This window comes from Aythya marila (genome assembly GCF_965140915.1).
Source record: "Aythya marila genome assembly, chromosome: Z".
NCBI classification, from domain to species: Eukaryota; Metazoa; Chordata; class Aves; order Anseriformes; family Anatidae; genus Aythya; species Aythya marila.
Window position 1 is genome coordinate 35,963,290 of NC_139080.1, and position 144,179 is coordinate 36,107,468.

The 144,179-nt window shown below is 39.8% G+C and overlaps 1 protein-coding gene across 2 annotated transcripts; it reads left to right on the forward strand.

Moving 5' to 3' along the window:
* Nucleotides 1–30,304: 30,304 nt before the first annotated feature.
* Nucleotides 30,305–120,398, forward strand: SH3GL2 (SH3 domain containing GRB2 like 2, endophilin A1). Of its 2 annotated transcripts, XM_082783248.1 has the most exons (9): nt 30,305–30,441; nt 102,029–102,097; nt 104,351–104,423; nt 109,766–109,909; nt 111,774–111,907; nt 112,713–112,871; nt 114,390–114,493; nt 116,189–116,319; nt 118,915–120,398. In XM_082783248.1, the coding sequence occupies exons 1-9, from the start codon at nt 30,397–30,399 to the stop codon at nt 119,112–119,114; spliced, it is 1,059 nt and encodes a 352-aa protein (XP_082639374.1). In that variant the 5' UTR covers nt 30,305–30,396; the 3' UTR covers nt 119,115–120,398. The 2 variants fall into 2 exon arrangements, with proteins under 2 accessions (XP_082639374.1, XP_082639375.1); XM_082783249.1 differs by lacking the exons at nt 30,305–30,441; nt 102,029–102,097; nt 104,351–104,423 and adding an exon at nt 107,962–108,156.
* Nucleotides 120,399–144,179: the final 23,781 nt, after the last annotated feature.

Genomic DNA, 144,179 nt, shown 5'->3' on the forward strand with positions numbered 1-144,179 from the left:
CAGAAGTCAGAAGACCTAAAATCACTCAACAGAATCATGAAACAGAAAAGTTTTCTGCCTGCCAGTCATGTGCTTTTCATAGGATGTCAACAGGTGTCTTTTAATTCATGGAGTTCAGTACTTGGTGTCTTTAAGGAAAGTATGAGGAAGGGAAGACATCACTAAGCATCTGCTGTCATCTACCTGATGACAGTAGGGGCTTGAGAGAATTCTTATTGGATTTATGGAAAATTGAGCAAGCATATTCCGCAAGGACCTGTAATTTAAGATCTGGAAGAAGCCCTATAAAAAGAGGAATACATCTTTAGGAATGGTTGACCACCACCTTTTCCAAAGCAAGAAATAAGGGACATCATATCAACACTCATGACATATTCAGTGCAAGCAAAAGGATACCATTTCCAGGCAAAGCTGCATTATGGAACTCCTGTCTTCAGGGTGGGTATTACTGAAACAAAAAATGGACTTCTATGCCAATAAAAATATTGGAAAAGAAATACATCAAAATAAATAGAAACCATGTTCATAGATTTTCAGTTATTGCAGCAAAATGTATTTGCATATAATTTCAGTGTAAGGCCATTTCCACCAGGTACTGGAAATATCTTCATAAATCCAAAGCTCTGTTCAGATTAGCCTCCTTTGTCTTAATTTTCTTGCTCTGCAAGACCTTTCGGTGCCAGTCTAGAAGTCTCAGGTTTTGATGAAAGAGCAGAGAACGTCACCTAATTCAATGGAAACCAAAGAATATCTAAAGACAAGTTCCAGACTATTTTCTTCTCCTTCTTCTCCCACTTCTTCTTCTCCTTCTCCTCCTCCTTTCTCTTGTTTTGTTTTTGTTCTCCCCTCCCCTTTTTCTTTCTCTTCCTTTCTCTTTTTTCCTTCTTTCCTTCCTTCCTTTTATTTGCAGCTGTTTTACTTGTGCATCAAGAGACCCAGAAATGCTCTACAAAGAAAAATTTTTCTCCATAACTTTCTGTGTCCTGGGCCTCAAGTGTAGGATGCATTTTCTACTTTCTCTGGAAAGTCCTAGGGTCAATAAGCCTCGTACACTTAAGTGGCCAAAATGTTACATTTCAAGTCTTTTCCAAAACAAGTTCTGCAGAACATACCTTGATACCTATAGATACCTATACGTATCTGATACAGATACATCTGTAAAGATGTATCTGTATCAGATACGTATACAGATACGTATACAGACGTATACAGATATGTCTTTTCTCATCATCCTAGTCTTCTACAATTTTCATCCACTTCTGTCATAGTGGGCAATGAAACAGCTCTATGTAGGGGAATTTCAATCAAATTAATGTATTGCTAATTAACAAACTTTTAATTACTGACTGTGGTATGGAGAAATCATAATACTTATTATATGTGGGAAGGGAACAAATGCCTGAAGAGGAAGAAAGGCACAGAAAACTGTTGACACAGGGCAGGGCAGGAGGGGTGCCCAGGGAAAAAGGAAACAAGAGGGTGCTGGGGGTGCAGCCCCAGCCAGCAAGCGACAGAACCATGAGCAGGGAACAGCAGAGACAAGCTGGGGTGTGTTTCCTTAACAGCTCATTTATTTGTTTGATTTCTCCATACCCACACCCCACGCCCTCAGGTGGGTACAGAGCCAGCTGGCACCAGCTGAGGCCGGCTGCAGGCAGCCCCTCAGTGCTCCCCAGCTGCTGCTTGGGTCTGGCCCAGCCCCGTGCCCGCCCCAAAACCCACCCCTGTGCCTAACGCAGTGGTAGGCACGTTGGCCATCTGGTGGTTACAGGTTATATAGATGCAACGGTATGCATATAGGTTATCCCCCTACTGTGAGATAAACATTAAGGCCTTAAATTTATACTGATAAAGCACGGGATTAAGTACTGGACTGGAAGGTTGGAAATGCAATCTAAAAATTTTCAGAATCTGTGTTTTGGTGACCTTAAGCCTGCATTGCATGGCATGCCCCACTATGGCTTGGGGTTGTTTAGGCAGGTTGCAGTCTTCGTCCTGCTCCGACGAGCAGTTTTCAGAGGCCCAGCTGCGTGCTTCGGTCATGGATCTCCATGCTCGCTAATCCAGCAAAACAGTGAAATTAACTCTCCAAATGTATCATGCCCCTATGGTGGTGTTTTTTCAGTTTCTAAAGTTAGATTTACTGGGTCCTTTCTGCCATTCCTACTGGCCTGCTCAGGGCAGACAGTGTTTGCAAGCTTTGTGTGCCAGCAAAAACGCAAAATTGCTAGTTCTGTTTCCTCAGCCAGTTTCCAGCCTGTGCTGGCTCCTAAAAGGCACATGTGTGGAGAGAGGCAGAAGGAACCCCACATGACATTTTATTTGCTACACCAACTTCTTCCTTCTGATTCAGAGGAGATTAACTTAAACTGTGTATTTTAAGAATGAGTTTTTAAAACCTACCCCCCAGCACCAGTGTGTTGTTATTTCACCCCTTCTGGAATACAATAAGGAAACATGACAAAAAGCACATTTTGCAAATAGGAGCACTCAGACACAGGGATGTCTCTCCTTGGATTTTGATGTCTTTGGTATCTCTTCCATGTAAGTTATCACAATCTTAGATCAGTGGCATGCCCTTTACCTTGCAAATTGGCTTCCGGCCTCACAGAGCATCAAGCTGGGGAGCAAGGGCACCTTCTAAAGGAAAGGAAGAAAATACCCTCACACCTCTAAAAGAAAGGAAGCCTCTCCACAAAAGTGCAGGATTGTGAATTTCTGCTGTCTTCACATCATATTGTGAAGCATGTTATAAGCATGGCATATTCAGAAAGCAGTGCCTCCCTTAAGTGTCTCTGCTACAGGCAATAACTAGACTTTCTTCATGTAGCTGGTGAGTAGCACTCCACCCTCCACTACACGCGTATTTCAAATTCAAAAACATTTATTTCATTGTGAAATGAAAAAATAAACATAGTACATATTGTGGCAAGACATAGGTTGCTGTAGCAAATCCGTATAGTTAAGAGTCTTGAGATCAAGAGACGCCGGTCATCTATCTACCATATCTGTTCCTCTTTGGGAAGTGTGAAAAGCAGTGTATTTTGACAGATTAATGTTTTTTGTTTGTTTGTTTGTTTTTTGTTTGTTTGTTTTTGTCTTTGTTTGTTTTTTAAGGTTGAAAATGGAAACCCAGTATCATAATGAGAAAGGAAAAACAAACAAACAAATATCAACAACAAAACACATGAATTAGATTTTGAAATGAAGAGGAGGAAATGAAATAAATTCTATTGTTGTCTATGTGCTCCTTGAAATTATAGCACTGGTAATCTTTCTGCAAACTTCACTGTAATGCTTGCAAGTATCTTTGATGATTTTACTTTATCTGTTAAAGGTAAAGGTAGTTCATTTCAACTTGTTTAATCTAATATGAAAATTGAAAATGGAAGTATCAGCATTTTTGGAAGAAGCACTTCATCTAGTTTCAGATATTTTTGTAAGGATAACAATGCTGATGTTGCAAAGAAAACTTTTTTTTTTTTTTTTTTTTTTTTTTTTACATTTCTCTGTCATTAAAGTTAAATTCTGTCTCCGAAATGAACATAGTTATTTTTTCTTATTATTCCATCTTTTTCTCACCAGCTGAAGAGAAGGCTTCTGAAGCAAACTTTCTCATTGTAAAAGGATGGAAGTACATATCTCGATTATGCTTTATGAACAGTTAAAATATCCATTTTCACTGGAACCAGATTTCATAAGCATGTTACATATTAGTGAAGAACTGATTCTGCTATGGGGAGAAGCAACAGCTTGGCACTTTCAAGATAGTGTTGCTAACAAAGCTAAATATAAAATATTTTTAAATTTTTTGAACTATCTGTACCTATGAACATTCAGAAAATTCACTTAATCAATGTCTGGTATTATATCCTTGTGCTTCCTAAAATGACCTCTAGATGGCAAACTTTCACAAAAAATGTGTTCAGTGCTGATTTCTGGACACGGTGAGTAGATTCACTTGTGCCGCTTGGCTGGGACGTTTTATTCCTGGAAGCTCTGAAACACAATGTAAGAAAGACCTGTCACTCGGGCTGCAATAGCTGATATTGCAACGTATGAGGTATATTGGCTATATACAGCCTTTATGTAAGGCGTCACAAAAGCAAGTCCCTATAACATAACAACTTTTATGTATTTACACACCCAGCCATGTATGTATGTATACTTGTGTGTGCATGCATGCATGTGCATTCATACATAAATATGAAGGCTTCAGAGTTTTTTAAATGTTCCAGGCCTTTCAAAAATCTTCATTTTGTACTCTAAAATGTCAAAATTAAAGTCAGCATCTGTCAATAATGGCTTTTCATATTATGTTTCTCTAGTGCCATCTGTCTAACCCACGCAAATCCTAATTTACCTTGATAGGAACCAATCAGAGACATGAGTCTTCCAAAATGTAGATCACTTATGACAAATGATGCCCATCTGTTTCTGTCCTGAGGATTTGCCGTTAGAGAAGGCACTGTGCATGTCTCCCTCCCTGTGTGCTTCAGCACTTGGCATTGTCTGAATAACCCTGGTATCTTCCATGGTGCAAGATAAGGCTGCATATTCTTACATGAATGAGACTCTGGCTGTAATGGTATGGTATGACCTAGTGGTCACAGTAAAGAGGAATTCAGAGAGAAATTCAAAATGTCAAAATGTTCATGTAGTTATTGCATGGTTTCTCACTCTTTGCTTTCAGAGAGAGAGAGAAAGAGAGAGAGAGAGCTGTTTACACCATTATCTTTTCTCTGTATGCCTCAAAGTGAAGTGTAGTACAGTCATTGGAATTAAATATTATTCTATTTTTTGTGTCTTTGAGTCCTTGAACTCCCTTCATTTATTTCCATGCTTCACTCTATCTTGTTATGCACTCATCTCTTACATAAAATAAAAGTCTTATTTTGAGATTTCATGGTCTGAGATTTTCTGGGGTATAATGAAGGACTGAGGGAGTAGAGAACACTCCCTTACTTCTGTTGTAGTCTGATATTCATAAATCAGTTCAGTTGTGCTGCTACTTGTGCCAAATTTTAGTTTTATCTTCAGGAATGCAGAGAGGCTATGGAATCAGGAAGGTCTGTATTTTAATTTTGGCCATCATTCTCTCAATTAAGTTAATTGCCTTTTCTGTTTTATCTTTACAGTTGAATTAATATTTCATTAAACTATAAACTGAAGATCAGAACAAAGAAAAAAACAAAACTGTGTGGAAGTAGCTGTGTTCCACAGTTTGAGCATCACTATTGGATAGTTTGGTGTGATTAAACTGGACATTTTGTGGAGGGGGTCTGTCCCCAGACAGGTCCTGAGGGTCCTAGCAGAGGGTCTAGCTTGTTGAGGATTGATATTCTGAGATTTTTTAGGTCAAGGTACCAACCTTTCAGAGATAGCTGGATTAGTATTTACATTTTACTCAGCTGTATAAAAGTCACATTTCCTTCATGGTTGTTGGTCATGGAACAAAGCAGCACTTGCAGCATATGTTGTTACAATTTTTATTTAAAAAGGCATTCAACCTGATCTGAAAAACTGATGCTGTGAAGAATACAATACTACGATCAACAACTCTCACAATTCAATATTTCCCATTCAAATTGCCTAGATTCAAAGCTTTGCATTCATTGCTATAAAAAAAATCTCCCATAAAGGTAATCAAGGCTGTGAGCTAGACAGAATGTTAATTTCATCATGGTGTGCATGTGGGGAGGCAGGTATGACTGGACCATAAGCATTGTAATGCATCTGTGCTATGTCTCTATATTTTGTTCATGCTGCAGAAAGACTTGAAAATATGTGCCAAGCAGTGCTCTCATTACATGATTTTTATTCAAACGGTAGTGCTGTTGCCATATTCTCTTTGATCTTTTTCCGGTTATACATGCAAGGATCACGTTTACCCTCTTAGCTACAGCTTTGCATCAAGAACTCATGTTGAACTGGGTATTCCAAGGGATTCACTGTCATTCTGTCAAGGTCTTTTTTTTCTTCTGTGCACTATCACACATCATAAGTAACCATAGTCAACAGGAGCTCTACCTATAGCTTATCAGTGTGAAACTCAGGGTTTACATTTATCAATTGAAAATACAATGACTGCTACTCTAAAAATATTTTCTCTATGAAGTACCTTTTTCTCTATGACGTACCTTTTACAGATCTGAATGGGAGAGTAACATTGTCCTTACAGAAAGAAAAACAAAAACAAACAAACAAAAAAAGTTAGTTCAATGCTTATTTATGTAACCCACAATTTCAGTTAAATGTGGTTCAGATGTTTGTATATTGAAGCTGCTGATTCTGTACTTGTTTTTCAAAATTAGCTTTTTTTCTTCTGAAGAAAAATAATACGTTAACACTTAAAACTGATTGTACTATCAGAATATTGTATATATAGGAAATTTAGAGATTTAGGGGTGCCATTGCTATGTTCTCTCTGCCCTTAAGGATTTAGTTCAAGACAGGAATTTCTCTACGTTATTTTATTGTCATGTGGCTTTCCAAGCATTAAAAAGCAAGTGAGGCCACTAACTGGCACAAGACAATAGCCATGCCAGGGAACCTGTGATCTCTTTAGGCAGAACAGAGCAGCTTCATGGCCTGAAAGCCCAAAGGTACCAGGAAATCACCCCAATGATTTCAGCGGGCTCTGTCATGCCCGCGAAGGAGGCTGCGTGCTTGTTCAAGAAGCACAGGTCCCTCCGGTGCCCAGCCCTGGATAAGAAGGCTGGATAAGCCCTGGCACATGCCTCAGAGCCATCGCTGCAGGGTCTTGTGACAGGCCTCTAGCCATCAGGCAATACGAAGCAGTGGCTTACACCCAGGGTCGGCCCAGGAATGACAAACAGCAGTTTGGCAGCAGCAACAGCAGGTGACAGGGCTGGAGATGGGCTCTCCTGGGGCATAGCTCACACCAGGTGGGACCTGGTGAAGGTTTGTGGAGAAGTTCAACAGTTCTGCACTGACTGATGATCATCATCTGCAACCTGCTCTAGGGAACCTGCTTTGGCAGAGGGGTTGGACCCAATGATCTGTTGAGGTCCCTTCCAACCCCTACAATTCTGTGATTCTATGATACTGGATATATTGTGAATTGTGAACACGGAAAGGTAAATCAGGAAGTGAAGTGTTAAAGTATCAGAGGGCTTTATTTTGTTTTGTTTTGTTTGGTTTTATGTAAATGACCTTTTGTCTAACACTGGATGGCACTGAAGCACAAAATATGAAGACAAGTAGGGTAGAGGAAGAGGCTAAGTGCTATTATATGGCTTCTTTTTGCATGGAATTAACTGGTTAAGGGTTTTTCCTGGTATTATCCTCCCCCAAAATAGCATCTGTATTTAAGGTGCTATGGAAAGAGGATTTACAAGTCATTCATGAGGTCTGATTCAGTATGAATCCTGGCATTATGACAGAAAGTCTGCAAACACTCGACATAGTGACAATTTGATAACTTAGTTTAAGATTTCAAGGCAAAGAGCTCTATCCTGACAGTGCAGAGCAGCTTTCTGTCTGGTTTTCTATGATCCTGGCTTCCCTGCTGAGTGACATGTACAATTTGTTGAGAATCTCTATAAGGGAGATTTCAGTATTCACGAACATGAGGGGGTTGCAGTGGCACAGCCAGGATGAGGAGGAGAACTGAGCATCTCCTGAATTTTAAGCACACTAGAAGTCCCTTAGGCAACCCCTCTTGAGTCACCGCTGACTGTTATTAAAGGAATGAAGAATGACAGCGCAGTGCAGGCACCAGATCCCAGGCCAGTGGCAATGCCTCCTTCCTGCCTTCTCCTGTCTGCACCCTCTGTGTACTCTGTAGAAGGAAAGTCTCAATCCATTTTGGGGTGATTTTAAGAAAGTTGTCTTACCTATATTTTAATATTTTAAGATGTGTGTTTTTCTCACTCTTAAATCTGTCTTAGATATTCATGTCTTATCTTTAGTAGAGCAATGAAAGGGCAGGATGTCTCCTATTCTGAGACTCTGTCAAGTCACTTGTGTGCTACAAAACAGAAGCTAATTGCAGGAGCTGGGTGTGGACTGATTCCTTCTTATGAATTTCCAACTTTCCTTTTTTTTTTTTTTTTTCCCTGAATTGTAATAAGCAGTATTGTTTTTGATTCATTGTTCTTTTCCAAGCCAAAATGCTTCATTATGATTGGTTTCTCCTCTTCTACTTGAATGTGTGCTGTTAATTTTGATCCTTTAGCTAACTTGGAACATGATCCTGTTTTTAGTGAGAGATAGGTAAAGTACCAGAGACAGCTCAGTTCTTAAAAAAATAAATAAATAAATAAATAAAAATAAAAATCTTCCCTTGAACAGTAAACACATACTTTTTATATTATAAATTTTATCACAATTGTTACCTGAAGTCTCCCAGCTTCCTCTGTATGCAAAGTCTACTCTTCAGCAGCTTTCCAGAGCACATTTGTCTGTGAGATTTTGTCTGTTGAGATCAGTAAGTTTTTGCCTACAGACCTGTCGGATGGAGAGTGGCAAGTGGTGCCACTGAAACCAGAGTAGCATCAGCATCTGTCTGGTAATTAATATTTAAACTCAATGATAAAAGGCAACATACAGACATGAGCTATCTAGCATTATTTATGTCTTACATTTGAAGAACACTTTGCACCCAGGGAACTGAAATATGGGGGAAGGACCACTAGGTCCATCCAGAGATATGGAATCAATCAGTCATAGACCAAGTCAGGCATAAAAGTCAGAGCTGTTTCCTTGTGCTGCAACATGCAGATCACAGGCTGTCACCAGACATGACACCTGGTGGAGTTTGTGTTTCTCTTAGCTGATGCGGACACCCATGCTGCTTTTGCTCTCTCCTACTTTTCCTGTCACACTATTTTGCTGTACAGTGACCTGTGCCAATACGTTGTACTTCAGGAACTTAAACCTAAATGACCAGTGATTCTGTTTTGACACGCTCAAAGAACTGGAAGTCTCTGCAGATACTCTGACAAGGACAGAGAAAATCTGTAGCAAGGAAACAACCTGCGAAGCACTTCATAATAGTTATAGTAAGGCTGTTACAAACAATTCCAAGAAAAAGAAAAAAAAATCCTAGTCTAGAATATGGTTTAAAAAAAAAAAAAAAAGAGGAATATAATCATTCATAAACAAAGAAGCAAACCTATCCCAATTGTAATGTAATATTTACATTGGACAATAACAAAATCTTACATCAGTGATACCCTCCTTCACTCCCTAGTCCCTCCAAACTTCTAAGAAGACTTTGTGACAGGGAGAAAAAATGGCTATTCATTTTTAAGCTCTGTTGCTCTAAATTCCGCTGGCTGCAAAACAGCAGTGACTCATTGTCTTGTGTGTGCTTTACTGCATGCTGTTTGTTGGTAATGTGTGACATGCTACACACATAAACCAGAAAGAATCTGCCTCTTGTTATGGTCTGCAGGCTGAAGTCATAAATCCTGGAATGCTGCGAAAAAATACAGTGACTTTCCAACAAGCTTTACCTTACTTTACTTTTTCGTCATCTGCTGGTGTCCCCTCTGTAATCAATGACTCGGTTTAAAAGAAAGTGTAGTTGGACAGAAAAACAAACTTCCCTTCTTGTGAAATATCCAATGGCACTTACTTTAAGGGGGTTATGCATCAGTCTGTCAAAATAGAGAGAGGAAAATAAATCAATTGTAACATGCGTAAAGATGGTCCCACAAAATAATCCTGATCTGTGCTCATGAAATTTTTAGTAGAGTTCAACCCTGAGTATCAGTAAATTGCTTCTGACATTACTGTGGTTTATATATCATTTTTATTGGCTTAATGAAATATACATGTGTATGTTCTCCCTTGTCTACCCTTGACTCTTCCTAATGAGCACATCTTTTTATAGCCTTCATTTGCCATAACAACAACCTTAAGCCAAAAGTAAAAATACAACCCATTTGATAACTGTTGTGAGTTAAACTTGGTATTAGATGTGTTCTGGATCTTAGATGTGTTCTAGGCTTCTTACAACTGCCCATTCAAGCGAGCAGTCCTATTTCTACTTATGAAAAAATATTAGTTGTCATTGCTAAAAAAATAGTTTATTGGAGAAAATGATTCAAACATAGTTTTTCTGATCAACTTATTAATAACTAATAATCATATTAATACCCACCAACTAAACCACACACACACAAAATAATAATAATAGTTTTTAATGAAGAAGAGCACCGTATTCCTAATGAAACACAAGTCACAGAAAAAATGATACATGTCACTCTGGGAATGGGATAATGCTGAGGTCTTTGAATTTGGTCAACAACTTATGAGCAAAGAGCAGCAGTATAGGATACCTTCAGGTTGGTTAACCTTTGAAAGAGTTTAATTTAGACCCTGGTTTTGTTATTACTGGAAGCTGAAGGAGTAAGTTCATAAAACTGAATTAGTTTAGTTAAATTCTTATTGTATTATTCTATCAGGGTAAGTTCATCACTCTGAATTTTATTCACCTCCTCCACCATACTCTCTGCATTTCTATGACACTGTTTTTGCTGCCTGTGTCTGATGTGTAAGTGCCACAATTGTCCAGACTTAATCCACTGCCAGAACTCATCCAAAAACATGACTGATGTCATCTTTGTACACTGAGCTGATGCTTGCAAGCTTAGGAAAAGAATTTTATTTCTTGGCTGTTTTTCTCCCATGTTAAGAATTGACTTGACCATCTCCACTTTGTCTTGTTGTATATAAATCTTACCCATTTTGTACTGGTTTTGGCTAATTTTCTGGTTATTTTGGGCATATTTGGTAATTTTCTGGTTTGTACTGTGTTGGTTTTTTTGGCTAATTTTGGTTAATTTTCTTCATAGCTTCTCATATGTTTTGAATTTGTTATGAAAACAGTGATGACAACACATGTATGTTTTAGTTGCTGCAGAGCAGTGCTCACACAGAGCCAAGGCCTTTCCAGCTCCTTGTGCTGCCCAGCCAGCGAGGAGCCTGGGCGTTCACCAGGAGCTGAGAGGGAACACAGCCAGGACAGCTGGCCCAGGTTGGCCAAAGGGGTGTCCCACACCGTATGGCATCGTGCTCAGCAATAAAAACCTGGATGAGGTAGGAAGAGGTGGGAATGGAGGGGATGTACACAGTGATCACATTTGTCTTCCCAAGCACTCATTACGCATGCTGGGGCCATGCTTTCTGGAAGGGGGTGAACATCTGCCTGCCGATGGGAAGTAGTGAATGAATTCCTTATTTTGCTTTGCTTGCAAATCCAGCTTTTGCTTTACTTATTAAACTGTCTTTACCTCAACCCATGCATTTTCTCACTTTTACCATCCCAATTCTCCTCCCCACCCTACTGGGGGGCGAGCGAGTGTCTGTGTGGGGCTGAGCTGCCCACAGGGGTTAAAACCACACCTGCCATCCTCAGATATTGTTTCTTGTAGTATTTGGATGCTCAGATACAGAGTGCTGTGAACTCTCACTTAGCCTCATAACAGACTGACTTCCTGTCCTTGACAAAGTCTTATTGTTCTGTCAGGAATGTATTGTGTTGCCCTACCCTAGTGATGTTCCCTGAACTTTTTTCCCAGAATCTGCTCCTGATCTGCTCTTCAAACCTGCCAGATTCCGTTTTTTTTTTTTTTTTTTTTTTTTTTTGACAAGGTTAACCACACACCCTTCACTAGTTTAAGTTTCACTCCATTATTTGTTTAATATAGAAGAATTTCTTACATTTTTATTTTATATGGAGTGCCATCTTCCTTGGTTTCACAGGATTCAGTTGCCAGCACTTGATTAAACTCAAACATGTTTAATTTATTATGGGCTTCAAAACCAATAACAGTCTTCTCTTCTGCTTTCCAAGTGAAGTTTTATTTAAATGTATTTTTTTCTGATATGGTACCCATCTACAAAAACTTTAAACTACAGTGTGGTTTTGACTGCTCCATCTTTCCCATTACGGTTTCTTTCCCTGCTGAGTACTAAGTGGTGACCAGGCATTACTCAGGCTGTGGTTTTGCAGTCACCTTAAACCAACATGAATGCTGCCTACCATTAAAAAAAAAAAAAAAAAAAAAAAAAAAAAGAAGGATCTTTTCATCACTCCCTCACTAGTTTGCATGTGCCTTTGGACTAGTCCCTTTGGGCTGGTAACTATGTGGGTGAAAACAAACTGAACCCATTTTCTTGCATTTGGTTAGTTCTCACCTGTATCAGTTTCCTGATGCAGCTTGTTATGGACCTATGGAAATCCAGCCAGTCACAGCACAGGTAGGAGAGGAAGGGAAAAAAAAAAAAAAAAAGCTGAGGAAGAGTAAGAAATGGCAAGAACTTTATCCTCATGGCGTAATCTTCATGCAAGAGATCAACTTTGTATTCACCTGCAATAGCCTTTAGGTAACAAGGCACCTTGTCCAGACCAAGACGTAATGCTGAGCCTTTAAATGCAGGTTTTCCTGTGCTGTAGAAATGAAGGTATGGGTCAGAGTCTGTTGGCTTCAGAAGTCACATCCCCCATTGATTTAAATGGAATAAAGATTTTGCTCTGAGGAACACAGAAATCAAAGTAGTCCTTGCTGGTTGCTGTGTGCTAAACATATCTTTCAATCTCTTTAACCATGCTTACAGTGCTTGTGCTGGAGAAGGTGCCAAAGGCAGAATTGATTGGAACCTGTAGAAAAATATAGAGTTGCTGTATACTATGGACAAAGTAGCATGGGCAGAGAAGATAGTCACATTCCTAAAATACTGAGCTTTAGGAATACAGTCTTCAATTTAAACTTTGGGTATACAGATGGTTTCAGCTCTGATTCCAACCTTGTGGATATATCTATGCTGCAGAGTTTGGTAGAAGTTCCTGACATCCCTGTAAGGGAAACATCTCAACACATGTTAAATTACCTTAAACCCAGTGGAAACAACCCTGCATCCAGGAGCCTACGGCCTAATTTTAGCAGATGCTCCAGGCATTGTAGGCATTAAAATAATGATCATCCAGCCTCTTAAAAAGATGAACAGGTTATTGTTGCAGCAATGTACAAAACTCCTATGGGATATAAAGTTTGAACATATTTTACTCCACCATACATTTCAGAGTAAAGGAACCTTTATTTCTTTCAGGCATCTATATTGCCAAGTCTCAAAAACATAACAATTTTTTTTTTCCTCAAAGGAAGAAGATACTATGGTGCTAGTGTCTATATCAGCAGAGTCCCCACTGCAAAGATCACCATGCAGAGAAAGAGCATGCCTCGAGGTTATCTAGTGATGTTGAAATTGCTCTTGACTCAAACCTTTTTTCTTTTTTTTTTTCTTTTTTTTTTTTGCTTGTAAAGGTACAGTGAGTAGAAATGAAGGAAAACAATGCTTCATAAATTTGTTTTAAAAGGCAAATCCAAAAGTCTTATTGCTTTTAGTTTGTTTACAACTGAAAAACATAGGTGTTTTTCACTGAAATCTAGGTCTTAATGAATTCAAAGCTGGAAGCCCATTCTTGCTGTTATACTCAATTTTCTCTTTGTAAAGTCCACTCAGATTGAGATCATTGCACTTATCAAAAGAGACAGCTTTGAAAATCATTCTGGATTTCTGACTCCCCTTTGGAAATAACTACATCATTTTTACACAGGTAATGCATTGGTGAATCCATTTTGCAGCAACCAAAATCTCTCACTAATCTTGCCCTCATACGCCAAGTAAGGCAATGTGTAAATCTCACCCTGAAGGCTCTCCTAAACTGGCTTCTGTATCTCATAGGAAAAAACAATATTGGCAACTGGTACTTGATAGAAGAAAGCACATGAAAATCTTATTAGTAAGTTGAATGTTACCAGGCAAACAGTAGTCAGCCTCTTTAAGATGATAATGAATCTGCAGTCACACAGTTTAATCTCCAAAAGATCTCACAAGCATGGGCCATTGTTTTTAACTAAGTTTGTGGGAAGATTTTGGCATTATTTTTTCTAGTTTCCTTTCTCTCATCTGTGAGAAAGAATGGTATCCTCCCACCACGTGCAGGTAACTTCCTACCACATCCTTGTGGCTGAAGGGAAAGAACTGGAAATATCAAAGTGCAAAGATGGCATACAGACACAGTGATCACTGTGTGATCTGGAGAGCAAAAATGCTGTCAAGAAGAGAATTCAAGACAAACATACAAAGTGGCAGCCACTGGAAATACCCAGGGAAAGAATGATTGTGTAAGAAGAAAAGGAAAGTAAGAAAATGGTTTGTTTGGTGAATAAGGAACAGGAAGAAATATACAAGAAAAGATGGCTTTCATGGCTCTCAGAGGCTGCTTTAAAAATGTATGTGCAAGACTGTTCCTTGAATGATTAATACAGGTTGCATACCTTATTTTATGTGATGTACTGCATCTCTTTAGCTTCTTCATATAGTGCTGTATCTGGAACTATCTAAACACATGATAAAGGCGATGTTAATGGGACATCTACTGAATAGGAACTGGGAAGATTTGGACTGGGGTTTGAAGATTTTTATAAGGACTCCCTAGAACAACGATTATGCTTGGCCCTTTTGAACATGCTATAAATAACTCCAGAAAGCACAATGCCAAGATTTAGGAAGTGGTCTAAAATAAGAACCTGTTTAGAGCTATAAGAACAAAACTGCACAATTTTTAGCCTATTTTTCTTTGAGCACAGAATCATAATATACAACTGAAGGATTTAATTCCTTAGTGACAGTAATTCTATAATGTTTGCTTTCTCAGCAGGTCCACTAATTGTGATGATGTGAGAGTTTAATGCGTAAATGATTGTTCACTGTTAATGCTAGTTCAGTGACCTTAAGCAGCTTGAGCTGAAGATATTTATAGTCTGGCAGTGCCTGAAGTCTTGAATGTTGCATGGGAAAGCAGTAAGTGCTTCCTTCAATTGTTCATTTCTGACTATCAGCTTGGACTCCTGGCATCCCATCAACATCTGGAAGCAGCTGGCCTATTTTGTCTTGTATGCATTGATGTTGACAGCATATTTAAAATGACATTAGTAAGTATGGCCTGATGACAGTACAGAGCTACATCTTCCAAGGTCATATTCCAGTACTGGTATTTTAAAGTGTTGTAGCAGAGGCGAGTGCAAGGCAAAAGTACTTTGAGCAGTTTGAGAGATCTTAATGGTCTCTGACAAACTAAACAACAGATGGAAAGGTGCATCTAAAAGATTTAAACATTTCTCTTCAGAGCAAGCCTAAGGCAAGCCACTCCTCTTCGGAAGAAGAAACTAAAGTTGTTTTTACTGCTTGAATTAGTTCATTGCAGAACTTTTGTGTGTGTGTGTGTGTGTGTGTGTGTGTGTGTGTGTGTGTGTGTGTGTGTGTGTTTGTGTGTAACTTCAATAACCCACATCCAGTGCTGGGGGAAGACACTGAAACTTCCACCACCTCCTCTACAGGATGCCTGAATTTCTCACCAGGCTGAAAATTCAGTTTGTAGCAGAAAATGTAAACAAAACCAGGGATGCTTAAAGTGTCTTTTCCTTTTGACATGAACAATTAATTTAACAAGCATAGACCAAGAAATAACAGAAGCAAAGTTCAGGGCAGTTTGTTCAGGGTATTCAATTTTACATTATGTGCTGGGGAAGGACAGCACCCCTCAAAGCTTGAATCCATCTTTCAGAAGGTCCCTCAAGTACACAGGGAGGGGTACTCCCTTTTCTTTGATACCCGAACTGGTATATTTAGAAAATTAAGTCTTCTGTGCAAAGTCCTCAAGACTTGTAAATGCAAAAAGAGAAGGGAACAAACAAAAACCTTCCTGATTTTTCAACCATATCCTCCTTTTCTAATAAACTAACTGTAAAGCATGTTCTGTGTGCATTTCAACAAAAAGCTGTGTGTACTCTGTTAATACAACTTACTTATACTGTTTGCACAGGCAATGTTTGTCTCTTTCGGAAGTCTCACTGGGACTTCAGCAAAGCATACATACGCTTGTTTTACTGGGAGGGAAGACAACATCCATTTCCTAATTTATGAATGAGCTTTCTTCTCTTCTATTAATTCATCTGCTTTGGAAAGCATCATCAGCTTGCAGTCCTTCTTCCTCATTTCCACCAAACATTTCCTTAAAAAACTGAAACATTTCCAGCAATAATGTTATTTTATAATTTAATACTTATAACAGCATGGTTCTTACTGATTTTGAAATATTGTTTTGGCAGTGTAGAAGAACCTCAGTGTAAATCTGTGCTGTATGTGAGGCAAATTTACTGATGAGCAGTCTACATGACACCACTAGCAAAGAGTAAAGAGGTATGTTGCACTGAGCACAAACCCACAAATAATATTTCTTCCAGCCTTGAGGAAAAGACATGCTTAGAAAGATAATTGTCCTTCCAAAGTTGCATTACAATTTTAAGTTGTTTGTTTACTATCTTGAGACATTTTCCTCCAGTTTTGAAGACTCACCAAACAGCAGAGAATGCATTACAGAGTCACAGACTAGTTTAAGCTGGCTGGTATCTCACAACATTGTGCAGTCCAGCCCCCTGCTCAGGGCAGGGTCAGCGGCAATGGATTGTTTTTGGCCATGTTGGCCTGGCTTTCAGTATCTCCAAGAACGCAGATGTTGAATGAAATTCATCACATCTAAGTTTAGGCAACTGCATTGTAGAGAATCTACATCTGTGCTGGTTGTCTTGTTATTTTTTAGAGTCTGTTGAGAGAAAAGGCACATCAGCAAGTGGCTGAAAAGCCTCCCAGCAGAAAAAGACCTGGGGATGCTCATTAACATCTAGCTGAATATGAGTCAGCAGTGTGCCCAGGTGGTCAAGAAGGCCAACAGCATCCTGGCCTTCATCAGAATAAGTGTGGCCAGCAGAACTAGGAAAGTGATCTCTTGTACTCGGTACTTGAGGTGAGACCACACCTCGAGTACCATGTTCAATTTTGGGCCCCCTCTACAGGAAGGATACCGAGTTGCTTGAGCATGTGCAGAGAAAAACAATGAAGCTGGTGAAGAGACTAGAAGACAAGATTTATGAGGAACCACTGAGGGAACTGAAGTTGTTTGATACAGAAAAGAGGCTGAGGGGAGACCTCATTGCTCCCTACAACTGCCTGAAAGGTTGCAGTGAGGAGGGTGGTGGTGTCTTCTCAGGACATGAAGAAATGGCCTCAAGTTGTACCAGGGGAAGTGTAGGTTGGATGTTAAGAATTTCTTCATGGAGAGGGTGGTCAGGCATTGGAATGGGCTTCACAGGGAGGTAGTGGAGTAATTCCTGGAGGTACTTAAGAGATTGATGGATGTAGCATTAAGGGACATGGTTTAGTGATGGGAATCAATAGGTCTGGTTGATGATGTTGAAAGTTTCTTCTGTCCTAGATGATTCTATGATTCTATTCTATACAGGAATAGAGAGATATGGTTTTAGGTTGGTTCTGAAATTAGGGTGAAAATGGTTGTCAATCCCTCTTACAGTTGCATATTAAACCTGTCACATAAACACATTCATGAGAACTAGTTAGTTTCTGTATTAGCCTCAAAAGCTACTGTACTCTGGGACAAAGACGTGTTGTATTTTATGTATATATGTTAGGAGCAGGGAACACAAAATTGTAACCTTTGACTATGATGCAGACAAAAGGGAATGAAATGAGCTGGCCAGTGCTTTAAAGAGAATATATATCACAGAATCTCAGAAATTATGTTTGAAGTTAAACAATGGGTTAGGCAATGGACATGACCTCCTTAGGCTGCTTAGAGAAAGATGGGTTAAGAAGTTTGCATTGTGCTCAGTATTCACTCTTTTCTCATTGACTTTCTATTCCCATTTCTTATGGGGCATTTAGATTAATTTTTAAGGAGCAATGAACACTTTTACTGCTTTTTTCCTTTTCTGCATTTTTGGGGCTAATGAAATCTAAATTCTGGAGCCTTTATGAAAAAATATTGTACCCTGTCAAGAGTGTGCTGCCTGCTTTTATGAATCTCTGTCTTCCCCACAATGCAGTGCAAGAGGCATACAGGAACTCTGCATGTTTCTGCTCAGGCTGTATTGATTCTCTCATGCAGTTATAGAAAAGGTTATGGGAAAATATAGCTTGATTATCTCACAACACTTTGGTGAATTACCCTGTGTCACATTTTTGAGGAAAATGCTTAGGACACCCTGCAGCAAAGAAACAGAGGCTGTGGGGAATAGAGGAGTAATCTTTGTTTAGCAGGGGTATGACCAGAACTATTTCTTGTTTTTGTAGTCAGTAGAGGTGGGAGACTTTATTGTTATCTGTTTTGTTTTTGTAGAAGCAGCAAAATTTGCTACTTTATATTTTACTCTCCAGTTTAAGACTTGAGGTTAGTCCAAACTGTGATTCCTAATCAATTATATAAAACAACTTCATTCATCGTATAACTTCACTATAGCCACTGGAGATACAGTGGAAGTCAATTCTTTGTTTTCTGTACAAACTCTGTTATAACTTGAGTTCAGTCATAGAAGTGGAACAAAAACAAAAAACAACAACCAACCAAACAAAAAACAGTAGCATTCTGAAAGCCCCACCTGTGCACCAAATATATATATATATATGTATATGTATATTTATATATATCAATCATCTTGGTGAAAGAGATGTACTGGAAAGAGAAGTACTGATTACTTAATTAATAGAGAGGGTATATAAAGTGAAAGCAGTGTGGGTGATGCCAAACTCTGGAAGGACACTCTGTTTCATTTTCTCTTACCAATATCTGGATCCCCATGCCAGTTTGTTCACTTAGTTAATGAAGGATGGAGAACATGAGGCATCCTATCCTCCTATTAAAACTGTTTCTTTTATAGCACTAAAACCAGTGAGTGTAGGAACATTCATTTTAATGGGAGCCCAATGCATGCTGCATAGCAAAGGTCTCTGCCTCCTTAGCAAAGGTGCCTGCCTCCTCCCTGCTATGGAGACCTCTGCATGCTTAAATATCATGGCTAGCGTACTCAAGGTACGTGTGTTTGTCATTGAGGTCCCTGGCTCGGAACTCGGATGGGATCTGTTATGTGGTACAACACATAGCATTCTTAGGTGATAATTAGAGAAGCCTGAAGGCTATCAAATGAGACTTTAGGGGACTGGGACGGTTAGTGGATGGAGCGCGAGTACAGGTGGTGTTTTTGTCCATCCCTACGGTGGCAGGAAGGGGTACAGAGACGACACAGAAAGCCCACCTGATAAACATGTGGCTCAGGGGCTGGTGCCAACACAGAAATCTTGTTTTTTTCGACCATGGGGCACTTTACTCAGCACCCGGCCTGATGGCTGCAGACGGGTCCCTATCTTTTAGGGGAAAAAGGATCCTGGGCCAGGAGCTGGCAGGGCTCATTGAGAGGGCTTTAAACTAGGTAAGAAGGGTGATGGGGCTGAAACAAGGGTTGTTGGAGCTGTGCCAGGGGAACAATATCAAGGCCAGGGGATAAGGCAATGGCCCAGCTGAAGTGCATCTACACCAATGCACGCAGCATGGGTAGCAAACAGGAGGAGCTGGAAGCCATCGTGCAGCAGGCAGGCTACGACTTGGTCGCCATCACGGAGATGTGGTGGGACCACTCTCATGACTGGAGTGCTGCAATGACTGGCTATAGGCTCTTCAGAAGGGACAGGCAGCACAGAAGGGGTGGTGGTGTGGCTCTCTATATCAGAGAATCTTTCGATGTTGTAGAACTCAAGGCTGGGAATGACAAGGTCGAGTCCCTTTGGGTTAGGATCGGCAGGGACAACAAGGCCAGTGTCCTGGTCGGGGTCTGCTATAGACCGCCAAACCAGGATGAGGAGACGGATGAGGAGTTCTACAGGCAGCTGACAGAAGTTGCGAAATCTTCGGTGCTTGTACTCGTGGGGGACTTCAACTTCCCTGACATATTCTGGAAGCACAACACAGCCCTGAGAAAGCAGTCTAGGAGGTTTCTGGAGAGTGTGGAAGAGAGCTTCCTGACGCAGCTGGTTAGTGAACCTACCAGGGGTGGTGCCCCGCTAGACCTTCTCTTCACAAACAGAGAAGGACTGGTGGAGGATGTGATTGTCGGGAGCTGTCTTGGGCAGAGTGACCACGAAATGGTGGAGTTCACTATTCTTGGCGAGGCCAGGAAGGGGACCAGTAAAACCGCTGTATTGGACTTTCGGAGGGCTGACTTTGAGCTGCTCAGGACACTAGTTGGTGGAGTCCCTTGGGAGGCGGTTCTGAAGGGCAGAGGGGTCCAGGAAGGCTGGGCGCTCTTCAAGAGGGAAATCTTAATGGCACAGGAACGGTCTGTCCCCACGTGCCCAAAGACGAGCTGGTGGGGAAGAAGACCAGCCTGGCTCAACAGAGAATTGTGGCTTGATCTTAGGAGAAAAAAGAGGGTTTATAATCTTTGGAAAACAAGGCAGGCCACTAGGGAGGACTGTAAGGGTGTTGCGAGGCTGTGCAGGGACAAAATTAGGAAGGCCAAAGCTCATCTGGAGCTCAATCTGGCTACTGCCGTTAAAGATAACAAAAATTGTTTTTATAAATACATCAACACGAAAGGAAGACTAAGGAGAATCTCCATCCTTTACTGGATGCGGGGGGAAATTTAGTAATAAGAGATGAGGAAAAGGTGGAGGTGCTCAATGCCTTCTTCACCTCAGTCTTTAGCGGCAATACCGGTTGTTCTCTGGATACACAGTACCCTGAGCTGGTGGAAGGGGATGGGGAGCAGGATGTGGCTCTCACTATCCACAAAGAAATGGTTGGTGACCTGGTATAGCACTTGGATGTGCGCAAGTCGATGGGGCTGGATGGGATCCAACCGAGGGTACTGAGAGAACTGGCAGAGGAGCTGGCCAAGCCACTGTCCATCATTTATCAGCAGTCCTGGCTATCGGGGGAGGTCCCAGTTGACTGGCGGCTAGCAAACGTGATGCCCGTCTACAAGAAAGGCCAGAGGGCAGACCCGGGAAACTACAGGCCTGTCAGTTTGACCTCAGTGCCAGGAAAGGTCATGGAGCAGATCCTCCTGAGAGTCATCACGCAGCACTTGCAGGGCCAGCAGGCGATCAGGCCTAGTCAGCATGGGTTTATGAAAGGCAGATCCTGCTTGACGAACCTGATCTTCTATGACAAAGTGACGCGCTGGGTGGATGAGGGAAAGGCTGTGGTTGTGGTCTACCTTGACTTCAGCAAGGCTTTTGACACCATCTCCCACAGCGTTCTCCTCAAGAAACTGGCTGGTCTTGGCTTGGACTGGCACACGCTTCGTTGGGTTAGAAACTGGCTGGATAGCTGGGCCCAAAGAGTCGTGGTAAATGGAGTCAAGTCCAGTTGGAGGCTGGTAACTAGTGGCATTCCCCAGGGCTCAGTGCTGGGGCCGGTCCTCTTTAATATCGATGATCTGGATGAGGGGATTGAGTGCACCCTCAGTAAGTTTGCAGATGACACCAAGTTAGGTGCGTGTGTCAATCTGCTCGAGGATAGGAAGGCTCTGCAGGAGGATCTGGATAGGCTGCACCGATGGGCTGAGGTCAACTGTATGAAGTTCAACAAGGCCAAGTGCCGGGTCCTGCACCTGGGATGCAATAACCCCAAGCAGAGCTACAGGCTGGGAGATGAGTGGTTGGAAAGCTGCCAGGCAGAGAAGGACCTGGGATTGATGGTGGATAGTCGGCTGAATATGAGCCAGCAGTGTGCTCAGGTGGCCAAGAAGGCCAACGGCATCCTGGCTTGTATAAGAAGCAGTGTGGCCAGCAGGGCTAGGGAGGTGATCGTCCCCCTGTACTCGGCTCTGGTGAGGCCGCACCTCGAGTACTGTGTTCAGTTTTGGGCCCCTCGCTACAAGAAGGACATGGAGGTGCTTGAGTGGGTGCAGAGAAGGGCGATGAAGCTGGTGAGGGGCCTGGAGAACAAGTCTTACAAGGAGCGGCTGAGGGAGCTGGGCTTGTTCAGCCTGGAGAAGAGGAGGCTCAGGGGCGACCTTATTGCTCTCCATAGGTACCTTAAAGGAGGCTGTACGAGGTGTGGGTTGGCCTGTTCTCCCACGTGCCTGGTGACAGGACAAGAGGAAATGGGCTTAAGTTTTGCCAGGGGAGTTTTAGGTTGGATCTTAGGAAGAACTTCTTTACCGAAAGGGTTGTTAGACATTGGAACAGGCTGCCCAGGGAAGTGGTGGAGTCACCATCCCTGGAAGTCTTCAAAAGACGTTTAGATGTAGAGCTTAGGGATATGGTTTATTGGGGACTGTTAGTGTTAGGTCAGAGGTTGGACTCGATGATCTTGAGGTCTCTTCCAACCTAGAAATTCTGTGATTCTGTGATTCTGTGATTATTACTGCAAGTTTTTTACTGAAACTGATAATCTTTACATAAGCAGTGAAAAGTAGAAACAAAGCAAATGAACCAATGAACCAACCAAATGAATACAACCAACCAACCAACAAACCAAACAAAAAACAACAAAGCTTGATAAGGAGAGAGAGAGATTTGGGAGCTTCATTCATATTAATAACTATCCAATGCGGCAGGTCAAAATCAAGACCAGGTCTTTTTTCAGATAAAGAGTTTGAATACTTCAATTACTCTTTTATTGCCTCTGCTGTCCCATGCATGATCTATCTGATCTACACAAAAATCTCAGAAGCAGTCTTTCTGTACAAAGACTAAACCATTGTAAAATTTGAAGCTTGTGGAGTCTTATGAATGCATGAATGTTGTAACATAATTCTTGCATTAAGAAGCTCATAGGAGAATAGGTCATAACATCTGTGAACTTTATGACTAATCTGGGTCATGAATGGCAGATAATTTTTCTCAGGGAACCAAACAGGCACAGATGGGATAGCCTCTGAAACTGTGGACAAAAATACAAACAATTGGACAAAAAATGCTATCTGATCACAGTTATTATTGGACATTCAACAGGACAGAATAACCAGTCTGTACCCAAACCTCACATGGTAATGCTATGAAACATAAATATATAGGTAAAATTTGTGCATTTTGTTCTGATGGAGGTTAAGAGCTAATGGCACCTTACTGCACCAGAATTTACTGATTCAGCTGTGGCTGCAAAGCTGGAACTGCCGTTTGTTCTTTAAAGCCCATGTTCTCATATCATTTGATATGAAACTGTGGTTGTTTCATGCTGACTGCAATGGTAATTTGAATCCCTGAAGATGTTTTCACCTTAACAATGTCTGCCAAAAAATTACCTTCGATGTTCTGCAGTTTCATCTTGTACTTCTGTATATCTCTCTTACTTCACCTGTCTGGAACATTTTGTTCTCTATTAGCCAACCCATGCTTCCACAAAATAAAAGAAATTTTAAAGGTGAGCAGAAAGTCAAGAAAAACTGTGTAGTCATTGATTCTCAGGCCCTGAAGTTTGAAAAGCTAGACATTTATTTGGATGGCTTACGTTAGTTTGTATCAGCTCCATGTGTGGCACAGGGACACAAAGATAATATGCTGACAGTTTCTAAAGATTAAAATATTAAAAACATCCACAATGCAATAAAAGCATGAGCAAAAATAGAATGGTCACTTAGGTAAAACAGAATTATAGCACAGGAATGAAAAACTGAGTAAGAAGTTTGCAACATAAGTATGCAAGCAGTCTGATGAGTTCCCACTTTGCACACTCTCTGATCAAATTTTATTTATCTACATGTAACGTAATCTGTAATGCACCAAGAGATGGAATAGCTCACTGTATAGATTGAATTAATATAAATTATCAGAAATAAGACTATGCTGGCTGCAGAGCTTTATTTAAAGCAGGCCTGCTGATACAGTACAGTGAGGGGCTGCCCACAAGCACACAGATGAAAAGGAACACTCATTAGTTTTGGCAAGAACAAATGATGCTTACCTTTTTGCTGTTCTCTGCCTCCTGGGAGCTGGTGATGTGGACATGCTAACATCTGCTCCATGTAGTAGCTGATAGCATGCTACAAATAGACAAGGGAGAGAATCTGAGAAATTAAGCCACGCTACTCTGCTGATTAAATTTTGGAATACAACAGCAGTCATTTAAAAACCCAAGCTAGCTGCACACCTAAAGCAGGTGTCTTGTTCTAGTACACACACATAAATGCATGTGTATTTATGTCTCTTGGCTGCAGGAGAAACATCTTGAAGATATCCAAAATGCTAATCCCGGGACTTCTGGACTACTAAAACACGTTTATCTAGGCAATGCAGCAAATACATGAGAAGAGCTCCAGCATCTCTGTAGTTGATCTAGGTTACTCTGTGCTGCTAGCCGTCCTAGCTATGACTAAGTTATAATGTTGGATCTAAGCTATTACGTTGAATCAAACAGGAAGAAGGGCTGGTGGTGGGCAAAGGACTCTTTCTTCTCTGCATGCATTCTTCTGGTATTCCATAGCTGCTATGGTGGAACACATACATGGCGGCTGCTACAAAGCATGGCTAAAAAAATGCTAGTCAGTGATGTTAGATGGTGACTGACAATTAATTTTATTTGTGTGTCTTAAAGATCTATTTACAGAATCACAGAATCACAGAATTTTCTAGGTTGGAAGAGACCTCAAGGTCATCGAGTCCAACCTCCAACCTAACGCTAACAGCCCTCCACTAAACCATATCCCTAAGCTCTACATCTAAACGTCTTTTGAAGACTTCCAAGGATGGTGACTCCACCACTTCCCTGGGCAGCCTGTTCCAATGCCTCACAACCCTTTCAGTGAAGAAGTTCTTCCTAACATCTAGCCTAAAACTCCCCTGGCTCAACTTAAACCCATTCCCCCTCGTCCTGTCACCAGGCACGTGGGAGAACAGGCCAACCCCCACCTCGCTACAGCCTCCCTTGAGGTACCTAAAAAGAGCGATAAGGTCGCCCCTGAGCCTCCTCTTCTCCAGGCTGAACAAGCCCAGCTCCCTCAGCCGCTCCTCGTAGGACTTGTTCTCCAGGCCCCTCACCAGCTTCGTCGCCCTTCTCTGCACCCGCTCAAGCACCTCGATGTCCTTCTTGTAGCGAGGGGCCCAAAACTGAACACAGTACTCGAGGTGCGGCCTCACCAGAGCTGAGTACAGGGGGACGATCACCTCCCTAGCCCTGCTGGTCACGCTGTTCCTAATACAAGCCAGGATGCCGTTGGCCTTCTTGGCCACCTGAGCACACTGCTGGCTCATATTCAGCCGACTGTCCACCATCAATCCCAGGTCCTTCTCTGCCTGGCAGCTTTCCAACCATTCCTCTCCCAGCCTGTAGCTCTGCTTGGGGTTATTGCACCCCAGGTGCAGGACCCGGCACTTGGCCTTGTTAAACTTCATGCAGTTGACCTCAGCCCATCGGTCCAGCCTATCCAGATCCTCCTGCATTTATTATCCAGAGTAGCCAGCATCCAGTGAATGATGGATCTAACTACTTATTTAAGTTCTGGCTAAACTGGCATTAACGGAGACTTGAAGCTTGAGAAGAACACATCTTTCTCTCTCTTAATAACCAGTGGAGCAGTTCACACAAACATATTAGCTTATTGCTGGCTATTGGTAAGCCACAATGACAAGATTCATGATTGCTTGGTCCTGCATTTTTCCAATATAGGATTAAAATGGACAAGGGAAGACGTATGTGCAGAATAGCAGGAGTAAAAGCAGACCTCATTCAACACGGCAGAGAACTATTTAAGTATCTTCGGGAAAAGCACAGTGCTCTGCAATAGCCTTATAAGAAACATGCTGTCATAAAAGGCTCTCATCACTTAAGAGAAACAAAAAATGCTTGCTTGCAAGGTATTATGGAAAAGACACATACCTTGTTTTCTGTTGAGCATGGTGACAAAAAAAAATCTACAGTGGTTTGATAAACACATGTCAAAGAAGTGTCATATCAGAGTATTGTGTTCAATTAAGCTTTGTACCCTTCAATAAATAAGAAATCTTTATAGGAGACATCATCTGTCAATCATGTACCAAGAAAGAAAATTGAAGTTTTAAATCCATAAGACTGGAATTGGATGATTTGCAAGGGTAGATCTGTTGGGACTAAATCTGGATAATTTATATAATGCTTGAAACAAACACCAAAATTCAGATATTTACTTTCTCTACAATGTTGTTAGGAAGAATAATAACACTTCAATGATAGGAAAAAAAAACCTGCTAATCCTGTTTTATTTTTTGTTTGTTTTCTGCAAAATGAAATGGCTGCTGTAATTCCAAAAAGAGGATGTGGTTTATGGACATTTTTCTGTCCTGCTTCTTTTGTTCTTAGGTGTTTCCATCTTCCTTCCTTGGGACTAGCTGCCTACATCTTGTGTACCATCTTAGCTGCCAAGATATTTCCCAATCAATGTAGGAATTCATTTTTTTAAGAGATTAGGGGATAATGGAATTTCTTTTTGTTTCCTTTATGTCTTACTTACATGCTTACATGCTCAATTGCTGTGATGATGGACAGAGTAACACAATGTATTTGTATCTATTTTTTTTCACTCTTTTGATAAACTGACCAATTAAATAATTGGTCTTATTTTCATAATATCATTCAGTTCCTGCTGATTTACCTTCTTTGAATTCACCTGTCTTTGCTAGCTGATTTATAGAAGAGTAGCTGAATGGATTAGGTTTTGAACAAGGACTTTGATATGCAAAGTAGAGTTTCTTGTTTAATTTCTGGTTGACCTACACAGTTTCTGAGCAACTGTGGGTAATGGACTGAACCTTCCCTGGAGTTTGGATTCCCTTTTTGTAAGGTTGTTTTATACTTTTCTGTCTTACACAAGCAAAGTGAGTATAATATCAACAAAGTTTTCATGTAAGATCATCAACGGGACACTGTAAGTACCTTTATAAATATCCAGATATTTCCCCAGTGAAGTGTGAGTGAACATTGCAAGTACATTCTGGTGTTTCCATGTTATCTATTTTGAAAGAGTTGAGTTCATAATGCTTGATGGTTTCATCGTGTTTGATTACATTGGCCTTTGGTCTTTCAATGTGCCTTTATTACTTTGTAACTGCTGGAACGGAGTGATTTGCTTCCAATGCACATTCTGCAAGAACCTGTAATATGTAGCCACAACATTCTCTCCTGGAATTTATTTTTGAATTCTTTGGCTCAAGTAACTCTTCCTAATGTTTTTCTTTTATTCTTAGCATTTTATTTCATTTTGGTGGGCAAACTGTCAAGGGATTTTATTATACTTTACATCCCCGTGTGCTGTTGGAAATACTAGTTAACTGAGTTAAAAAACAAACAAACAAACAAACAAAAAACAAACAAACAAACAAACAAAAAAACCCTGGGATCAGATTCTTCAGGGTCTATTGAAATTAGTCATGTTTTTTCCACTTCTCTCACATAATGACTTTCAGAATGAAAATAGCTGTTTGATTGTTACTGGCTTTAGAGCTGTGCAGTAAATTGCATCTTTAAAACATCTTGCTTATAAACGGAGCATGGGGGCTGTCTCATACCACTGCTGGAAGATGCCTAGATTTCTGTATCAGTAGAGGCTGAAGTCTTCTGGAGCTCTGCTATGCATCTTGATCTCCTGACAATGGGAATTATATCAAACTCCAATTCCCTGAAAGTGATCTACTTGTGCTTCCCCTTTAATCTCTCTGTAAAAGGAATTTCAGTTCCTTGGAGTAAAATACGAGGCATAATTTGAGAATTAAGTTAAGAATGGCCAAACAACATAAGTGAAACACCACTGCAAAAGAATGAAATGAGGATTTTGAGAAAAAATGGGCATGTTGGTGTGTTTGTGCCCAAAAGAATTAACAAAAACTTAAAACTGAAATCAAGGTGCAGAGTAAATGGGAACAAGCCTTTTAAGTGTGTTAAGGAAGATCATGTTCAAACATTAATGGAAAACTCTTTCTGCCATCAGGCTTTAGCTTACTACTGTACTGATCTGGAAATTGCTATATTTTATAAAGAATTCATGCTACTGTCTAGGTAGCCGCAAAAGACATTTCCACCTTATTTTTCTGAATAATGCAGTTTAAATTACTTATATTTTGGAAAAGATTATGAGATTTTGTTCACTCTTCTAGAAAAAGAGAGGTTTTTTTTTTTTTTTTTTTTTTCCAGCAATGTTCTGTCCCAATTAGTCTGACAATGTTTACTTGTAAGGGTTCCAAAAATCAGACAACTTGAGTCAGGAGCTTAACATACCAACTACCTCAAATTAATTCCTGCTTTAATCATCCAGATTTTAATTTAATTTAATTTAATTTAATTTAATTTAATTTAATTTTATTGTCTTCTTCTTTGCCTTCTTTACAAAAAAAAAAAAAAAGCTGAAGAATTAATCTGTGGGCAAATGGTGAAATAGGGAAGATTCTTGCCATTCTAAATTCTCTGAAATGAAATTATCGTATAGATAAGTAAAAGTGTTTCTTGCATGATCTTTACCATACTATCAGTGCTTACAAGTTCACAGTACAGCTCTTGGGTAGTTGAAAACTCAATTTTTCCTGTGATATATGAAATACTTTCTAAGTATTACTATCAATTATACTTGCATAGCATTTTTAAGTTAGTAGTCATCAAAGTCATCACATAATGCAAATATTGCTAGAAGTAGCACGCAGTTCTAAATCTACAAAATCAACTACGTGTTATATGAGAAAACATATGAGAAAACATATGAGAAAAAACAACATGAGAAAAAAGTTGTAACAGTGTGAACAAAAGACGGGATTAGGGTTGCCTGTAACAAAGTACTTACTGCATTTGGTTATTGCTTGGGTATGCAACAATGATATTTTCTTAATTCATTTTGCCTGCATATATATATATATATATAAAAATATTTCAGAATGAGATGTGATATGTTATAAGCAAACACCTTGTTATTGTTCATTACAGTTTATTATCTATGATTCTATGATTCTCTTGGAAAAATCTAGGTGAATAATGCTCTGAAGTTTGCTTCAGTGCAATGACTTCTGTTTTTAATAAACTGTAAAGAACAATAAAAAGAGCCACAAATGATGTGATACACTGAAAAGCATATACCAAACAAAGTTGTCTTTGGCCAACAAACTTCACCATTTAATTTAGTCAAAGTAGTTTTAAGTCCATTGATGCTGACAGGCATGAATTGTATTTTAGTAAAGGAAATACTTCCAGCTTCCAGGAATAAAGGTGTTCTTTGAAATAGAGCAACATTGGTTTGCCATTCTTCATTATGAACAATGTTGGTAATGCTTCAGAAAGCAGAGATGTGACTTGTAATCATGATCCTTTCCCTCACTGCAAGTCCCTTTGTAGAACTATGCTTCTGGGTCAGCGGCATGGGGTCTTGGTGCTTTTCCATGCTTCAGAGAGCTGAGATGTATCATATGGTATCATAGAGTCACTGAATGGTTTGGGTTAGAAGGGACCTTCTAATTCCAACCCCCTGCCATGGGCAGGGACACCTCCCACCAGACCAGGTTGCTCAAAGCCCCATCCAGCCTGGCCTTGAACACCTCCAGGGATGGGGCACCCACAGCTTCTCTGGGCAGCCTGTGCCAGAGGTGGGATGTGGGCCTGCACAGGGCAGCGCTGCAGCTTTGCTGGGTGCACCAAGCATCTGTGGTACACCACGGCAAGTCCATGTGCAGTTTAGAAACATCTTCAGGTAGTTCTGAAAATATTTTCATCCCATCTAGTGTGAATCATCCTATCTAGTTTGTGTTGAGTGTTTGTTGTGACGGTGTTACAAAGCCAGCGTAGCATGGCTGCTTTCAGCCAGCTGGCTGAGCCTTGTGTGAACACACATCTCGGCTGTGCTAAGTCGCGGCACACATGCACAGCTACGGGTCCAGCCTGCAGAGAAGCATCATTACGCCTGGATCACGCTGCTCTCACATTGCTTAGGCTTTTGCTGGCAGCGCCAAATAATCGTTAATTACTTTTCCGCGAGCGTTTAAAACCCATCTGACTGCGCTGCGAGAGAACTTGCTATCGACGTTTATCGATACCAAGCGCAGTAAAAAGCCCAGATATCACTCGAGGCTTTTTACCGTGAAGCCAACAGCCCTGCCAGCAGGGCAGCCTTCAGGCTCGGCTTCCTACCGGTGTCACTGGCACATGGACGGGGGGGGGGAAAGAACCGAGCTGCGCGTCGGGGGAACCCCTGAGGCAAACCGGGGGCCTGAGCGCACCGCAAGGGCTGCAGGGTTCCCGCAGGCACCGGGACTGCCCGGCTGGGGCTGCGCCCCCGGGGGCTGTGAGGCGGGCACAGGGCGCAGTGTGGGGCGGGGGCGCCGTCAGCGCCGAGCGTTGTGGCGGCTGGCGGAGGGGGGGGGGGAGAGGGGGCGGTGCGGCCGGCCCTGACGTCACGGCGCCCCCGCAGCGCCGCGCGGCCGCCGCCTGACACCTCCCCCCCGTCCGGCAGCGCGGGGCTGCGGGCAGCGGCAGCGGCACGCGCGGACCCCTCGGCCCTGCTCGGCTCCGCTCGGCTCCGCTCGGCTCCGCTCGGCCCCGCTCGGCCGCCTGGCGCCATGTCGGTGGCCGGCCTGAAGAAGCAGTTCCACAAAGCCACCCAGGTGCCCGCGCCGCAGGGGGCGTGCGGGGACGTGCGGGGCGCTCGCCGGGGTGTGTGTGTGTGTGCGTGCGTGCGTGTGCGCGCGCGCGCGTGTGTGTGTGTGTGTGTGTGCATGCACGGGGAGGGGGGCGCGAGGGGAGCAGGTTTGCACGGGGCTGCGCGGTGCACGCGTGTGCACGGTGCACGGGTGTGTGAGCGTGCACGGGTGTGCGTGGTGCACGGATCTGTGAGTGTGCACGGGTGTGCGTGGGCATGCACGGGTGTGCATGGGTGTGTGTGTCCGGATCTGTGAGTGTGCACGGGTGTGCGTGGCGCACGGGGGTGTGAGCGTGCACAGGTATGCGTGGGCATGCACGGGTGTGCATGGTGCATGGGTGTGCATGGTGCACGGGTGTGTGAGTGTATACAGATCTGTGAGGATGCACTGGCGTGCATGGTGCACGGGTGTGCGTGGTGCATGGGTGTGTGTGAGTATGCACGGGTGTACATGGTGCACAGGTGTGTGAGTGTGCAGAGGCGTGCGTAGGCATGCACGGGTGTGCATGGTGCACGGGTGTGTGTGGGTATGCATGGCTGTGCATAGTGCACAGCTGTGTGAGCGTGCACAGGTGTGTGAGTATGCACAGGCATGCGTAGGCATGCATGGGTGTGCATGGTGCACAGGCATGCATGGGTGTGCACAGGCATGGATGGTGCATGAGTGGGTGAGCATGCACAGGTGTGTGAGTGTGCAGGGGTTCACACAGTATATGAGTGTGCAGGGCTGTTCATGGGCATGCACGGGTGTCCATGGGTATGTGGGGCTCGTGTGTGCTGGGGCAGGGGCTGCCTCCCCCCGTGTGGACCTCGTTGCTCCCCTTCCGAGGACTGGGGTTCTGCCGGCATTTGCTCGGTCTGACTTTCTAAATCCGTGGTACAGTGACGTTTTTTTTCAATTTTCTTTACCCCCTCTCCCTCTTCCCCCGAGTACAGCCAAAATCTGAATAATGAGATTTGGCCGTGTTGCTCTAGGCACGGTGTGTTATTGCGGAAGGTCAGGGTGGCCGTTTCACCAGGCTTCAACCTGTTTCATAATACAAAATCCTGCATGTTGTGCTCTGTAAGGGTGCAATTCCTGAACCAAAGGCTGACTTAACATACTTCGGGGATAAATGTAAAATGCTTTCACAGAAGTCAGGGGAATTTCCTTGCATTTAGAGATTTGAGACTGAGACCTGTGTTGATGCTCCTTCATTTTATGTGCAACTCTGTGCAAAACTCCTGGTTACAACCCACTAATTGTCCTTGCAGGCATCTTCAGGTAGCAGTTTAGGTCGCTGTAAGCAATTTGTAGGTGCAAACACGCAAGATGCAGCAGCCGTTAGGCTTCTTAGCACCTGTGCTTTTCCCTTTCTCATTTGTCTTATCTTTTTCATCTAATCTCTTGTTGCACTGTGGAGAAATTTGCCCAGAAGGAGGATTTCTAATACAGGTAGTCCCAGTTCTCATTCTTGCAGTCTTTATACCATACCCATTTTGACTACAAGTGCAGTGGGGTATGTCAAGTCCTGCATAGGCCCATGCAGGAACAGGGTGACATTGTGTCTCACCTTTCTTACCAAATTATGCTGCATCACTGGTAAAACAGCCCTCACAGAAACCTGCTCTACTCTGGCAGATGCGGCAAGGAGCAGTTCAGCGTTACTGAGCCCATGCTGCAGTGTCCATCTGCTGCTGCTACTTCGTTTTATCCCCCTCCTGCTACCTACGGCGCTGGCAGGATCCCGGAGAACCATCAAACCGTCACGGCTGCACTGTGTTCTGGTGCCAAAACATGCAAATTGCAGTGTCTGTCTCACCTGGGCAAGCTGCAGTTCACTTTTGAATAATGTGTCTTGATTCACCATTACTGTAAGTTAATGAGTGTGCCTCTGCATCAGCAGGGGTAAACATCTTTTTCGTGGGGAGTGTGGTGTGAAAGGTCTGTGAACGATGCTCCGTCCTTCAGATGACACTCTCACACTGATTGTCAGCAGTACTTGTCATTTGGGAGGAAGGAAGAGTTTTAGCTGGCTGGAACCAAAATAGTAAATTTCTGATGCCAGATTTAGCAGCCTGATATCAGATGACCCAGGGATTTTTTGGGCCCAGCCTTGACTTTCACAGATCGTATGCAGGGCATGAAGACACATTCATGTGTGAGAATGACTCACAAGTAGATTGCGAGACAGATCTGTTTATTGTCTTTCTTTCAGTAGGAGTGAGAAATCCAGGACTTGGTCGTGCTGACCTTACTCCTGGGAGTAATCCTTTTGATCAGGGATTAATCCCCAGGTGGAATATGGATTGGTATTGCCACTATGAATAAAGCTTCCCAGACATGATCAAAAAACAATTTTGAAGTTTTAAAGTTTCTGACTCATTTCCTTGGTTCTTATTCACATAAGATCCTGTGTATGGTATGCAGTCATACTAGAGTTCTAAATCATACCAGGAACGATTTCAAGTTATTTCTGAGGTTGCAGTGTCCTTTAATCCCGTTAAGCATTTTCAAGTCTTTGGTTTAGTTTCTTTCTGTCTTTAATGTTGTAAAATTAGTAGCCTTTATTAACACAGGTGCATTATGACCATACAATGTTATTATTACAAAATACAGTTCCAATTGCAAGTATAAAGATTTGTGGCACAATTTATTATAAAAATATTTTTCTTTCATCAGTAACATTCTAGCAGAACTTGCAGTCGTGCAATTTCCATGTATTTTTTTTCCAAGTATTTTTGTTTTCATTCATCATTTTTTGACTTGTGAAAGATTAAACTCACCTGTATTAAATACTGACACTCTGTTTTTTTAACAAGAAGTCATGCTGAAGAACTTACGGTCTGTCAAATTCCTTGCACCAGCTGCAGCAACAGTAAGTCATTGAAAAGCAGGTGGGAACTTTGCTCCTTTTAGAATGAATGTAGAGTGAATAGAATGTTTTGCCTTTCAGAAAAATAATAATAATAATAATGGTTTTACCTCTGGGCAGCATCATAAAGTTCAGAAGAAGTATTCTTGAGTTTGTAAAAACCAGGTTGAGTCTGGAACTCTTGACATTTATTCAGAATTGCAAGAAGTTAAATTGATGGGTGGAGAGCAGGCTAGACTATTCATTTACGTCAATTATCCACAGAGTGCTGAAGGAAGAAAAATAAACACATTTGAATGTTAACTGTGCTGCTGCAGATCTGTTGGACATCCTGGAGCTAAGAAGATTGCTCCAAGTCCTTTTTTTTTTTTTTTTTTCCTCAGAAATAGGTAACTAAATGCTATGCCACTAAATGGTCTCCTTTCCTTTAGGCATGCAGACTCCTCTGCCATTAGCACTATCCCAGCATGAGGGAGAGACTATTGTGGCCTGCAGGTTGCTGTATGGCTTTAAAACCACCAGCATGGATTTGGCACATAGGTTCATCCACAAGAAGACCGCATTAGAGATGAGGCAGTGTTAGGAAACACTGAACATCTGCATTGAATGGAAGAATGTCTGCTTATTAGGCAGGATCCAGCAAAAGTGAGTGTGTGTAACCCCATAAACTTGTAAGAGGTTCCATTGAAATCAGTGGGAATATGAGAATGACAAAAATTTATCTTTTCAAGTGCTTTCTATATTGTGATTCATCTAGCTAATTTATTTGTTTATTTTTAGTTCCTTGGTCAGGAATGTGTGAAATATTTTTCACTGCAGTGGGTAAAGCAATCTTTCTTTAGACACAACGTGTTTTCTACACTTGCTTTGCTCTCAAATTTCAACTAACTAATTTTTAGTGTTTCTTTCGTACTGATAGAGGACATGGAAAGTGACATACTGATGGCAGTATTTTCCTAAATACCCATCCAGCCCCATCTTCTGTAATATACATGTGACTGTCCCACTGTGTTCAGTGGAACCTATGCATGCTTTCCAACCTCAACCGTTCCAGGCAAAGCACTTCACCTGTCTTTACCTGACTTTGACTGAAACTGCACTCAAATGGTGTCTGCTGATCTCCCTCCATGTTTCCTCTCAGCACTACCCACCAAATTCTTGTCCATTCCCATACATGTCGAGGTATGTGGGCTAGTTTGGGAGGTTGAACAATTCTATATCGTTCCTAGTGGGGCTGTTGCACTTTGGATTGCTTACGTTGGACTTAGGAAGCCTCCACCTCCCATGGCGTGGAAGGTTCTGAGCAGGTGGAGGTAAGACAAAAAGGGCCATTTGCGAGGTGGCTGGCTGAGGACAGTGCCCGAACTAGCTGTTAAAAACCTCTCTTTGAGGGCTGTGTGCCACCATCAGTCTGTTGTGCAGACTGATGTGCAGAGTGTTAAAATTTTAGGTCAGGGAAAGGGAGCAAATTTTTGATCTGGGAGTAAAGACAGTTTTTGAGAAAGTTATTTACTTGAATGTGGAGGGAATATTTTCAGCTTCAGGTAGGGAAATTCCTTCTATTTGTGCACTTTAGTTTGTGTGCCAGATACAGTATTCATAGTTGGCATTATTCCCATATGTCCTTTTATCAATATTACATAATTGAAAGGGTGAAAAAATTGACCTTAATCTGAATAGCCCATTACTTGGATATTGTGTAACCCTTCTGAATTGTTGATGGCTTAAACAATCTGCTCCAATTTCCATCTGTTTCTAAATCTAACAAAAAGAACAACTGCTTAGTATGTAAGAAAGATAATGGCTCATTATTTTTTCTTATTTTAGCAGTATTTCTTAGGCATTTATCACTTCACTATCTTTCCACCTGATATATACCGTTCCCATTCTTTGTATGTATATATGTAAATATATATAAAACTGAAGTATTGATTGACACACATTTGCAATTTTTCTCCCAGTGATCTTTGGAGACAAAGAACATCTGTGGTTGCTATGTTCAAAGCACAACTAGGATCAGAGTTTTGTTTTTTGTCTTGATTTCATCACCATTGGAAGTATTTCACAGCAAAGAAATAGGAAGAATGAGGTGCTCCTGGTCATTCCTGTACAACAGTGTCTAAGATTTAAACATGCCCTCATGACTGTCATGCTAATGGCATTTCTAAATGAAGCGGCATACACAGATTTAGCAGAAACGGACTCTGCAGAGGTTACTCTGCAGAATATTATGCTGTGTAACTGTGAAGTGCACATTTAAATGAGGTGCTGGGATGACTATACACATTTGTTGTGGAGGCTAAAGGAGCTTGAACACCGACTGTTTGACCTAGTAATCTGCTAGTGACATCTTTGAATTTAAAAGATGAACAGGACAGACAGCATTGAAAATATGTTTTGCAGGCCATGGGGAACTGTTTTAGCTCTGTGAGTAAATCTGAAGAGAAGTAGTGAGTGGACAGCATGTGGTGGGAAGTGACAGGAATTACGTAGACCCATGGCCCTCTTCTTAGTGGGGATCTGTAGTACCCTCATAGGCAACCAGAGCTGCCTTCCAACACCCTTTTCCACAAGTTCTTGCTTTGTGCTGCCTTCTGGCAACTTCTTGGACTCTGGTCCTCATTGTCTTTGTACTGGTCCCTGGTGGACAACTGTGGTGCTGACACTCTTTTAATATGTCTATTTGCAGAGGAAGGAGCACCAATCTAAAGCACAGTATTCCTATGATGGTCTTTGCCACAGCAGAATTGCCTAGAACTGCCTCACCTTCCACCGCTTATCTAATCTTGCACTTAATCTTGGATTTAATCTTGGAGAAGAAAGAGTGCGTTTTTTAAATCTGAGGTTATAGCAGATGTTAGAGGAATCTATCCGACCTGTCACAGAAATGACAGAAATTAACTTTTTGTTTGTTTTGTTTTTGTCCTGAAGAGGGGAAAAAAAAGAAAAGAATTTTACTTTTCCTGTACTAATGTTTATCATAAGCTTTCCCTTTATGGAGTCCCTGTAGACTTTTTGTGGAAGAAAATAAAAAATAAGTGGCTATTTGAAGTTCATGGTAATTCTAATTTGTCTGAAAATGGAAACTGCCATGGCAATCTCAGACGGGATGATTTGTGGGTTTGTCATAATAATTGATGTGATGCTGTTTTGCCCATGCTGGAGGCCATGTCTTTATAATTAAATAGCATTTTAAAAAGAATCCTCTTACTTAGACCGAAACTGGCTGAAGTAGTTGCTCTAGCATTGTATGGGTCACACCAAGTGGCAATGGTTTGCCTCATCTCCATTCACCCACCAGTGAAGGGGTGTTATTTGATCCCAGCAGAGGTGCTGCTGAGGCAGCAGCAAGTGTAACCTTACTAGCAGCAGCCTGTAAAGGTGGCTTGACATTTTGCCAGAGGACCTCCTGAAAGAATTAGAAATTAAAGCACTGGTTCTGGTTCAGGTAACAGGCACGCCACTTGGGAGAGGGCTGGTGAAGTGAATCCATGCATATTTCAAAACAGATAGGTGCCACTCGTTGAGTTCATTGGACACAAAACAGCTGGAATTGTATTTCTGTAATTTCAGTTGGGCTCTGTTTTGGTCATATCTACCTTGGATTTGTAATCTGTCTGTCCAAGTGGGAATTATACTGAATTCTTGCAAGCTGAAGTTCTAAACAGAGAAAAATGTTGACTTTCTCCACCATTTCCCCCTACTCTGGTGACAGAAAAGCTACTTATACCCCATTTTAGTAAAATGCTGACACTGCTCTGTCTTCCTCATCTTTTTATGGGTTGCAGCTTGATTTTTGAACATACATGTTATTTATTTATATAGATTGCCTAGTTATTCTACTGGCTGAGAAAAATCTTTAAATGTGAAACCTAAACATTTAGAAATAGGGCTTACTTTTCACTTTTGTGTTAATAAATTTAGGTAGTGTTAAATTCACTAGCACTGAGGACACACTTCATTTTTCTTTGACTCTAAAATATCAACACTGAGCATCACTTCTGTTCTGCTTCTGTGGGCAAAAGTGCCACAACAACAAAATAGGGTGATGCAAAACACATTCCAAAATAGATGCTCCACGGATGCATCAGGCATGGCGCTGCTTGCTGATTGAGGGAAGGGACTGTCCTGCTGGGGTCCCTTGGTTTGCTCAGCCCAGAGCAGAGCAGGCTGAGGGGAGGCCTCATGGCGGCCTGCAGCTCCCTCAGGAGGGGAGCGGAGGGGCAGGTGCTGAGCTCTGCTCTCTGGGGACAGTGACAGGACCCGAGGGAACGGCATGGAGCTGGGACAGGGGAGGGTCAGGCTGGGGGTTAGGGAAAGGGTCTGCACCCAGAGGGGGGTTGGGCACTGGGACAGGCTCCCCAGGGCAGTGGTCACAGCACTGAGCCTATGGGAGTTCAAGAAGTGTTTGGACAACACCGTCAGACACACAGTCTGATTTTCTGGGTGGAGCCTGGAGTTAGACTCGATGATCCTTGTGGGTCCTTTCCAACTCAGTATACTCTATGGTTCTGTGATTCTGTGAAATTAAGGTTGGTGGTTTGTTGGGGGGGTTGTTTGTTTTTCCCTAGAGAGAATGTTTCCCTGAAAACTGTTCTTGATTTCATCTTTTATGACTTTATGTAAACTAACAGGACTTTCAAACAGCAGTAGCTGATTGTATAATTTTTGCTGAGTTCTTTTGTAGTCTGCAATTTTCAGCCTGCAAGAATGTGCCAAGAATTCCTTTTCATGCAAAATCAATGTAGATGCAGTAAACCAGTTAATAATTCAAAAGACGTGAATGTCAAAGATAGTGTTTGTCTTACCAGATGAGTCACTTAGAGCTTGTCTGTCTTGGAAAGTTATGGCATCATAATCGGAGGACTGAATTTAAAGTGCTGCAATTTTTAGAAGTATAACTCTAGGATGGATGGAGTTCCTCCTGTCAGTATAGCTTTTCAAGTAGCTTTTCCACTTAATTGATATTGTTTGAAAAAGGATCTGAGGACAGTGAATGAAGCACCGTCCTTTCCACTGGAATCAGAGTATTTGCACAGAACTGTTCATGGCATTAGAGATGATCAGTTGGTATATTTTTTCTCAGTGAATTCACTGGCTGAATTTGTTTTTGTTTTTCTGTAGGATGCTATTTTTGACACTGAAACAGAGTTAGTTAAAGGTCTCTATTACTCCAGTTGGAGTAAGAGGAGATTTTAGTACTTAGGAGCAGGTCTTAACTGAGTTTTCTGGTGGTTGCTTCATCCCATTTCTTGCTGTGGTGAAGAACAGAAAGGATTTGATTTTACTTCCTACAGTTATTAAAGGAAGTAAGAACTTTTAAAACAGTTCCAGCATGAGGAACGTTCAGTGATATGCAAATATTTTTTAGGAACCAAAAAGTTTGAATGTAGAAGTGTACTTTGAAATGCGGAATAAGCATATGTGCACATGGTTGACTGACTAGAATGGAGTCTAATACAGGGAGCCTTGTGCTAACACTAAAAAATAAAAGTTTGTCTTTCAGGAAGAGTGGCTGTATCTTATGGTACTTTTACGGTCTCTATTATATATGCTCTAAATTTGTTTCTAAAATAGGACTATTTGTTTCTGAGACTGAGGGGAAATCTCCTTCCCTTTCCTCAAAAGTGCTGAAAAACATTTTACTGTATATTGGGCATATTCATTGCTGTCAGAATGCGACTCTGTTGCAGGCAGTAGGCATAATGTGCTGTACATCTTGCCTGTCTTAAGTATAGACAGGGAAAATGTGAATTTCTGGAGGAGAGGAAGACTTAATTATTGAAAAATACACAAGCTTAGAAACTTCTGAAATAAGTAATGTATATCTTTAACTTTTGTTTTCATATAGAAAAATACCTTTTTCTCTGTTAGTTTTGACCAGTTTGTCTCGCCTCTGTAAACAAAGGGCACATGGCAGCAAAAGTTAAGCTTTGGTGAGAACTGGATTCTTGTATTAAAGTAAGAAACACAAATGCCTGATATCAAAAGGCAGATAACTTCGTTTTGTAATGTCTTAATTCAAAATAATTTCATTTTGGAACCTGTGATTTTCACAATTGTCAAATCTCTCTGCAAAGGCCTGGTTGGCTTGTTTCAGAATGGCTGCATTTTTATAGACAAAACAAAACAAACAACAACAACAAAAAACTACTCTGTGATAAGTGAAATAGATTGTAGAGCTTTTGGTGTTCTCTTCAGAGTACTGTAGTTTTTATTTAACTGTAAAGGTGGGTGGGAGTAAGATTTCCTGAAATGAAGATGAATGAGGATGAAAGAGTAGAAAAGTTCTCAGAAGAAAGCCTCAGAACCAGAACAGAGGCAAATTTTGTGCTTATGTTTGTATGGATAACTCTGATTATCAGAGCCAGGAGAAATGGCAGGCACTGGTGAATGAAGCTGCCACTTCGTATTTTCTGCTCCATTAGTGCACTGTATCCAGGATCCTCAATTCCTGATCTGGACACTATTACAGTATGTGTTGCTCCAGCATAGAAGACAAGATGGTCAGCATTCCCAAAATACACAGAACCTCAATAAAACCGGTGGTTATAGAGGTCAATGTGCATTTAGCGGTGTCCGTCAGTGTACGTGGAATCGAACATGACTAAGAAGGAAAAAGCCGACATTATTTCTATGATGATAAGCCCAACTGTTGCAAATTTCCTGTCTCACTGGGGAGAAAGAATAAGGAAAAGGGAAAAGAGTCAGCTGATCTAACTTGTGAACAATCTTTTAACAAAAGTTTCCAGACAGTGTCTGCAAAATAAGCCACTTGTGACTCGGGTGCTTGTTCCTTCCCATAGTTTGAGCTTGGGTAGCAAACAGAGTGGCAGTCCTTAAGTATGTGAAAATTTTCCTCAGCATTGACTGCCAAAAGCTCTGCAAGCTTGTGATGAACAAAGCACCTATTTTAAATCTTTTACTCATTCTAATAGGTAACAGTGAAGTTCAGAAGTGTTCTGGGCAGAAGCTGAACTCTGCATTGGCATATTCCTGCGTCTCTCTGAAATGCTGTGGCATCTGTGCTGGGTCCGCTGGTACAGCCAGTGACGGAAAGTATCTGGATAAGTTGCAAACGTGAAATGCAGTATCTTGTTTGCTAACTATACTGCTGCATGGATTCATGTGATTCAAGGCAAGACAGTTTCAGTTTTTCGTGCTTCTTCCTAACTAGGGAGAAAACTGTGTTATTTTAATGCAAAGAAGTGCTGGTGCAACTCTAAGACAAAAGTTTTAGAGTGTCTTTAGAAAATGAGTTATCCTTCTGTTTTGTGCTGATAAGTGTGTAGCAAAAATGACTGAATTCGTTTGCCTCCTTGCTCATATTCCTGTTTAATCTCTGGACGTATGAGAGGTTGTGATGCTAAGGTCTAGAAAATCTCAACTCCAGGAGCTAGGGTTTTGTCTTTCCTGATGCGCATCGCCAATGTAGTGACCAAGAAAGCAGCTGGGTGTGCTTGGGTTCAGTTTCTGATTGATACCTACGAGTACCGTAGAATACATTTTAATAATAAAATAAATTCCTAAGTTAAAAACAAATTAGAATGTAGGTGGTCTTAAATCTAAAAATACTGCCATTGTACAGGAGAAAATTCAGTGCTGTCTCATTTCTTTTGCTGTAATTATGGGCTCTGTAAAGGTAATTCCTGATTTACTCCTCTCATTTTGAGAACAAGACCACTACCAAAATCATACATTAAAATCAGGTATGTGGGATTTGTAGCAACTTTTATAAAAAACAGACAGTCTTCTGAGCAGATTTGGAAAGTTCTCTAGAGACTTGCTGCCATGGTGCTGTTACATCTTGTTCACTTTCATTCTGTGAAGGACTTTTTTCTCTCTTCTCATTTAGGGCACTGGAGAATTGAAGATTTAATGAAGCTGCAATAAAACAGACTATTCTAGTTTCATATTTTAATCATTTGTGTTTGCAGATAAACTATGCTTGTGTCCAGGGGAACTTCTTCATCTACATGAATTTAAGCAGATTCACTGCTGTAGACTTTTCTCCCCAGATTTCCTCCTGATATTTCTTTCAAACATTTGTAAAATATTATTACTGAGAATTGTATTTCCTTTAATTGTTTAATTCATTTTCTTGCAATAAAATTAAATTTAAGAAGGTAAATTAAGCACCTAGGAGAGAAGCCACACATATCATATGAGTTTTGTTGTTAAAGAGTGAAGACCAAATAGAAGCGTGAGAAACAAACCTGTGCCGTGTCTGAGCCAGCGGCAAAGCCTCCTTGAATCCTAGAGCTTTTGAGAGGATGCGAAGGAGCAGGTGGCAGTGGGCTAGCAAGATGGGAGAGTGGGACCAGGCCTTGCCGTTGTTTTCTGTGCTTTAGGAAGTTTGTTAGCACTACACTGTTGGAGAAGAGCTTATGAGGAAGGCAATGACTCTCTCTTCTACTGGGTTTTCTGTTCTCTAGTGCACCATCATGCAAGTAGTCGTGGTAAGGCAGCATAGTGTGGCTGTATCTCTGTAAGAACTAGCAGTAGCTTGCGTGCCCGTTTTCTGGCTCAAGGTCTCTCCTGTTGCCCTAGAGAGTGACTGTGGTTTTGTGGTTATAAGTGTAAGACATGCAGTGTTGAAACAGCATGGATGAGATAATGCCACGGTATTGAGATATATGAGATAATTGACCCACGGTATTCCCAGCTGAGATTTAGGAGTGCTTCGAAGTGTTGTTGCCCCTTTTTCAGTTGCATGGGCTGCCCTCAGAGGTTACCTTCTGTATGATGAAGAAAAGCGTAGCAGCCATTTCTGGCTGTCCTGTGCTCTGCTGTGGGCAGCCTTGAGGAAAGGAGACAGGGACTTGGTCTTGACCCACCTCCCTGGCTCAAAAGCTCAGGGATGAGCGGGGAGAAAAACAAGAAACAAAAAAGAAACCAGAATATAGTTAGATCAAATTTCTTTCCTGCAGCAACTCTCATCAGCCCCAGACAACAGGGAAAACTTCTCTGCAGTGCACTATTCTGCCCCCGTTTCCCTTCCCAAGTGATCCATTTCATCCAGGTCTTTGCTGCACAGTGACCAGCAGGGAGGGAAGAGTTGCTTTTGTCTCTTTCTCAGTACCATCCTTTGAAATTTAAAGAATTTTTGGCAGGGTTTGTGGACCTGGTTTCCTCTACAACCATCTCAGTGTCACCAAGGAGCTGGAACTTAAGCAATTAATTCATTGTATCCCCTAGGCTCTTCTGAAATCGTGTGTTTCGTTTGCAGGCTGGAAAGGTTGGAGTTTGTTCTGATACCTTATTTATTATTTAAAAGCAAGGGTTCTGTCTTTAACAACTGCTCTAAGTTATGAAACAGAATAGTATTGCTCTTAATTTTTAAATACTATATTTAAAAGATAGATAAATCTGTTCACAAAAGCAGGTGATGTTGTAACTTCAAGGAATGTGGGAGCAAACATTACATACTGAAAAAGTTCAGAAATGTTGCCATAATTTTGTCTCTTAAGACTCAGAAGTGAACAGTGGAGTTTACCAGGTAGGTAAGAGATGATCACTAATGTTTGTGCTATATACCTTTACTCAGCAGCAAAAAAACAAACAAAAAACCAAAACATTCTGCTGACTGTTCTGCTAATTTGGATTATTTTGCTTATTTTACATAAAGTGTTCAGTGGTCACTTTTAGCAGAACTTTTTTTTTTTTTTTGAATCATGTTTTTTTTCAGCATATATTCCCAAACCGTAAGAAATCATTACAGAATCAAGACATTTTAAAATTAATAGTGCTAAATTAATAGTGCTGTCTTCTATCTCTTTTCTAAATTCCCTTGATTTCAGGGTTTAAGTTAATTCTTTTTAGTTCAGTTTAGTTCTTCTTAGTTCAGTTCTTTCAAGGGTAAGAGATTTTCATATAATCATATGATTATAAGACTTAAGACTTTTGAAGCAGATGACAGCTTTTGCAAAGACCTGGCAATAATTCCTCTGAGTCATTTTGTCTTCTAGCAACCTGTCTCCTCTGGGAGCTGTTCTAGTTCAGAATGCATGCCAGATCTTTGACTGTGAGGCGTGGTTATACCCCTTCCTCTTGGTTTCTTTCATATTGAGTGATGTATCAGCTGATCTGAAATTCTGAGGCTATGTCTGTGTTGGAAAGTCACACAGTGCAATAGGCACGGGTCTGCAGAACAGAACAACCGGTGCAGATGACCCAGTGTTACCCAGCAGAGGTCACATTTTGGGCATACTGATGAGATAAAAGTAATCCAAAAGAGGGAGGGGAACGCACAGCAAAGCTTGCACTGCCACTGGGCATCCCTTAGGAGTGTCTACAGCGCAGCTTGTATCTAGGTGTACAGAAAAGGAGTGATTAAACATCCTTTATTTCTTAGTCCAACTAAGGCAGGTATCAGTGCTCACGCACATCTGCCAGACCTGTGACACTGAAAGATCAAGTGAAAGCCAGTGAAAACACTCTGTGAATTCTTGGTGTGCCAGGAAGGATTGCTATTGTAAATAAGGCCCTAAGGACAAATGCCTGTATCCTGACTTTTACTCCTGTTACATATCTCCTTGTTTATCTCTGTTTGGAGCCATTGCACATATACAACCACAGTATTCGCCCAGTGAGTACAGTGGAGTATGATCTTGCTGTATACCGCTCTGTCTGCAGAGGGCTGGCATGTAATTCGTGATTTGCTAAATTGCTCAAATGTGCAATGTTAATGGGCAATAATACTGCCATTCCTGTCTCTTGCCAGTGGTTTGAAATATATTGCTTTAAAAATTAGGGTTATCAGCCAGAGGTAAGCCTACTATTTTTCCATCAGATGTTAGGTGAGATTTTGCCATTGATGAAGTATTCAGTGGGGCTGGAAGACCTGGTGGATTTAATCTATGCTAGATAGGCAAAGTTCCTTATGAAGCAGGAGTATCTTAGGTAAGTATAGGAAGTCCCTGGACTCCACGTCCCTCTGAGGAGTGGAGAGTGTGCCTCTCTTACAAGCTGTGTAGCTCTTAGGAGCCTTATAAATACATTACTTGCATTTGTTTTTTTAATCTGCAAATGTATTTGTTTTTATACCAGTTCTACTGCATATATACTCATCGTCTTCCCAGCTAATTCCATCTCTGCGTGCTCTGCGGAAATGCCTGTGAGTCAGTCTTTGCTTCTCTGCATTTGGAGATGGATTTAAAATTCTGGGATCCAATTAGTGTCTCCCTGTAGTCATGCAAGTCTTTTTGATTTCAAGTTCCTCTACTTCACTTGTCCTTGTGGAACTAGCAGTGAAATGACTGCAATACATCCCCTGTTTGTAGAACTGTATCTGATTATGTATCAAGCACTCCCAGCCATGAGGATGAACACATTATTTATACATACTCAAGTTTATCGATGACACTAAGCTGTGTGGTGCGGTCAGCATGCTGGAGGGAAGGGATGTCATCCAGAGGAACCGTGATGGGACTGAGAGGTGGGCCTGTGCAAACAAGGCCAAATGCAAGGTCCTGCATCTGGGCCAGGGCAATCCCAAGCACAGATCCAAGCTAGGTGGAGAATGGATTGAAAGCAGCCCTGAGAAATAAATTCTTCACTCAGAGGGTGGTGAGGCACTGGCACAGGTTGCCCAGAGAAGCTGTGGATGCCCCATCCCTGGAAGTGTTCGAGGCCAGGCTGGATGGGGCTTTGAGCACCCTGGTCTGGTGGGAGGTGTCCCTGCCCATGGCAGGGGGTTGGAACTGGATAGTCTGTAAGGTCCCTTCCAACCAAACCATTCTGTGATTCCATGGTTATACACAGACAAAGGAGATACATTATTTTGTGTATGTTTCAAATTTTTCACATGCGGCATAGGAGATCTTTAGATATATATTTCCCACCTCTGGCAATTGGCAGACTGCAAATTGAGCAGACTTTAGAATTAAGAGGTAGGTCAGGGAAAATTTCAAGCTACTGCCACTATCTGACCATCACAAAATATCTGAGATGTAACGCATTATTCAGATATTTAGTGGAAGAGTGGTGTTTCCATTGTAAATGTGTCCACTGCAAACACAAAAAGAAAAAGCGTGGATAGTGACTGAAAGGACATTAGCAGACTTTTTGGAGCAGATTTAAGGAGAACATTATCCTATTACAAATTAATGGATGAAAGTGGCTTCTGCAGTGGTGATTAATATTTTATGTCGCATATCCAGGTTGTTAATTATGGCCATTTAATGAGACAAACAGTGTTATTTTGGTATAGCGTAGACAACTGTGAACGTTTTAAAATCATGAAGTGTACTGTTATAATAGCGAGAGGTTGCATTAAAAGATTTAAAAAAACACTTTTGGACTTATTTTGTATTACTCTTGATTTGAACCTTTACATTTTCATGTTTAAAAACCTTTTTATGAGTTCAGGCATCGAAGGCTTAATTCATAAGTGTATGAAGCAGGTATTTCCAAACCATCATTTGCATTCAGGATCTGGAGCTTTTAGGAAGATACTAAATAAAATTGCAAGATTTGAAAGTAATGAAAGCTCAGAACTTACAGTAAAGTAAATTCCCCCATAGTGTAACTATACTGTACTGCCTTTTCTTTCCACTGTTGTTGTTGGGATAATACTCTTCCAAATCTAAACAGGTTTTGCTTTGCTGTGAAAAAGTGATGGATAGCGGATGCTTTAACTAAGTGTTAGACAACCCTCACATGGCATACTACATTTTTAACTATTTATTTATACACCAGCAATGCTTCAGACTTCTTTAACGAATCCTTACGACTGTCATGAAAATTCTTACTGGGTCTCCTCACTTTAGTTCTCATCTCATCTCCTCCAGTTCCCCTTTGTGCATTGATTCACCGTGTATACAACTACAGTGGTGACTCATTTATGCTGGGTGATATATTGACCCCAGTGGAGTAGTTCTATAAAAACAGCAGGATTGCAACTCAGTTCTGTAGAGTGTAGAGGGAGTCAGCTCCAGGTAAATTTCACAAAATGAGCTTTGTGTGCTAAAGATCCTGCCCGTAGGGTGCTGTTCAGTGGCAGTGGGAAAGGGAAGCTCTACCTGAATGAGGATTACTGTACCAATATACAAATAATAGTATACTCATAGTGTGATTGTTGTATTAACAGTGCCATCATGACAAGCTATAAAGTCAATAAAGCCACTATAAATCCCATTCAAGTAAAACAAACTACAGAAGAGAAATGGCTTTGCCACTTTGCAAATGGCTTTTCTTGGCACCGCTGGTCTTGTTCTCAGTCCACTTCTCTTGGCCAGCAGGTTGGGAGTCAAGTGAGTTCCCAGTCAATGCTGAGATAACTGCACTGGGGCAAATGCAGTCTAGATCTGTGTGGGATGGTGTGTGTGAAAATGGAAGGACAGGAGGGTGGTTGTGCAGTATCAGTCACACTGATTACAGAGTCCGAAACAGTAATGAGCTGTGGCTAGCCTGGGAGACAGGCCAGGATGCAGAAAGCCACACAGGAGTACAGATAAAGGGTGCTTCTTAGAGGTCAACCCAAATCTCCAGATTCTCTGAGGATGTAGGGCCTGGTTTGCAGGCACTGTACAGATCCTGAAAACGTGATGCATCTTGAAACATTCAGTTGTACTTTCAGATCCTCTATTTAGGCTCAAAGTTTCAGTTTAAGACTATGAGGACAGATTCTTGAAGTAAACAGGAGCTTGTGATAGATAGATAGATAGATGGATGGATGGATGTAACATATGAAACATTTTTGTGTAGGTAGTTTCTGTAACTTACTCCATTCCAACTACTGAAGCTGCATGGAAATTTGTAAGCTCTTAAAATCCTAATGCTTAGTATTACATTTTAATTTATTGTAGGTTTCTTGCTTTGTATTTTGGAAAAGAAAATAGATCATTTTTCTATTTCAAGTCCTGCACAGTGATTTTTTTTTAACCTGAATTCTCAAGTAAATGGTTTTTTGAGCTACTCCTAGTGTATTGAAGAATACTGAAAACACAAATGCTGTAAAAGTCTGGTGTGGACATAAATAATACACCCAGGGGTGATGCCTGCTACTGTGGTGGTAGTGGGAAAAGCTGTCTGTAGTTCTGAGGTAAGAGACAAGTCAAACTGTGAGAGTTACAGCATCTTCTTTTACAAGTAAACAATAACTGAACACCAATTAGAGCCCAGTTTGGCTTGTGATACAATGGAAGTGGAAATACTCATTTGGGAATAAGAATTCACTGTATGAGTAAATGAAGTAAAAGGAGACACACGGTGCTTTGGACCTTGCAATAACCTCTTTATAATTTTCTTTCCTGATTCTCACTGATAAGTTCCAAATCTAGTATTTCTGTGGTGAGGCTGCTGGTCTTAATGCTGCCTCAGTAAAGTCAGTTTAGAGTCAGATGACTGAGTGTTGGTTCCTCAGCATCAGGGATGCAATTGGTTCCAGAGTTAGTGTTGCAAGAAAAAAAGCAGAAGGATTATGTGAAGCATCAGTCTGGAAAACACTGTATCCAGGAAAAAAATAACAGGTTGTAGATGAGCACAGCAGTGAAGATTAGTGGGGGAGACTGGTAGAAGCAGCCTCACGGGTGTTTTAAATCAAATAGGAGTATTTATTATACTATTTTTTTTTTTTTCAGGCCTCCTGTGAAAACTCTCTGGTTGTGTGGGTATGAAAGGGGATTTAATTTTCTTAAGTAAGGGATATTAAGTCCTTTCACTTAAATAATGGCTTTTTCATTGGAAGAGGAAAAAAGAACTGTTGCACATTTAAGTTTCCATTGTAAGTAGTCTAAGAGGAAAAAATACAAATGTTCAAACCACAAATGCTGGGGTTAAAAAATACATGTTTTTAGAATTGGTCTGAGGGAGGAAAAATGCTGATGCATGTTTCCAGATGGAGATGCAGTCTGTATAATATAGGCTGAAACAGCACAATAATCCCCTTAATGTTCACACACACACACACACACAAAACAACAACTGTAGAAAATGGTGATAATTGCTTAGTTAAGAAATTATTCATGCATGGTAGTACATAAATACGTTTGACCATACTGTCCAGATGATAGTAGCAACCACTGGTGTTTTAGTCCATTTTGTGCAGATGGAAGCATCTTTGTCACATGACAATGCCTAAAGTTCTGACACATCTCAGGATCTGACGTATTTTGTAATGTTCATTACAAAAATGCCACAGCACAACAAAGCCATATTAACTATTGTATTGAATGCTTTTAGTCTGCAGCTAGCACAAATGCAACTTCTCCCACTATATTTAGAGTTGGTGCAGCCTCGCCTTGAACATTACGTGCAGGTCTGTGCCCCAGAGCACAGAAGGGGTGTTCAGGCACTTGAAGGCACCTGGAGGAGGGCAGCAGGGCCGGCAGGAGGCCTGGAGGACATGCTCCCTGAGGAGAGGCTGCGCACACTTGGGCTGTCCAGCCTGGAGAAGAAGGAGGCCGAGAGGCATCCCCACGGCTCCCTGCAGCTCCCTGGGGAGGGAAAGCAGCAGGGAGGTGCCGGTCTCTGCTCCTGGTCACCCATGGCAGGGTGCACAGGCACGGCACGGAGCTGCACCAGGGGAGGACCAGGCTGGGCATTAGGAAACATTTCTGTGCCGTGAGGGTGGTCAGGCACTGGCACAGGCTTCCTAGCTGGGTGGTTGGTGCCCTGTACCTCTCAGTGTTGACGAGGCATTTGGACAATGCCCTCACTAACACGTTTTGGCTGTTTGAGAGCCCTGTGGAGGTCAGGCAGTTGGACTCCATGGTCTTTGAGGGTTTCTTCCAACTGAACTGTTATGTTCCGTTCTGTTCTATTATTCTTTAGTAAATAATGTTAAACTCGTTTTGAGTGTTAACCTTTACAGAGTCAAGCACTATCACAGGGATTATTCATTGTTCAAGGATTTTAAGCCTATTGTCTTTTTTCGCCCCCCCCCAAATATATATATATATATTGCTACATAGGCCTCCTGAAGAAATCTGATTCCTATGTAAGAATCAAGATAACTGTGTTTTATAGGAATAACATATCTGATCAAAACAAAAGAGAAACAACTGGAAGGATGTTGTGTAAGTTCAACATTGTGTAAGTTCAACATAATTTAAAAAAAAAAAACATCCCACACAGTGTTGCCATTTAACTTTATATAGAAGTACATATTTCTATATATAAAAAAATATAATATATATATATACATTTCTATATAATTCTATACAGAAATATATATTTCTATATAAATTTAATGTTCAGAATACTGAAATCTTGGTACAAGTGCTGCAGATGTAGTTTCTTGCAATGCACAGTGGATGAGTTATTAGTGAACGAAGGGTTAAATGAGTTCTGATTTAATCACACTCCTTAGCTGGAGAAAGAAGTTTACTACATTTGTCAAGAGTGTTTTCAAATGAGACAGTAAAAATAGATACATTGATTTGTTGGCTTTATGGATGAGGCTACGTAAATGCATTTATTTTGAGCTTTGGCATTCAGAAATCACAGAAGATACTCAGCTGAAAGCCAGTACTGACCTGAAATTCACATCAGGCTGTTAATGATGCCTGTCTGTCGGATGTTACAAGGTCACATTTCTTTCCAGCATTCCCAGAACACTGCTGATTTGAAAACTGAGTCTTCCACTGCTCTTTCCTTTGTGCTTATTTGTGCAGAGACCAGTGACATTGGAACAGTGATGCCTGTTTTGGCTGGGAGCACTTTTAGTCAAGTTTGTGGTTTCCAGCATAGGGCAAGCTATGTGGCAGTGTCCAATAGCATAATGCTCCTGTGTGACCTCCCCTTAAGGGGAAGCTGCCTATATTCTCAGCTCTTGCTTTTGTTTTATTTCAGCCTAAAGAAAATCTGTCTGGGGGGAATTTTGTCTGCTCTTATGTTTCTTCCACCAGAACTTTTTTTCCATTCAGAAGTATATTAAATGTCTACTGCAAGATAGAGACTGGAAGAATTGGTCTTATATTTCTGTGTTCTCTTTCCTGTGTAACTCTCTTGACATTGGTCTTGCACAGCTACTGAAAAAAATAATGTAGGAATTAACAGCACTTGTAAAGAAAGAAAAGAAGTTCAGACTTTTGGGAAAGTCTGTCTTGGCTTACAAACACTGCAGTAAGCTGTTGGAATACAAATCTGATTCTGTTTGTGTAGCCAGTTTCATGGTGTGTGAAGACACAAGCATACGTGAAAGTATGTTTTTTGCAGAAGTAACAACATAAAATCTGTAAAATCATAGAATGGTTAGAGCTGGAAGGGATTCTAAAGATCATCTAATTCCACCCACCTGCTATGGGCAGGGACGCCTCCCACTAGAAGGAAGGTTCAACTTCCTTCTTACCCAAAGCCCCATCCAGCCTGGCCTCGAACACCTCCAGGGATGGGGCATCCACAGCTTCTGTGGGCAGCCTGTGCCAGTGCCTCACCACCCTCACAGTGCAGAATTTTTCTAATGTCAAATCTAAATCTACTCTTCTAGTTTGAAGCCGTTCCCCCTTGTCTTATCACTACACTTCCTGACAAAGAGTCCCTCCCCAGCTTTCCTGTAGGCCCCATTTATGTACTGGAAGGCTGGTCTAAGGTCTTCATGAAGCCTTTTCTTCTGTAGGATTAGCAGCCCCAACTCAGTCTGCCTTCACAGGAGAGGTGCTCTGGCCCTCTGACGACATTTGTGGCCCTCTTCTGGACGTGCTGTAATAGGCCCACATCTTGCTTGTGCTGGGGGCCCCTGAGCTGGACACAGTACTCCAGATGGACTCTATGACATCAGCTTGTCTCTGAAAACATGTAATAGTAACCTTGTTGAAATAAGCTGGTCATGGTAACAGTTTGCAGTATTAGTATTGCCATTTTAGATTAATTCTTGCCGTGGTGATGAAGTCCATCGAAATTTAATAGGAACCAGAATTCCTTCTATCAACTTGGCATTCACTGTTCAGTTCTTCAGTCTTTTTATAGTACCTTCTGTAGAGCTAATTTTCACTTTTGATGGAGTCATAAATTCTCATAAACCAAGTACTTGGATGAATCGTTTAATTTTAACAACAAAACAGGCCAACTCAGCTAATTTGTACTGTTGAACTAGTGGAAAATAGTCATCATTTTCATCAGAAGATAAAAAAAGATTAATTTTTTACTACAAGATTTATTTTCTAAAAATAGCACTATTGGTTGTCTACAAAATGATCTATGTTTCCAAAGATGACAAACACTTGTTTCAGGGGGGAAAACGATAGCTTCAGCCAAGTGCTTGTGGGTTTAATTTTTACTTTTGCAGATTAAACAGGGAACAGAATTGAAACAAAAATTTGCTTAATTGTTTATCCTTTGTTTCTGGTCTGGAATGTGATCACAGGGAGATTTGGAAGCTAGGAAGGACATTATCATAGCCAGACCAAAGGCTTGACAGAGTTCAAATAACAGCAGTGTTCTTTAGCTTTTAGCATCTTTCACTAGGAAGGAGGTGAAACTGCTGTAACAGCAAAGGGAATAGGCTATGGAGTGCCTGTGTGTTCTGTACTGTGCTTAGAGCAGTGATGCATTGAATGCATAACTCGGGATCTCTTTGCTGAAAGTCTGAAATGATGTTTAAGGCAAGTTGGTGGTAAGAGTGACTGGAGATTCTAGGACCTGCTAAATCACTTTGACAAAGATAAGCTGTCATTAGGACTTACAAAGTATTTAGAGCCAGGAATGGTGTGCTGCTGAAATGGATTTTAGACTGTTGATGGGTTGAAGTGGAAGGAGAGAGCAGTGAGAATTTCTTACTTGTGGAATTCACAGAATCACAGAATCACAGAATTGTAGGGGTTGGAAGGAACCTCGAGATATCATCGGGTCCAACCCCCCTGCCAAAGCAGGTTCCTCAGAGCAGGCTGCACAGGTAGGCGTCCAGACAGGCCTTGTATATCTCCAGAGAAGGAGACTCCACAACCTCCCTAGGCAGCCTGTTCCAGTGCTCTGTCACCCTCACCATGAAGAAGTTCCTTCACATGTCAGTGCGGAACTTCCTGTGCTCTAACTTGCAGCCATTGCCCCTTGTCCTGTCCCCACAAACCACTGAGAAGAGGTTGGCTACATCCTTCTGTCCCCCACCCCTCAGATATTTATATACATTGAGGAGATCCCCTCTCAAGTCTTTTCTTCTCCAGGCTAAACAGACCCAGGTCTCTCAGCCTTTCCTCATAGGGAAGACGCTCCAGGCCCTGTATCATCTTAGTGGCCCTCTGCTGGACTCTTTCCAGAAGATCCCTGTCTTTCCTGTACTGGGGAGCCCAGAACTGGACACAGTACTCCAGGTGAGGCCTGAGCAGGGCAGAGTAGAGGGGGAGGATCACCTCCCTTGACCTGATGGCCACGCTCCTTTTAATGCACACCAGGATACCATTGGCCCTCTTGGCCACCAGGGCACAGTGCTGGCTCATGGTCAACCTGTCGTCCACCAGGACCCCCAGGTCCTTTTCATCCGAGAAGTTCAGAGAAGTTATCGGAACAGGTTTTTGTAGGTGGCCCTGAGAAAGGTGTTCATTTGGCTCAGCATAATCATGTATGGTACCTTAGAGTAATTTATACTTAAGCTTGTGCTGTGATTCTGAAAGACTTTGAGTTATCAGCCCTCTTTGCTCATAAACTTAACTTCTTTTTGAGATGTCAATAGTATGATTGCCGTCATTTCAGTATGTTCTTGGAACAAAGTAATCTGGGATCATCAGCTGACTTCTTGAAGGTCACAATAGCCAGGAAATTGAAATGACTTTGTTTCTGTCATCTAGGGCTTCTGTAGTTGAAAGCAGTGTGGAAAATTGCATTTGACTTGAGTGACAGGGAGATCAATCTTAAACTGAGTATGAAATGGTTAGAAATGAAGGAATTTCTGTTTCAGTACCAGCTTTCCAAACATCTCATGGTACAGTCTGTTTCTGTTGTAACTTGAGAGCCTGGTAACAGACACATGTTGTGGAGATCAGAATATCCACCAGTAGCTGGAAAATGGCTTAGTGACAAAGTTATCGAAGTGGCATTTTACTACGTTAAAAATGTATCCTAGTGTGTTGCATAATCTCAGTGCTGAATGAAAGAGCTGCTGGGGCTTTGATTAGTGATGTGTTTTGAGACTGCCTAAGAGGACCAGCAATATCATCAGTGTAAGTGTATTGTTTGGTATTATTTTGCACTTAACTCTCACGTCTATATAAAATAATAAAATATTAATAATACTTTCCTGTTCTGCCATGGCATTTTGGGGGTACAAAGTTTCTTATGCATGCAATTCCTTCACCTTCTCACTATTAATAGCTTGGAAGCAGAAGCCCTTGGGAATTTACAGTCAGGAGAAGACTGGCTCCTGCAAGTCCATGTCCTTCCTTCACCAAGGAAAATGGAGGTGTCTGTGGTACTACTTTGCTCCTCATTGCACTTCTGGCTATAAATGAATGCCCTTCCCATTCAAGACTATCTCTTAAAATGAAAACTTCACTTTTTCATTGTAAAGTAATTAATTCAGTTTTTACATGCATATGAAAGTAGGAACAAAGTCTCACTTATTACAGTCTCAGTCAGAGACTCTGGTCCCTGCTTGATGGTGATTGCTATTGTGGCTGACTGTTCAGTGCTAAATGAGGAATATCCATGACTAAAAATGCAGGATGGTTCAGGTTAATCTTGGATCCCAGTCCACCCTGGCTGGGGTTATGGCAGGTTTATATTCTACAGAGATAGAGGGTATAAAGGAACTGGTGTTAGTGAATCAGAGCTGAATCATTACGTCCATCCCTGTGAAAAAAAGTCATACTCTTTATCGGTAGTTACTTCAAACTGGGATAATGGATAAAATCCTCCACTGTTTTTCTAAGAGACACAAGTCAATCAATATGTGATGAGCTGTATTTAGAACATGCTTATGCTGTAGAGGTTTTGTCCTCATCCTCATCTACAAATAATCAAATACACTGCAGGAGCTGCATTGGCTGCACAGGTTAATACCTTTTTTCCTGGTAGGATTGTAAGCAGCCATGCCAAACTCTTTTGTCCTCGTTCTTCAAAGAACCACATTGGTTGTTTGCAGGGGCCTCTCTCCAGGCTGTAGAGTGGTCAGAGCAATACTCCCACTTGAGAAGCGGTTACAGAGTTATGAAGCCCACCATTGATGCTAGCAGCAGTGGGAGGCCTGAGGGAACCCAAGCCCAGGCAGCCTGCTGGGGGCTGAAGTGTGGCCTGGGGCCAGGCCCTCACGCAGCACATCTCAGTTAAGGGAGCACGGTATCCGTGCTTTGCCCTGTGCCCGGCCTTCTCCCGTTGATTTAAGAGCATTAGGTGCTTACATAACGCCGTTATTACAGTGTCTCAAGATCTCATGTCTGAGGCCAACTGATCGGAGAAATTATGGTTTACTGCGCCTGGTTGGACCTCCTTGCCCCCTACCCTCCTAAACTGATTATTGCCAGCTAATAAAGTGGTACAGCCTACTTGCATTCTGTTTGCCTGATACAAAGTAAAGCTGTGTTTAGTCACAGGGACTGATAATCTGTATGGCTTATGTGTACGTTACATAACATCTCACGAATGCAGGCTGGGGGCTCACTTTGTCTTGGGCTGGCTCTTCGCTGCTAGGCAGGAAACTTTTTGCTGTGGTGCTATTGTCAGGACCCATATTTATGCATTTATTTAGAAATGGGTCTTCCTTTTCATGTGGCCTTTTATAAAGGATGTTGTGGCCAACTCTTACCAGGATAAGGCATCTAGGAAAAGGTCTTAAGCAATAATAAAAGTCATAAGCAATGATAGAGCAGTGGTCCTTCTATATCTATTTATGGTTGATGGTGAATAAAATGTCAAAAGCTTCCAGATGTAGTATAAATTATGTTCATCATGTTTTGACATAAAAACTTTTGATGTCTGTAATACTAACGTGCATTGGGAGAGCAAAATATTTAAGTGGATATGGGCTACTTATCTTTAAGGGCTTCCCTTCAGGCTTTAACTGGTATAAAATTAAGTGCTTATTTACATCAGGGATATTCTTGCTGCCTTATAGAAGATTTTGTTGTTGTTGTTTTGGAAAGCTAGAAATTTGTTACTTTAGTGACACAAAAGCTATTAAACATGTTGCATTTCTAGGGGAATGCCACTAGAGCTCAATCATGAAAATTAAGAATATACTACAAAAAATCGCTAACACACTAATTTAATTTAAGTTGAGACCCAGAAACTAACCAATGCTGGAAAGAGTATTTGTTTCAATCCTTGAATATGCAGAAACTTTGTAAGTCACAGTGTTGCATTGAAGTTTTTTAACTTCTGAAGACTTTAAACTTGTCTTGGATACTTATGGCGCACAGATTCTCAGGGTATTGATACTCTTTGATGCTCAAGGTTATTGATACATTTCATAAGCATGGAGATACGTAGTTTACAGATAAGATATTCCAAAAGTGACTATTGCAATTGCATGAAGAAATAAAAGATGAGTAGTAAGTGAGTGGAGATTTGCCATGAATAGGATTAGTCAGACACTCCAAAATTTGTTAATGTGTTCTATAAGTAAATTAATCATAGACAGCGGTTGGATACTCTTGCAGCAGTGTTGGTCATTTTCATCTCTGCCTTGTCAAGAGTTTCTGAAGACATACCTTTGAAAAGATGAAGTCTATACCCTAAAATAGATTATAGAAAAATTAAAACAAGTAGTGAGGTTGTGTTAGCCACATGGGAAGTTCTTGTGGTCAAATGTGAGTGATCAACAAATACATTTCACCATAAGCTGTCTTCAAATACTTCAACAGAAATTAGTATCACATTTACCATATGTGGATGGAAAAAATGTATCAGTAAAACCAGAAATTAATTTGTGCTAAAAAATAGGTAGCGATTTTGCCTTTGAGCCTATGTGGAATCATATCAAATCCTAGGCCATGTGTTTTGAATACATATTTTTCCAAAGATCCTATGGAAAATACGACAGAGAATCTTTTAGTGCCTTTGTTTATGTAGGCCAGTGTATAACCAACAGAGAATTTTGTCAGAAAATGAGTAGATAGAAATTGAAATTGAGACAGTTGGAAAATGAAGGTAGGTAGACTGAGATACTACACACACTCTTGATTCACTGCACTACCTCCTATAAGGTATTTATGAGCTGAATAGTAAAAATGAATTTTACCATTATCTGTAACAATAGTCCTTCTCCAGAGTCTTTCCCCCTGTACAAAGATTATAGGCAGAAAATGACAAATCAATTGCACAGTAAAATACAGCACATGATTGTTCTCAAATAAGCTGAAAATTTCAAATACCTATGTTTATAATCTCTTCAGTTTATACTGATTTGGGGTATTAAGAATAGTAGTTATTTTAAGAGGAAATAATTATTGTTTAGAAATGAAATGTGGGTCTCTCTCTCTTTTTTTTTTTTACAAAAAATTTTTTTACAAATTTTTTTTGTAAAAAAAAAAAAAGAAAAAATGTAGTATTTTAGAAATATTTCCTTAATGTACTAAGTAGAAAAAAGCTGGACATTGCAACTGAGTTCATTAATAGCAGTGCTGGCTTTACTGGCGTAACAGCATTTATCTTTTTGACTCAATGAGTAATCCTCAACCTAAATTGAACCCAGCTGTCTTAGCCTGTTATTTAACTGATGCAGCTTCTGGAATAAGCATGTGTTCAGCAGAAGCTTCCTGGAGATTATCCATTCCAGTGAACAGGACATTGTAGAACTCTGATATGTGTAACTGTACTGGAAGTATTCATTTGTAGTCTGATGATCTGGGACAGGTATCTAAAGTTGATTCAACTGCATTCTAATTTTGGTGTATTATGATAATGTCTTAAGACCTTTTTGTTGCAGGTCATATTAGAATTTTGGTCTCTTTGAGGAAGTAAACATTCATGACTCTTTGTGAAGAAGATGGAAAGTGACAGAAATACTGGTCAGTATTTCTGAACCTTTAGCAAAGTTTATGCAAATCTATCCTTCTGAAACCGATGTTTACTTCTGAAATAATAATGTATGTTAATTTTCATGTCTCTGGGGCTAAATGAAATGAACAATCCCCAGAAAACTGACATGGCTCCCTTACTGCTCTGGTTTTCTGTGTAAACTTGTATAAAAATGTCAAAACACCAGTAGCATCCATTCTGAAGGATCTCTGTGAAATGGTTTTAAATTAATTTAGTTTTGGGAAACTGTGGTGGTTTCAACCAGATGGCCAACTGAACTCCATGACATGTCTGAAGAGGGGAATATATGAGGAAAAAGAGCTCAAATATTGAGATGAGGACAGGAAGATTGCTCACCAATTACCATTATGGGCAAACAAACTTCATTTGTGAAAAATAATATAATATGTTGTCAATTAATAATAGCATAGAGTAATGAGAACTAAAAGCAAACAAAAAAAAACTTTCCCCCATCCACCCTCTTCCACCTCCTCTCCCCGAGGGGTGCAGGGCAATGGGGAACTGAGGCTGTGGTCAGTCCCTGTCATTTCATCTCCACCACTCCCTCACGGTCTCTCTCTGCCCCTGCTCCCGATGGGGTCTCTCTCTGCCCCTGCTCCCCTCCCCTCCCCTCCCCTCCCCCCTCCCCTCCCCCCTCCCCCTCCCCTCCCCTCCCCTCCCCTCCCCTCCCCTCCCCTCCCCTCCCCTCCCCTCCCCTCCCCTCCCCTCCCCTCCCCTCCCCTCCCCTCCCCTCCCCTCCCCTTCCTTTCCTTTCCTTTCCTTTCCTTTCCTTTCCTTTCCTTTCCTTTCCTTTCCTTTCCTTTCCTTTCCTTTCCTTTCCTTTCCTTTCCTTTCCTTTCCTTTCCTTTCCTTTCCTTTCCTTTCCTTTCCTTTCCTTTCCTTTCCTTTCCTTTCCTTTCCTTTCCTTTCCTTTCCTTTCCTTTCCTTTCCTTTCCTTTCCTTTCCTTTCCCTCATAAACAGGAACAGAGACTGAAAAAAAGACTCACCAGCCCATTTTATTCCATGGTGGTTTTAGATCTCCCACCTAAAGCCACAAAGTTAATTTGTGTCATTGTCATCTTGCTGGCTTCATAGTTAGGTCAGTGGTGTTCCAGTACTTTAAAATATGTTTGTCGGAACTGGGATATTTTGAAGTAATTGTTATTTTTGAACACAGAATTACGTAAAGTGCCCAAATTCTAGAGACTTAAAATCTACTCATATTCCACATTTTACACAATCTACATATCTCTATTGCTTGGGTGGCACATTTAACCAAGAAACCTAGCTAAGGCAAAAGATTTTAATTTAACAGATGAATGAGAATCTGTTAATGGCATGCTGATGACTTTTATGTCCAAACACAAAACAAATAATCTCTTTCCCCACTTTCACCACTTGGAAAAAGTATTGTGCCAATTGCTTATCTTGTATTTGCTCTGCTATTTTGATGTCTTCCACTGTGCACTCAAGATGAGCCTATTGCCACTCTTGCAGAGAAAACCACAGCCAGAAAAAATACTAGTGAAATACCACTCTTTACATAATGTAGTGTGGTGATGCTGAGAAACCACCAGGGTGTATGCAGTAAGGAGTAAAGCAGTAAGTAAGCAAGCAGTAAGGTAAGTCATTTTATTTACTGGCTCATACATCTAAGCGTACCCATCCTGGGCTTGCTCATAGTTCTCATGAGCTACAGAAGAACCTTTTATTTTGTGTGTTGGTTTGTTTTCTACAGAGTTTTTAAGTTCTGCATTTTTTTTTAAGAGTTTGTATGAGATGTCTTCCATAGGCTTTTTATTCAACCCTCAAAGGTGACAAGAAAGGCAAGACACATTTTTGTTGTGTTGGTGTGAAGTTTACAGATACATTGTATTCTGGCATAATCTGATACAGTCTTTTCTAGGCTTCTCTGAGATTTGGACTTTTTTGGACTTTTCCTCCTTTTCTTCGAATGATCTGGCTAATTTTTTATTGCTTTTATTTTATTTATTTATTTATTTATTTTTGTAATTAAGAACAAGAAGAGAGAATTTAAACCACTGTGGATATAGAGAACAGATGTTGGTGCTCCAGAATGAGAAACCTTTTGCAATAGCTACTCTATTAGCTGGTATCATGGCTTACAATAAATTCTAGCTTTACCACAGGATCCATTCTGCATTATGTAATGTTAAAAATTTTGTGGACTAAGATGAAGTGGATTTCTGAGACTTTAAGTTGTATCAATCAAAATAAAAATAGGATATGGAGAAAGTGGTATGGATTTCATTGCTTGGCTGATTGCAATAGTTCAGTGAATGCAAAGTAAATGTAATAAAAGGTTGAAAACCACAATGAAACGTCTCACTACAGACTATTGAGTTTTCTTGTCAGCTGTTAAATTAAGCAATCTTAAGTTAGGTGTTCTTAATGAATCATTATGATTATGCTTTCTTTTGTATAACCTAAAATCCGTTTCACTTAGTCACTATATATGACCTTCTTATTGCTATTATACCATATATTCTTCATTTTGAGTTTCTTGCTTGAAGATACATTATCTTGGCCTCTTAGCAATTAAACTTCTTAAGTTGTTAAGGTTGTCATTTTAAACGGCAAGTAGAGATAGTGTAAAGAGTGCTTTTGAATGATTTAAAAGGGTTCTGCTTTGGGGTGGAGACCTGTGACTTTTACTGCCTTCAGACTGTACGGTCAGCAACAGTTCCCTGTCAGTTGACTTTAAGTAGTTCACTGAGCCTGCCCTAATTTCTTTCACTGAAGAGCTTTGTGCTCAGGTGTAGATAGCAATCAAAACCAGTAAGAAATGGCCATCTGATTGGTATTTTTGAGTTAGGGCACATCAGGGAAAGCAAATTATTAATTATTAATTAATAAGCCATTCTTATCTCTGCATAGGTATACTATTTTCTGAGTCTAGTGGAGGATCTTGACATTCTCTGTATAATACAATTTCTTGGCTAACAAACTTGTGTGAAGGTGCTGCATTTCAATGTAGTATTTACCTTACAGTTGTGTAGTTTTACTTTGGAAGGTGGCCAAAATTGCCTTTTATGAGTTGTTGTTGGGTTTGTGCTTTTATTCATTTACATTTATTTTCATCCTAAAATCAATGATTTTCTATTTAGCAACATTAGGCTTCAAATTTATCTTGAGAAGTAAAAATTAGGCAGATTCCTTTCTCCAATGCAAACAATAATAGTATATGCTTTACAGGCTATTTATCCTTACAGCTGGATTTGAAAGTGGATTTAGCTGAAATCTGTCCCTGAAATTACGAACTAGAAATTCTGAGAGAAAAAAAAAAAAAAAAAAAGAAAAAAAAGTTTTACCCCTGTTTTTAGTTTTGTTTCAGTGGATAACCAGCTGAATTGTCTTTAGGCAATTTAGTAGCTTAGCACCTTGGTCATAGGTAAGGAGAACTGGGATTAAGAAACTTGATGTTCATTTGTCTGCTCTCCCTAAAGAGACTAGTGCTTCATGCCTTCCTTGTGGTAAGACTTGATTTCATACTCAGTGTAGGGATGGTCATCTCTCTTTCTGTGGTGCATTCATTGTACCATTTCTTTCACCAGGCATTAATGCACTTGTTCAAAAAATGGGAGATTTCTTTTTAAGGCTTTCAAGACTTAAGTGTCCCATCTCCCATTTTTCTTAACAGTTTCACAGTCACCAAATTGTGTCTGTTATACCTTATTCCTTAAGCAGATGTAACAAATGAAGGTGTGATCTTTTAAGTGAATCATGGCTGTAAGATATAATTTTCCTGTACCTGGCTTGACCGTATGGGATTTGGAAGATTTCTGTCTGGAGAACAAGGGGTGGGCAGAGAGGCAACCCTTGTAACACCTCGTGCTTGAATAATTTTACTGTTATATCATTTTCATTATACCAAATTGTTATTTAATGCTAACCAGGATTCTCCAAAGAGTCTTACATGTTAGCATTGTAATAAAAACCTAACTGAAGATATAGAAAAGTACAGTTACTGGAAGTATTTTTCTCTACTCCTTTCCCCTAACCATTCTCTGAGGGCTTGGAAAACTGCTAGTGGGACAGAACTCTGCATGTGAAAGAAAGATGAAACACATGAAGAGCAAACAAGACTGAAAATTGAACTCACTGTGGTGCATGTATATGTGAGTGGAACTTTAAATGGTCTCCGAAGTAGATGATTGGCACATTTTCATTTTCAGCAAATCATCATGAACATTCATTCCACATGACACCAGAACCTGCTGGCATCTGTAAGACCAAGATGTGTTGTAGTAGTAGTGGCAGTAAGAAAAGAGAAGGGGAGAGAAATAAAAATCGTCTAATGTTCTGGCTTCCTCACAAGGTATTTAAATGCCTACTGTGCCAGCTGGTTACAATTAACCCTGTGCATTTAGAGTCAAATAGGTTTTGGATACATCTGGTGAAATATAGAAGGAGGAGAGTGGGACTGGAAGGGAAATCAGTTTACAGAATATGCATCGATGTGTCCAGGTATTGTGACCAAAAAGATACTTTGTCTGTTTTTCATATGCAGTCAAGTGAGAAGTTTGTATGTCTGTTGCTGTGCTCTTTATCATTCTGGAGTAGTTAGGCCCCACAAAGCAGAACTCACCAGCTGTTCGTCTTTTTCTGAGAGGAATGTCTGTAGCATAGCATCTGTTGAGTCTAACTTCACCCACGTTTTGCTTTATGCTAAGAAGCTGCCTATAATTTCCACTGCTTCCATGAATATTTGTGGATGCAAAGCTCTTCAAAAAATCAAATGCAATCATTTCTGTAAAAGCTGCTTTCAAAAAGGAGAAAAACATGCAGAAAGAGAAGGGCCTCACAGGAGACTGAGAGATTTAGCTGAACAAATTCTGATCCACACACGAATTAGAACTTTCCACTTACCATGCCTCCAATGACATCTTGGAGATCTTTGTCTCTTTTTCACAGAGGAGGAAACTGAGGCAATGGTCTAGGCAAGTTGGCTGAAATTCTAAGACAGCTGTCCTTTGCAAGTATCATTTTTATGGCATGTACTTCCTATATTAGTGAAATCTAAGGCTGTTTTGATTACAGTGGGAGAATGGATCATCCTCCTTAGGATTCTGGACACAGCATTACTCAGATTCATCTATGTGAGTAGAAATCATCTATTGTTGTAATCATACAGATGCCTGCAAATTTATTACAGTTTCAGCTGAATTGTGTGGACTTAACACCAGCCAGGATTACTCTTACATAAATTTACTTAAAAACCTCTTGACCACATGATAAAATCTACTTGAGGAGGAATGAGGCAGAGATGTAAGGATAAAAATGGAGGTGTGATTGTGTTACAGCTACTTGTATCTATGTTAAAATCCCCAGTAAACTGTCCAGATGCACTTGCTCCCCTCCCAGATAAACAGACACTGTATGTAATTGAACAGCAAGTGTTGAAAACATCAGTCTGCTAATTAAACTATGCATTAGTTTTCATAATTTTTGTCATTTAATCACTTGGTGAATAGAATACCTATACCATTAACACCAGTGACAGGGCCCGCGGGAACAGGGTTAAGCTGAGGCAGGGGAAATTTAGGCTTGACATCAGGAGGGGGTTCTTCACAGAGAGGGTGGTTGCACACTGGAACAGGCTCCCCAGGGAAGTGGTCACTGCACCGAGCCTGTCTGAATTTAAGAAGAGATTGGACTGTGCACTTAGTCACATGGTCTGAACTTTTGGGTAGACCTGTGCGGTGTCAAGAGTTGGACTTGATGATCCTTAAGGGTCCCTTCCAACTCAGGATATTCTATGATTCTATGATTCTATAAGTAGAAAGCAAGCAGAAGCAATAAATCATGTCCAATTCTGATATCTTTTGTAATACAGCTTAAGAACTAGGTTTCTGTCTTAAAGAAAGAATGTATCAATCACAAGATGGTTCAGGCAGGAAGGGACCTTGCATCCAGTTCCAACCCCCCTGCCATGTGCAGGGACACCTCCCACCAGACCAGGTTGCCCAAAGCCCCATCCAGCCTGGCCTTGAACACCTCCAGGGATGGGGCAGCCACAGCTTCTTTGGGCAGCCTGTGCCAGTGACTCACCGCTCTCTGAGTGAAGGATTTCCTCCTAGCATCTAATATAAATCTATCTTCTTTCTGTTTAAAACCATTGTCCCTTGTCCTATCACTACACTCCTTGATAAAGAGTCCCTCTTTGGAAAAGAGTCCCTCTCCAGCTTTCCTGTAGGGCACCCTTTAAGTACTGCTTTGCACAAGCATGTGTTTGTATCATACAGTTAAGAATTGCATTTTCTTATAAAGCAGAGGAGTTCACTACTTTGTACTTTGCCTTTCATTACTGCTGACTACTCTGGTGGATGGCATATTTCGTTATGGACCCACTAAGGATTAATAACTAAGGATCGGGTAATTTTGTATTTGACCACTAGTCCTTCACGAAAGAGGTGATGACCTCAGATATCCTTTAATTCAAGATGAGTGAGACATCCCAGGGAGCTAAATTATGCCAGCGTAAGTGAAATGTCCCTCTGCATCTGCAAGGCACAGCACCCTGGACCTGCAGACTGCAGAAGTCACACTTGGATGGCCAGGAAACATTTCAGTATATATTACAAATGGCTGACTGTGTGAAAACTCAGCTCAATGGTAGTCAGCGTCCTTGAAACTGACTCTGTGTTTAAATTTGGAGGACAGCAGTTTGCCTGGGCTGCAAGTTGCTAGATGACCCTTCACAGAAGCCTCCCTGCTTGTGGCAGTGAGTGCAACTGCTGTTCTGCTTTGCTTTAGGGTGGTATTTTTCTTTTAATGAGGAACCATTAAAACCATCATTAACCAAAATCATCTTTTTCTGAGACAGTTCCACCTAAGTGGCATCTTCTGGCATTTGTAATGGAAAATCCTGTAGTAGGATCCTGTATATAGCAGGAAAATGTACATTTCATGGACTAAATACAGACACCCCCACAATCCCCTGCTTCCCTCTTGCCTGCTTTGGAGTGATCCTAGCAAGTATGATCATTGTCATGATCATTATAGTTGATCAACTACATCTGTAAAGAAAAACTACTTTGTTAATGGTGCTTCCTCTTCAGAGCTTTCATGGCTAATAAAGATCCAAGCTCTTAGTATCTGTTACATGATGCTTTTACATTTCTGAGAGGCCGCAGAAGAATGATGTCTTCTAGAATCGGAGTTTGAAGGAATTGTTTAACAGATAGCCTCTGGGAGTCAGAAACAGCCAGGTGCTGGTGAAACTGGTTGTGTGAGTGTGTAAAATATACATGTGGAATATATCTGCAGTGTCCCTCATTGGTGTGGAAGCCGTGCCCTGTAAACACAATAAACATGCAGACATTAAATAAGGCAGTTTGCTAATCTATATGTAGTTCTGCATCTGTGGTAGCAAAAATCATAGTGCAAGTAAAGCAAAGCAGGTAACTTGTAGATAAAATTGTTGGTTTATTTAAGAACCTTGGCAACATTGAAATATGGCACGGTCCATCTTTTAAGACATTTGAGATGAAGTAATTTGAGTCCAAAACAACTGCAGTGCCGGCTTCTTTGAATACTGGGGGAAGGAGAAAGGGTGTGAGAAAGAAATTTAAAATAATGTTTTGGATTCTTTTTTTTTTTTCTCTCCCATTTTCCAGGTTTACCCAGAAGGCATGCCCACATAGACTAGACTGATCTTTGTCATGAATCACAAGCATTGGTCTACATTACAGAATTACCATGTAAATTCCCTGTATTCAATTTGTATACAGAAACTTTACCCCAAAATTGTTAGTGTTACACATCTGGGTTATCTTCTGGGTCCCAAAGATGTAGGTTTGGTTTTGAGTACTTTGCTCATGCATATATGTGTCATGCTCTTGACACTTCATGCTAGAACTGTAGGCCAGAGACTCATTAAATCCTGAGAATCATAACTTGTCCATGGTGATATGTTTTTGCCAGCTTTATAAAGCAGCTAGTATTTACTGCTGCAGTAAAACATACAGCATCTTACAGTACCACCAGGCCAGACAGGACTTTGTAATGCTGATACTCTCATTAGAGCCTAGTGAAGCCAAATAGTCATACTGCAAGTGCCAAGGGTAACTGCAGTAAAGACAAACTTAAAGGCTGGAAATCTGACTTCTCATCTCACTGTTCCCATGGAGTGTCTGGATGCAATTTCTCTGTTCTCTTCTTACTTTGTTCTACCACTGATTTCCTGTGTTTTATATTCTTATAGACTTAACACTTCAATATTTTGAGCAGCAAATGACAATTGGTCATTTAGGATAATGGTTTATCATCAGTTCCTTCCATTAAAAATCAATCATGTAAGTAGGAAGGGTGCTATGGATTGTTCTGAGCATGCTTGAATTAACGTAGGTTTTGAAAGGATATAGAACTGGTGCAGATCTTGAAAACAGTTGAGCACTTAATGTAATGTACTTCTAATTTTTTATGGGCACTTCTGTAAAAACATTCAATATTCTATTTTATCAAGGAGTGCCATTTTTCGGGAACACCTGGTACATGCAATTATGTAATTCTTGATATTACATTAACTTCTTATATTAGCTTCTCTATTTACCAGGAGCATGTAGGTGTAAGGCATTTTCCCTGTTGTAGCCTATTGGCCAGATAACAGGTGAATTTCCAAGAAACCAAGCCCCTGTAGGAATTTATGCATACATCGATTTTGTTAAGAAACACTTAGGCTTAGCCTTTAATTGTCTTTTTTCTACTAATACTGTTCTTCATTTTGGATTGATACTGACAAAGATGATTGTATAAAGAATTATTTGGAACCTAAAGATAATTTAGAAAATGAAATACTAGAATACTCTCCATATACAGAGGAACAGCAGATTCTACTTCTGCTGGCATAAGTATCTTAGAAAGTCATCTCTTTAGATTTCAATTAAAACAGCATATCTTTTCTACTCCTAAAAAGACATACTTCTGGATGCACATTGAAGAGAAAAATTCTGAATACTACACTTCAGAGAGATACCTTCAAAATACAAGTCTTTTCCTTTTTCACATTAAGGTTTCCAGAGATAAAATGATGTTTTCAAGAGTTTTTTGTTTTTTTGTTTTTTGAGGGTTGGGGGTAGGTGGATCTTAGTTGATGTTCTGTGGTAAGGATGGTGTTGAAATTGTGCAGAACATTAAAAGTTTTGTTTGTACCCTTTACATCCACCCAAAGCCAGAAGTGACAGTTGAAGTAAGCCCTTAGGATTCTCCTTTGCTATTAGTATCAGTAGCATTTAGAAGTTTAGCCTACATTAAAGCTAATCAATGAGAAGGTAGATTGTTACTGAGTATTTTCCCTTTGACATACTCAGTAGCTTTTGAATCCTGATCAGAAGTGCAGATGTGTAAACATTACTACTGTTCATTGAGATGGAAGATGTCGTAAGTCACAAACCACTGCACCTTTATTTAACATGTCTCTGATTCTCTGCGCTGTGGCATTTTCCGATAATCTATGATCACATAGCAAGAAAGGAAATATTCACCCTGAACAAAATTGCATTAAACCCTTTCTGCTTAAAAATTGCATTTCTTCTCTACAGAAGCATTTCTAAGAAGCATCAACAGATTACTTCTTGCATATTCAGAAGGTGTAGCTGACCTTTCAGCCTTTTAAGTGTGAAGTTAGAAAGTTCTTATAAGACTTTCTTTAAAGTGCAGTACTTCACAATAAGTCTTACTTGCTTGAGAGACCCTTTGACTGAAGCTGGCTTTACCACCAGATAAATGCAGCTGGGCAAAAATGCACCTAGCACATTTTCCAAAATCTTAACCTAGTGTTTTAAGCCTAAAGTGTATATCTTCTTCCTCTGATGCTTTGCATTTTGCCATTAATATCTTCCTAAAAACCAGGATTTTATTGCAGATTTCTCGCTGCCACTGTATCCTAATTATTTCCGGGGTACATGGTTTTGTGTTGTAGCACCATTAGGTAAAAAAATATCTTTATAATATTTGCTGCAAATTATATTTTATTAATTTATTTGTTTGTTTGTTTATTTTAAGAATATTTCATAACTCTTTTCACAGAGCCAAAATGTTTTTGGAATACATTCTTGCTTAAGCAAGATGTGTTTCATTGTGGTTTAATTAATTGTAATTAAGTCAACTTGAAATTACATGACATTGTGATGATGGTTAACCTTGGCTGATCACCAGGTGCCAACCAAGCTGCTTTTCCACTCCCTTTTCACAACAGGACCAGGGGAGAAATTAAGATGAAAAGCTTGTGGGCTGAGGAGAGGGAGATTGCTCACCAGTTGCCATCATGGCAGAACAGATTCACCTTGGCAAAGATTAATTTGATTAATTGCCAGTTATTAACAGAGTAGGATAGTGAGTAATTAAAACAAAGCAAAACAGACTTCCCTCACTCCCTTCTCCTCCAGAGCTCAACTACACTCCTGACTCTTCTACCTTCTCCCCTCTGAGTGGCACAGAGTGATGAGGTATGGGAGTTGTGGTCAGTCCGTAACACTTCATCTCTGCTGCTCCTTCCCTCTGCAAGCCCCTCTGTAACCAAAACCTTGCCACATAAACCCAATAAATACATCTTAGAGTAGTCCAGCTGTTTATCGTAGACAGACTCTTCTTATAGCTAGATAATCCATTTGATATTAGTATGGAAAGCTCACTGCAGACAGTGAAGAAGAGAAAAAAGATCTTTATCTTCTTTTCATGCTCAAGAATTAAAACAAAACAAACAAAGATGGACAGAATTCCACACAGCTCTTGTCCTGCAAGCCACATATCAGCAGGTAGGAAAAAGGGTGTTTGCATCAATGAACAAGAACAAATGTAGCATATATATTATCCTAGCCAAATATATTTAATTACCGTCCTAACCAAAGAGTGGGTTTAGGTGCTCTCTCCATGTCAGATTTCAACTGATGCAGAAATGGTATAGCTTAATTGATTTCACTGGAAATAATATTCACATTGATTTTCAACATGGAATTGAAATTTCAGATTCAAAAATCTTCTACTGATTGTGTATGCTCTATCAACATCATTAAGAGGAAGAAATTGACGGAAGAGTTGAAGGTAAATTCAAGTTGGGTCCAAGGATGGAGTAATGTACCTCATTTGCTGTACAGAGGAACACACTTTTACGTTCTTCATTAAAAGATAATGAAAGCTCTGATGCTGGCAATTTCAGCAGGGAAAAATCCCCATGATTTGTCTTGCACAAGTAGAGCTGAGTCACTGTGCCCAAAATAGAAGAAAATATTTCCATTCCTTAAAGCAACATAGCTGTGGAAAAGTAATAAAATGAATAGAATAGAATAGAATAGAATAGAATAGAATAGAATAGAATAGAATAGTTCATTTGGAAGGGACCTACCAAGGTCAGGGCTAACCAGATCAGGGCTAACCAAAAGCCAAAGCATGGTACTGAGGGCATTGTCCAAATGCCTCATGGACACTGTGAATGCTTGCACACAACGTCCAAGACGAGGCTGCATCAACACTAAATATAGCGGGAGAAGTTGATTGTCCAATGCACCAGTCTACCTGGATCCCTCTGCAATGCCTCTCATCTCTCCAGAGAGTTAGCCACACCTCCCAGCTTAGTACATCAGCAAACTTGCCAAGAATGCATTCAACTCCTGCATCCAGATAAAATGTTGAACAGAACTGGCACTACAGTAGGGCCCTGAGAACACCACTAGCTGCCAGATGTAGCTCTATTCGCTAGAGCCCTACCATTCAGCTAGCTGATCAGCTGGTGTAGTGTGAACTTGTTCCTCTCAGAGGAGGACTATTTGACCAGAAGGGTGCTGTGAGGGACAGCAAGTCCCTCACAGGTCTTACTAAAATCCAGAGAGGTTCCATCTACTGCATTACCTTCATCTACAAAGGGGGTGGCCTTATCATAGAAGATCAAATTACTAATTGACTTTCCCTCACTGAATCCATGTTGTCTATGCCTGATAATAGCCTTTGTTCTTTAAATGCCTTTCAGTATCCTCCAGAATATTTTCCATAACTTGTCCAGTCAGTGAGGTTAGACCAACAGGTTTGTAGTTGCAGTTCCTGCATCTTCTCTCATGCCCTTATTGTAGGTGTAGGATGTAACACTGGCTAGCTTCCAGTCAGCAAGGACCTCTCCAGACTGCCATGACCTTTGGTAAATTGGTTGTGAGTGTTAAAGCTATAATATCTGTTAACGCCTTCAGTACTCGGGTGAATCCTGTCATGGATTCATGAATCCATGAATCCTGTGTGTTGACTTAGAAACGTTCAACTGTTCCCTTACAATTTTGGTGACCATAGATGGAAAGTCACGGCTCCCCGAGTCATGGTCTTACAACACAGGGCAGCTCAAAATCTGTCACTAAGATTAAAAATGGGAGCAAAAAAGTATTAAATGCCTCATTTTCCTCCTCTTTGCTTGTGTTACCACCTGCATCATATGTATTAGTCCAGTGTTTTCATTAGACATCCTCTTGCTGTTGATGTATTTGACATATTTGAAGAAAGCTTGTTTTGTTGTTTAACACCACACAAGGCCAGTGTCAACTCAAGTTGAGCTTTGGCTTTTCATGTTTTCTACTTGCAGATGCAAACTGCATCTCTGTACTCTCCCTGTGAAGCCTGACTTTCCTTCCAGATATCATGTATTTTCTTTTTCTTCCCTGTATTTTACTTCAGTAATGTGATTTTGTGGCTCTTAATTGAGCAAGACTTCGAAAATTTTGTGGAGATAAAAGAAGTCTCCTCATGGCATAAAAATATCACAATACTTGCACATGTAACGAATTGTTAGTACAATGAGATCATACAAGAATAAGTAAACTATTTGAATTGTGACAAATTATTTAATGCATTTTATTAAAGATGGACTTTATCCTCAGTTCCCTTGTGCTTTTAGAAACAGTGTCTTTTTAGAGACATTAAAGAGCACTTTTGCTAAATGCATGGAAAAGCAATCCAAAGTTGCTTTGCTTTCATATAGCGTGATCTTAAATGGTGTAGAGAAAGGGGCATTTTTACTGTGCTTGCATAGCACCATGCCCAGAGAAGTGTTTTTTGTCTTTCATGTCTTGTTGTAATACTATTTTTAAACATAAAATGTTTAGTCATAAAAAGTCAGGACTTTTGAAGTAATAGTTGTCATGACAACCTTCACTCCTGGGGGCACAGTACAAGGTCTTTCAGTATGCGACTGGACAGCATATGCTGCAGGGAGCTAGATAAAATGTGACTCTATATAATAAAAATAATTATGATTTCATTAAAAGATCGGCTTTTTTCAAGTTATGCAACAAATAAGCACAAAGCTGCAATTCAGGAAATAAATTGTAAGCACTATGCTTATTCCATGAATCACATGTAAGAACGTTAAGTAGACTGCTGTGCAAGAAAGGACTACTGGTGGAAGGGACACATTTTGTGGGGTCTTCCATCCAGATTTCTCTTTTCTCCTTCTCACACTCTGCTTTCTTTTCTTCTCTCTTTCTCTTCACCCCCTCTCCCGCTTTTTTTTTTTTTTTTTTTTTTTTTTTACCCATTCTTTGCTCTTAATCATCCTGTGAACTTGGTGCACACTTCATGGCAGAAATGAAGGAGGTGATTTTGTGAGTGTTTAGTTAAGCCTAGGGAAAAGGGTTGTGAATCACCCAACATGGCACTTCTGTTGCTGCCCTCTTGAAGTTGTAAATATTAATAAAATTATAAATGTTAGTGTATTTCTTTATTTCCAAAAAGAGAATAAATAACTTCAGTTTATAATAGTTGCCTGAGTAGTTCTTTGAAGTTTAAGGAATTTTTACTTTTCAGTTGAACAGTAAGAATAAAGTTAACCTGGATTTTTTAGAGTCATTTGGGAATGAAATAGAAAAAATTGTATCCAGGCAACAGCGCTTTAATAATTTTTATAGGTTCTTAGGTCTGCTTGCTCAATATGAAGCTGTTTTCTGAGCAAAAAACATCTTACATAAACCATTTTTCTTTGTACTATTATTGTATGTCTGTGTTTCTAGTAGATGGGAAAACATCCTCCGATGTTAAGGTACAGCAAGCAAGTAACAGGTAGTTAACTTGTCCTTTCAAAGGTGTAATCACCAAGTTTCACTGACAGCAGTGAAAAGCACAGTGGTTGAATGTCGAAGTACAGGTTCCTCTGTAGCTGAATGCAAATACTTGTCTCTGGCTTTCAAATTAGAAGGAGATTAATGTGAAAAAAAGCTCTTCTCTTTTATAATGAACTGGTGACAGCTGCTTCTGGGGGGAGACTGGTGTGAAAACCTGATTTTCTTTATCTGGGGGGGGGTAGCATGTCTCTGGGGACTGCCTTCCCTGAGCCCACACCTGGTATCTCTGTCTGGTGGTGGGGAGGCAGCGGCAGGCTGGTGATGCACCCTGGACTATGCCAGTTCAAGTGTGTGCCGTGTGAAACACCTGGGAAATTCAAGGATGGGCTTGGGAGGAACTTGGAGAGAAGCAGGGTTCACTGGAGTATTAGGAGTGAATTTTAGGTCATGAGCCCAGGCCTGGCAGCCTTTCCTCAGGGAAAAGAAGGGACCTGTGGTGCTGCATGAGAGCTGCCACTATCAGCTTCTCTGCAAGCCAGAGTAAATCACATTATCATTTCTGAAACATTCAAGTAAAATTGTCTAATTGTGTAATTATGACTTACCTAAAAATTAAGGAAAAATTGGTGTTGAAATAAAGCTAACTGTCTTCTGGTTGTCTCTGCCTGCTTCATACAGAATTTGAACATATGAAGCTTCTGTCTTTGGATGGTATTTGCTTCAGAGACTCCTGATGGCTAGCTGCCCTCTTTAGTTAATCATTTGTGAGGTGCTGCACTTCTAGGGGGATGCATCATATGCTCAGGTCTGAGGTATTTTTTTGACATTGGTTGGCCCCATTCCTTTTTTACTGTGCACAGAGTTCCAGAGCATGAGCTGTTATGGCTTGTTAGGATTGTATATGTTTCTTCAGATAACATCGTTGTCCTACATCATGTTTGACACATATGATCCATCCAAAGTTATAAAGGAGGTCTGGGACATGTACCATTGATAATCTTACAAAACAGTAATTTAATCTTAAAGCTAATTTTGAACTTCAGCAAGAGTAAGAGAAGAACAGGCATGATAATGCAAATAGCCTGTATTTAAAATAGAGTGTTCTTTATTTTATTTTTTATTTTTTACAGTTTATAGCTGCTTGGCAATGCCACATTTTGTAACTCTGGAGGAATTTGCACGTGTTTTAACTCAAATACTTATTTCAACTTCTACCTCACTGAAGGCTTGTGGCAAAGCCACCAAGTGAATATAAACCACAGATTGTTTATCAGCAACTATGTAACAACCTCAAAAGTTAGTAAAGTCATGTCAGAATTGATAATGTTGGAATTACATATCCTTACAGAGATACACAATGTGGTACACAGAGCTGACCTGCAGGTCTTGTTGAGAAACTGATGAGCTGTATTCTGTAAAACTGGAACTTATGGAAGTCATTCCGAGGCTTGCAAATAATGAATCACAGTAGTAACGCTGAGAAATAGCAAAACTGTTCAATCACTGTCTCAGGATTTTCCTCTCAGATAGACATCTCAGCTTGAAAGCACTCCACAATTGATTAAAGTGCTTTGTTCAGTGCTGTTAGAGAGGCTAGGAAAAAAACACTCACTTTTTCCAGAAAACAAAGCAGAATATAAAGCCTCTTTAAGGCTGAGAATCCAGTGTTACTGTTAGCCTCTCGAAAAGATTTTTTAAGTGAGAACATGAACTCATAGTTTCCTGAAGGAAAACTCTATTTGTATAAAGAAAAGAGGCTTTAAGACTAAAAGTAACAGTCTAGACTATTAAAAAATAATAAAAAAGAAGATTTGCTTGTCTTGTTTTTTGTTTGTCATCAGCTATCAGGGTGGGTCTCTGTGGACAGACCTTTCTGCATAGAATGTGATTGTAAAGTTATTTGTCTTTTGCAGGTCGTGGTAAGAACAAGTTTGAGTTGAGTCTTTGATTTCCTACTTTAAGATAACACAATTGCTCTAATTCTTACATTGCTGCAAATCCAACCTGAAGTAATATAAACTATACACAGAAAAAGCATGGAAATTTGGTCCTGTAAGTTGAGCTGATGCTTATGCATTTGAAGAAATTATGTCAGGAGACACATGTTTAAAGGATGATTTGGGATTTGAAGAGGCAACAGGTGAATACGTGTATATAACAAACTGAATAAGGTAACTTACTTTAACACAGGATATGTTAATATGTTTTCACATGATCTATTAAGGTCATTAAATGACCTGTCTGAAAGTCGTTAAATAACAAAGGTAGTGAGGTTAATGGAGTTTGAACTTTAAGTGACCATCTAGTGTCAAGGTGATCTGGGTAGGCAGAGATGAAAGATGAAAGTGATGATGTTCTTAGTCTGCTTCAAGGTATTCTTTCTGCTGTCCTGCTTAGAACTACTCAGGGAACTGGTAAAACAAAACTGATCATTACACCGCCAGAGCATTGCTGTTGATACAGGGTGAGATAGCAGCTTATTTTCAAGCTTCTGCTGTTACCAGTCTGGACATATCTAGGCTATTGTGAGGGGTTTGTCCCCACAATAAAGTAGTCCGTGTGACAGGTTATCTCAGTCTTTGATTGGAAAGAAAAAAGTGCCATTTCTAATGGGCCTATTGGATAGCACCCTTGGAGCTCTGTGTTCTCGTCATGGAGAATGATGTAGGGAAGATTTTTTAGGGTAGTGACTTTGAGTTGATGTTTTTTCAGTTTTACTTACAAGTTGTGTTCAGCGCTGTTCATTTGGGAGGAAATGTAGCTATTTCTCTTACCTAAAGTCTTCCTATCCATTGCATGTAAGAATAACAATTATGAACAGAATTACTTATTTTGTAGGAGGTCTGTGAAACAAAACCAGGTAGAATGTGTTGCTAAGATCATTGACACATGCTTAGATGAAGGTGAGACTGCAGATGTTGAAATGCTTTTCTAGATCAAGATTTTGCAGAATTTTAGACATTTGTTGTTTTTGTTGCCACAAAGACCTCTTCAAACCTAAAAATATATATAGCAAGCATTTTGGCTAGTGCAGAAGGGCTAAATGGATGATTAAAAAACAAAAAACAAACAAAAAAAACCAACCAAACAAAAAAACTGTACTGTTTCAGATTTCAAATGTTGCTATAAATTTCATTTCATATTCACAGGAGAAATGTCTTACCTATTGTTATATTTGAATTTAATACTTCTGCAATTATACGAAACAGTGTGCTAATTTCTCTTCACACAGCTGCTACCATTATTACTGCAGAAAAAGAGACTGTTATAATCACACACATGTTTTCTTACTCCTACATAGCCAGCCAGTACACAGAGAGACTAATTTAAAGCAAGAACAAATGTTGGGTCCACTCAAAATAATGAATATCTGCTTGCAAAGTAATCCTTGTTCAGTAGCTTTAGCTACTGCTCAGACAAAAAAAATAATAATAATTAAAAAATGTTTTGGGTCTATGTGAGACAGAAAAAATAATTACTTGAAACTTTATTTAAGTGATTATCATAGAGAGGGAATCAAAGAGAGAAAAATTAAAGCCATATATAAAGCATTTTGTAGCAGTGTTTACTCCTTTTAGGTCCAAGTTAAGAAACAAATAGTTGCTACTCTTTTTACAAAACTACTTTGTTGCACTTGTGGCAATACATCCTTTTCTTACTTCATTCCTATTTAACATAGTTATTTTAATTCAGCTTGTGTCTCTCTGGGAAATTTAGTCACAAAATGGAAACTGGAGTCTGGAGCATGTGGAGGACTCAACTCTGCAGAAGACCCTAACAAAGCTTTGAGAGGGCTGCGTCACCAGTATTAGTCACAAAGATCCTTCTGAAAGGATGAGTAAGCAACACATCTTTTAGACAGCAGGTGTGACTGGGTGCTGCAAAGGACTGGGTCCTTGGTGCTGCAAAGCTCAGGGAATACAGGCAGTCAGGTTAGACCTAGTGCTTTGTTTGAGCAAGCCAATTTCAAAATAATCCTGTACTTGAGACATTTTGATGCCTGTTGCAAAGCTCTGTATTCAGTTTTTGAACTTTGAACTTTATATTGAACTTTACGTGCAATACAGATAGTTTGCAGTGAGAGAAAAAATCCATCCCAAGAAGAAATTGTTCCAGTGTTTTTCAAATAAAAGTACTAGAACTTCTCCCTCCTGTCCAGGTTAGCTCAACTGTAGACCACAGGGTAAGGATAATTGTGCACATTCTCTTTATCTATTAGAAGCTTTGCTTGTATTCCCTTCTTACCTAAAAACCACCTGTTGCTGGCTTTCATATTTAACTCCCCATGGTTCCCTCCTCCCTTGTGTGCAAACCATCTGTCATGGCATTTCTCATGCTGGTGAGTATGAGCCAGGCAGCTCAAAGCATACAATGCTGTTTTCAGTATCTTTTTCCGTTTTAGATGTGTATAAATGAAAAATCTCTGCTTGCATTGCCATTCCTTGTACTCAAGTGTTCAGCTGGTTTTATTCTTGCTTCTAGCAATTTCTCTTCAGTTCTGTTTACAAAATTTCAACTTCATCATTCATTAGTTTGATACTGGGTGCTTTCCTTTTTTTTTTTTTTTTTTTTCCCTGCACCTGTGAATATTGTTTTATTGTCTTTGCAGTTACTCTGTTTTATGTGTTTTTCAATAGTTTTCTTTCATTTGAGAAGCCAGAAAAAGTAAAATTTTAACCTGGAAATTATAACCTTTGAAACACTATTGGCAACTTTACTGTCAGTTTGAGCTTTGTAAAATGACATTACAGTTTTCAGAAGTATTGTAAAACTGTCCTTGAGTCTAACTTGAGACATTGTGTACAGAACCACAAAAGACAATACTTACCAAAGTTTTATATCATCTGAAAAGAGAGACTGTTACAGGGAGCTTTTCAGAACTGTTAGTTTTCTTCAAGAGTGAGCCTGAAGTGCAATTATAATCCATAGTGGAGAAAAAAGGGGAAAGGGAGGAAATAGCAGTAAATCTTGTACAAAGGAATGTATGCTTTGTTTCATTCTGACACGTGTAACTTCCTGATCCTCTTCAGCTCCTTGGTTGGCTTTGTACCTTGTGCACCTTCAAGATAACTTCCTGCTTTTCTCTTTCTGTCTCTGTCTGCCTGTGTCTCTCTCTCTTAAGGCTTTGTATTGTGTTTATGTGGCAAGCTGTTAGTAGTGGAGGGGTTGCAGGGGTGGCCTCTGTGAGCAGAGCTCAGCAGCTGCCCCATGTCAGACCAGAGCCAGCTCCAGACGGCTACAAAAGGGATCTACTGCTGGCCAGAGTCAAGCCTGTGAGAGATGCTGGTTGGGCCTCTGGGAGAGCAGATTGAAGGAATGGAAAAACAACCTGCTTCTCAACAGCAGCTGGGAGAGAGGAGTGAGAACCAGCCCTGCAGCCCCCAAGGTCAGTGCAGCAGGAGGACAGGAGGTGCTCCAGGCATGCAGCAGCAGTTCTCCTGCAGGCTGTGGAGAGGTCCCTGGTGGAGCAGGCTGTCCCCCTGTAGCCCATGGGTCCTACATGGAGCAGATCTCCACAGTGCAGCCCGTGGAGGAGCCCCCGGTGTAGCAGGTGGATGTGGCCCGGAGGAGGCTGTGGCCCTTGGAGAGCCCCCGCAGGAGCAGGCCCTGGGCTGGAGCTGCAGCCCGTGGAGAGGAGCCCACGCAGGAGCAGGAGGTCTGGGGGGAGCTGCTGCCCACCCGTGGGGGACCCGTGCTGGAGCAGTTTGCTCCTGGGGGATGGATGGACCCCGTGGTACGGAGCTGTGTGGGAGCAGTGCTTGAAGAGCTGCTGCCTGTGGGCAGCCCCTGAAGGCTCAGTTGGGGAAGGACGGCATCCCATGGGAGAGAGTGACCGTGAAGGAGCGGCAGAGATGAAGTGCTATAGACTGACCGCAACCCCCATTCCCCATTGCCCTGCACTCCTCGGGGGAGGGACATAGAATAGGGTGGATGGGTGAAGGTATTTTTAGTTTGCTTTTAGTTTCTCACTGCTTGACCTTGTTACTAAGAAGTAATAAATTACATTAATTTTCCTTATGTTGAGTCTGTTTTGCCAGTGATGATAATTGATGAGCGATCACCCTGTCCCTATCTCAACCCTTGAGCCCTTTTCATTGTATTTTCTCCCTCTTTCCCTTTGAGGAGTTGGAGCAAGAGAGTGGTTGTGGAACTTGGCTGCACAGCTAAGTAAAACCACAACAGGCTTCTATGTGGGAAAAGCTTAATGATATCTGGCAGCTCAGTTATTAGTTACAGTGACCTGGAAATCTCTAATCCCGTGGACTTTTAGATCATGACATCTCTGCTACGTCAAGGGCAATGCGGATATTAATCCAAGTATGGGAAGTCTTTGTTTAAAATGTCATGTGGGTGGTAGCACCGGATCATGACCCCAGCTAATGTATTTCAATCATTCTGGGTCCTTTACTAAAAAAAAGATTATTGACCCCGAATAATGGTTTCATGGTACAAGTGTGTGGTCTCTAACAATAAGCTTGAAATCAATCACTTTTTTTTTTTTTACAGGGTAAAACAGGATATGAAATTAAAGACTGAAATGAAACTGGCATACAAACACCTCTGCTCTGAAAAAGCTGAATCCAGGGAGAAGTCTTTTCATGCACAAAGTCTTCAGATGCTCTCTAGTTGTCTTATTACAGATGCTACAGGATAAAATTTAAGCAACTGTTGCTGGTTTAAATTTTGTTCTGCAGCTGATCTCTGAAAAGTCTTTACGTAGGCCTTAAAGTTCTAAAAAACCTTTCAGTTTAGTAGCGTTATATGTTAGCAGCGTGATGAACTTGCAATAAATCAGTGTCATGTCCAAGAGAAAAAAAAAAAAAAAGAAAAAAACACAACACCATCTGTAATGAGCAGAGAGCTGTGTCCTGGTTATGAAACACAGCTCAAAGATAGTATGCACTGAGTCATAGCTCTACCACTGCTCATGTAGCTGATGTAGGTGAAGCTTAACTGCCTTCAGAGATACATTTTATAATTTTTTCAAGGGAAACATTAGCTCAAGTACAAATACAGCATCTTGCAAAATGAAACTGGGACATGGTTCATCCTGAAATATCTTCAGACAAACATAGTAACATTTAAAATGCCTCTAATATCTGCAGCGGACAATAGCATAGTGCAATGTGTTTCTAAAAATAGCATTATCTAATATAATGGTAGAAACCTCTGAGAAAAGAGGTCTTCAGTATTATCACCTTCAATATCAAAGAACATTTAAGAGATACCCCAGCAGATAGTAATTGGCTAAAATGACAACATCAGTTACAGACTGCACACTTTAATTATGTGATTTAGGGTTTAATCAACATATATTTATTTTGAGGAGCTGTCCATAATGCAATGATGCCTTTGTGAAAAAGAGAGGAAGTGACTAATTCTAGTGTAAAAAGGAAAGATTCCACTGGAAACTTTTTTTTCCTCATTAAGTAGTTAAGTTAGGAAGAATTCTGAATATACATAGAATACTTTTAATCTCGATGTGTAAATAGGAATCCTTGGATTAAAGAAATGCACTATATATATTTATGCTTTGCAAAGGAGAGTAGTATTATTTCCCTTTTGAGGACAAATGGGTACAGGCAGGTGGAATGATACGTGAAAAGCAATGCAGCACAGGTGACTGCCTGAGACTAGAAATAAGTATTCAGATTTTTCATTGTCATGCTACAGTAGCTTGCCTGAATTTCCTCTATGTGCACATTATAAGTTTAAGGCAAAACAACTATAGTTAGTTAAATAGAGTTATATTGTTAGTTAAGGTTGCTGATTACAATATGTTTTTATTGCCTCTTGGACATATAAGAGTTTCAGACATAATATGTATTACATGTGTTTGGATATTAGTTTATTCTTCCTTTTCTCTGAAAGCTCTCTCACTTTTGTGCTCTGATTTGGTAAAAAGCACTATCTCTTATGTGTTTGCAACTGTGATGCAACTTGTGACGCAAATCATGTTTAAATATGATCAAGCTGTGCAGCCAAATGATCTGAGGCTTTCAGGGCATCCTTTTCCTCACATTTCATCAGACTAGTAGGTAACATCTTTTATGTCCAGGAACCTGAATTTGTTTCCTGTTGAGCTTCAGTGTTTGTAATTTTTCTTTAATGTTACTTCTGCCACACACAGATCATTTATGAAAGGTGTAGCTGGTAAAACATTTCAGTAGATTTCTGATTGCTATCAGATAGTTCTTTTTATATAGATACTTAAGGGATGGAAACCTGTGAAAGGGCTGGGGGAGAAGCATCTGAAGTACAGAGAAGTGAAGATGTTGGGATTTGAAGAAGGGACATGGAAAGATGTGCAATGGCTGAGAAGAGCACTTGGATAATAACCAAGCTGCGGGAGAAACTCAAGGAATAATGGAGTTCAGCAGTCACTGGATGATGGATTATTATTTTACTCTAGGTTGGTGGTACAGTCTGGCCAGAACAGGGATCTGCCTATGGCTGATTTTTTTTAGGCATGAACAGGACTGCATGTCAAATGCTCTTATACTACCTTATATCTTGCATCTTCCATTTTACTCGGACACTTTTTAAAAGTATTCTGTGCCTGCTAGTTGGAATATGAAGAGGTTGGACAGCAATTACTTTCAACAGTGGGGAAGTTAGTGTACAAAAACCATGTCAGGATCCATTTTGTATCAGGGCTGAGGCTGTACCAAGATGCTTCAAAAGTTATCCACAAAGAGGTTGAGCCGTTTTTCCTTGTTTTCTTTCTCCTTGCATCTTGTTATTTTTGTTCATGGCATTGTGTAATATCTCTCTTGTGACTTGTGGCTCATCTGATATCTTCCTAAATAAAACTAAAACAGCGGTGGCAGAACTGATAATAAATTGGATAAGCTAGTAATAAATGAAAGTTGTGTGGGAAGTGAGAGCTAGACTGTCTAAGGCTGAGGTATGACACCTCAGAGAATGCCCCCTCAAAGTCCAAACAGTGGGCAGAAATCCACATCAGGGTGGTAAATGGCTGATAGCACACTTTGAAATTTTCTGCTTTTAAGCTGCAATTGGGAGTGCTTGCAAAACAAAGTAGAACAAACAAAACCAGAAAACAAACGAACAAAAAAACAATTAGGTTTTAATGTGGGCTGTGGTTTCAAACCTTTCTACTGATTTTTTGGTAGTATATTTCTTTTCTGAGAAAATGTTAAGGATGTAATTGTAATGAAAAGTAAAATTTTGAATGAAGAGAAATTTTACTTCTAAAATGTTGCAATGAACAATCTATGCCAATGTCTGTGCAGCAATGGTTGTTAAAGGTACAAACCTCTAAATGATGAACATTGTTTCCTCTCTGTGGAATTCTAATTTAGGTCTAACACCGAAGCATTTTCTGTATGTGAAATCAGTGGCACAGAGAGTTTCACAGTAAAGCATACATCGACTGCTTTGCCTGAATACGTGAATTTACATGACTTAGTGACCGTAGTTCATATGAGTTAACCATTTCTTCAAATAGTTACTGCTCTTTTGAGAAAAACACAAGTTCATTCTTCAGTGATTTGAGGGACCTGTCTTATCTCCCAGTATTTTCAGCAGACATCACTGTTGGAGAGTGCAGCTTTAAAAAAGTATTATTTAAAAAAGCTTTTGTCTTCTCTTCCTTTAAATTTGCTTAATTTAGAATTCTGGTATCCCTTTGATTTTTTTAAAAGATATATATTCATAATTTATAAATCAATACAAGATGTTGCACTGTGTTCCTGAATCTTTATATTAACCTATGGTGCCTGGTGATTATCCCCCTTGCAGCCAGCAGATTGCTTTTTCTGCATGCATTTTGAGATGACACTTCAGTACCTCTGCATGCCAGTTGTGGCCTAATGATGCCCTGCTGCCTTAAAAGCTTTTCTTCTCTAAATATTTAATTTGAGCTGAGCTAATTTAGGAAACCTATGCCACTAGCGTTGCTACTGAAATTGGCCTAGTGTGGAAGTCAGTTTAATGAGGCTGAAGACAAGAAATTAGATTTTTTGGCATTACTTTCATGCAACAGCTGCTTACCTCTCAGGAAATACCTTATATTCAAGTCAGTGAGACTAACCAATTTCTTTGTAGCAGAAAGCAATTAAAAGTTAGTTTAGTAATGACCAACACAAGGAAAAAGTTACCCTTTATCTCTTCATGGATCATCCAGTCTGGTAGGGTGTACAAAACCAAGACTTACCATACCTGTATTATAAATACATTTGCTTCCTCTGATTAGTGGAAACTAGTCTTAGATTACAGAATTTTCAGTAGTCCTAAGAACAGGGCTGTAGTCCATAAACACCATTAGAGGTATAGAAAAAGGACGTATGATGACCATTATGGCACAAAATTGGAAGCACAGATTTCAGCAGAATATAAGCACAGTTACACTTGCTATAGCAAAACCTGTTTGACTTGGAGAACCCAAATCTTAGCTCCCAAAATGACATCAGCACAAGTCATAGGTCTTTTGAGGAACAAAATTCAAACTTTTGAAGATCTGGGTTTAGACAACTACTGCTCAGAGGGACTGCTCAGAGGGATCTCTGTCACTGTGGTGGAATTTTTATAATGCTAATCACAAATTTTGCAGCTTTGCCAGCTTCCTTAATATCAGCAGTTTTTGTTGCCTCTGTTGATCAAAGTATTTCCCTGAGGTAATGAGGCATGTAGAACTGAAGGTTAAGCACGAGAGCAGGATGTCCAGTCACCAGTAGAGGTTTCACTTGCCGGCTTGGTTCCTGAAAGGTTTTACACATACCACCTGGGCTAAAATCCAGCAACCCTGCGTGCCGCACTGCTGCATTTGTCTAAAGTCTCATCGAAGTAGCAAAGCCTGTCTGAAAACTCTGACCATTTTCTATGTAGGAAAGACTTGACAAATCTAAAGGAAAATGATCATTCTGCTGTGAATAATTGGTACTTGCATTATCCTTTGGGAAATCTGATGCAGTAAAACCTTTTATTACGTGCAGCAGGCTACCATGAAATGATTCAAACAACTCGTTACTGTGCAATAGAAATATATAGATTATAACTTGTGCTTACATACAAAAGAAGGGAGGATTTACTGCTTCTTAGTAGCAGTTAGCTCAGTAATGAGTACCTTTGCCTGAGTAAGCAGGATTGATCATATCCCTTTTCAAGAGCTATAGATAAATTGATTTTAATGGTTTATTAAATTAAGAAATGCTATATAATTAGGTTTACAAGTCACAAATAATTTTCCTTTGTGTTTTTGCTGTGCAAAAAATGTTTTTCTCTTGTGCATGTAGTTTCTGTAGCTCTTTCTGGCACTTTCTAAAGCAGGAATCACCTAAAAGAAGTTTCAGTGATGCCATAGCAGGGCAAACCAAGGCTGTTGTTTTTGTGATTTGAACATACGGAAAGATTCACGCATTCTGCATTTATTGTGCTATCTTCTTCGCTTCTTACCTTACCTTGTAATGAACACATACTAGCTGATGACAATGTTCTTAATAATATCCTGACAGAAATGGGGTTAGCAAACTAACTTGTCATTGACCTCTAGAGCAAGATATTTTCCACAACATTTGCTAAAAGCACAACATACCTGGAATTTGTATGAAACAAGTCTGATGAAACAAACTCATCAGATTAGGAGAAGGATGATTTCTTAGCCTGTACATCTGTTTGAGATTACAGAAAATCTGCTAACGTGCATGGTGCTGGAGAAAGTTCTGAGATAGCAGAGGAATTTTTTATGTAAAAGCTGAGAGTGGCCTACCTAAGTGTATACTGTTCACTCAGATTTCTCCTGTGAATTGTATGATCTATGTTGTGAGTTCCTTCTCCACTTCCGTTGCATGTTAATAGGGCCAGCATAACTTTTGTCCGAGAAAGGTAAGGCTGTGCGATGTCAGAAACCGATGTTTTAATCTTTTTGGTGGGAAAGGTACCCAGAGAGAAGTTACAGAGTCACTTGTTCTGATTTTGAACAGAATAGCTATCTAGGCATGGAGAAAACATTTCTCAAGTCAACCTGAGACTACTGAAGTCCTGCCAAAAGTTTTTTTGGCCAATTGACATTAGCTGTCCAACAGCTAATGTGAAATACTCTGCATCTCTGAAGTTACTCTATAGCATACAGGCAGAGTTACCATTTGTGTTTACTATTTGCATGCGCTAAACTATAAAAATACTTTCTCAATTGTTTAACATGCTGATCTTTTGTGTTCCCAACCATCTTTACAAAGGATATCTGAATCATCACAATCTATTACATAGCAGAGTTCTCAAGGAAGAGATAATCATATAGTGTCATCCAAAGTGTTTAAACAGAGCTTGGATCAGTTATCTCCTTGACTGCCCAGTGATGCCCAGTGCTGTAATAACTTCAGTTTTAGTGCTTTTTTTTTTTTGTGCAGTTTGCAAGAGGCTATAAGGCTCATGTAAATGAGGAATGTGAAAGGTTTTAGACTTTTCCACTATCAAAATGCCCAAGGATAATTTTCACTTAATTTTGCATGTCAAAATGAAGACAGATCTCCTCAGCAGTAGTGCCTAAGGAGTGTCAAACCTCTGGTCTTGATAGATTGAACCAGATTGATGATGTATACTCTGCATACAAATAGTCTTGACTTTACCCAGGCAGCCTTACAGCTCAAATTCACAAGAAGGATAAAAGTAGAGGAAGAAGGTGATATTACTCTTACACAAAAATCAGTGACATAGAAACATTGCCAAGTTCATTTTGAGACATGACTAGCTCTGTTGGCTTTTATGAGTAGTGCATCTGTTCCTGCAGTATTTTAGAGGTAAGATTTCTCTGGTTTTAAATAGGATTTTTTTCTTGTGTCAGAACAGCAAAATTGGAACCTTTAATTCTTTTGATTTGATTTATTTTTCCAGTTTCTAATTTAAAGATGATTGTAAAATGTTTGATAAAATATTCATGGCATATTATCTTCTAAAATGTTATTTTTTTTTCCTTTTTTTTTTTCTTTCTTTTTTTTTTTTTCCACTGATAATCACACAACAGAAGGAAATACTAATTTTCAATTCTAAATGTTCATTTTTCTCTCTTTGACATTAGCAACTTCATATGTTAAGGGAAGAGTGAACTGGAAAAATACCAACTTCACAAAGCAATGTTATATGGCAAAAAAAGAAGTAGAAACTTATCAGCTACTCCAAAAGATAAGGACAGTGTCTCTTACAAGAGCAAATTACATGCTGTTTTGCATTAAGCACAGTAATTCTTTCTTCAATTTCCTCAGTAATTTAAAGTACCATTATCCCTCAGACTGGCTGTGCTCTGGTAAGATGAGCTTGAAGCTGAGATGGAAACTGCACAGCAGCAACGACTTCTTGTTCCCCCACTTTTTGCTGACTAAAATAGGTCAGCAGCTGTGAGAGTTGTGCACTGCTGGGTTATCTTAGCAAAGGACGCTGGTTGTACTGATGCTGGAACCATACAAATACTAAGTCGGGGTGGCTGATGGCAGAACTGATGCACAGACACATTCTTGTGTGGTACCTGGTGACTGGAAATGGTCAGGAGGTCGTGTTTATAATCATTTTTCTCACAGATCCACCACTAGACGCTGCCTTATGTTCTTGGTGAAGAGCAGGAGATGGTGTACAGCTGAAGCTAAACTTTCTTTCCTTAGAAAGAAGGTAGTATTGGCCTGTGCATTTCTGGTGTCTTTAAAAAGACCTGCTGTTGTTGTTGGCTTTGTTGTGGTTAAGCCCCAGTGGGCAGCTCAGCCCCACACAGCTGCTTGCTCACTTTCCCCGGGTGGGATGGGGGAGAGAATCAGAGAGGTGAAAGTGCGAGAACTGATGGGCTGAGATAAGGACAGTTCACCAGGCAAAGCAAAAGCCGTACACAAGCAAAACCAAACCAATTTGCTACTTCTCACAGCAGGCAGGTGTTCAGCCACTTCCATGAAAACAGGGCTCAGTACGTGAACAGCTTCTTGGGAGGACAAACGCCATCACTCTGAACATCTCCCCCTTCCTCCTCCTTTACCCCAGCTGTTATTGCTGAGCATGACGCCACATGGTGTGGGACATCCCTGTGGCCAGCTTGGGCCAGCTGTCCTGGCTGTGTACTCCCCCAGGTCCTCCTGGAGCACCCGCAGGCTGCTTGCTGGCAGGGCAGCATGAGGAGCTGGAAAGGCCTTGGCTCTGCGTGAGCACTGCTCTGCAGCATCTGTGTGTTAGCACCTCTATTTTCATCAAAAATCTAAACCACAGCATCATATGATCCTCTATGAAAAAAAATTATTCCAGGCAAAACCATGTCATGCCTACGTGCTCTCCACTTTCAGAAGCATGCTGGTACTGGCAATACCAGTTGCCTTACTAAACATTCCTGTGGTGCTGGAAGGCAGCCTTTTCCAGGCTGTTTCCCCACCACTGCTAGATCTATATGTCTCTTTAGAAAGCCCTAACACAGAATGGATTCAAGTGATCATGGCCCACATATCATCAATGAGGCAATGAACGTGAGGCTTGAAGAATAAGAAGTCTTAAGACAGTATCGCCAGTATATGTGCCTGTGTTTTTTTTTTGTTTTGTTTTGTTTTTTTTGATCTGCCTAATTTGTCAGAGTTGCTGTCTGGACATAGTCTTGGGCAAAAAGCTCGAGGTGTCTCTGCTTGAGCAGGGTTGTTGGACCAGATGGCCTTCAGAATTGACTTCTAACCTCAGCTGTTCTGGGATTCTGTGATTGCATGTACCAAGCTCATTTTCTCACTCTTATTAGTGTGTGGAGTTCTTTTGGCTTTTTAAAAGTGCTGCTAAATTTATGTTTAAAGAATATTACCTTTTTATAGTTCTCTTCTACCATCTGTTGATGCTTACGTAGGCATAGGGTGGCTAGCGTATGAGTTAATAGGATCGTAACTAGATGGTAGAACACAACTGATTTGTGGATGCCGTCACAGCTGAGGCACACTTTAAGGAGAAGATATAGAAATGGTTTATTCTGGGTTTATTCTGGGTATCATTTCACGCAGAAGCATAGGAACTAGGACACAGAAAATGTTATTCACAGTTTCATGCATATTCACAACATGACTTATTTACTGTCCACCAGACTACGCAACTTCAAAGTGAGTGAAATATTCTGCATAAATAAAGTATGAGAAATGAGATATTGCAAAACCAGTGTGATTTCTCTGTCTCCATATGCCCTAACTTCAGTTTTAGATACTTTTCCACCACTAAAATCCTCAGTTTTGCATCGCCATTACCTAATGGTGAAAGAGAGAAATACTTGCATATTTGCTTTTGCCTAGAGACTTCCAAAATCCTATATAATTTAATACCTCACCTATATTCGTATGTCTTGCAATGCCTGTATGTGACTTCATGATGAACAGGTATACTACAAATTTAACACTAAATAATTATTGGCAATAAAGAAGCTTAAGATGCAGATAGTTCTTTATTTTTAAGGAGAAAGAGCAGATTTTCTTTTTTTTTTTTGGATGCTGCAGTGTCTATATCCTGTAGCTAAGTATTAAGGGTGAATCACCTAGGAAACAGGGGTGGCATGCTGTTATGGTGCTTGCTGATGCTGCCATTTGTGTACACAATTTCTGACCTTCCACATTTGTATTTAATTTACAGGACCAAAATACTCTATTTATACTTAGGAAGTTCATAGTTAAAATTTAGCCGTATGTTCACTCATTCCTTCTTGCCCACCTTCCATGCATGCACCAGGAGGTGTAATTCAGCATGCTGCTACACTACAGTGTATTCATGCTTTTTAAATTCCAGCAGCCATCTTCAAGTCTCAGTTGTCCGTACCATATCGCATCTAGCAGTGAAGTGCTAACCTGATTGAGTTCCACCTTTGCTGACTGTATTGGGTGTCTAGGTGTAGGTAGGTAACCTGGCTTTGCATAGGGAAAACCTATGCAGGTGTAGAAGTAGCAGTGTTCAGATTGCCAGCAGCATGTGAAGTCCTGCTGGAGCCAGGGTACTCCTTGCCATGGAGGAGGTTCTTTTGCAAAAGACTCCCCAGAGTACACAAAGCTTTTACGTATTCTTATAAATCAATTAAAATGGTGCTTAAAACCAAGAGAATAATGGATTTAACTGTAGACTGTCACATTACAGTTGTTAAATATTGATTGTTTTATATTGTTTCGAACAACAGCAGTTAAATACTAATGAAGTGCGAAACCATTCAAAGGTCAAAGTTTTTGTAAAAGTTTCTCTTTAAAAATGTCTAACATTGGTGTTCCGCTTTGTGGCAGTATTTCTGAAATCTGACTAGTACAATGTTATCTACTCCAGACATTTCTTGTTAATATAAGAGACTCAAGAAATCATAGAAGTATTTGGATGATCAGAGGCATATGAGGAAAATCTTGACCTTGGTAAGGCTAACTTAAAAATGAGATTACAGGTAAGCAGACTGCAGCATTTTGCATCTCTTCTGCTTTGCTTGATCCTATAGCAATAAGGTCAGTGGGAATTTTTCTACCTCCTCTCTGTAGGTAGAAAAGGTCATCTCTGGAAGCTATCATTTGCTAAGAAACAAGGTTTGCTGCCTGCCCATTAAGAAAATTTATGATTTGCAAACATTCTGGCTCCAAGATGTTGTGGAAACTGGGATCACAGTTAATTAAATGACCCTTGTACTGACTTTGTGTAGGGAAAAGTGCATGTGTGCTGACATCTGACCACAGGTAGATTAAATGACTAGGCATAGGCTATGCTCAGTCAATGAGATACCTCAGTGGAAGAAAGTTATATGCCATTAAAAAGATACACATATAAGTGCAAATGGTGTCTGAAGCTGTCTGTGGGGATGCAGTATCAGTTGCAATACAGGCCTTCCTTGTTTGCTTCCTTTCAGTGAGAATAAATTAGTTTAAAATATATTTTTAAGATAGATAAATATCAGGCACCATCATAAGTAGGTGACAGTGAAAAATCTGTGTTTTCAGTGACTCCATAAAGTGCAAGTGGTACTGTGATGAATGCCAGGAATTTCTGCCTGTCGCTGACCTTTTTGTCCTGGCTAATCTAGGATCTTCTCCATATTTGAAGTTGTATTAAGATGTCTGAGGCCTAGCGTAGTATATTTATGTATTTCAAACCAACCATTTTTGTCCATGATTTCTGCTTGTATGTTGCCTTTGGAAACTAATTTAAACACAGTGTTTTAAAGCAAGAAATGACAGTGTAAAAGATTCAGATTTCTCAGGAATTATTTTAAGTGCTAAGCATGTTAATGCAGAATAAGGCATTCTGTCTGTCTCCGCGTTTCTTCTTTGACAACCCACTACTGATCTGAAGGCTGTGAAAGAACACAGAGCCCAACTTATCATCCCTACCCCCAAAAGATAAAGCAATATGCATATAATGAACAAGTTACTGTAGTAATTGCGCGATGGACACTAACTTTGAATATGTGGGTACATCAGCTAATAAGGCTGATTAAATAATTACATAAAGAGGATAATGCTTTACTTTTAATTGTGTTTGTGAGGTTCAAATTTAGACATTTGAAAATCTCACCTGCTCTGTATTTGTTGCCATGTGTTTGATTTTACACCACCACAGAATAATTTACAGTAGATTTAGTATTGAATATAAATGTTCTTCTATTAATCTAATTAGCAGATTGACATAAAGGATCATATATGCTTTAAAATTCCATGCAGACTGCGAGATATTTAAATCTTAAAATTCAAGACAAATTTTAAGACTAGCCAGTATGGAAAATTCAACAAGGAGGGAAGAGAAAGTGTTATTTTCCCCTGCAATGTAAGGCAATTATCCTTAAAAATGTTTTGCATTAGGTTATTTCAAATAGAAGAGAAATCCTACAAATACAGCTTTATTTTTTTTATTTGCCTAACAACTCATTCTGCAAAGTACGTTAATACCTTTTGTTGAAATGTGTTGCCTCTTGAATAGAACCTGGCAAAAATAAAACAAAACAAAACCACAGAGCTCAGCACGAGACAACATGATATAAATATTTTCAGGAAAACAGAATAAAGAAGATGATTTGGGTATTCTGCAGGGGGAAGATGCTAGCCCCCAGTTGTTCTACAGCAGCTGGAAAGCCTCTGTACATGTGGCAAGGACTGTGTAGTGTGGCTGATGTCAGCCATGTACTGCAGAATAGATCCAGTCCAGAGAAAACAGGCATCAGTGAGATGGCTGTGGATGTGTAGGCAGGCAGCTTCGGTGGCAGTGGGCCACTGGGGCTGGCTTCCTTCACCTGTCAGAGACAGACGTGGTCCCTAAGTGTGATGAGAATGGTTTAAACCATGGCTCTGTAACCATACCTGTTAAATGTATGCAGCCATTTTTCTAAAAGGACATGCTTAGCATGACTCTTCACCTGCATGAACCTGCTGAGAGGATCAGGTGGACTTTTATAGTACTAAGTATATTCCCATGCATGCATTTTTGCACTCTAAACTGTAAATATTACTCCCTTCATATAGCTATGGTTTTATTTCATAGTGCAGTTTAAAAGGTAATTGCCCTCCTTTGTGATGGGACATGCCTATGGTGGAATTTAGGAAGGATGGAATTTGGAATTACAGCACCCGTGGTCTTCCCTTTATGTTTTATGGAGACTTCACTATTTTTTAGTCTTAATTATTCTCTGAAAGTAGGCTGCCTTTGAAAGTAGTCTACCTGCAAGTTCATGTGCATCTAACTTGCCTTTTTTTCCTGTATGGGCCAGTGCAGTGGGCACATAATTTTCATTGTGGATAGTGAACTTACAGAGGAATTCCAGATGCTGAGGGCAAGTGGAGAAGTAAGAGTGGATTAATTGACACAGAAAGTAGTTCAGAAGAGTATGTTATAAATCATCACACTTGTGTATTGAGCAGGAAATGTGAACAGTTCCACTTTTGTATCTTCCTAACTTGTTTTAAAATTCAGGAGTTGTAAATGAAGCTGCACAGCCAGTGCAATCTTCATGAATATTCCATAACATTTTTAGGAAAAGTCAATAAATCTAATAGCTTTATAAAGCTGAACTTGTTGATGGAATATATATGTATATTTCATTCGAAATTAAAATTGCAGGGAATATAACTAGGCAAAAAGTATCAACTGAATTTGCTCTTTCAGAGAATCATTTCTCCCTTTCTTTTCTATGAAACTTAAGGTGTGTATATAATTCGTACACACTGTTGTCAGCTTCAGATGCTGTAAAAGACTGAAAAACTGACTGAAAGTACTTTGTGCGAATATCTTGAAATAGATAAAGGTGTAAATATTTCCAGTTTTTGAGTTGGCCATAGGTCCTTTTACCAAGCCCAGCATTCCTTTTTATTTTATTTTCATCTGCATCCTTTATTCAAATGAATTCCAGGATAACATTAGCAAAAACTGCCCGTCTCATTATTATATCTAAAAAATCTTTATATCCCTCTTGCTAGAAAGAAACTGCGTTGTAAATTAGGTAAAAACCTAATGAAAGGTTTTCGTTGCAAGGCAGACTTCTTCGAGCATCTTTATCTGTAACACCAGCTAGAACCATAGACATAAATTGTTTATCCATGTAAAGCACGGTTTGTTGTATTGATTTGTGTTGTCTTATGATCAGTCTTGGTGGTGGTAATGAACCAGTTAGTGAGATCATCTGCCTCTGGGGGGATTTTTTGGTCATTTTCCCCTTTTCTTTGGTATCTCTTAGAATTCCCAAATAAGTATCACAGAACAGCATATGTGGCTCTGCTGTAGCTTAGTGCAGGTATGTCTTGTTTAACTGCCTGGACTCAGAGGTGTTTTTTGTGAATCGCAATAGTGTTTAGGTCAGAATTGAAGTCTTGGAGCTCTTGTTTATTGTACAGGTTTTGGTTCCTTACCTACCATGATCTCCTGTGCCCCTGTTAACTGATACATACAGTGATGACAGAAGGAAAGAATATGATCATCTTCAAATTTAAATAATAATTCCTGAGGGCTGTGGCTAAATATTACTGTTAGCAAGAAAGGGCTGGCCTTCCCTCTGTGTCTGACTGACAGAATCCCCTCACCAAGCTCTGCTGCAGCTGCAGAAGAGAAGCTGCATCTGCTCCCTGCATCTGCTGCCTAGTGCAGCACAGCAGCAGGCTCAGTGATGCCACACAGCGTCTCCACCCTTTGTTTGTACTTACCTCTTGACATGTTTCACCCAGTCCCAGCCCACCCAGTCCCCTCTTTCTTCTCAGGGCTTGTTGGTGTACATTCCAGGAGTGCAAAAAGGCAGTCTGCCTTTTTGGTCAAGGGCGTTCCCCCAGGAATGTCCAGGGCCTGGTGCTGTGCCCCTCTGCCCCCCGCAGCAAGGCGGTGCTTTGGGCCACGCTGCTTGTGTGCAGTGAGTGTGAGAGCATGTGCAGGGGGGATGTGAATTTCAGGAAAGGGCATTCAGCTTAGTTTATGTAGTGTTCATGTGAGAAACTTAACACAATTGTCAGCAGAGTCTACATATGCTGTTATTAACTGAAGGTGGTGGAAGGCTTTGGAGTTTTGGTTTCTTTGCACGTAGTGAATAAACTCTCATTGCTGCAAATAGGTTATGGAGATATACGAACAGTTTGGACTGGCACTCTGATGTGCTGTGCAGAGTCTGCAGCCTTTTATACCAAGAGAAACACTATAAATAAATGTGCTTCCCTATCAGCAACAGCTTATAGACATGCTTTCCCGTGCAAACTACCCCTAACTTCAAGTCTTTGTCAGATAATAGTTAATTCACTGACAGAGTCTAGCAAATGAACTTTCAAATGTAGAAAGATTGACTTCACGATGCAGCTGTTAAAATGATGAATCATATTTAAGCCATGTTTTGTTCTTTCAGTCTGCAGTAGCTTCTGAATGTTCCTAGCATTCCCACATTTCCAGATGTTAAGGACTATTCTGACTTTCACCCAGCAAAAGGACTGCAGACTGGCATACATTCTGAAGAGTTATAAAATATGCCTTAAATGGTATTTAATTGCGATAAATTTCTACTGCTGTTATTTTGCTTTGTTAGGCCTGAGTATGCCCTGTTCATTTCTGCTAAAACTTAATTAACTTTCCTGTACCAAGAGAGAAATTATGTCACTCCAAAGCTTTAATACCGTGTAAAATGGGTGGTTGATTTTCCTGACAGAGTCACATGTAGCAGACTGTACTTTACTGATGAACAGCACGTGGTTGCATCATTGCTTGTGTGGTGCTGGTTGGGCATTTGGGCTCCACATGCTGTGCAGACTTGAGTGGTGGACAGAATGTGTCCTTGCGCTCTCCATGTGTTATGCCTGCATGTGAAACACTCAACTTTTCAAAGCTGAAGTTTGATGCAAACATTATTTGTCATGAGGGGTGAAGGTGAACTCTGCTTCTCAGCTGGCAGATTAAACCACAGCTACAGGAAACTTCCTCACACAGCTTCATGCTGAAATGGACCAGATGAGCTCAGGCAGCCTGGTGACAAAAACCATGGGATGGTTTAAGTCACCAGTTGCCTGTGCCCAGAGCAGGTTTGCTACGTGGTGAGGTTAGCATGTGACAGCTGAAGCAGTGGGAAGGAGATCATTGCTACTGTTGAAATCAGAAGCTGTGTGGTTGGGGCATGCTTGAGGTAATTTATGCAGATGAGATAAGATGGATCATGATACATAAACATGCTGTACCTGAGCTCCAGATAGGATGCTAACTGGCTGGATACGTAGTCTGTGTTCTGTTTGCCTTTTTTGCACTCTGTGTGCTGTTATACACCTGTGTATACAGTTTTAATATCTACAACTCCTATGAGAAAGGGTAGCAACAAAATTTAAAGCTGCAATTCTAGGTTCTACCTACAAAGGAATTTTGTAAGAAGCATGTTCCCTCTTGAAAATTCATACTAATTGCTTTGGAGACATGAAAAAAAGATACGGAAGATGGAATGAATATATAATTCTGTGGTTCGCGCTCTCCATCTAAAATAAAAAGAAAATAAAATATTTATTTATGGTAATAGAGCAACTGACAACTGATAGCATTTCAGATGGTACTGCTCACCACTCCAGGCAACGGACATGAGAACCCCCCAAAACTACTGGTAGTATTCTCGTATTGTTTTTGCCTTTCCCACAGAGTTGCCTTATCACCATCTAGCTGAGTGAGCCACTTACTTTGAAAAAAGCACTGAGGCTGCCACCAGACTTTTTTTTACACTCTGGGAAATAAAGCACAAATGTTAGCTTTCATTGTGGCAGTACAGTGTAGGGCAGAGCTCCCAGTGCTGCTATGTGGGGAGCTCTTAAGGATTGTCAGTCTGAATCCATAGTCCTTTGCACAGGTGTGAAAAGCTTGTGAATGTGTTATTTATTGCCTGCTGGTTTACTACAGGGACTGGATCATGGTACTGTTGTCATCAGAAGTGGAAATACCATATGGGAGTAGATTCTCTGTCCTCCTCCTTACTGCAAAAACCAACAACAAAAAAAAATAGAGATTGGCACATCTTCTAGCTGATACAGGCACCTTTTTTATAACAATTTTTTCTCTGCTGCTAGTATTGGTGGCCTGCTGGGAACAGAGAGGTAGTGTTGAAAAAGCACACAGTGTTCTGATTGTCCTCAGATCCCTGGTAGCTTTTGCCAGCTTCTCTCTGCCAACTCCTGAGCCCACTCTAAACAGCAAGGTGCTGGCATTCTGGCTGAACACAAACTTTGCAGAGAACAGAACTCTGCAAAGAACAAGAACAAGTCTGCGTTTGGCAAACATGCAATTTTGGTAATAAACATAAACATATGAAATAGATTCCCTTGTTCACTGTGGATGCACTGCAGTGTCTCAGTTATCAGCACACCTCTGTCAGTAGATTGTGTAATACTCATTGGATTTTGTGTCTTCCCTGTGGTACTGCCTACAGTCGCCCGTTGGGATGGGTGCTCCTGTGCAGGGACTTTCTGTGCGGGTACAGCCTACTGTACGTACAGCTACTAGTACAGCAGCACTTCCTTCTGTCCCTGCTCTCACGCTTCCCTATTTCTCTCACCAGTGGACAGTCTCCAGTGTAATGCAGTGGCATTGCAGCAGTGGCTCTGCAGTCACTGCTGTCAGTGCAGACGCTTGCGCAGAGGCAGGCGTACTTTTATGTTGTGCACTTGTGCTGAGTGTGGTCTCCCTCTGCAGTGCTGGTGAAGCAGGAGTTCTGTGGTGTGGTCCTTGCTGGCAGGCAGGGAGCAAAATGCTGGACCAGAATGGCAAAGTTATCACTGGTCCAGACAACCCCTTTTCCCTTCAGCTTCTGCTGAAAATGAAAAAAGGGCAAATTCGGGATTTATTCTAAATGATGAAAGTAAGAGCATGGGACAGGTTCACTATGGATATTTGCTACACTGGATTTCTTGAGATTTCTTGAAATGTTCCACGGAACCATTTTGCCTTTGCTCCATATTATCAGTGGAGACACTGGAGAACCTGTCCAATGAAGATTTTTGCTTTTGACTTGACAAACTTTGTCAGTGGGTTGTCTTTAGGATTGCCAAGTCCTGTGTCTTCTGTATGCCACATTGTTTCTAATTGTCACATTCTGTATGCCACATCAGTATTAATTTTCCTGGACTTCTGACCTGCCTCGAAGACAAGTAAGGCTGTAGGCACTGCTACTAGCAACTGCAGGAACTATCATGGCCAAGCTATCGCACATGTATAAAGAAGACATCTTCAAGAAGATGCTTTGAGAGAGATGAAGGCAAGCCTTTTGTAGGCCAGTCTCAGCCTTTGCTTTTCTTCTTGAGTTTCCTGAATTCAGTTCACTTACCGATCTTTGAATAGCGCACTTTTTGTTGTCATTCTGCATCCAACATCATCAGAGTCAAGGGCACTTTTAAGAAAGGACAGAAGTACCCAGTTGTGGTTGATGTACTCACAAGGTGGAACAGATCAGTGAAAAAAGACTAGCAGGGAGAAGGTGATTGGAGTGCTGTCAGGGGAAACAGTGTATTATTTCCTGATTAAGTATATCTGCCGAGTGACAGAAGGGGACAGAAAAGATAATCTCAGACTTGGCTACAGATGCTTACCTTAACTGTATCACTAACGTTTCTATTAGATGTGCTCATGCTTACAAGCAGTAGCAGGTGCAAATTAATGCTCACAATTTTCCCATGTGGTAGGCAAGTGTATTTCTTCATTTTGCCAGGGAGAAAGCAAAGCTTCAATGGCATAATCAAAGTATCAGTGCAAACAGAAAGGAAACAGTGAAGTTCCCTGGAGATTCCTGGAGGTCTGTTTTTTCCCTTTTGCCTTTCACACTGTTTTCATGACTCCTTACGGTTTCTGTTGTAGCAGCACAGTCACTGTGCTTCTCAGTTTTGTAAGGGGAGGATCCTGTGCTGACGAACCCCAGCTGGCATTGTGCACTGCTCTTCTAGCTGTCACAAGAGAGGAGGAGAAATTTAATAATGGAAAGTAAATGAGCATTACCGTCCTTGTGAATCTTCCATGTATGTAAAATAGGGATCCTATTTGTGTTTTGCCACTGAAGTGGCTTGTCCTGCATTCTCTTGCCATATCCTATTGACAGTCCCTACTTTATACAGTGTGTTTAGAAATTAAAAGCAAAATAGAATAAAGTAAATAGAATATTAAGTGCAAGGGAAAGGGCGATAAGCTTTCTTGTCCTGTGAAATCTTCTCTGTTTAATGAAAACATGTTTTTTGCTCAGTTTTTCCAATAAATGAGTGGAATACTTTGTAAGGTAAGTGAGTGGAATAGTTTGTGAGGTAAATCAGATGCTTCTGGTGAGCTATGTCAGACCTGTTGAATTTTCTGAAGCTTTCCATAGCTAATGGTGTTGGATCATTTGGCTTGTAAATTGGGAATTCCCATATCTAGATGGCTGTTTCTGAAAAACTTGAGTGAGATCACTCTACCTCAGTTAAAATCAAATGTAAATTTCCTTTTCATTACAGAATAAGGTTCTTTGAACCAACAGTGATATTTTCTACAGCCTCTTAAGATTTCTGAAGATGTGCTTTCTCCATATTTTATGAGATAAGTAGCCTCGAAAAGGTGTGTTTTTTATTTTCTATTCTAATGTTATTTGGATAAGTAGAAGTATCAAATACAGCTAATTTACTTATGCTTCTGAGGTGGTTTCTTTCTTTTAGTCTATTTTATAGTTTATCTGAAATTACCAAAGAATCTCCTCTCTTGCTTACTGCTAGTGCTGAGAGTATGATTTGCCACATGATGTATGCCTCATTGGACCAGGGCCATGATCATAAATTGGAATTTCAGGTGTCATATTTTCTGTGGTAATGAATTCTGATACCTGAAGTGGCAAAATGTACAGGAATCAAACAGGCAGAAAAAATAGCCTGCAAGTGTGAAGTGACAGAATGGGAAGCGATAGAATAAATAAATAAAAAAATCTTCATTAGAGACTGTGCTTTTTATAAATGTTCTTTTTTCAAGTGTTTTCTCCTTCTGAGAAGCCTGCAGTGTTGGCAAACCTTCACCGTGTGTACACAGACTTCTTCCCATTAAAATGTGTATTTTTCACTACTTTCTTTTGCAAGCCAGCTATGTCTTTCATCTGTTTGCAATGCTAACAAAGCGTCACAACATATTAGAGCCTTTTTGAAAATCCTTAACAAACTTGAATATACTTCTGTCACTGTGCTCCCAGAACATGAAACCTTGTAGGGACAGGTAAAAGTAAAAGAGGCAAAAATGGCATGGAGGAACCTGTAGAACATGTACTAAGGAGTGAGACATCAACAGTGTGACTTGTATTTAATAAGCATGAACTACAGAGGGTATTGTTGTTTTCTGTTGTGCATTTCTAACCTCCTTTCATTACTGTATTTCACAAAACTAGTAGAGCTGCAGACTCAGGTGACTACTCTTGTGGTTCGATGGTGATTTTGCTACATTGTCAAGTTTGGATAGTGACATATACTGCCATGCAAGATTTTCTTGTAGCATCTGTTTGAATTGCTCAGAAAGCACTCTAATAGGATGCAGCGTCATGCTATTGAAGAACATAATTCTCATGGAATAGCAACCTAATGCACACTTGATATAAGTTAACATCTTGTGAGTAGTGAAAGATGACTGTCAGATTTGTATCATTACTAGTTAAAAAATGGCTTTATGGGATGTTGTACAAGTAATCATCCGTGTATTCTAGAAAAGATAATGGGAATTCTCAGCATATTCATAGAGACTTTTTTTTTGCCCTGTACAACATACTGCATGTGACACAGCAATACAAAGCAGGTGATTTGCATAGCTGTATGAAAACAAAATCAGTGGTTCCATAGCCAAGACCTGTTTTCCTGTTTCACAAGAACTCCATCTACCAAATCTACCAAACCACACTGCTGTCACAATGGCTCATATTCCAAGTCCTGTCAGCATCTACCACAAAACTGCCTTAAAAAATTATCTATTGGGGAAAAAAAAAAAAGGCTTAATATTGTCATGCCACCTTTGCTGTATGTATCAAAACCATTCTTACCATCGGATGTAAACTTAATATTCTATCTGAGTGGAGATGGGATCTTTAAACAATCGGACTGTGCACACAGCACTTCTTTTCAGGTATGTAAAATCTGAAGATCCTGACTTTAAAACATGACATTTTTAGATGTAGGAAAGTTCTGTATATCTTCAATGCATTAAAAAAAAAAATCTTCATATTTTCCCCACACTTAGATAATGCTTGTTTGTTGAACCTGCCTTTTTTCATGAAAATAAATTTATATTTTTATGATAGTCTTATTGCAAAGGCCTTTTGGAGACAAGATGGAATAAGTAATCAAAATTAGAAGGAGACAGCATGATCAGAAAATAACTAAACACTATTGCCCTGATATCAGATTAGGTCTTGTTTCTTCCATAGGATGACTGGTTTAGGAGGAAATGTGGTAAAGACAACTTCAAGGGCCTAATCTTCATTCCATTGTAAAATAAGAAACAAAGTGTTTAAATCTTGACTTAAATGACAGAGCAAAAGAGAATTTAGTTTTCTTGCTGTTTGTAGCTGGGGATTTTTCTGACTGCTTCTGAATCTTTGGCACAAGCAGATCCTCAGCTGATGTAAGCTGCTCTAGATTTCTGACCTATGATAATCAAATCTGATGATCTTAGAGAACAGTGGAAGGACCAGCCACAATTAAATGCCTTAACAATGCTTTAACAATTGATTAGAAGGATGGATATAAACAGGCCAATGAATATCTCTAAATTTAATCAATACAGTGATGACATAGATGTGGTTTAAGTTGGAAATGTTTCAGTTTCCTTTCTCAGGCCCACAGTTCCCACAGGACCACCTTTGATGATGGCCTTGAAATGGGGTCTTAATATTCTCCTCTGAGTAGATTGCCCCCTTCTGCCCTAAGGGGAAAAAAAAGAAACTTTTTTTTTTTCCTTTAAATTTGAATCCTTAATTTGATTGCTTATCTCTGGCTGCTGAGTGCCTGTAGCCTTTCAAGAATAAGTAGCATTTAAGTCTTCAGATATGATGGTGGTTCGGTTGTTCTTTTCCTGTGGACTGTCAGCACTTCTGCAAATTAGATTTTTGTCTGGATAATGGAGGTGAAGGTACTTTCTGAAGGTTTATGATGTAACTCGCCATGAGAGAAGAGTCACACCACTCCAGAAAGACGAAAGGCTCAATGTTTTGTCTCCCATCCCTGTTGTCTGTAACAGCGCTTGACCCAGAACCGTACAAATAAATTTTGATGTGTAGAACATGGTTCTTTTGTTTGTCACTTTAAATGAGTGACTCTTAATGCTGATTGTGAAACTAATATTGACAAAGTGACCAAAAATGTAAAGCATGCTGAGAATAGAAGAGTGAACTGCCTTTTTCACTTGACCCGACAGTGGTCACTTCAGCTGACTACAGGGCTGCACGGTTGTGTCATGTATTCCCCAGCTAGAGTAATGATGAATACGAAGGGAAAGAGCAATTGCTAAGGTTTGTAAATGTGAGATGAGATCTTCAGGGAATCTTTGGGGATGATAAGACATGTCTGCAAAACCTCATCAGCTGTGAAGAGATCCTAAGGTGTTAGAAGTACAAGAAGAACTGCAACTAGAAGAGGCTGGAATAATTACCTTTGTTTACTTTGTATCCTTAAGAGATGAACCTCATTTATTCAAAATTTGCTTTTAATATTTAACTGCTAACATCTTTGCAATTGTTTTCAGGGACCTGAAATCTTTGTTGTTAGACAACTCCTATGCAGATTTTGCCATCTTAGCTGTAGTAGGAGGTCAATTTGCAGAAGATTCATTCATGGATTGATGAAGAAAACTTGTGGCATTTATTCTTTCTTTGTTTCATTTTTTCACAGAATCTGCATATGAATATTATCTTTTAGGACATTGAATCAACCTACTGTCCACAGTATAACTATTCCTAACAGCACAGAGTTTGAAATCTGTGACTTTTTGTGGTGCCTCACTGATCTCTTTAAAGTATAAATTCAGTAATACAGAGCATACAAACTCATCTTCTACATTCAAATTAATGACAGGAAAGTGTCTGTGTGATCTGGACATCTATTTTGTATGGGAAGAAATGGATAAGTCTCTTTTTCTTTCTTTTTCTTTCTTTTTTTTTTTTTTTTTTTTAAGCTTTGTGTAGTGTTGATGTATCATTAATCATTAATGCATAATTTTTGATACTTACTTCCAAAGAGCTGTCAGAAAACAAACAGAACTGATAGCTGTTTTCTATTCCAAACCTAATAGTCTGCATTAATAAGTGCTTGGCTGTGCTGTGCTTGCAGCTTTGTAGGAGTGAACTGTGGTGAATATGAAATTGGATGCCTGGATTTTATTAGTAGCAGGTATTTGGCAGGCTGTGGGTTGTCCTTCTCTATATTGTGAAAGAAAGATAATGGATGAGTTAACATGGGTTGAAACTAAGAGGGGGAAAAAAGTGCAATTTTTCTTTAATTTCTGCTTGTTTATTGCAGGAGTCACTTTACTGAAATCAGTACTTACACATAGTTAAAACAGTCTAACGAAGACTACATCTACAAACTCTCTGGGCAACCTGTGTCAGTGCCTCTCCACCCTCTGACTGAAGAATTTCCTCATAACCTCTAATCTAAATCTTCCCTCTTCTGGTTTAAAACCTGTCATTATCTGACTGAGAAAAAAATTTGCTCTCCATTTTTTATATAAGACCCCTTTTAAGTATTGAAAAGCTGCAATGAGGTCACCCCAGAGCCTTCTCTTTAGGCCGAACATCCCCAGCTCTCTCAGCCTTTCCTCACAGGAGAGATGCTCCAGCCCTCTGATAACCTTCATGGCCCTCCTCTGGACCCACTCTGACAGACCTACATTTTTGTTGTGCTGGGGGCCCCCGACCTGGACGCAGCACCCCAGGTGGGGAGAGCAGAGGGGGACAATCACCTCCCTCCACCTGCTGACCACCCCTCTCCTGATGCAACCCAGGATGCAGTTGGTCTTCTGGGCTGCAAGTGCACACTGCTGGCTCATGTTGAGCGTTTCGTCTACTAGAACACTAAACGAGGGACCCAAAACTGAACACAGTGCGGCCTCACCAAGTACAGAGTGACAGTTGCTTCCCTAGTACTGTTCGCTCCACTGTTTCTGATACAAGCCAGGGTGCTGTTGGTAGCATCATGCAATTTTCCAGTTTGCTTTCCAAATGAGACTTTTATATAAAAAAAGAATATTTGCTAAAAACATGACACCAGCATTCACTTTTTTGTTTGTTTGTTTTTTAATTCCTAATTGTTCTGTCAGCTAGGTATTCTATATAGAATGATGGAATCAGAGAACAGCCCAGGTTGGAAGGGAACTTGAAAAATTATCAAGTCAGATCTTCTGTGGGAAAAGGGAGCCCTGTCCAGTTGCATCTTGAAAACCTCCAGTAATGGGGATTCATTCTGCCAAGTCCCTGGGGAGGTATTTCCAGTGATTGAGTGTTCTCATTGTAAAAAAAATATTTTATTTGAACATGAAACCTTTACAAGAGCAACCCATACCCATTGCGCTTTGTCTTCTCCTTGTGGCTTCTTGTGAAGACTGAGTTGTTGTCCAGATTTCCTGAAGTCCACTTTGAGTACTGGAATACTGCCCTGAAGTCCCCTCGATCCTTCTTCAGGGTTAAATTCATGTGATCCTCAAGCTATTGTATGGTGTGAATATGTATGTATATTTATGTATTTTAACATATTTACAGTATTTATATTTTTTTATAAACTTTCATTTATAAACTTGATTTTTAATGCAGAAGGTCTAGTTGTGGCTTTAGTCAATATGTTTCTGAGAGTTCAAGGGCATGGAGGCCTGTTGCCTTCTGTGTGGCTGGAGTCATGGCTTGGGAGCTTCTTGCTATGTGCTTATATGTGATTATTATCCTTGGTGTTGAATTGATATGTACTGGGCATTTTTCATCTCTGATGAGAAAGTTTTTCATACTGTGATTCCTGTGATTCTGTCGTCACTTCCTTTTTCACCAGCACACATGACCACGGATATTTGTCTGCTGAATACAGTTTTGTCATTGATTAGTTGCTAGATAAGTTCAAGATATGGACCTCCATCCCACAGAAGAATAAGGGTGTGATAGTGCAAAGATGTGATGATATGGATGTCTTCTGTTAGCAGCAGAGGACTGGGTCTGTGAGACTTATGCAATAGAGTTTTTTTGTTTGTTTGTTTGAATGTTGTACCAACTTGCAGAAAAAAAAAAACAACAACGCTTCCCCAGAGAAACATGGTGGCCAAAATTGATGTTATTGCTGAATGTTTTTTTTTTTCTTTTTTTTTTTTTTTTTTAAACTGCAGAAAGTGAGTGAAAAAGTAGGAGGTGCAGAAGGAACCAAGCTAGATGATGACTTCAAAGAAATGGAAAGGGTAAGTCTAAATGCAGATATGTACATTCACTATTACCATTCTTTTTTCCTTTCTAGGACAGGATTTTCAAAGCTTTTGTCCCCATTTGAGTAATTTTGAAAGACTGGACTTTTATTTGTCAGGATTAAATTTTTGGATTCTTATCCTATTTTATCTTGTGACTGAGGAATACATAATGTATGGCACTCTTTATACTGCCAATATTTCATTCAGAGATTAAGGCTGATGCCAGCTACAAATTACCTTCAGTTAAATTACTGTGGAAGATCCCTGTAAGCAGAGAGAGTCTGTCTACAAGTATGGTCATTTCAGTGGCAAAGGGTGCCTGTGATTCTCAGCTCCTTGAGCATCAGTTGAGAGGAGCAAGAGTTGTCTGAGGAAGGGGGCTAACATAAGTACTTGGTTATTCACTCACAGGTTCAGAGTTAGGCAGCCTCCAATGACAAAATGCTTCAGGAAAATGGGGAATAATTTCCCCCAATGGACTGCTCAGTGAGGCTGGCAGTGGTAGCACCAAGTGTTTTCATGGAAAGAAGAGCCCACGCTATGTGTAGCAGTACGAGTATGTTAACTGAAAAGGTCAGTGGTGGCAGGTTTTTTCTAACTTCAGCTTTTAAAGTTACCATCAAGTGTTTTAACATTAGTTACTGCTAGGTGATTTGTAGGATGTGTATCTGATACCAGCCAAGAGAACCAGAAGCTATTTATTTGCACATTTTTGTAGGGAGATGGGGAATAAATATTGGATGGAAAATAATGGAGAAGGGTATATCCTTTGCACTTCACGCAGTGGAGATATTACAGAAGTGATTTCTCACTTCTGATTTCTCACTTCCCCCAGTTTCCCTTTGAATGTGCCACAGGTTTAAGCAGTGCCATCCAAACTGGAAATTGTTAAAGAAAATTCAGAAAACTGATTCTAGGTTTAGAGCTGGAAGTAGGACAGAGCAACAGCCACGGCTGGGTCCCACATATGCTTGTGGGTGGCATGGGTTGGCAGCCCAGAAGATGAGCGCATTGAGAGCTGAGAAGAGAACAGAAAACTCATCAGCTGCCTCCCTGCTCTCCTCCTGGCCCTGTGTAGATTGCCAGCTTTTCTGTAGGCAGAGGACACGCTCCTTCTGCCTGCCCATGGCCTTCTGTTCCCTCGCCCCCACTCTCTGCAACCTTCTAGCCATTTCTGGGCTCCCTACCAGGCAGTTCACCCAGGGCAGGCAGACCTCTGCTGCTTCTTTGTGTAAAGCGTAGAGCAAGGCCTGGCAGATGGCAATGGCCATACAAAACAGGAAAGAGGTCAGTCACAGCATGTTGCAAACAACTTATCTCAGGTGTTCTTTTTTAAAATAGGAACTTGCCATTATGGTAAAGAAGTTCACTCTGTGGGACACAAGCTACCTGCAGAGATAAGCAATGTGTCTTCGTAAATGCAGAGTACAGAACACATTACAGGGATTCCCAAATCTGCCAAAGCAGCATTTTTTAATTTGAGTTCTGATTCTAAGAGATAGAATAGTTGTATATTTCACTATAAGCAATTTAGGAAGACGATACAGAATACTTCTTAAGAAAGCAAGAATTCCTACGACAGTAAAAGAGAGTAATAATAGTTCTGAATTGTTGCTTTATTTTAAATTCGTAAATACAAAATACTTCTTCATGGAGTGATCCAGAGGAAATAAATGGCCAATGCCTTCAAGCTGATAATTTTCTTGAAATCAGATGGCAAGGAATACTTTGGCTTCCCTATCTGAATTTTACCAGAACTCACTCTGAAAAATGTGCTCAGTGCATTTTATCACTGGTGTTTGGTTTTGATTGGCATCTGCTCTTCTCTTGGTTTGCCAGCTACGAAGGAACCAAAGATTACTAATTCTTCAAACAGGTTTCAATGACATTTCTATCAAAAAGATATCCCTGTTGTGGACACTTCCTGGGGTGATGCAGAACATCAGTCAATTGCAATGAATTGTATCAAATTCCCTATACATCATGAGGTACTCTGTACTAGTGGCCTCACTTAAGAGTGATTCTGCTACAAGCAGAAATGATGGACTCGTGTTTTGGTATTTTTCCAGGCATTATCACCATGCTGGAAACAGAGCTGGATTTACTCAACAGCTATGCTCAGGCACACAAAATTAAAATAAAAATAGTTAAAAGAATTCATAAGAACAAAAAGAAGATTGAAACACATATTGTGCATGTCTGACATCTCTTTTCATGTTTCTTTTTGTTTAACTTCCTGTCCTTTAGAAAGTGGATGTTACCAGCAGGGCAGTTATGGAAATAATGGCGAAGACAATAGAATATCTTCAGCCCAATCCAGGTAATATAATTTCACAATCTCTCAGTAGTTGGAGCACTTTTTGAAAATACTCTTTTTCTCACGAGTGTGTTGTCTGACAGATCACATCCTTACTGATGCAGCTGAGATTAATGCAGAGTCAGTGAAGTGACTGTGGAGTGAAAAGGCAGAAATGAATACAGGCTTCTGTGTTAGGCTATCAGTGAGAATGAAAGATGGTTTTGAGTGACTTGTTTTATTTTTGGTGTTCTTCTTTCAGGTAAAAATAAAAGGCAGCATGTGCTTAGAAATTGTGTGTGTTTGCACGCAAGCATCTGCATGGTGGCGGTGTGAGGGTGGGGGCTCCCTGGGGGCTGGAGGTGGCTACAAGTTCTGCACAGGGATAGCAGAGCAGGGCCTCCCACTCAGAGCCATCCCACCACCCCTGCCAGGTGGGGGCACTGGGGCAGCCCCAGCCCTTGCTGTCTCCCTGGGAGGGAGACAGGCAGAGGCTGGGCCATCACCCGTGGGTGGGAATCAGGATCAAACATGGCAGGGGTGCCTGTGTGTGGCACTTCTTTCTTCTGTGGTCCCAGTCATTCTACTGTGTGAAGGAAAAGGGTTGGGCAGTCCTTTCAGACCTTGGGAAGACAGATGAAGGTCTGAAGCAGCTTCCTCCAGAGCACAGGAAAAGAAATAACATCCTTTACCTGCTCCTCTAGCAATTTCACATCGTCGTAACTACGAATGGAGGGATGCAAAAGAGCTGCTCATGCTGAACTGGTGAAAAAGGCAGGTTAACAGACCTAATCATAAATCACTAAACTGGACCTTCAGAACATAAATGAATGGCTGGTTTCCATGGCAAGAGGAAAGAAAGTCTTTTAGAGTGGGCTGATGGAGAGCTGCATGCAACTCTCTTGCTGAAGGATTCTAACAAGGAGGGGTGATCTGGAGCTGTTGTGGTCACTGGTATACCATTAAATTCAATTACTTAAATATTTCCATAGTGATCTAGGAACGTAAGGGTTTTGAGTCAATGCCAGCTTCACTGGTGGCATCAATGGAGTTATGCAAGTGAAGAGTTAACGTGAAAGTAAAATTAGTCTGTGTACCTACTATTAGTGCCTTAGAGTTTTATGGAAGTACAGAGAAAATTCATTCATTCAGTGTCTCTATAGCTGGAAACAAATTCAAACTAGTGTGAAATATTGTATTGCCAGTGTGGTAGAATGAAGGACCATTGCTGGTATAGCTTAATTGGTGACATTTGTATGTTAGATCACAGAAAAAAGAAGGATAATCTGATGATGCTGCCACTGGATTGATAAAAGGAGGAAGAATATTTACAAGAACTGTTAAAGAGAAAACAATGACTAAAATGGTTTCTATGCCAACAGATGGAATAATGTTTATGACTTGAGTCCACAGCTACATTGCTCAACATCAACAAGCACTCTGCAGGAAAAGCAATAGGATTGACAGACATTATGGGGCTAGTGATAAAATTGTTAACTACAGTCAAGCTGCTGTTGTGCAACATCATATAGACTGAGTAATAAGTTTTGGCTCTTTTGTGCTTCTCTGGCTTGCCTTCCTGACACATCTGAGTGATTATGATTGCTGTGAATCACAAAAGAGGCTCACTGTAACAGCAGAGAGCAAAATGTCTGGAAGTAGCTCAGGGTGTGATTTCAGGCACCTGAGGCTGTTTTAAGATTGCACTGCTCCAGGAAGGAGCTGCACATACCCCAGCTGCACATTTTTTTCATTTGCTTGTGGAGTACGTGAGTAACATCTGAAGATTAAAAAGGTAATAGACACTGAAGGATTTACTTTTTTTTTTTTTTTTTTGCATAACAAATGAGATCATGTTATTTGCCAGCTGGGCAGAGGTAGCAGATGGAGTAAGCACAAAGGAGGACTACCTCTTGTAGCTCTCACCTGATCTTGGATTGGTTTATGCTGATTGCAAAAGGGCTCCTTCATAGTGATACGAATTATATGGAAAAATAACATTGTTCTTCAATAAAAGAAAAACGATTATTTCCATACAACTATATTACTATTTGCCAAAATAGTATTTGTGGCATCCAAACTACCTATTTCCATCATTTTCTTTGTTGTTGTTGTTGTTGTTTGTTTGTTTTTAATAAGAAATAGAGACATTAAATTCAAAAGTGGAGGGAAAATTAATGAAAAAAAACAATTTGAAATCAATATGCTTTTCTTTAGAAGTGTACCTGATTTTCATAGGATAAAGAAGGTTTGGAGTGCACTGCACACTCCTTGATAAGTAGGATATGCCCTGAAAACAGCCTTATCCTTGTATGACAACATACAGCAGTATGAGAGGGCGACTACCTTCATGGTATTTTGTGTGATCGACAAATGAAGGAAGCGCTGTTGACGAACTTCAATAAACAGTTAGTGAACTGATAGTAGAAGGAAAAGAGGGGAAAAGAAATTAAATGGAAAAAGAAGAATTTTAATGACAAAGGTGAAATTATTGAAAGGGATGTTGGGCTGAGGTTACTGTGAAGGAAAAAGCTTTGTAGACTTCCCAATATGACAAAAAAAAAAAAAAAAGGAAGGCCACTTGAAAAATGACTAAAATTAAATATGATGAAGGCTTGGAGACTTTCCATGAAGATGTACATGTAATTTGAAGAAAGAGATGAAAGATGAACATGATTGAAAGTAGAAATAATGAGTATAAAGACAGAATAAAGAATTATTTTTCACCATGGGTCTGTTAACACTTGCTATTAAGGTGAATCATAAGTGACAGCAGGGAAATCAATGCAAATGAGGGAATTGGGAAAAGAATCAAGCATTCAGATCACCACCATGTGGTACTTTGTACGTCTCGGCCTGTCTTCACTCAGGTTGAGACATAACTTAGAAAAGAAAATACGTGGCACTAGCACAGCAAAAGCAATAGAATTGAAATGGGTGTGGTGGTTTTACCGTGCTGGGCAGCTAAACCCCACAACCGCTCTCTCACTCCCCCTCCTTTAGATGAGGAGGGGGAGAAGTAAAGCAAAGAACAACTCACGGGTTGAGATAAGGATAATTTAATTAAAGGGAAATAATTATAATAATTAAATAAAGACTACCATGAACTAAACAATTTAAGGGGAAATAAAAGGGAAAGGGGAAAAAAAGGGAGGAAAACAAACAAACAAAATAAATGAAAACTATATGGAAGTGCAGAGGAAAGAAATTACTCCCTACTTCCCACAAATGAGCGATGATTGACCATGTCCTTGAAGCAAGGCCTCAACGCACGCAGCCGGTGTTCGAGAGGAGGACCGACGTCTTCTCAACGAGAGCCCACCCCTCCCCTCTTCTTCCTGTTTCCACCTTTTATTGCTGAGTGTGACACCACATGGTATGGAATATCCCTTTGATTGGTTTAGGTCAGCTGCCCTAGTGATGTTTCTCTCCTCACTTTTTTGCCCACCCCCTAGGAGGGTTAGAGAAGGGCCCAATGCTGTGCCACTGCTGCTCAGCAGTAGACACAACACTGGTGTGATAACACTGCTGTTCCAGCTACAAGTACAGAGTACGGCACTGTATGGGCTGCTGCCGGGAAAGTTAACATTCCAGCCAGACCCAGTACAATGGGTCAGGATGGGATTTTCAGACTGACTGAGCACAAGCCTACTTCAGCTTCCCTGGAAGTTACTGGAATCAACTTTAAAAGAAGAAAAGTGGAAAGAAGACACTGGTGGATGTATTCTAAGATTTTATACTAAAGCAATATGATTTGGTAATTTAAATTTCCGATAAAGTTAACTGTAGAAACCAAATCTAATGCTTACAATAAATAGATGAATCACTGAAGCATGAATATTTCTTGCTTACCTCTCTCCTCTTCTTAACCCTTCCCTTATTGTTCTTTCGTCTATTACATTCTTTCCTATACTTCTTTCTTTTTACTTTTGCCAGCCTTTCTAGAATATAACCACATTGTTGTTTTTTTAAATTTCCCTCTTATGTTTTGAATTTCTGAAAGTATTCCCATTTGTTCCTGTTTTAATTCAGCTTGCTGCCTCTATTTCTCTGTTTCCATTTCTTGTCCTACTGATTTTGTTTGTGCCTGGGTTTCCTTTTGTGCTTCTGTATTTTCCCTTTTCAACCATGCTTTCAATGCCATTTTTAAAGGCCACACACTTCATTAAAATGCAGATTCTTATACAGAACAGTCAGCTAGTCAGCTGAATGTAGTTTTGTAATGGGTAGCAACACAAGGCATCAAAAAATTCCAAGTGCAGAAAGGCATGATATGATGGCACTGAAGGGCAGTGAGAAAGCTTACAAAAATATGGTTACTATAGATTAAAAACATGTTACCTTTTCATAGCTGCTTCCCAGGCAAAACAAGTACAATGACATTTGCCTGAGTTTCCTTTGTTTGGACATCTATGTCTGTGCATATGCCACGAAGTGAAATATATTCAGCAACGAAAAACATCTCTTGATATATACTATTCAGCAGTAAATTAAGAGCAAAACACTTGTTGACTGCAGCATGCTGATGTTTTCTTCTTACAGAAACGTGTGCAAGGCTGCGTGTTGAACAATGATGTTAGCTACTGATGTTTTGTCCACAGAAATGCTAACTCATACGAGCAACTGCCAAAATTGAATTTTTGCATGGAGGAAGGTAGAGGCATTCACAGCTGCCGTCCTGTAGCACATGCAATAGTGTAGGTAGAGACACATACTCTGAGTCAGCTGTGCTGGCAAAATTTGAAGTAAAATGCAATTACTTAATTCAATCTCTGCAGGCCATTCACATATTGTAGTTGCAAAAAATCACTTTAAAGCACATCATCAAGAAAATTATTTAGTTTATTTTTGCTGGCTTTGTTTTCATCAATTATGATAATTGTGTGCTTTCTTCTGATCTGCAATTGTGTATTTGAACTAAACTAAGTACAGCCAAAAACATATTGAAGTAGGAGTTTTCCAAAATTCTCTTAAAAAAATTTTTTTTTTTTCAAAGATTGTTGATCATTTGGGAACAGTTTTTATTTCATACTCCACAGGTGAAAAACTGTCAAACGTAAACATTTGAGGTTTCAAAAGTTTAATCTTGAGAGTGCCTAGTCTCGACTTGTCCTTGATAGGCTGACTGGAAGGCTGACTCAGTCTGCTATCTGTCTGCTAGCCAGGGATTCTAAGTTTAATAATTTGGGGATAGCTTAAAGATTTTTCTCCTGACTTGTAGCACATCAAACATTGTGTCTTGAAAATGTTCATGGCCTTTCTTCTGTCTGAGTCATTTCAAGGGAGGTTTTGATTTGAAGTTCAGAGCAGAGGCTGCATACTCAAACTGTTGTGTGTTTGTAACCTCTGTCACTTTCCTTTTTCAGCTTCCAGAGCTAAACTCAGCATGATCAACACTATGTCAAAAATTCGAGGCCAGGAAAAGGGACCAGGTTACCCACAGGCTGAAGCCTTGCTGGCAGATGCAATGCTGAAATTTGGCCGCGAACTTGGAGAAGAATGCAACTTTGGTAATTTGATTAATTCCTTTTCCATTATACTGAAATAAAAATGGTAACAAAATTTAATATTTCTTTCATTATTGGAGTCTTGTGCTCTTATAAAGAAATAAATTCTGCAAAAAATGTGAGAGTTCAGCTTCATCAGTCTTAACCCTTGAGGTCAGTTTAGGCCTGCTGAGATGATGTGGATCCAGTATCTTTTGAAGATTTGAACAAGAGATTTTTCTCTCAGAGCTGGAAGTCAAATTGTTTTAATTTGGAACCGTACCCATATAGGCTTTAGGCTCTGTCATAGATTATGCTAAAGGGACTTTGTTGTGGTGGAAGATATACATGTTCAGAAGTGGTATTATTATCCATCTGTGCATACAATAAGAACCTTTTAACCTCAGAATTAATGTTACTGTCTTTATTACAGGCAAGGAATTAAGGATAATCAATTTTTTAAAAGCCGTTACTGAAAATCTTCATTCCTTGCATTTTGGGTTTTTTTTCTTTCCAGCTTATGCATTTAAGGCACTAGAGAATACTCCTGTTTTGCCTGTAAAATCCTTCTGCCCACCAAGCCCCAGATGAATTTACAACTTCCTGAGTTAGAAATGTTAAACCAAGATTTTACATTACATTCTTTAATGCTGGAGGTCTAAGTAAAAGAGGTAACATTCATAGCAGGATCCTTTGTGTCCTAATTGTGTGAGCTGCTCTGTTGGCTATTTTTATATGTCAACACCCCAAACATTCAAATAGGACCCTGAAAATTCTATTTCCTTTTTGAATCTTCATAGCATGTTGTTCCTTTGTTCCTGGCATAAAGACATGAGCAATGGAGAAGGTACTTGTTTGTTGACTAGTAATTGACTAGCTTGGCAAATGTAGGCTGGTTTGTACTAAACACTATTGAATTATTTTTTTATTTGTTGCCTCTCACTTGCTGAATTTCAAATATATTTTCAAAGTGAAAATGAAGAACTAATAGAATTTAATTTGTGCAAATTGCTCTGTATTCTCTGATGATTGCATTAGTACACAGCAGAATAGATATGGCAATTATTTTCACATTCTTAACTAATAGGATCTATTATGGCTGTTTGTCATCCAGGTCTGGCAGGCTCTCTAATTTTGCCTTGCATTGCTGGCATCCCCTGTTTGGGAGACAAAGCTCCTTCTGATCCCTTTCATTTTTAAGTTTTCAGACCCTTTCTGTTCTTGAAAGGAAAGTAGATTTTCTTCCACCATCCTACATTTCAAACCAAAGAATATTTTTGAGCTTCTTTTGTTTCCATAGAGAGGACATAAAATAGAACAGTAACTTTTTTGGACATCAAGTGATCTTGGAGGAGATCTCAGAAATTCAGGCAGCTAGTTCTCACTAAGTTATATGAACTTGTCTAAGGGTAGGAACTAGAGAGTTTCTTCAAAAGAATCTTTTATTCCCTTCTCCCACCAGCTCCCCCAACAAAAAAACATTGTAAATGTTTACTATTTTTACATTCTCTGATACAAATAGGAAGACCTAGACTTGCATTAAAACTATTTTTATATATAATCTAATATCTGGCAGCAACACTGGAGCAAATGAAGATAATTATTTTTTAACATATTTTCTTCACCAGATTGAGGAATGAATGGACAATGAGGTATGTGTAGGGGCAGGCTGTCCTTATACAGTATGAATTCTCAAGTTCAGATATATTGCAAGGCTGGAGGCTGCAGAAATGTAAAATATGTGTTGCCCTTTCATGTGGTTTGCCAATCTCTGTTTCTTTCCTAAACTTGAGGCTGAAAACTTAATATTAACTGAAATTTCCATGAGTCATTCTACAGTGCTTGGAACTAAATTATTTTAAGTTAAACTGGGCATCTTCTTTTTCAGGACCAGCACTTGTAGATGTGGGAGAAGCTATGAAGGAGCTTTCTGAGGTCAAAGACTCTTTAGACATGGAAGTTAAACAAAACTTCATTGACCCACTTCAGAATCTCCATGACAAAGACCTGAGAGAAATACAGGTATTGTCCTCAATGTGGTATTTGTACTCTGTACATGTATACAAAATATGTAAATGTTCAAAATGCGTTTGTTGTCTAATTAAAAGCGGGCTTTTCGTCTACAGAGGATCTGATTTGAGCTTTACTTTTCAGTCCTGTCTCTCTCATTGATGGTTTAGAAGGGGAAGGATCAAAATTCTAACATTGATTCTTCCAAAGGAAAGTAAACACCTGAAGTGTTCATTCTGGGGCTGGTAGCATTAACTTTTTGGAGGTTTGACCTGGCAACTGCTAAATATAATGACACGTAAGTTCTGTCAGTTAATAAACTGGAAAATCTTTAATAAAAGATAACATTAAGATCCTTTGGTGATCTGATGAAATTGATTAAAAATATTTTCTCTGTTGTTTTGTTCATGAAAACTACTACACAAGCAAAAATGTTCAACCTTTTGATTTTATTTCAATCTTCTCTTAAATTTCTAGGGGAAAATAATAGTATTCAGATAATTATACATCAGAATTAAATGTCAGAAACTCTCATATCTTTTAAACAGTTATCAACTGCAGTTACCCATTCTGTGTGGAGTCTGTGTGGCCTTTTTTAATGCTGAATGTCTGTCATATTTAGAGGGCAGAGCATTTTAGAAGAGATGTAAAACCACATCATTGTTTTTCCCCTCTCAGGAAGGAATGATATACAGCAAACAGCACGTACTTGAAAATCTGCATGGACTATCTGATTACAATGCAGATGGCCTTTGGCTAAAGAGAGCTGGGAAACACCCTTTATTCTGTGCTTATTTTTTTCCTTTTTGTTCTTCAGCATCACCTAAAGAAAATGGAGGGTCGGCGCCTGGATTTTGACTACAAGAAGAAAAGACAGGGCAAGCTCCCTGATGAAGAGCTTCGCCAAGCACTGGAGAAATTTGATGAATCAAAAGAAATTGCTGAGTCAAGCATGTTCAACCTTCTGGAGATGGATGTGAGATATCCCTCATTTATGCTTTGAGCTGAATCTTAACAACAAAAGAAAGATGCTTGTTCAGCAGTGAAGGCAATCTAAAGCAGTCTAGAACTTGAAAACCTTTATAAGTCTATGATGCCACAGTTTCCTATAACTTTAAAATGGGGAAGCACTTCCTACCTCGCTAGACTCAGTGAGACACAGTGAGAAGCTGTATTAACGTACAGCATGCACATGCAGGACTAGTTTAGCAGGTGTTTGATAAATAAGTGAGATAAAGAACATCAATTCTCTATAACAGCATTGTACTTCCTTACTGAACAGTGTTACTTACAAAGACATAATACCTTCCTATTCAGAATTACATAAATGTAAATCATGATTTTTACTTTCTGTTGTTTTGAGGTATGATCTGTTGCTTTTGTTCAAGGATGTATGCTGCTGATATGATTGGTAAACGTCAGAGATGATAAGCTCGCAGCCTCCATGGTCTCTGCCCTAATCGTATGCAGTAATGAATTGAAAAGCCAAAATTAATGTGACTGCTGAAACATGACTTTGCAGCATAGTTTTCACTTATGCACTAGTTGAGGAATGAGCATCTATTAGTTTTCTTTATTTTCTATTTGTAAGTAATGTTGAAACTGTAAAGTGAGAAGAAAATGTTGCTACTTCTGGATGAAAACAAACAAACAAACATTACAGATGAAGTCAGTCTTACAGGGTATCTTGTCAACTGATACTCTATTTAAATATTCCAGTTGAAGGAAATGACTGGTTTTAAGTTTAAATTCATGTGTAACTTAATTCCTCATTTTGTTGCCAGAGTGCTTTAGAGGGGACATAACAAAAATGAAAACATTTGCGTATCATAAATGACATATAGCTGTGCTAAAATGAAAGTGTAATTAATTTGTAGTTTTAATCCCTGTACTAAAATACAACCCCATATAACTAGATAGTCCTGGCCTTCATGACACCATTGAGAGGTGTATTGTGTGAACTACTGGGAACTACAGCATCCTCAGAAGAGCTTTGGATGATTTTTCCCTCACAAAGTAGAATTCTATCTGCCTTCATTACAAATACCCTACATACAAAAGGATGTAACATCTTCCTGTTTCTGTCTATTTCACAGCCCAGAATGCATAAGAAGCATGACTGTACTCTGTACCATTTTGTGTCCATCTAAGGGTGGGGCAGAGATGGTGTACTATGTTTTCATTACAGTCTGATTTTTACTTTCACAGTGTTTCTTGAATGAAGTAGGTCTGTAGGCTACTGTTCATGCAAATAGGCCATGGAGATGATCAACAGAGAAAAGTTGCAGTCACCATTCCATATCCGATCATAACCAGACATGGTAATACATGAAGGCTGATATGTAGCTATTTATGAACCACAAAGATGGATGATTTTTTTGAGTGAAAAGTAAAGGCACTCTCTTTGCAGTGTCAACCTGAAAGTGGTCTTTACTTTCTACTGCTGATGTGTTGGTACTGACCTAAGATACGATGTTTTAATGTCAATCCTCAGATCGAACAAGTGAGCCAGCTTTCTGCTCTTGTACAAGCCCAGCTGGAGTACCACAAGCAGGCCACACAGATCCTTCAACGAGTTACTTCTAAGCTGGAAGACAGGTAATACACTTCCTTTAAATTTGTTGAATTGCTTTTTATGTTTTACAGACGCAGAAAACCTATGAGTAGAATGCAAAATGTATGTAACACTGACTTACAATGTTTATAACAACATGCTTTCAATTAAATCACATTTGACAGCTTTGGTGAGCTGAGATGCTTTCCTCAACTCAGTCATACTTAGAATTATCTATATCTCTAAAACACATAAACCGTAATTTGCAGTTGCCTGGTGAGACAGTCTCTGTCTTCATAATCACATAATTAGCAAGTTCCAAAAGATAACCTTTTTGCATTCTACACATTAATGGAAGGCTTAAACTTCCTTAAAATACTGTGATTCTAGGAAACGAGACTTGGCAAGCATTGGAAGACTTAGAGTAAAATTCATAAAATCTAGAAGGTCAGCAAAGATTTTTCCTTTTAAATTCTCTTTTTCATCAAGTAGAAGGAGTAGCATGACAGTGCAGCTGGGAAGCAAGAACAGTTTCCTTGGAGATATTTCTTTTCTGAAGAAACAAGGCTCATGCTGAGCTTTTGGAGAGATTTTAGGAAGTCACTAAAACTGTCACCTTCAAGTTCATAATCTGTGAAAAATGGTATCTCCTTCACAGAAATATTATGTGTAATAGAATTAAGTATTTTTTTATTCAAAGCTTTACTGTTTTGAAAAAAAAAGAACTGTAATTGAATGAAACACAACAAAGCCTTTTTGTTTAAGTTTATTTTGACAACCTCATTACTTTTGTTTTGAATATATTTCTGTTTTATATTTCTGAAGAACAAAATCAATTTTGGGGGAGTGACTAATACTGATAATATTTTAGATGGTGAAGAGATTCTTGTTATCAGGACCAAAACTGGTTAAGTTTGAAGCAGTTTTTTTCAATGCATAAATCACGGTGCATCCAACAGCAGCTGTGGGGCCAGACTAGGGAAGATTAGAGAAACCAACCTGCACTTTAAATGCAAAGGTCTTGACTCAAGTATTCTTCCCTAAGTGGTATTAGAATTTCTTATGGAAGTTGTTCTGCATAAATTGCTCTCATTCTATCAACATTAACTATGAATCTGAAAATGTACCCTTTCTTAGAAATTCTCAGCTTCTCAATTAAAAGAATACATTAACATGAATGATGCATAATATTTTTATTTTGAGAATCCAGGAAAACTGGAGTTGTGCATCTCTGTGAAGCAAGCATACTAAATTACAGATGAATGCAGTCAATACAGCAAAAGTCAACACATTCCCACACAGTCTCCTCACAAAATGACAAGAGTTGGCATCAACCAGCTGAATAGTTAAGGCTTGCCAAAAATAGCAGCAAAATAACAGGTTTCAGTCAAGCTAAAAATGAAGGTAGAGTTATTTGTACAGTCCTTCTTTAAGGATTGCTAGATCATATCACAGGTTTTTCTCCATTATAAGCTCTTTGTTATTCTTAGACAAAAGGAAGTTGGCCAAAACACTATGTCTTAAGGGGAAAAGAAAAATGAATAACTTCATAGCACAGTTGCATCAGGTTGTTATTGGTAATTTGAACTAACACGTTAAATAAAAATTACTCCAAATCCCAAAACTTTTAAGACAGGCTGATTCATGGATGTTAACTTTAGCCTTGGAAATAAAGATACTTGCATCTCATCCATTGACAAGAAAGTAACTCTTGACATTCAACTGATATGTTTTGGCAGAATAAAAGAGGCATCATCTCAGCCCAAAAGAGAATACCAGCCCAAACCTCGTATGAGCCTGGATTTCACAACTGGTGACAATACTCAGCACAATGGAGGAATATCCCATGCCACCACTCCCAAACCAGCAGGTAATGGCAGTAAATGGGGGAAAGCCAAATTTGGACGAATCTTTCTACAATGCAGAAGTTCCATGCTTCCTCCTAGAGAGTAGTTCTTTGGTGAGGGAAAATGAGAATGAGGATAGTATAGGTGAACTGCTTGAACTAGCTATACCAATTCCACCAAAGGACATGGTCCAGTTGCAAAACAATATTCTTTCTGAAATATTCACATCCTCAGGCATGTGAACATGGATCCACTGCTTTAAATCTGCCATTGGATCAAAAGTTTCCTTAGTACTAGAAACACAAAGAGATGCTGCCATACTAAATTCACCTCAAAATACGGATCTTAACAAAACACTCATTTAGAAAACCCAAAGACCAACTGTAAGTTTTCCATGAGCATGCAAAATCCTAAAACCCTACAAAACTACATAATCTTATCCTGCTCTATAAAGACAGGTATTATATGCAGCCTGAAATTAAAAATCACTAAAAACAAGAACAAAGCCAAGTGAGTTTTCCATCCAGCTGGGAGCAGGATGAAACATTTGTGTTTCAATAATGATGCATGTAATCATGCATCATTATTGTCTTAACAATGTACTTTATTTCATATCAGCACATACTAAGCCTTGTCACTTGTTTCTCACAGTGATGGTCTGTTAATTCCGTGTTACAGTGTTGGTTGTCCTCTTTCTGGTCCCTGACATCAGCTGTTCTGGTTGATCTCAATGACAATTGCTAGCACTTCCTGTATTGCAAGATAGTTGTTTTTCACTAGATCTTTTGTCAGGATTTCCTTCCTTCCTGTTGTATCCTGATGAGAATATTTACTGTTCTCCCAAGTATAGGCAGCAACAGTATCTCCATTTGGCACCTGCAACTGGAAATTGTCTTGCATAGCCTTCTAAAGTAGTAATTTTCTCATTGTGCTGGCAAGACATGGGGGGTTATACTGAGGACTATGCATGGGGGTTTACATGTATACTGGGGATTCCTCGTTCACAAGTGTGGCTTGAGTCTCGCATAGTAAAGGTCTTCCTGTCTTGTCACCAGAATTTTCTTCTTCCTTTGTGTTTTTGTGGTGTCATGAACACTTGTCTGTGCAAAGGTAGTACAGACTGATATTCCTGTATCTCTTTAAGCATTTGTCTTTTCCTTTTCAGAGAGCAATATTTAGTGTTTTCTTCAATGGGTATGCTTTCTTTTGAGGTTCTCATCAGTTTCAGAGAACTGCCTTCTTCTCTGACAATTCTTTAATGTAGATTTGGGATGATTCATTCAAAGCACAGAGCTTCAATGTTCATTTGAATTTTAGTTCTAGTTTACCTTTCATAGCTAGGTCTTTTATGTTTCAGCTGCTAGAGATGAGGATACCAAACAGGCATCATAAGGCTTGTTAATGCCAGCAAAATAGACTTCATGAAAAATAAAAGATGTGTGCTGTCTTATCTTTAACTTTACCTCTCCAGCAAAATAAACAGTGAGCAGTATGTAAAGAAATGAAAGGAGGTTTCACTACAGAATTTCATGAATTAAGTCTTCTATTGAAAAACTTACTGTATTGACATCTATAGAAATGTAGCTGAAGCGTAGATCTTCTAGCTACAGAGAGTGGTTGAAATGAGTATGTAAAAAGTCTGAATTTGAAACCCATTCATCATGAAGCCAGTACATATGAAAAAGCTGGAATATATATTCCTAGAAATGTCATTATAGGGTAATGGCATGTATCAGTTTGCTCTGACCACTGGAAGCACATGAACTTTTACTATGGGAAGGCAGGTAGGAATATAAGTTCCATACATTTTAGTTCTGATAAATTCTAATTATTTTGACCAGGAACAGTTATGCTTTTGGTAGGCTTGAAGCTATAGGAACTTGGGAGGCTAGAGGGTGGGGCAAGAAGAAAAGAATATTTCTTAATTTAGTATAATCTATAAAAATCTAAACTAACTAATAACTTATAGTAATATCTATCAGCCATTCTAAAGGGTGTACATGATGTTTATCAACTACCATATTTGAAAACTTTCCATTTCAAACCTGTTCCAAATCTATCCTGATGGTCCTGCAATCTTCAATGGGGAGAAAATGTCTTTGGAAACCTCACTTTTAAATTCTGAAAATTATAAACATATATGATTGTTTGAAGTATATCTGTACCAGTGAAGATTCCAAATAAAGGCATAGTTAAATCTTCACTCTCATTTCAAGATACCCCTTTCACTGTTTACCTGAGACACAGACAAAGCCTCTGTGCCAGTAAGGATGGAAACATATTTGGGCTTTTGTTTCATTTTGCATGTTTTGTAAACAGATAAAAATCAGATCCCAGACTGGTAGTAGCCTCTCTTTTAGGGCTGGGCTTGACTGTAGTTAGTTATTTTAGTAATCTCATTTACTAACGAAACCACATATGAAAACTCAAGGCTGCCAAAAGCTTTAAACTACCTTCTAATGCAGTTTAGCAGTCCAAATTTAGATGCTGTCAAAGGACTGTTATCACCATATGAACTACATCAGAACAGCAAAATTTGTAGAAAGTATGAGGGTTAGATGGATACTGTAACAGTTGAGAGTTTAAACATGCTGTTTCTTTCTGTTTCTTCTCCACAGGTGCTCACATGGATCAGCCATGCTGCCGAGCTCTGTATGACTTTGAACCTGAAAATGAGGGGGAGCTGGGATTTAAAGAGGGTGATATTATTACCCTTACTAACCAGATTGATGAAAACTGGTATGAAGGGATGCTTCATGGCCAGTCAGGCTTCTTCCCTATCAATTATGTCGATATTCTAGTTCCTTTACCCAATTAGAATGGCTGATTCACCACCTCTGACCCAGATAGTAATGTCAGTACCACTGCTTTCCAAATGCTGCTTCTTACACCTTACAAGTGCAAATTGCAGTGGTTAGAGTCATCAAGTCCCACTGAGCATCTTTGGTTTATGTGTTGTCATACTACGTAGTGGTGATGCGTGGTATCTTCTGAGCCAACACAATGTTGTGAGCCAAAACAGTGTTAGGTCACTTGGCCATGCTGGCCTGGTGGTAACCAGAGCTATTGCTGAGGCAGAGTTGGGAAGGCAATGGCAAGCCAGACAGATGACTCATGGTGAAGTAGCAGGAAGTGAAGGCGGTATTGGGAAGATAATGCCTATCACCACTGTATTACTTTTCAATCTTAGTTCTCTACAAAAAGAGGGAAGAGTTCTTGCCATTCCATCTTTCCCTTCCTTATGGTACAGTTCACACAGGTCTAACCTTGTCTAACCAGAATTGTGTCTTCTGACCAAAATGGCTTGCTATTCTCACAGAGACAGTATAAATGTAGACCCTCTGGTTTCTCAGAAAGTGAACCACTGTACTGTGTGCCCTTCTGATCTATGCTCATTTTTGTATTCTTGATTGTTATTAAAAGCCTATTTCCATCCAGAAGTAAACTGTAAACCATAAAAAGGGGATTCCTATAATAAAAAGCTTGAACCACAAACCACATGAATTTGCCCTTCAGAAACATTGAGCATGCTCAACAAAATGCCAGTAGGAGGGCAAGATAGGGGATAAAACTGCTTAAGTGTTAACTGTTTTTTGTCAATTTTTGGCACAAAATCATGCTGCTTAAGAACCAGATATTCTTTGTAAACTCATTCAATGGGGAAGAAAACCAACCAAACACAACCCTCCCTTCTTTTATTTCTGTCTACCATGTGTTCTTCGAACATCATTTGTGCATATTCTGCCCTCAATGAGGACTAAATAAAACTTACTTCTTTTTGTGTTGAGCAATTAAAGATATGTGGCTGTATATGCAAAAACACTTCCCCATATGTTTAGTTCATTTTTTTTTCCTCCTTACTGCACTTGGTGTGTACAGTGCTGTGCCTAGCTTCTCAGCGTTCTTTTGGTAAAAATTGCAAAAGTTCTGTAAGTTTAGTTATCCAGAGTTCTATTTATCTAAACTATACAGACTCTTTCAGAGGTTTAATGTGCTGCTTCGAATGTGCCACTTCAGTACTGGATGATGTGAAATGACGACATTCCCTACTGCTTTATGTATAAACTGTATCATGGAAATATTGATATTTCAAATAAATGCTGAGAGAATAACTGGAATAGTGTTGTGTATTATTATTTTATTGCTCATGAATCTGTTGTACTAACTTGAGCTAATAAGAATTTTGTTTCAGAAAGCATTTTCTTCAAACCTGACCTGCAAATGTTTATATATATATAGGTTATTTTTTACATTATTATATTGCTTCTCTGAATTGCAACCCATATGTATAATAGCTCTCATAAACAGGGTACGCTGAACACTGAGCACATCATAAAGACCAGCATGCAATCTTGTGGAGACATGGTATTTCCCATTAAAGATGGATGGTTTTCAAAAAAAAAAAACACCTAGTAGCATTTACTACAATGCTAGTAGTTTGTAGTAATATTTTGTTTTATATAATTCAGCATTTAATTTCATTTTATACTTTTTATTGTACACATAGAGCCAGACACCCATCCAACCACTTCCTCACGGTCCCTAAGTGGGTTGGGAGAGAAAACAATGAGAAAGCTTGTGAGTTGAGATAAAGATGGGGAGATTGCTTACTGGTTACTGTCACAGGCAAACAGATTCAACCTGGAGAAAATCAATTTATTATCACTTAAAATTGGACAGTGAGAAATGAAAATGACTAATATTAAAATATCAACTTTCCTGCCCTGTTTCCCAAGCTCAAATTCACTCTTTCTCTCCTGACTCCTCTTTCCCCAAACAGCCCATGGGGCTAAGGAGCTGGGACTGTGGTCAGTCCAGAGCAGTTCCTCTCTGCTTCCCATTCCTCCTTGCACTTTTTCCCTGCTCTTTGTGAGGCCTCTCTGTGTGCTGCAGTGAGCATATCTGCTCAGGTGTCATGGAGCACCTTCAGATGATTATTACTGACTTATTATTTTGTACTGTTTTTGTAGGGTGGGCAAATATACAGCAACTATCTTAGAGAAAATTATGTGTGATTTAGAGCAAAAGATGATTGGTATTCAGTGCTGCCCCACTCCCACCCTGCTGAGGAGTTGTTTTTTAGAACATAGGGAAACCACAGAATCACAGAATCATTTAGGTTGGAAGAGACCTTCAAGATCACCTAGTCCAGCTTCTGACCTAACACTAACAAGTCCTCCACTAAACCATATCACTAAGATCGACATCTAAATGTCTATTAAAGACCTCCAGGGATGGTGACTCAACCACTTCCTTGGGCAGCCTATTCCAGTGCCTAACAACCCTTTTGGTAGAGAAGTTTTTTGTAATATCCAACCTAAACCTCCCCTGGCACAACTTTAGCCCGTTCCCCCTTGTCCTCTCACCAGGCACATGGGAGAAGAGACCAACCCCCACCTCACTACAGCCTCCTTTAAGGTATTTATAGAGAACAATAAGGTCACCCCTAAACCTCCTCTTCTCCAGGCTGAACAATCCCCAGCTCCCTCAGCCACTCCTCTCCAGACCCCTCACCAGCTTCACTGCCCTTCTCTGGACTTGCTCGAGCACCTCGATGTCCTTCTTGTAGCAAGGGGTCCATAACTGAACACAGTACTAGAGGTGCGGCCTCACCAGAGCTGAGTACAGGGGGAAAATGAGTCTTTCCACAAATAGGGCCAGAAAGAATGCACAAAGAGTTAAAAAGACTGTTAAATGCCATCACTTTGTGACTTGGGAACAGACCTGACATGTTGTATTCTTGGTGCTTCTGTTTTCTGTCTCATCCAGGTGATCCCTGAAGAACACTCTGTTCTTTAAATGGGAAGATCAAAACCTTATTTGGCCAAGACAAAGGGCTGACAAAAATTTGCATCTAAAGCTCCAGTGATAGGATTAGGGAAAGGAAGAAAACTGGAGACTGTTTCTACATCCCAGGTAGTTCAAAGCTTTGTATACAGAGCTCTGACTCCATTCCTTTTTAACATTTTATTGATGGAAGGCAACATTCTGTTTCACTGGCAGATATAACTTTTGAAATCCTGCATCCTAAGGTGTATAATTTCAGAAACATTTTAAAAATTCGATATGGCTGCCTAATTATCAAACTTCTCTGTAAAAGAAAAAAAATATTAAAAAGTCTCCCAGCACAAGCTATCATCTGCTGAATACAGCTAAATATATATGTTTATATATTTGCCTTCTTTCTTGTTTATTTCAAAGTCAGACTGTGAAAAACAGAAATGGGAAAAGAACACAAAGGTTGTGGATTACAAAAAAAAAAATAAATAATAATAATAATAATAAAAAAATCCCTTTTGAAATATCCCCTTCCTTGGTAGGGGTCTTCTTTCCTGGGCTCACACTTTTAGGTCTTTCTAGATGGCACCATCTAAGCTGAGTAATAGTTCTACCCCAAGATGTGCCCTATGCTTGTCATATCAATAGGCTGTGAAAACTGCGTAGATTTTGTAAAAGCAGGGAGCAGGGTATATGGGGGTCTATGTACATATGGGTCCCTTCCCAGCACAAAAGCAGGTTGTGTTCAAGCTGGGCATATTAAGCAGTGAATTAGGGCACATTCCCAGGAAGCACTATATAAGTCTGACTCCATTTTTATTGGAATGAACCTAGTCTTAATTATCTGTAATGCACTAGTAGGTTGGTTATGCAATTAGCCTACTAACTAGCCTGCTATGCAACTAAGAAAATTAGAATTTAAGTTCAGATTTTCTGCTCTGTAGGCATTATTTTATTAATCTGTAAACTGATAGTCCAAATGCAGAGTTGAAATTTCCAAAAGGTATTGCAATCTTGCCTCACTGTTTGGCCCAAAATATTGTGGAAGATGGGAACAGCTTTGTGAAAAAATCTTTCTGTGCACTGTAAAGTACAGATCAATTCTATGCTATGTACCTTTAATAGTAATATCTAACTATTGATATATGAAGACAGTCAAGACTGATGGGCTAAAGTGAAATAGTGAAGGAGCTTAAGGTAATAAGATTTTGACTAAACATCCACTTAAGTTAACGGATTTGATCAATAATGAACAGATATAAAGGAATAACTTAGCCAAGTTTTGTAAAAAATTTCAAGTCATATCTAAGTGTACATAGTACAATTTTAGTTATGACCCATGTGTGTTGGACTTTTTTTCTTGAACCAGGTCATTTATAGAAAACACATTACTAATCAATTTCACATCTGCATATAAAACCAGCACACTGCCATTAGCCTGTGAGTGGTGGCAAGTGAAAGAAACAAGAAAGAAGACCCCTTAGCTCTGTTTAGAAAATATCAGGTGAAGTTAACAAGGGTGCATGCCTTGAAAAGATCAGTAAGGGCATCTAACAGCAAAAGTTGTACTTTGTGCATTTTTATGCAAAAATCTCTAATAATAGAGCACGATTGAGTAGCATTTTAGACAGTTGTCCTTTATAATGTGTACCATATGCAGTGATGCAGCGTGGAATTTAAAGTCAAATTTTTAGCTCAAAAAAAAAAAAATCTCCTATGCATCTAAAATGTTTTACTAATACTATTATGTCTTCTCTATTCAAATCCTGGAGCTAAACACACTTTTGAGATCTCAGCTGTCTAATATCTAAATCACTCATCGTCATCGTCATCATCGTCATCATCGTCATCATCGTCATCTTCTTCTTCTTCTTCTTCTTCTTCTTCTTCTTCTTCTTCTTCTTCTTCTTAAGAGACTGTGAGACATCATGGAATCACAGTATGGCTGAGGCTGTCTGGAACTTTCTAGTCCCATACTTGTTCAAGCAGAGCCAGCTAGAGTAGGTTGTTCAGGTCCCAGTTGTTCAGGTTGTCCATTCAGGTTTAAATATCTCCACAGATATTTGTGGTGGCTCCACAGCCAATCTGGGCACCCTCTGCCACCAGGTTTGACCAATCTCACCTACAGGCAATGCTTCCAGTATATCCATGCCTCTCCTGTACTGGGGAACCAAGGATGTACCCAGGACTCTTAATTTGGCTTACCAGTGCTGATGAAAGGGGAAGGATTACTTCCCTCAACCTCCCAGCAATGCTGCCTAAAGGAGCCTGGAACTTGTTGGCCTTCTCCGCAAGGGCACACAGCTGGCTTGTGGTCAACTTGGCATCCACTGGGTCCCCCATGTCCTTCACATCAGAGCTGTGCAAACTGCTCTGTCTGTCAGCTGCCTCTAAAATTTAACCAACTGTAAAATTTAACTGTTATATGTTATGCATCAAGTACTCAAATGTCCACAGGCCTTTTCCAAAGCTTGTATGTTATGCACAGTGAGATCAAGACTAGTTATGGCTTTGTGTAACCGTTAAGGCTATAATGGTTGACAACACGAAGTACTTGAGGACTAGTGAGGCATCTAATGGTGGAAATGACAACATACAGTTTGCGTGATTACAGTGAGTTAATTGCATAAGGAGAATTCCATGAATACCTTGGCTAGGTTTCAAGGATTTAACATCTATTTTAAGTGCCTATGTATAAAGTTTAGTTTCTTAAAGTGCTCATTGAGTTGCCACTTAGGCTGCTGGTGATTACAGGTTTTGTTTGCAAAGTTCCTCAAGTGTCTGCTTGTCTTACCCAGAAGCATTGAAGCCTTGGCAAAACTCAACCATGGCCCTTTGCAACTGACAGGCTAGGTAATACTCTGCCAATATTGTAAGCAGAACTCAGTCCACTATGCAGTCTCATATTTTCTTAATTTATATCAAGGCCTGCTGGGTGATTTTACCTTAAAGCACTCTCAGCAAATTTATAGCACTAACTGTAGTTAGGCAGTCCCAGACAGACATTTTATATATCACCTTCTGCCTGAGCCCTCCAGAGATCAGAAGGGTATGAAAACCACAAGCTCCTGTAGTAATGCAAAAAGTGTCATGTCTGAAGTTTCAGCCTGTGTATGGGGTTGCATGATGAAGAAGGTGATTCAAGGAGAGGCACAAAAGATGTTTGGTCTGCTGGAAGGAAGCTTCAGAGCTAGAGCTATTCTCTTCTATCACTAACTTTTCAGGCGGTGTAGGGGAATAAATGCTTGCTAAATCAAAACAACCTTGCAAGCATACTTTAATTTCTCAGAGTGAAAGGAGCTGGCCTTTGACCATATCTCTTGTGCAGAGACAGAACAAGCTTGTTAACAGCTCACAGTTACCATAGTGCAAACTTGAACCATGAGGAAAAGATATGGTATGATGATGGACATCGGCATATATTGGTTCAAAGGAAACTGCAGATGCATCAGCTTTATCCAATACTACAGCAATTTTCTGATCCAATATTGTACTCTGTTTCTGTGTGATGAGTGGAGTAGAGGAAAGGGTAATGCTAAGGCAGCTCATCAGCTCCTGTAAGCCAGTAGGTGCAGTAAAGCTTGCTCTTCAAAGACCATAATGAATTACAGAGATTAAGTAAATAGAAGGCATCTGGACCATGTGTGCCATCATTTTAACACTTGTCAGAAAAAGGATAAAATGCCAGACACATTAGACGAAAATAATTTAGACTCACAACATTAACTGCAAAAGAACAGCAGTAGTTGTGTTCAGCTGTGCGTGAAGTTGAAATAACTGTGTAAAATGAGGAAGCCTCTAGAGGAATAGGACAGTATAGACAATTTCACAGCTTCTTTGGCATTTCTTCTCCCAGAAACAGCTCCCTGCTTTCACTCTAGATCATCAAGAAATTACTATTTGTTTTGGCCTGGAAGTCTAACAGGGTCTCATGGGGATCCCCAAGTTACTGAGGTCACATCATACTCATTTCCAAAGCACACAGAGATCTGTTTAAGGTCCTAGGATGTGTCTCAGCATAGATTTGATTTCCAGTGCTGTCAGAGAACTGTTACGTGAAATTGGTCCATGTGTTTAGTTTTAGACTTTCAGTTGTACAATAAGGACTGAAAATAATTCCATGCTTCACAGAGCTGTTGAGAATGTGTGTTAATGTGCATGAAGCTCTCAGACTTAACACTGTAAACTTGAGGAAAACTCTGCTCAGTTTCCTCTGTGCAATTATTGCTCTAATCCAACCAAATAAGAATTTCTGCATTTAACCAAGGACAAAATTACAACTCTGAAGTGTTACCTTTGGCTATTTTAGAATAGTTGCTAAGCTTTCATACCCTAAACTTCAGCTGAGAGACTGAAAATGGAATTAAGCTGAAGGTATCCTCCAGTGTATATTAGGGTGATGTTTGGCAAATACTGGTATTAATGTGCTGCAATTTGATAGACAAATATCTGGAGACCACAACTTTAGCATTTCACTAGGCTCTGAGCTTAACAGCAGATGTGCTCCTCCACACCTCTGTGTCAGAGTGCCTATGAAATAATAGTACTAACAACACGAACAGCTCTTTTTCTATTCTTCAAAGCCTGCAAAGGTGAAAAATAGTCCCATTAGCCGGTATGCTTTTCACTTCTTTATGTCTAAATGAAGTTCTTGGAATTCTCCAACTCTTTATACCCCAGGAAAAGGACCTAGTAAGGTCTCACTTATCAGTTGCTTCTTTGTAATTTTGTAGTATGAAGACATATGAAGAAACAGGTCTGCTGATTTGACTTGTAGCACTTTATACACAGTTTTAGGGATTGCTAGGAGGTGAAGCTGGGAGCACAGTCAGGTGTTAAAATGCCTCATATTCCTCCTATGTGGGGCAGTACTTCCTGAAGATCAACGGCCACCTCTGCAAGTATTTCCAGTTTGTGCAAGAAGCCTCTTATTTGATCTCTGAGATAAAGAGATTCCTCTTGATAGTGTGTGACATAATACAGCCCAGCAGCTCACTTTTGTCATTGGTCCTGTGGGAAACCACAGCAGGGAAGGACTGCGCAAGAGCAGGAATCTCACAATCCCTGCTGTATTTATAGGCTCCCACGAACTGCAGAAAATGTAATAGGGCATGCTTTGTTTCTCTTTTCATACCCTGCAAAGAGTTTTTTGATTGGTGATGTATAACAATGAAGCCTCTTTGTTGCAATATGAATGTGGTTTCTCTTCCAGTAAGGCATCAGCAGCCACTGGATAAGACAGTCATTTTCTTCAAGTTGCATACCACATATGCTGCCACCACCTTCTCAAGACAACGGAGGGACACAAATCTGTCTTTAACAAGCCCAGCATGTTCTAATTAAATACAGCTGGCAAACTTCTCATAAATTTTGTATCATAGTTTTTGCCAGGTTACAAGTATTTGCGTTTTATTAGTTTGCTGTTAATATTGGAAGCCAGTAGAGGGCACTCTGGCATTTAATTTTAATATTATTAACTAGTAGATGCTTTTTATTTATGTTTGTTTGTTTGTTTGTTTTCTCTGTCAAATTTAAAGTTTTAAAAGATACTTTTAACAAATGTAAAGGTTCCTACAGATAATGGCCATTGTATAGAAGTGATTGTGAAAACTTGCATTTTCAATATCACCCAAACATGAAAATTGAAATTAAAAAACAAAACAAACAAACAAACAAAAAAACTGAAACAAACAAACAAAAATGTGCCAAACCTGTGGAATTTGCCAAAGTTCACTTTACATACGTCCATTTATCGTCTTGGCATACTTTGTCTTTGCATAATACAGGAAATCTTTCATGCAGATCTTCAGAATGGGTTAATGAAAGACATCTAAGTTCTGGAAAGTCCAGTAAACAACTGAATAGCACCCATATGTTCAAATCACCCATCTGCCCTGAATAAAATTATTTTAGCTGTCTCCTACCTACAGATCCTCCCAGCATAAAGCTTTATAATTTCTGTCAGGTACATACATGCCTGGATATAGTTTGTTCTCCCTTCCCCCCTTATAATAATAGAATTGCAGATGCTTACCTTCGGAAAACATTAAAAAAAATCAGAATCACTTCTGGAATTGTTCATCCAAGCACAAACTATTCATCATGAAATACATCTTGTCAGCCTCTAGCTGGAAGGAGAGTTATGTTTTCTCTGGGCCAAACTGTCTCAGGGAAAATATTAGAATATGAATGTTTTGACAGTTCATAGCACCTTTCATCTGGAGTTCTCCAAATAATTCATGCATATTAATTGAGGTGCCTTGTAGCAAAATCTTTTTTATTATACCCATTTTACATATGGGCCCTTGAGGGATATGTGAGTAAGACCAACTTTTTCCAAAACATATCCTGAAGTATTGTTTCAGTGCCAGGTTGTACTTCACTGTAAGCTTAGGGTAATTTCAGATGTGTTTTGGTTGTTTCTCTAGTGATGTATTGCTAGTAAGGGGACATGAGTGGACTAATTATGCAATGGAATTTAATTAATCAGTAACTTGACCCTAATGAGTAAAGATGGGTTCTCCAAAGACTTTCCAAAAGTTATTCATATTGGTAAACAGCTAAGCCAAAAGACGCCTCTTAAAGTGCTGAAACAACTACTCATCACTGTGAAATCAGCCTCAAAAACAGCTTTTAAGACTATACACCTCATGAACACATGTGCAAGAGGAGACAATGTGTGGGGCAAAAGGATAATAACGTGAGGCATTATGGGGTTGGTTTAGTCAAGGCATACTTTGGATGTCAAAGGGACAGGAGCAATGATGGCAAAGCATTACCATGTGTGCTCCTGCATGACACCACTGGAGAGCTAGACTGATGTCATCAGCAATGCCAGAGCTTTGTAAGATGCATTTCTTGCATTTCTGCCTGGTATAATAGAAACCCGTTTTCCTGACATTTTCATTTTGACCATTGATAACTATCATTTTGACTATTTAGAAGAAGTTAAAAAAAAAAAAAAAAGAAAGAAACTACTTTTTTTTTAATTTTATTTTCTTCTTTTTTCTTTTTTCTCCTGTCATTGCAATAGAAATACAAGAACACAATCATGAGGATAAAACTTCATGGGTATATGTTGCTAATTCCACTTATGTACCACTGTCCTAGGAAAGACATACATGCTGTGCTGCAGGAAGGATGGTATCAACACATTTCTTGCAAGTTTCTTGAAGTTGCAAAGTAGAAAGCTTTCATTGATGAGCTCTGGAAAATCCCTTCCAGTCTTTGCTGTCTTTATTCTTGTGTCCTTTCAAAGCATCATTAGTGACAGCACTTGCTTTAGCAGGTACTTTGTTTCTGAAGACCTAAGGGAATTCCCTTGTGATTACAAGCCACAGGGCTTCTGAAGACAAGATTCAAATTAATTCATGTTCTGTGTTGTAGTAAATTTCCAAAATTTCTGTGATGATGGTAAAATATCTTGTGATGGCTGAAAGTAAATCATTTTCATAGAGTATTTTAGTCTTTATCCCTTTCCAACCTTTTTTATTTATTTTTTATTATTATTTTTTGTTTATATACCATGGAAGCATAAGAAGTGGGTGACTAAGCATAACAAGCCATAGCCAACACAGTTGTGCAGGCAAGAGCTGAGTGTGATGACCTCTGGTGTGGGCCATGGATCAACAAGTGACAGGAGAACAATACCTGAAACTGCTGAAAAGGCAGAGTGTGATATCATCATGCACCAATATGAGACAACACTTGTCTGCAAAACACTCATGTTACAGGGATTGGGGAAAACTGGTATGTGGACATCTGGCAGCACATAGAAGCAGAAGACCCGAGATGCAACTGTTAAAACATTGGTGACAAGCCCTTACGCAGAGCCCATCATACAATGCGTGAAGAGAGTAGCATTTTTTTCTGCAGCTTCAAATATCTGACATGAGGACTTGGAAGGAATCATGCACACAACTATGTATGTTGACTGTGTGTGTGTGGGAGTGCATGTACACATGAATGCAATACTTTTATTTGACACAGCCTATACCACTTTTTTAGTCCTTTTAATAAAATCAACTCAGTCATGTCATGCTATCTAGCTTTCCTTTTCCCTCTATGACATTGTTTTTATTATCAAACAACAACAACAAAACCACCAAAACAAACAAACAAGAAACACCACAGAAGTCATCTTGCTTCAAAACATTTGGGGATGGCCACAACTTTCTTTTACTAAAACATTTTCTGTAAAAATCTCATCGTTAGAGGAAAAAAAAAAAAAAAAAAAGAAAAAAGGTAAATTCTTGCTTTTGAACCAGTATGGAAACTGTGCAGTTAGTATCCCTGAGGTTTGTACTCCTGAAGACAAGGAGAAGGTAGTGGGAGCTCTGCACACAGAGGGAGACAGAAAAAGATGCCAGGACCTAGGAATCTCATGAGTCATTCTGGAGATAGAAAGGATAATTAGAAATTCCTGGAAGTGTAGTATCAAGCAGGATGCCATCCATCCAAGATCAGCAAAGCTTGACACAAATAAAGGAAGCAAGAAGGTTCTGACCAAATGCTCTTCCCTCAGAGTGATATGTGAAAAAGCTTCAGGATATGTTTTTCTTTTCCCATCAAGTCTGAAGACATTTTCTTGTATGAGCATTTCAGTTTCTATTATTTCCACATAAGAACAAGAAAACAAAACCTTCCCACAAAATATATTCCCAAACTGTTGATTTACCAGTTGAAATATTCTGTGAAAGCTTTCCATATAGCTGTGCTTAAGATGGTTTCTGACACCTTGAAAATGACTCAAGGATAGATAACCACATTGATGAAATACTATGGATGCTTTTACTTTGTAAAACTTTATCTTTAAAAAAAAGACTGGCTACATCTTCTGATCAGTTTCCCTTGAGACATAGGTGCATAAATCTTGATATCTTTCCCAACAGGAATTGTGCAGATGATCTGATTTTTAGATGAATTAATAGTGAGTACGTATGGTTGTTCTTTATTAACAGATCAAAATTCTACACCTACATATCTCAGAAGGCTATCAGAGAGGTCTGAAGATTTGTACAGTTTTCTTCCCCATGTAGTAATGTTTATGTTTTTACTTCACATGCAACAATGCAACAATGATTTGTTGGTGCATGAACAGAGATATGGAGTTTGCCCCATTCTTTGCTTTTCATTCTGCATTACAAGGGAAGAGCTTTGGAGAATGGCCGAATATTATTAGTATTCAATCTGTATTTTCTTACATGTATATCTGTAGCTGACAGTAACTATGCAACGTTCATGACCTGAGAGAACTTTGTTCTGATTAATAAAAGTTAACTTTCACTAAAAATCAAACAGAAATACATGGATTATTTGGATTTAGACTCCTCTTTCCCCTCCCCCTCCCCCCGCCCCGGAAATTTACAATGAGTTCGTTCTCTCTCATACTTGGCTTTTTCTAGTATTCATAGAAGTTGAAGATTCGCACTTATTTATTTTAGAAAGAGAATATAATAAAAGAATCTTTCTAGTGGACAGCTGTGTAAATTTTTTCATCAGCATTATAGAGTCAAACATTTCAGTGCTTCACCTACATAGTTCCTGCACTGTAAATTTGCCTGACTCTACCTATTTCAGTTTAAAGGTGTATGCTTCTATAATGTTTCTTCATGTTTCTATAATACATGAAGAGCAAGGCAATTTACATTCACGAAAGGTGATTTTAAAGTTTTAATGGCTGCTTTAGCCCCAGTGAGACCTGAAGAATGTTCATCTACTCTATTTGGACACTTATAACTGCATGCTAGAATGGCACAGTGCAATAGAAATGTTATCACATTTAAGATCTCCACCTAGCTTGCAAACAAGTGCTTTTTCTTTTATTTTCTCTGTTATGGAAAACATTCCTAATGTCAAGCATTATTAGCACACCTCTGGATTCCCTGCATATTTTCATTTTACAAAAGGAGCTATATTGTTCCAGTTCCTTTTTTTTTTTTTTTTTTTTTTTTTTTTGATGTAATAGGGAAAGAAATGAATTCATTGTACAGTAAAATATTATAATAAGTGAATAACCATTGAAATATGTCAAACAACTTCTTCAGATAACAGAAGTGGGTAAAGTATAACATGTAAGGCTCACACAAGCTTTTGGCTAGAGATACACAAAACAAACTGATATATGTCAAGAACAAATCTTTTAACAAATGATCTGTGGGCTCTTTTTCATGAAAAACTAGGAAGGCTTTGTATTACTTTCAGCTCTCCAACAACTTTAAGCAATAGGCACAAGGCCAAGACAGAAAGAAATGGATACCTGCAAATACTTTTAATACAGTGGGAAAGGCTTGCATACCATCCAGGCAAACTGTCTTAGAAGAATCTTGGTAATGAAGAGGGAAACAATGTTTGCATTTGGAAGTGTTCAATAGGTTGCTTCATTTTTTTGTTTGCTCTCAGAAAGCACCTCTTATGGAGTTTTGTTTACTTTATCATTAATATGTTGAACTCAGTGCTTCTTTCCCAACGGTCTCAAAAGTGCCTCATGAAAAAGTAAAGGTGAGTCTTAAAGGTTGGGGTTGTAGAGACACTAATAGAGTTGGGGAGGAAAATAAAATCCAGAGACTGACTTAATGGCTGCACGAAACTGCTAGAGCTGACACAGGATCTGGTATAAGTTGTTCAAATTCTCATTACTGTCAATCTTTTTGAAAGACTTTTAAACTGTCCTACATTTTCAGTTCATCTTAGAAAAAAAAAACAAAAAAAAAAACCAATAATTCATTGAAGGTAAGCAGTAAAAATCCAGACTTCATGTTAGTGATATATTTTAAGTTTCATATAAAGCAAAATCAATTAGAATCATCTCAGTGATTCTAATTCAGTCCAATGCTGCAAAGTACTGAACATTGAATTTTTATTTGGCCCAATTATTTGATATTATGAGGTAGAAGATTGTGATTTGTACTGAGATTTGATGATTCATTCTGTGCACCTCAGCAGCAACTGTTCATCCATCTCTTTAATATTACCCTATCTAGTGAAAAATTGCTGCCTATGTGGCTGTTAGAGTAGCATTTATTGAAATCACACTAAGTACTAGTTTGTTGTGCAGTGTGTAAAATGATTTTTTGTGGCTGCAAGACCACAAAATTTGCTATGTGTTCCCTAATAAACTCAGTTGGATGATAACAAAGAGTGAATTTTCACTGTTTAAGGCAAATATCCTACACTTATGACTGATAGGCTGCACCGATGGGCTGAGGTCAACTGCATGAAGTTCAACAAGGCCAAGTGCCGGGTCCTGCACCTGGGGCGCAATAACCCCAAGCAGAGCTACAGGCTGGGAGATGAGTGGTTGGAGAGCTGCCAGGCAGAGAAGGACCTGGGAGTGATGGTGGATAGTCGGCTGAATATGAGCCAGCAGTGTGCTCAGGTGGCCAAGAAGGCCAACGGCATCCTGGCTTGTATCAGAAACAGTGTGACCAGCAGGGCTAGGGAGGTGATCGTCCCCCTGTACTCAGCTCTGGTGAGGCCGCACCTCGAGTACTGTGTTCAGTTTTGGGCCCCTCGCTACAAGAAGGACATGGAGGTGCTTGAGCGGGTGCAGAGAAGGGCGACGAAGCTGGTGAGGGGCCTGGAGAACAAGTCCTACGAGGAGCAGCTGAGGGAGCTGGGCTTGTTCAGTCTGGAGAAGAGGAGGCTCAGGGGCAACGTTATTGCTCTCTATAGGTACCTCAAGGGAGGCTGTAGCAAGGTGGGGGTTGGTTTGTTCTCCCACGTGCCTGGTGACAGGATGAGGGGGAATGGGCTTAAGTTGAGCCAGGGGTGTTTTAGGTTAGATGTTAGGAAGAACTTCTTTACTGAAAGGGTTGTGAGGCATTGGAACAGGCTGCCCAGGGAAGTGGTGGAGTCAGCATCCCTGGAAGTCTTCAAAAGATGTTTAGATGTAGAGCTTAGGGATATGGGTTAGTGGGGACTGCTAGCGTTAGGTCAGAGGTTGGACTCGATGATCTTGAGGTCTCTTCCAACCTAGAAATTCTGTGATTCTGTGATTCTGTGTGATTATATTGGCATGATCTAAACTAAAAACTAAAATAGTATTACTGTTGGCTCAGTGAGCTTTTTATCAGGACATAAGTCCTGTATGTATATATAGTATGTATATACACAGTATATAATATGCTATGTATAATAGTACATAAATACATAGAATCATAGAAACATTCAGGATGGAAAAGACCTCTAGATCATCTAGTCCAACCCTTAACCTAGCACTAAAGGCCACCACTAAACCACACTACTAAGATCTAAATCTACACATTTCTTGAAGGCCTCCAAGGATGGTGACTCAACCATTTCCCTGGGCAGCCTACTCCAATGCCATACATCCCTTTCAGTAAAGAAATCTCTCCTAATATTCAACCTAAACCTCCTCTGGCACAACTTGAGGCCATTTCCCCTCATCTTATCACTTGATGTTTGGACATGATCTAAGAGCCTCTTTTTTTTTTTTTTTTTTTTTTTTTTTTTCTTTCTGTGAGATACCTGTGCATACATCACTGCTTTTCAGCTTTAGCAGAAGATTACTGGCAAAACTTTGATCATATGCAAAATATTGTGTTAAGGATGGAAAATGTGGTATTACCAGTCTCAGCAAATGTGCCTTTCTTCTGGCAATGGTGACCTTGTACTACAAATGGTGAATCAACTTACTCTTTTCAGCTAATCAGCTAATGATCTGTTTTGTTTTCCATATTTCCACCTATAAAAATGAAAATACCACATGAAAGATCCTTATTTTCTGAGGCCTCAAGGGTTCTATAGAAAAAAAAAAAAGACAGGCTTGAATTTTAAAAAGACAGGCAGACATTACCCTGAGAAAGAAACAACTTATAAGCCTTTCATGGAGTTAGAAGAAATGGGGTGAATTCAGGAAAAGATAAGACAAGCTAAAGCTACTAAGTCTCAGTGCTCTGTAATGTTACTTCCCTTAAAAATGGACAGTTCATGTGAAAGATTTTCAAACAAGTTCCTGAAATCAATGGAGAGTGTTTCAAGGAGGAGTGTTGCATCTAGTGATGCAATCTGTTGCAAAATATTTAGGAAAATCTCACACCTGTATAGGCATATCCCAAAGCAATTAGGAAGTGTTCATCTGAAAAGGTGATGTGACTGATAGCCCAGCTATGTGTCTGCACCAACGCATGCAGCATGGGAAACAAGCAGGAGGAGTTGAAAACAATGGTGCAATTAGAAAGATTCAACCTGATTGCTATCATGGAAACATGGTGGGATAGAGCACACAGCTGGAACACTGGAATAGAGGGCTACAAGCTCTCAGCTTGTAGCACGGAAAGAGTGGCAGGGGTGTCACTCTCTCTGTTAGAGAAAGGATTGTGAAGAGATGCCTCTAAGAAACAGCCACAGAGAGGTTGAGAGCTTGTGGGTGAAAGTTAAGGACCACACCAATAAAGGACATCTTGTGACTGGAGTCTACTACAGGCCATCTGAACAAAGGAGACTGTTGTTGAGGCCTTCCTGCTTCAACTACAAGAACTGTCATGCATGCATGGTCTACTCCTGATTAAATACTTAAGCCACCTGGATGTCTGCTGGAAAAACTACACAGCAGGCTGTAAGCAATCCAGGAGATTCCTGGAGTACATAACTTCCTCATCCAGGTATTAGGCAAGCCAACCAGAGGACAAGTATTACTGGGCCTGGGCTTCGCCATGGTGGCTGAACTCATTAAAGAGGTGAAGACTGGAGGCAGTCTGGGCTGCAGTGACCATGTCCTGCTTGAGTTAGTGATTTTGAGAAATATGGGCCTGGAAAAGAGGAAAGCCAGGACCCTGAACTTCTGAAGAGCAGACCAAGGGGACAAGATCCTCTGTTACATTGTTCTTAGAGACAAAAGAGCTGATCAGAGATGACAACTCAGGGATGACATCTCAAGAATGACATCTCAGATGACATCTCAAGGATGTTTACCTAGAACACAAGAACTCTCCAACCCTATGTGGAAGAAAGTGGACAGGGAGGGCAGAAAAACAGGATGGCGCAGCAATGACCTGATGGTCAAATTGAGGTGCAAGAAGGAAATGCACAGGCAGTGGAAGCAGGGACATGTGGCCTGAGAAGAGTTCAGGGATGTCGTCTGGATGTGCAGGGATGGGATCAGGAAAGCCAAGGCACAGATGGAACTGAGCTTAGCAAGAGATGCGAAAAATAACAAGAAGAGATTCTATGGGTGCATTGGCAAGAAAAGAAAGATCAAGAAGAGTATAACCCATCTGACAAATGAGAACAGAGGACTGGTAACTGCAGACATGGAGAAGGCTGAGGTGCTCAACAGCTTTTTTTGCCTCAGTCTTTGCTCCCAGTCAGGCTTTTCATGACTCTCACTTCCCTGAACCCGAAGATGAGGGCTGGGGTTGCAAAGTCTCTCCCACTATAAGAAAAGAGCAGGTTTGAGACCACCCGATGAAACTGAACAGTTATAAGTCTATGGGTCCCAATGACATGCATCCCAGGGTCCTGAGTGAACCAACTGATGGAGTTGCTAAGCCTCTCTCCATCATATTTGAAAAGTCCTGGCAGTCAGGCAAAGTTCCTGGTAACTGGAAACAGGGAAACATCATTCCCATTTTTAAAAGGGGTAGGAAGGATAGAAAGGAGGACCCAAGGAACTACAGACCAGTGAGCCTCACCTCTGTGCCTGGCAAGATCATGGAACAGGTCCTCCTGGAAGCAACATCAAGGCACATGTGAGACAAAGAGTTGATCTGAGACAGCTAGGATGGCTTCACCAAGGGCAAATCATGCCTGATCAGTCTGGTGGCCTTCTATGATGGAGTAACTGCATCTGACCAATGAAGTCTGACCAATGTCATCTACCTGGATTTCTGTAAGGCCTTCGGCATGGTCCCACATGACATCCTGATCTCCAAATTTGTGATATGGATTTGAAGAGTGTACCATTCTGTGGATAAGGAATTGGCTTGAAGGTCACACCCAGAGAGTGGTGGTCAATGGCTCTATGTCCAGGTGGGGGCTGGTGGTGACTGGTGTCCTTCAGGGGTCCGTTTTGGGTCTGGTACTGTTTAATATCTTTATCAATGACATAGACAATGGGATTGAGTGCACCCTCGGCAAGTTTGCAGATGACACCAAGCTGAGTGATGTAGTTGTTACAACAGAAGGAAGGGAAGCCATCCAAAGGGACCTGGACAAGCTTGAGAAGTGGGTCCATGTGAACCTGTTGAGGTTCAACAAGTCTACATGCCAGGTGGTACACCTGGGTCAGGGCAATCCCAGACATGAGCACAGACTGGGAACTCAATGAGAGCTGCCCTGCAGAGAAGGACTTGGTGGTTCTGGTGGATGAAACACTCAGCATCAGCCAGCAGTGCACACCTGCAGCTGAGGCCAACTGTGTCCTGGGCTGCATCAACAGAGGAATGGTCAGCAGGTTGAGGAAGGGGATTGTGACCCTCTGCTCTGCCCTTGTGAGGCCCCACCAGGAGTGCTGCATCTAGGTCTGGGGCCCCCAGCACCAGAAGGATGTGGGTTTGTTAGAGCAATTCCAGAGGGCCACAAAGATGCTCAGAGGGCTGGAAAACCTCTCCTATGAAGAAAGACAGAGAAATGGGGATGTTCAGCCTGGAGAAGGCTCCAGGGAGGCCTCATTGCAGCATTTCAATACCTAAAGGGGGCTTATAAAAAAAAATGAAGAACAAGTTTTTGCTTGGACAGATAATGAAAGGACAAGAGGGGATGGTTTTAAATTAAAAGAGGAGAAATTTAGATTAGAGGTGAGGAGGAAATTCTTCACTCAGTGGGTGCTGAGGCACTGGAACAGGTTGCACAGAGAAGTTCTGGTTGTCCCATTCCTGGGGGTATTTAAGAGCAGGTTGGATGAGGCTTTGGGCAACCTGATCCAGTGGAAGGTGTCCCTGCCCATGACAGAAACATGGAACTAGTTGATCTTTAAAATTCTTTTCAACTAAAGCCCTTGTATGATTCCATGATTTACGAAGTTTGTGTTTGTTTGTTTGTTGTTGGTATATAATAGTGAATTTGTTCTCACAGGTCATTAGTACATCATTGATTATTTGTTGTTAGAACAATGTTAATATGATTTTTTTAGGACCTTTCACCCCACATGTAATATCAGGTCATCCTTTTTTGCATTTCTGAATTTCAAAGTAACATACATTTTGGCAAAGAAGAAGTGCTCTTAGTATGACTTCCTAGATTTAAACAGCTTTCACTAGCTCTGGCTGGTAACATCTAGAAAAAGACCTCAACATGTTATAGTTATTTCAGAAATGATTATGGAGTGCAGATCTCACGATAGGATACAATTTTGTTTTGGAACAAAAAAAAAGTTTAACACATATTTTGTTATGAATGGGACACAGATTTTAATACTTGATTCAAGAGTATTTGTAAAATTATGAAAAGATATCTTTATTTCATGCCAGTGTGTTACAAGCATAAAATAGATTTTCTTTTTGTTCACAGTAAACTCTCTGTGCTGCTAATAGCCCTGTTTAAATTTTCCAACCTCACAAATTTCCTTGTTAAAAATATGCCACTTGCTCACTGTAAAGACAGAAAAATTCAGTTGCTTATAAGCCTTATTTCTATTTTTCCCTTCACATCTCCTGCAAATTAAACAATTTATTCTGTCTGACTGTTTGTGGTGTCTGTGTTTTTTCCTTGAAATCTAGCAAGATGTAAATGTTTTATAATCTTGCACTCTTTTTGCCTAGCTAATTTACAGTTTGTATTTCCTTTCCTTTGCATTTCCTTCACTCTTCTGTCCCGGTGCACCTTTACACCCCTACCTAATCGTATATGCCCCAAAGAAATAATATTCCTAGGTCCCTGTGCTCCAAGAACCCAACTGGTCAAAACTCTTCAGAATTTACAATATGTCAATTTTTTAGGGCATGTTTGATTTTAACTCTTGTAAGGTTAGAAAGCAAATTTTTTTCTGCAAAGTATATTGATTATGATTCATTATCTGCTTAATATACAAATGACTTAGAAAGCCTACAAGTTTTCTTTCCAACTTTCTGTCCCTTAGACACTAGCTTCAGGATGATTCACTAGGGATGCATCAGACATATCTGGGTCATTTTCAACACAGGTACACTGTCAAACTGCACTGGGTTTATGTGGCAAGGTTTTGGTACTGGGGGCACCATGGGTGGCCTCTTTAAGAATAGTCCACAAGCTGCCCCTTGTTAAATAAGGGCCAGGTTCAGTTGGCTCCAAAGGGACCCAAAGCTGCCCAGAGCTAGCCCAATAAGCAATGTTGCTTGTGCCTCTGGGAGAGCAGATTTAAGAAAGGGGAAAAAAATAATATTAATATATATATATTAAAACAAAACAAAACAGAACAAACAAACAAACAAACAAAACAGCTGCACAACAGCAGTTGGAAGAGAGAGGAGTGAGAAACAGCCCTGCAGACCCCCAGGTCAGTGCAGCAGGAGGGCAGGAGGTGCTCAAGGCAGGCAGCAGCAGTTCCCCTGCGGGCTGTGGAGAGGCCCCTGGTGGAGCAGATGAATGTGGCCTGGAGGAGGCTGCAGCCCATGGAGAGCCCACGCAGGAGCAGGCCCTGGGCCGGATTTGCAGCCCATGGAGAGGAGCTGCAACCAGTGCCGGAGCAGTTTGCTCCTGGGGAATGGACCCCGTGGTACGGAGCCGTGTGGGAGCAGGTCTTGAAGAGCTGCTGCCTGTGGGCAGCACCTGCAGGCTCAGTTCATGAAGGATGGCATCCCGTGGGAGGGACCCCTTGTGGAGCAGGGGCAGAGTGACCATGAAGGAGCGGTGAAGATGAAGTGCTACAGACTGACCGCAGTCCCCATTCCCTGTTCCCCTGCACCCCTTGGGGGGAAGAGGCAGAAGTGGGTGGCTGGGGAGAAGGTGTTTTTTCTTTGCTTTTGGTTTCTCACTGTGCTAGTCTGCTAGTGATAGGCAATAAATTATATTAATCTCCTCATGCTGAGCTTGTTTTGCCCATGATGATAATCTGTGAGCAATCTTCCTGTTTTTATCTCAACCCTTGAGCCCTTATCATTCCATTTTCTTGCCCTATCCCTTTGAGGAAAGGGAGTAAGAGAACAGTTATGGTGGAGCTCAGCTGCCCAGCTGAGTAAAACCACATAAACACACTGCTTCTGAAGTAAACAGATCAGTTTCTAAGAAAAAGTCTTCTGTAATTGTTGCCAGTAAGTGCCCCACAGCTCACTGTCTTCCCAACCCCTTTTTCATTTTATGTTAGGAAATTTTATTGCTTGGCCTGTATTCTACCTTTTATAAATTATTAGGAAGTTTTGCCATAAGATGAAGTCTGTAGAACAGAAGAAATAGGAACCAAATTACAAATTTTTAAATTTCAAGAAAAATTTGTGTACAACCTTGCTAATCATTTCTTGAAAGACTTTTTGCCCTCTTCAGCTATTACTGCACTTAAAATACTTTGCTTTTTTCAGGTTTATAGCATCCTTCAATTTGATCCAGCAGTGTAGGTCATAATAATGCTAGATTTGTGACGCTGTATTCATTTCCATGGCAACAAAATGTGAAGTCACAAATACAGGATTATGTCTGTCAGCAAAATTATTCTTATCCAAGTACAAATATGCCAGGTAATAAATAACAAAGGAAATGTAAAAAATGATAGGCCAACTAAGTTGTTCTACACAGCTATATAAAGGAGTTAGCCTTAAGAGACTGGTAAAAACTGATTGCCTAGCACTGATTATTTTAATTAGAGTTCAAGTAAGAATTCAATTAGAAAAATTGGGAACATTTTGAGTGTCACTTTAGGTGGTAATTTTCCTACTGGAAATGGGATCCTCGGTATAAACATTATTATATTTTATTAAAAGGTCTTGATGGGAAAAAGAATTTTCACACTTTTACCTCTCTGATTCTCTCTACCATCCCACCCAGGGAGAGTGAGCAAGCGGCTGTGTGGGGCTGAGCTGCCTACCAGGGTTAAAGAACAAATAGAGGTCAATGTATTGTAAATACAGAAAATTACAATTCTATAAATAGATATTTTTATAAAGTTGAGGAGGTACCGGGAATATTAGATATCATACATTTGTCGTCGTCTATACTGAAGAAAGACAGCATGAAATTAGAGTAGGTGCACAGAATGGCTACTATGAAATTTCACAAAATAGAGTATCCGAGGCAGAGGAAAAGCTTTTGAAGTTAATGGATGACAAGAGTGCCTATTCAAATGGTTATACATTAGTTAGGATGAAATTCATACTAACTGAACATGAACATACCAGCTGAAATATTGTTACAATGGTATCTCCAGATATCTAAGGAGATGTTCTGTAATATTCTCCAAAATAGAATAGAGGGTCAAGAAGTCCAAGCTCTTTTAACATGAAGCTTAAGAAACTTATGAACATGGTTTTATGTTTAAAATAAGATTATAGCTAGGAGATCAAGAATGAAATTTTGGATACTAGGAGATCAAGAATGAAATTTTGGATATATCAATACATCATATTCCAAAAGGAGTTTGAAAGGAGGCTTGATTACTCTTTGTTTGGAGTCTGTCTTTGCTGTGTTAATCTATGCTTTGATTTTTCTGTTAGCTGCTTTGGGTTTTATTTCCATGCCAAGGATCTTTCTTCTCCCTCCCTCTCTTCCTCCCTCCTTTAGCCCCACCATTAGCACTTAAGAGATTGGCTGATGGACATTGTCATCTTTCTCTGAAGCACTGAATTAAAAATAAATTTAGATAAATTATGGTTATGGCCTATGGATTTTTTATTATTATTATTTATTATTATTACATTTTATTATTTTTTTAGCAGGTGTCTGACTGGTGTGACCAATGAATATACTCAGGATTTAACCAGCTGTCAGCTTTGGCAGAAATAAATAAATTTACTTTAGATCAAATAGGAAAGAAAAAAAAAATCCCCTCTCATCAGTAATGTGAGGCATGGTTTCCTCTTGAGGACTAACTAGGAGGCTCATCAAAGGGGACCCTGGAATCAGGAAGCTATGATCAGTAAGAGCTTCAGTCCTTTCTGATCTCTTCCTGTGTTTCTTCATAGTTGTGGAATTTCTTCATTTAGCTTTAATGTTTTTAAAGGGTATTTAAAAGTGCTATGTTTGAATACAGAATAGAAATTGTGTAGACAGTAATCTAAGCTGAGTATTTTTAAAGTACTTTTTACATTTCAAGAACAGGACTTGGCTAACTCTCTGATCCTATCCAATCTTATTTTTCTAAAACAAGCTTATTATCATGATTGCTGGAACCATGGACTCTAGGGTTATATCTAAAAGTATCATTAAATCTTCAGTTACTCAGCTTAAATTGCCAGTAAGAGTGTTGATTAATTTTTATTGTTATAATAGCTGCAGAACAGGGCTTTTGTTTAGCTACAGAAAACATTGTTTATTATTACCAGGCCTGTGAGATTTGAATCTTTCATATGACACAAACTAAAGACTTCATTCCTGCTGCTTTCCTAAGGGTTATCTGTGATATGTGTTCTAATATCATGTATTCCTCTTGCAAATTAAATGACTGCAGAAATCAAAGACATCATCATCCTTCTCTTTCCCATGTTTCCTATGAAGCATGGATAGGTAGAAGTGTAGGGCAAATTAACCACTACTTATAACACTTTAACTATATGTTTTACCTATGTTTTCTGTGGTTGAATAAGAGGTGATACCTGCCAATGTAGATGCCTGCTACCCTCTTACTTGAATCAGGATCACTGATGATCTGGATTTCACTTATCTAACTGGAGCTTATGAGCAAAATGTGCCAGTTATGCCCCATCTCCATTTCAGTATGGATAGCATCCAATATTTGTAATAAATGTCTGAAAATCCTTGGAAGTTAAATAGACAGTTCATGGCTGTTTCCTATGTCCCAGGACTTCAATTTAATTAACTCACCTTAGTTCACATCAAAACTTCAGTCAATATACATGTAAGCAAAATTCTGTGCTGATACTGAACTCCTTAATGCTGTTTTAACTACAGTTCACAAATGGGTGAGGAAGGATATATGAAGGTGAAGGCAGTAGTGTGTTTAACACCCTATTTTAAATCATTGTTCAAGGCTTGATCTCTGTCTAATTACTCTGGTAGTAGACACAGAGGTATGAAAACAAGAACTGGATTATGTTTGCGGCTCATTAAATAGTCATACATGTATTGTAGCTCTCTTGACCACTACAGTCAATTTTCAAAGTTCATTATCATTATTTATTGCAATATGTCCAGTTTAATTTAAGAACCTCTAACACTTAGAAATTAATGGATACTGAGAAACCTTTCAAGTATGTTTCTTGCTCATGTAGAAGCTGAGAATCTTTATAAACCTTCAAAATGCTTCCTAAAGTCTCAGATAAAAAGGATTCTTTACAACAAGAAGAATTTAATGATTTTAAGTACTTTTCAATACTCAGTACTTTTCAACTTGTACTTTTCAATAGCAGTTTGTGATTGTAATCTGCATGATATTAGAAGTGCTGTTTGATCCACGTCTCTGAAAACATATGAAAAGCAAAAATACATCCTGAAGGAAAAGGAAAATTTTCTTCCCAAAACTCTCTCTCTGAAGAAAAATGTTGCCTTTTAAAGGTGTTTTTGTTATCTTGCTGCTGTTTTAATCTTCTGCGTGAAGAAAACTAAAAACGCAACCATTCTGTGCTGCTAAGTACAGCTGACAAGTCTTTGCAATCCTCAGCAAAGCTGTAATTTAGTTCCCCACAGAGAGATAGATAAAGGTGAAATTTCACTTCCACTTCTGCTAGGCTTTCAGGCATACTGGTTCTGTAACCTGTCTTCTGGCTGAGGTGAGGCTTTCATACAGTGTGAGTGTTACCTAAGGAAACTGCAGCCCAACCGTTTTCCAGAAGTAGTTGGCAGCTATCAGGCTTTTGACAGGATTTTTTTCTTTACAAAGTCCGCATCAGAGAATGGTTTCATCAGCGAATGGTTTCAGGCAGAAAAAGATTTCAGCATGGGGCTTGGGGTGGGAGGAAGGAAAGAGGGACAGAAGCAGTGTCTACTGGCATCAAAAGATACTGAACACTGTTTGGTGGAAAAACTTTAACCTTTTCAAACAGTTATTTGGCCGGCCAGGTAT

What these genes read in the sequence shown, in the direction of transcription:
- SH3GL2 (XM_082783248.1), top strand. Translation starts at nt 30,397, where the DNA reads ATGTCGGTGGCCGGCCTGAAGAAGCAGTTCCACAAAGCCACCCAG. An exon ending in ACTTCAAAGAAATGGAAAGG is followed by an intron (nt 102,098 to 104,350) that starts GTAAGTCTAAAT and finishes CCTGTCCTTTAG; the next exon opens with AAAGTGGATGTTACCAGCAG. An exon ending in TCAACCTTCTGGAGATGGAT is followed by an intron (nt 112,872 to 114,389) that starts GTGAGATATCCC and finishes GTCAATCCTCAG; the next exon opens with ATCGAACAAGTGAGCCAGCT.